Below are 144,179 nucleotides of genomic sequence, written 5' to 3'. Positions count from 1 at the left end.
TCTGTGTACAGCTACATGAAGATGAGGGAGTGCTGGCATGCCGTGCCCACACAACGACCCACCTTCAAACAGCTGGTGGAGGAGCTGGACAGAGTGCTGCTGTCTATCTCTGACGAGGTGGGTGTCTGGGACCCCTGCTCACACACACACACGAGCGCATACACACACACACACACACACACACACACACACACACACACACACACACACACACACACACACACACACACACACATACACAATCTGCTCGCCAGATGTCATGTTCCAACATACTGTTCCAGCTATAGTTTAGCTTATTACTTTAAGACACCCTGTAGTTTGTACACAGCACACAGTCTCAGATAAAATGTCAACCTCACTATGCATCACACAACACAAACGTCTAGCTTAAAAATACAATGTAATAAATTACACAAATGCAAAGCATTACCAAACTGAACAGTTTCTCTCCTGCTTCTTTTTCTTAGTACCTGGACCTGTCAACACCTTTCGAACAGTACTCCCCATCGTGCGAGGACACTTCCAGCTCTTGCTCCTCGGACAATGACTCTGTCTTTACCCACGATGCCCTGTCCACCGACCCCTGTCTGTTGGGTTACCACGACGTGAATTCTCGGATTGACCTGAAACCGGCACTGCGGTAGACAGCGGCTCCAATGCGAGTCCTCTGTCTCAAAGGGCATTACATGGAGAGGTTTACTTTGGGAAACGATCATGTTGCATGAAAAGTGGTACTTGGACTGTCTGCTCTGGCACTGTGCCCAACAACAGTATCTCAAACCTTGGCACTTGGCACTACAGAACCCTGGTCATCTAAAATGGCTGCCTCTTATCAGGTTTGGGTTTTTACAGTAAAAGGACTCTCTTTTGTTTGGGTCTCTACAGAGAGGATGGACAATGGTCATCTTGTACTCAAACTCATCTGAGCTAGCATCTGAACAGTATCCAAACTGAGCTTTTAAAACAGAAAAAGAAGTTTTAACATAAAATATTTATTTTGATATGGGAAAAAAACAGAGAAGCTGATTGTTAAATATAAATCTCTCTATATATAAGATTATTTTACATTTTGCTATTTAAAATTGTCTTAAATCTCAGGATCTCTTGTGTTAAAAAGTTGCTGTAGAGGCAGCAAAGTGCCTGATTTTTTTTCTTCCTGTGAATATATTAAAATAGAAAAATGTTTTATGTACATATCATAAAAAATACAATTACCTTTTATAAATTATTCTAAATGATACAAAAATGAAGGTGTTCAACTGAGGTGAAGAAAGAAATAATGTATTCAAGCGTTTTAACGGCCAAAATGTCCTCGCAATTCACCTTCCATTTCATCAAAATCCCTTCAGTCCTCTGTTTGTACGCTGCTCTGGCCTTTGTATTGCATCCAGGCCAATCGCCAAAGCCCTCAGAACCCCCAATCCCTTATGCTTTCAATTGTTGCAAACATAAACTAACTATAAGAACAGTATGGTCTGGGGGTTTGGGCCCTGAAAGAGAAGAATACAATTAAACACAGGACACTGTGGGGGGACAGGGGGAGCAGCCCAGCTTCCACTGTCAATGCTGTATGAAAAGAAAAGAAAAGGCCTGGACCTGAAGGTCTGAATGTGAAAAGCCCAGTGTGATTGATTTTGAATCCTCCTCTTTTGTTTCCCCTTTAACCAGGCCCAGTGTGTTTGTAGAGGTACAGGCTGAGGCTGAGGCTGGGCCTGGACAATAGGGTCTTTGGCAGTCCTGATGGGTGTGACTGTGGGGACAGGGATGGTGGGGGGATCCGGTAGCTTCAGCCCGTCAGCACCTCAGCCTGGGCCTGTGTGCAAATGAAGACTCCCTTATTATGATAATGCTTGGCTCCCAGTGATACCAATCTTTATTCTGCTACCATCTTTTAATATACATATGCTAATTCTTATGCTTTGTTACAATTGGGGAGAATACTCTAAATGTCCTCCAGGGAATGCAAATGGTTCACCTCGAATCATATAGATAAGCCTCCAATGTTGTTGTTTCAACAACGCTTCAGAATCGAACTGCCCCGACTGTTTTTCATTCAGAATACTCACAAGCATTTGTATAAAAATGGTGGTGTTGTGGGTTGAAAGCAAAGCATAATGCACATACAATAACAAGCAATTCAGGTACCAGGGCAGTGGGACTGGCTACCTTTTTGTGTACATTTATTTGGTGGGTCATCATTTTTTGGAAAACGAAACATTTAGCAATTTAGCTCAAAAATCGTTTTTTTCTACTCGAAAGCAGCATGACCTCCAACTGAAAACCAAACCATGAGCTACAGAACAGCCTATATGAATTGAACTTAGCCCTTCAACATCGAGAGTTGTATCACAATGATCCTCAGTGTTGTTGTTTTGATTCCCGTACTACAGAACGTCAGGGTCAACTGCATGACATTCCATTTATGTACGCCCAATACAATTGTAACAATCACAATGTTCTTTAATAAAAATTCATCAAGATCATTATTTTAGAAATATGTAATTTATTTGTTTATTGTTTTGTTTTTGTATGAAATAAAGTATAATTTAAAAGATCCACTTTGTCCTTTGCCAATTGTCATTCTTTTAGAAAGCTAGAGAAATGAAGAGACAGGAGGCACAGAAAGAGAAAGAAAGACAGCAGCTGAAGACAGAGAAAGGGAAAGAGAGAAAATGAGAGAGGGAGACAAGAGAAAAAGATGAGGGTTAGGGGTTAAGGGGTAGGGGGTAGAGTGCACTAGTGATCACAGAGACCCAGTTCCTTTTAAGTAGCATTCTCAGCCCCAGCACACGGCTGGCTGGCTTATCTCTCATGTGAGTCAATCCACCTCAAACAGCACAAGAAAAAGGATTTCAACACCCACAATCTCAGATTGTTCTGAAATTGTTTGTGTAGTTAGACCAGATAACATTAGCATAACTGAAACATTATTTTGTTGAAATTTAATTTGATCTGAAATTAAGCTAATTAATTGCACCGAAATTGGCCATTTTAGTTGATAGGATCACCTGAGGGCTCTGTTACCTCGGCTCCCGTGCTGGCCCATCCGGAACCCTCTTTGGAGGTGGATGCATCCGAGGCTGGGATAGGAGCCGTGCTCTCCCAGCGCTCGGTTACGCCACCGAAGCTCTGCCCCTGTGCCTTCTTCTCGAAGAAGCTCAGCCCGGCGGAGTGAAAATACGATGTCGGGACCGGGAGCTGTTGGCTGTTGTCAAGGCTCTGAAGTCGTGGAGACATTGGCTTGAGGGGTCTAAACACCCTTTTCTCATCTGGACTGACCACCGCAATCTGGAGTACATCCGGGCAGCGAGGACTGAACCCTCGCCAGGCAAGGTGGGCCATGTTTTTCACCCGTTTAGTTTTTTCCCTTTCCTACAGACCAGGTTCCCAAAACGTGAAAGCAGACTCACTGTCACGACTGTATGATGCAGAGGAGCGGCCCATGGATCCCACTCCCATACTCCCGGCATCCTGCCTGGTGGTGCCGGTAGTGTGGGAGCTGGATGCGGATATTGAGAGCAAGTGTTACGTGCAGAGCCCGCTCCCCTCCAGTGTCCCACTGGGCATCTGTACATTCCGTCTGCTGTCCGTGACCGCTTGATCTATTGGGCCCACACGTCACCCTCCTCTGGTCATCCTGGGATCGGTCGGGTGGTGCACTGTTTGGTTGGGAAGTACTGGTGGCATACCTTGGCCAAGGACGTGAGGGTTTATGTTTCCTCCTGCTCGGTGTGCGCCCAGTGTAAGACTCCTAGATACCTGCCCAGAGGGAAGCTACACCCCTTACCCATTCCACAGCGGCCTTGGTCGGGTGGCGCTCGGCGTCGCCAGTCTTCTAGCCATCATCGATCCTCTTTTCATTTTCCATGTGTTTTGTCTTGTTTCTCACACCTCGTTTCAATTCCCTCAATCGTTTGTTGTGTTTTTAACCCTCTGTTCCCCCCATGTGTTTGTGTGGGATTGTTTATTTGTAAGTGCTTGTGCACGTATTGTTTGGTGCGCTACTGTCACGAACGTTGTTGTAAGAATCGGACCAAAATGCAGCGTGGTTTGGGTTCATCATCTTTTATTATGAGAACTGGCACAAAAACGATAAAGAGCAAAGCAACGAACGTGCAGCTTTGTGCTGCTCAAAGGCAACAATACAAAAACAAGATCCCATAAAAACCCAGTGGGAAAAGGCTGCCTAAATATGATCCCCAATCAGAGACAACGATAGACAGTTGCCTCTGATTGGGAACCATAACAGGCCAACATAGAAATACAAAAACTAGAGTACCCACCCTAGTCACACCCCGACCTAACCAAATTAGAGAATAAAAGGCTCTCTAAGGTCAAGGCGTGACAGTACCCCTCCCAAAGGTGCGGACTCCGGCCGCAAAACCTGACTACATAGGGGAGGGCCCTGGTGGGCATCTAGCCTCTGTGGCGGCTCCGGTACGGGACGTAGACCCCGCTCCGCTCGCGGATCCGTAAGCTTCGGTGGCGGCTCTGGTGCGGGGATCGTCGCCAGAAGCTCTGGACCGTGGATCGTCGCCGGAGGAACCGGAACGTGGATTGTTGCCGGAGGAACTGGACCGTAGTTCGTTGCCGGAGGGACCGGACCGTAGATCGTCGCCCGAAGCTCCGGACCGTGGATCGTCGCTGGGGACCCTGGAACGTGGATTGTCGCCGGAGGAACCGGACCGTGGATCGTCGCAGGAGGAACCGGGCTGTGGACCATCACTGGGGACTCCGGACCGTGGACCATCATTGGAGGCTCTGGACTGGGAACCTTCGCAGAAGGCTCTGGACTAGGAACCCTCGCTGGAGGCTTGTACTGGGAACCCTCGCAGGAGGCTCTGGACTGGGAACCCTCGCAGGACGCTCTGGACTAGTAACCCTAGCAGGAGGCTCTGGACTGGGGACCATCGCCGGAAGCTCTGGACTGGGGAGGTGCACTGGAGGCCTGATGCGTGGGGCCGGCACAGGTTGCGCCGGACTGGTGACACGCCCTTCAGGGCGAGTGCGGGGAGCTGGCACAGGCGCACTGGAGACCTGGTGCGTAGCACCGGCACAAATTCTACCGGAACGGTGGCACACACTTCAGGGCGAGTGCGTGGAGGAGACATAGGACGCACCGGACTAGGGAGGCACCCTGGAGGCCAGATGCGTGAAACTGGTGCAGATGACACCGGACTGTTGTCACGCTCCTCAGCACGCCCGCTCTGCAGCACTCTCACCACCACCTCTCTTCGGAATCTTTCGTCGAGTTCCTCCTTCGACTCCCTGGCGGTCTCTGGCTCATTCCTCTGCTCCGCCGACCACCCCGTGTGCCCCCCCCCCCCCAAAAAAAATATTTTCGGGCTGCTTTTTGGGCTTTCTACCTGGCCGCGAACCCCGGCGTCGTCGCTGTCCTCCCCTATCTTCTTGCGTCTCCCGCCAAGGAAGGCAAGGCAATACTGTCCTGCCATGAAGTCCAGGATCCCTTCCCATCCAAAATCTCTTCCCAAGTCCATGATACTTTCTCCACTTGGGCACACTGCTTGGTCCTGTTGTGGTGGGATCTTCTGTCACGATCATTTGTAGAATAAACAGACCAAGGTGCAGCGTGCGTAGAGTTCCATGTGTTTAATTAATGAAACTCACCAAAACAATGCAGAACAAACGAAACGTGAAGTCATGGAGTGCTCACAGGCAACTACAAACAAACAAGATCCCACAAAATCCCAGTGGGAAAAGGCTGCCTAAATATGATCCCCAATCAGAGACAACGATAGACAGCTGCCTCTGATTGGGAACCAGGCCAATCTAGAAGAAAAAGAAACGCACACCTGTTAGGCGAGGTCCATGTCTCGTTTTGTTTTGAATCTTCTCAATGGCAATATTAATCTGATCATTTTTGTACCTCCTCTCCTTGAATTTACTTTGTGTCTCAGTCATATTTCTTTCGAAATCTGAATGTTTTTTTCAAATTATTTTGATTCGACAGAATTGGCTGTAGGGCAATCTATTTTTCAAGGGAAGTGGGTGACAACTGTCAGTCCTCAACAAACTGTTACGATCAGTAGGTTTCCTGTAAAGATCAGTGTATAGAACATTATTTTCATACAAGATCAGAAGATCAAGGAAGCTGATTTGACGTGTATCAGATTGCATAGTAAATCTCAGATGCTCAGAACAGGAGTTAAGAAAAGCATGGAACGCCTGGAGCTGTTTTGCATCACCCCTCCATAGAACAAAAATATCATCAATATACCATTTCCAAATAATGATATTAGGCAAGAAAACATTTTTAAGAGTATTGAAAATAGACCATACCATGCCAACATAGAAATACAAAACCTAGAGTACCCACCCTAGTCACACCCAGACCTAACCAAATTAGAGAATAAAATGCTCTCTAAGGTCAGGGCGTGAGAGCTACGGGTTTTTTTACGTCGTGGGTTTTGCTATTAAACTGCTCCGGCTATTACCAAGTTCTGCTCTCCTGTGTCTGACTTCCCTGCCACCGATTATGCACCCCTTTCACATGAACATTATACAGTATCAGTTCTCTATGTCTGACAAGTAGTATGGAGATGCTGCTTGGAGTATTGCTTCATCATCTTTTGCAATGTTCTCCCTGTGAATCTGGTGATGTTTTTTTCCCCTGTACAGAGACATTAGCTATTGAAGTCGCTTGAATTATTTTCAATACATTTGTGTGAAAGTTCCAGCTGTCATTAAGGTAAAGGGTGGCTACTTTGAAGAATCTCAAATACAAAATATATTTTGATTAGTTTAACACTTTTTTGGTTACTACATGATTACATATGTTTATTTTATAGTTTTGATGTCTTCACAATTATTCTACAATGTAGAAAATAGTAAAACATTAAGAAGAACCCTGCAATGAGTAGGTGTGTCCAAAAGTTTGACTGGTACTGTATGTAAATCCTATAAATTAAAAGGACCAATCCGGGTTCAATCAATTAGCTTAATTTTGCAAGGATCAAATTACATTTCAACAAATTAATGTTTCAGGAATGCTAATCTCATCTGTTTCAAACTACAGAAATGATTTCAGTACAATCTGAGATGGTGGGTGTCATGGCTTGCTGAAATGACATGGAACGATCCATGTGTAACAAATCATAGCCAGCCAGTCAGTCAGTCAGTCAGTCAGTCAGTCAGTCAGAAGAGGACCAGGCAGGGAGCCACCCAGCCCTGTCCTAACCAGGCCTGGGCTCTCTCTGCCGGTCCTGATAACGGCTTGTGTCTGGGGTGGGGGTGGGGTTATGGTGGTTAGAGGCCATCTGCTCCAGCTGGGGACTAGGAGATAAGGCCAGCAAGCCAGAAATCAGTCTGGAGTTGATCTATCACACCTCCTCACACCTCTTCATGCTCAGGATTCCTGGGGTGAGGGGCAGTGTGTGTCAAATCAAATCCAATGTTATTTGTCACATGCTTCATAAACAATAGGTGCAGACTAAGAGTGAAATGCTTACTTACTCATGGATCATTTTCCAAAATTGCAGAGTTATTGAAAATGGGATTTAAGTCAAAACTGTAACTCAGCCACACAGGAACATTCACTGTTTTCCTGGTAAGGCTACTCCAGTGTAGATTTGGCCTTGTATTTTATGTTATCGTCCTGCTAAAAGGTGAATTCATCTCCCAGTGTCTGGTGGAAAGCAGACTGAACCAGTTTTTCCTCTAGGATTTTGCCTGTGCTTAGCTCCATTCCATTTATTTTTTATCCTGTCCTTAACAATTACAAGCATACCCATAACCTGACGCAGTCACTACTATGTTTGAAAATATGGAGAGTGGTACTCAGTAATGTGTTGTACTGGATTTGCCCCAAACATAACACTTTGTATTCAAGACAAAAAATTGATTGCTTTGCCACATGTTTTTGCAGTATTTACTTTAGTGCCTTGTTGCAAAAAGGATGCATGTTTTGGAATATTGTTATTCTATACAGGCTTCCTTCTTTTCACTCTGTAAATTAGGTTAGTATTGTGGAGTAACTGCAATGTTGTTGATTCCATCCTTAGTTTTCTCCTATCAGAGCCATTAAACTCCGTAAGTGTTTTAAAGTCACCATTGGCCTCATAGTGAAATCCCTGAGCTGTTTCTTTCCTCTCCGGCAACTGAGTTAGGAAGGACGCCTGTATCTTTGTCGTGACTCAGTCTATTACAGTTTTTTACAATCACTTTGGCATTAATTTCGGAACCCCGATGTCATTTTTCTAAATTCTAGCCCCAAAACTCATAACCAATGATCAAAATGCAAATTTTTAAAAACTGTAACACTTTTTCCAATTGCTTGGATACAATACACATATAGTTAAGATCATTTGTTCATTGAACTAAAATCACCTGTTCAAAATAACACACCTTAACATCAAAGTATTACCATTTCAAAATGCAATTCACACATTACATCTGAATCTATTTCATTACAATGATCTAACTATGAATTGATACAACTGCTCAAAATGAGAAGTAACTGTTGCATTACTCTTAATGCATAGTTTTATGGAAACTGACAAACAAAATTCCATGTTTAGGTCATGAAAGTTTCAGGATAATGAGATCCATTGACACCAATTATCGTGGAACATGAACCAATTGGACTACATTATCTATGGATGCAATATTTCATCATCATTCTTTATCAGACACTGTTTCTATGGTACCATGTACCACTTTTCCAGACCATGTTTTCAGATTTTACATTACTGTACACTCACCGGCCACTTAATTAGGTACACCTATCTAGTACTGGGTAGGACCCCCTCTTGCCTCAACAACAGCCTGAATTATTCATGGTGTTGTACGTTAAGAGATGCCATTCTGCACACCACTGTTTTAAACAGCTGTTATTTGAGCATTTGTGGCCTTTCTGTTAGCTTGAATGAGTCTGGACTTTCTCCTCTGACTTCTCTCATTAACAAGGTGTTTTTGCCCACAGAACTGCCGCTCACTGCATGTGTTTTGTTTATGGCACCATTCTCTGTAAACTCTAGAGACTGTAGTGCATAAAAATCCCAGGAGGGCAGCTGTTTCTGAGATGCTGGAATCACCATGTGTGGCATCAACAATCATACCACAGTCAAAGTTGCTGAGATTACTCATCTTGCCTGTTCTAATGTTTGGTCGAACAACATCTAAAGCTCTCTACTCTATATACTCTATATATTGAGTTGCAGGCAGCCACATGATTCGCTGTTCGAATGTAACCTTCCTTGATGAGCTAAGTCAGGTCTGTAGAGGTGATGGCATGACCTATGTCATTTTGTGGGATAATGTCAGGTTCCACCATGCTCAAATGGTGCAAGCATGGTTTCAGGCCCAACCACAATTTACCACCCTGTACTTACCCCCATACTCTCCTTTCCTTAACCCGATTGAGGAATTTTTCTCCACATGGAGGTGGAAGGTATATGATAGGCGCCCTCACAAACAAGCCACCCTTCTCCAGGCCATGGATGACGCATGCAATGAAATCACGGCAGACCAGTGTCAGGCCTGGATTCGCCATGCCCAAAGATTCTTCCCAAGATGTTTGGCTAACGAAAACATCCATTGTGATGTGGATGAGAACCTGTGGCCAAATCCACAAGACAGAGTTGATGGAAATATAGAAGTACAGTAATCAATCTTTTATTTTTATTTTTACAGTAAGCCTGGTGAGGAACACTGCAGTAATGTTTTACAGTAAGCCTGGTGAGGAACACTGCAGTAATGTTTTACAGTAAGCCTGGTGAGGAACACTGCAGTTGACCTCTAACTGTTTTTTCTTTTTTTGTAGCTAATTATTTTTGCTTTGATTCAAAGAAACATATGTTGTGATTTTATTGTATTTCATCAATAAATTTCATATTTTATTCAATGATTCCACTGTGTCTGTAGTATTCTCTCTACTAGTCCTTTTACAGTGATGTATTTACGTGTAGTAGCATAATGAAACATGTATCAATATTTAATGATTGGACGAACAACTACACAGTGAAACTATCGGTATCTTGTGTGTGGGTGATCTAAATGAATGTTCCTATGGTATTTCATGATAAATTAGTTATTTGAACCGATGATTCTGCAAGGTTTCTTCAAAGATATGAATGCACAATGCAATGTTTTGAACATTGGACAGTGTTACAAGTGATGACCGTTTTGAGTTTTGTGTCTAGAGTTTTGAAAAAGGACCACAAGGTTCTGAAATTAGTGCCAACGTGATTGTTAAAAACTTCGCCCAAAGTGTAACTATAAACTTCAACATGTTCAAAGGGATATTCAATGTCTTCTTTTCAAGATGCACCCATCTACCCATCATGTGACTTGTTCAGCACATTTTTACTTCTGGACTTATTTAGGCTTAACAAAGGGGTTGAATACTTATTGACTCAAGATGTTTCAAAAAACATAATTTCACTTTGACACTATGTGGTGTTGTCTGTAGGCCCGTGACAAAAATCTAAATTTAATCAATTTTAAATTCAGTCTGCAACACAACAAAATGTGGAAAAAGTCCAGGGGTGTGAATACTTTATGATGGCACTGTTGGTAGGGGTAAAGTGACGAAGCAACAGGATAGATAATAGACAATAGGAGCAGCGTGTGTGAAAGTGTGTGTTTGAGTGTGTGTGTGTGTTTGAGTGTGTGTGGGGGGCGTCAGAATGCATGTCTGCGCATGTTGTGTGTGTGTGTGTGTGTGTGTGTGTGTGTGTGTGTGTGTGTGTGTGTGTGTGTGTGTGTGTGCATGCATGCATGCGTGCATGCGTGCGTACATGCGTGTGTGTGTGTGTGTGTGTGTGTGTTTGTATGCGGGTGCGTGTGTGTGTGTGTATGTGTGTGTTGGGGTGTCAGTGTAATTATGTGTGAGTGTGTGGGTAGAGTCCAGAGTGTGTGCACAGTGTCAGTGCAAGAGAGTTAGTGCAAAAAAACGGTCAATGCAGGTAGTCCGGGTAGCCATTTGGTTAGTCTTGTTTAGCAGTCTAATGGCTTGGGGGTAGAAGCTGTTCAGGGTCCTGTTGTTTCCAGCCTTGGTGCACCGGTACCACTTTGACGTGCGGTAGCAGAGAGAACAGCCTATGACTTGGGTGGCTGGAGTCTAAGAACATACGTTGGGCCTTCCTCGAACTCCACCTGGTATAGAGGTCCTGGATGGCAGGAAGCTCGGCCCCAGTGATCTACTGCGCCATACTCACCACCCTCTGTAGCACCTTGTGGTCAGGTGCCTTGCAGTTGCCGTACAAAGCGGTGATGCAGCTAGTCAAGATGCTCTCAATGGTGCAGCTGTATAACTTTTAGAGGATCTGAAGGCCCATGCCATATCTTTTCAGCCTCCTGAGGTGGAAGAGGCGCTGTGGCGCCCTCTTCACAACTGTGTGGGTGTGTGTGGACCATGTTAATTGCTTAGTGATGTGGACACTGAGGAACTTGAAGCTCTCGACCCTCTCCATTACCACAGTGCCAGGTCTCTGACCTCCTCCCTATAGGCTGGCTAATCATCATCGGTGATCAGTCCTACAATCGTCGTGTCATCAGCAAACTTGATGATGGGGTTGGAGTCATGTGCAGACACACAGTCATGGGTGAACATGGAGTACAGGAGGGGACTAAGCATACAGGAGGGGACTAGGCCCCCCGTGTTGATGGTCAGCGTGGCGGATGTGTTGTTGCCTACCCCCACTGCCTGGGGGCGGCCTATCAGGAAGTCCAGGGTCCAGTTGCAGACGGAGGTGTTCAGTCCCAGGGTCCTGAGCTTTGTGATGTGCTTGGAGGGGACTATGGTGTTGAATGTTGAGCTGTAGTCAATGAAAAGCATTCTTACCTGAATACAGCTCAGCATTAGAGATTACATCATCTGTGGATCTGTTGGGGCGGTATGTGAATTGGAGTGGGTCCAGGGTGTCTGGGATGATGGCGTTAATTTGAGCCATGACCAGCCTTTCAATGCATTTCATGGCTATATACAGTATGTGAGTACTCGGGGCGATAGTCATTTAGGCAGTTTACCATAGCGTTCTTGGGCATGGGGACTATGGTGATCTGCTTGAAATAAGTTGGTATCACAGACCGGGTCAGGGATAGGTTGAAAAGGTCATTGAAGACACTAGTCAGCTGGTCAGCGCATGCTCTGAGTACGCGTCCTGGTATTCCATCTGGCCCTGCGACCTTGCGAATGTTAACCAGTTTAAAGGTCTTAATCACATTGGCTATGGAGAGTGAGATCACACAGTCGTCATGAACAGAGAATTCTAAAGGAGAATGTCAGGCCATCCGTCTGTGAGATGAAGCTGAAGAGCAGCTGGGATATGCAGCAAAACAATGATCCAAAACACACAATCAAGTCTATACGAAAATGGCTCAAAAGCAACAAATTTGTAGGTTTGTAATGGCCTAGTCAAAGTCCAGACCTAATCCCAATTGAGATGTTGTGACAGGACTTGAAACGAGCAGTTCATGCATGAAAACCCACAAATATCGCTGAGTTACAGCAATTCTGCATGGAAGAGTGTGCCAAAATTCCTCCACAGCGACGTGAGAGACTGATCAACAATTACAGGAAGCGTTTGGGCGGAGTCATTACATCTAAAGTTGAAACAACCAATTATTGAGTGTAAGAGTGTAAGGCAATTAATTTTCACTCAGGGGCATTGGGTGTTGTATAACTTTGTTTTATGAAATAAATTAAATAAGTATGTCATTATTGTGTTATTGTCACTCAGGTGCCCTTTATCTAATTAATAATAGGTTTTGGTTGAAGATCCGATAACATTCAGCATCAAAAATATGCAAAAGTGGAGAAAATTAGAATGGGGGCAAATAATATTTCACAGCACTGTAGCAGAACTGATCAGGAGCCTGTAAGATGGCTGCTATCCACTGCAATGCCATCTACTACGTGCGTGTGTGTGTGTATTTCTTGGAGGTTTAGGGTTAAGGTTAGAATTAGTGTTAGGGTTAGGAGAGAGAGTTAGTTTTAGCGTTAGGGTTAGGAACTAGGGTTAGGTGTAGGTTAGGTTTTGTGGTTAAAGTTAGGGTTAGGGTAAGGGTTAGGTTTAGGGTTAGGGGTTAGGGAAAATAGGATTTTGAATTTAACTGAATTGTGTGTCCCCATAAGGTTAGTTTTTTATACAAGACAGTGTGTGTGTGTGTGTGTGTGTATGTGTGTGAGAGAGAGAGAGAGAGAGAGAGAGAGAGGGAGAGAGAGGGAGAGTGAGAGAGAGAGAGAGAGAGAGAGAGAGAGAGAGAGAGAAGGAGAGTGATTGAGAGAGAGAGAGAGAGAGATATGGAAACCTAAACAGAGAAAACACCATTTGCTTAACTCAAGACGTGGTACCTGACATTCTTAAGACACCGTACCTATCCCTTTGAAATATTTAAGTATATTATGGCTTTGTGGGTTTAAGAAGATCAGTTTGAGTGTCTCGCAGAGAGTATTCTTGAACTGCACTTATGAAGCAGGACTGAGTCAAAAGCCTGGCTAACATGCCCCAGTGAATTCCCATGAATTCACATACACATCTTATCTGGAGATGTTGAGCAACCACAGCACACGGAATGGACTGTACTGTTCAGATAAGAGGGTCTGTGTGAGTGTGTGTGTTTGTGCACCTGTGTGTGTGTGTGTGTGTGTGTGTGTGTGTGTGTGTGTGTGTGTGTGTGTGTGTGTGTGTGTGTGTGTGTGTGTGTGTGTGTGTGTGTGTGTGTGTGTGTGTGTGTGTGTGTGTGTGTGTGTGTGTGTGTGTGTGTGTGTGTGTGTGGGCATGTGTATATGAGTTTGAGTCAGTCTGGTGAGCGCTAAATTGTCACGCGTATGTGTGTGTTTTCCCCTGTCCGATAGTGGTTTTGAGGTCATTCATATTTTCCTATTGCATGTGATCAGAGACTATACTGGACAGAGCAAGGGGTAGGGGGAGGAGAGGCCAGACAAGGACAAGCTGAGGGGAGTGTGAGGAGTGTGAGGGACCGGATGGACAGTGCAGGGGCTGCGGGAGGGGGTAGGGGGGTGTTGACTCAGTGGTTGATATCTGCTGACTGTGTTCCTGGTTCCCGGGTGGCTGCTGAGGCCATGGTTACTCAGGCTGCTGCATGCAGCCATCACTGTGGGGTTAGATCTCACACATAATCTCCCTACCTGAATCATCACACAGAGGCAGATGAGAGGGCAATGTTTTTGTTCCCATTGTATCTGTATAGCTATAGCTTACACAGAGCCATGGTATGGACATGGAAGAAGACAGAGCACAGAGAGCATTTCAGGTGAGTGGGCAGCGTTGTTGTTCACGTTATTGTTTAGTGTTAAGTAATGTGACTTCTGATGAGCAAATGTTTTATTTATTTAACCTTTATTTAACTAGGCAAGTCAGTTAATAAGAACAAATTCTTATTTACAATGACGGCCTACCGGGGAACAGTGGGTTAACTGCCTTGTTCAGGGGCAGAACCTTGTCAGCTCGGGGATTCGATCCAGCAACCTTTCGGTTACTGCCCAACGCTCTAACCACTAGGATACCTGTCGCCCCAAAACCATGCTAAAACCATGAAACGTGATTATTCTAAACATAGCACTTCAGAAAGATTGTCTAATATTTTCTATTGTTATAATATTATTACATATTGTAGCAACCTTGTGTTTGTAAGTGCGGATATCGACTCCGGCAATTGAGCATGCTTTCTTGGCGCACTCAATCTCAGAAAATAACAATATCATAAAACGTATATAATTCAAAAATTAATATCAAAGACAGTGCAACATGTCCAACGTTATTGGTGATGCTAGACCCTAAAAATATCAAATAAACCATCACATTCTCCCCCTAGATTAGAATTTAGCAATGCTAACAACGATAATGGGACCTCCTGTCTAAATTGTCGTAGCTTCATCCACTAGAAATGGTAATGTACTGTATCATCCAATATCAAGTCAATTCAGCTCTAAATCTCTTGGGTAGCTAGGCTAGAGTCATCTGACTCTAAGCAGGAACAGGGGTGTGTGTGATTTGTGTATGTGTGGGTGTGTGTCAGTGTGGGTCTTAGCCCTATTGTTTATGGTCTTAGTGGCCTGAGACGCAGCTTGAGGTGGATAGGATGGGCTTAATCAGCACTCTTTTAGTGTTTGTGTCTTAAATTTAGCAAAGACTCCAGCCACCCTAGTCATAGACTGTTCTCTCTGCTACCGCATGGCAAGCGGTACGGGAGCACCGAGTCTACATCCAAAAGAGTTCTTAACATATTCTACCCCAAGCCATAAGGATCTTGAACAGCTAATCAAATGGCTAACCATTCTATTTGGGTAGCCCCTCTCTCCCCTCTTTTACACTGCTGCTACTCTATGCACAGTCACTTTAACTCTACTTACATGTACATAGTACCTCAATTACCTCGACTAATCGGTGCCCCCTGTATATAGCCTCACTATTGTTATTTTACTGCTGCTCTTTAATTATTTGTTACTATAATTTTTTATTTATCTATTTTTTTACTTTACTTCTTAAAAATGCTGGCTGGCTGTTCGGCTACTCAACACTGTGGTTGGCTGGTCGACTGCTCTGTGGCTGGCTGCCTGCTCCGTGGATGGCTGACTGCTGCTCCTTGGCTGGGTGGGTGGCTGATGCTCTGTGGCTGGCTGGCTGGTTGGCTGCTCTGTGGCTGGCTGTTAGGCTGTTCTGTGGCTGGCTAGCTGCTCCTTGGCTGGCTGGCTGTTATGCTGCTCTGTGGCAGGCTAGATGCTCTGTGGCTGGCTGGCTGGTGGGCTGGCTGGTGGGCTGGCTCCCTGGCTGGATGGCTGGTGCCTTGGGGAAGCAGTAGCTCTGGCTGTGTCGACAGCCCCCAGTGTCACGTTACTCCAAACTATAAATCTCCAGAGGAATTCCGTAGGAGGCGGAAAACAAACATCCCATAATGAAACACATGGGGAGGATGAGGATCTGCTTCAAGTGCAACAAATCTGGGCCCTAAAGATGTCTTTAAAATGTATGTCTAACTAAAGTGATAGTAAAAGTTATTGGCAATATAAGGCACTTTGAATATTTGATGACATCAGTAACACACAGACCTACAAGTAACTGCCAAAGTAATTGAAACACTTGCGAAAATGAGGGATACAAAGTATACTGAAAGCAGGTGCTTCCACACAGATGTGGTTCCTGAGTTAATTAAGCAATTAACATCCCACCATGCTTAGGGTCATGTAGAAAAATGCTGAACAGGCCATTATTTTGGCTACAATGGCTATGCCTCCATAGGATGACTATGCCCCCATCCACAGGGCACGAGTGGTCAAATCCAATCAAATCAAATTGTATTTGTCACATACGCCGAATTCAAAATGTGTAGACCTTATCCGGGAAATGCTTACTTATACAGTAAGCCCTTAACCAACAATGCAGTTTTAAGAAAATAGAGTAAAGAAAATATTTATTAAATAAACGAGTAAAAAAAAGTAAAATAAAAAGTAAAACAATAAAATAACAATAATGAATACAAGGGGGTACCGGTACCAAGCCAATGTGCAGGGGTACAGCTTAGTCGAGGTAATTTGTAGGGGTAAAGTGACTATGCATAGATAAAAAACAGAGAGTAGCAGCAGTGTAAAAACAAATTGGGGGGGCGGGGGGTGCAATGCAAACAGTCCGGGTGGCCATTTGATTGTTCAGCAGTTATGGCTTGGGGGTAGCTGTTAAGGAGCCTTTTGGTCCTAGACTTGGCACTCCGGTACCGCTTGCTGTGCGGTTGCAGAGATAACAGTCTATGACTTGAGTAACTGTCTTTGACAATTTTTTGGGCCTTCCTCTGAAACCGCCTAGTATATACAGTGCCTTGCGAAAGTATTCGGCCCCCTTGAACTTTGCGACCTTTTGCCACATTTCAGGCTTCAAACATAAAGATATAAAACTGTATTTTTTTGTGAAGAATCAACAACAAGTGGGACACAATCATGAAGTGGAACGACATTTATTGGATATTTCAAACTTTTTTAACAAAGCAAAAACTGAAAAATTGGGCGTGCAAAATTATTCAGCCCCTTTACTTTCAGTGCAGCAAACTCTCTCCAGAAGTTCAGTGAGGATCTCTGAATGATCCAATGTTGACCTAAATGACTAATGATGATAAATACAATCCACCTGTGTGTAATCAAGTCTCCGTATAAATGCACCTGCACTGTGATAGTCTCAGAGGTCCGTTAAAAGCGCAGAGAGCATCATGAAGAACAAGGAACACACCAGGCAGGTCCGAGATACTGTTGTGAAGAAGTTTAAAGCCGGATTTGGATACATGATAGATGATAGATTTCCCAAGCTTTACACATCCCAAGGAGCACTGTGCAAGCGATAATATTGAAATGGAAGTAGTATCAGACCTCTGCAAATCTACCAAGACCTGGCCGTCCCTCTAAACTTTCAGCTCATACAAGGAGAAGACTGATCAGAGATGCAGCCAAGAGGCCCATGATCACTCTGGATGAACTGCAGAGATCTACAGCTGAGGTGGGAGACTCTGTCCATAGGACAACAATCAGTCGTATATTGCACAAATCTGGCCTTTATGGAAGAGTGGCAAGAAGAAAGCCATTTCTTAAAGATATCCATAAAAAGTGTCGTTTAAAGTTTGCCACAAGCCACCTGGGAGACACACCAAACATGTGGAAGAAGGTGCTCTGGTCAGATGAAACCAAAATTGAACTTTTTGGCAACAATGCAGAACGTTATGTTTGGCGTAAAAGCAACACAGCTGAACACACCATCCCCACTGTCAAACATGGTGGTGGCAGCATCATGGTTTGGGCCTGCTTTTCTTCAGCAGGGACAGGGAAGATGGTTAAAATTGATGGGAAGATGGATGGAGCCAAATACAGGACCATTCTGGAAGAAAACCTGATGGAGTCTGCAAAAGACCTGAGACTGGGACGGAGATTTGTCTTCCAACAAGACAATGATCCAAAACATAAAGCAAAATCTACAATGGAATGGTTCAAAAATAAACATATCCAGGTGTTAGAATGGCCAAGTCAAAGTCCAGACCTGAATCCAATCGAGAATCTGTGGAAAGAACTGAAAACTGCTGTTCACAAATGCTCTCCATCCAACCTCACTGAGCTCGAGCTGTTTTGCAAGGAGGAATGGGAAAAAATGTCAGTCTCTCGATGTGCAAAACTGATGGAGACATACCCCAAGCAATTTACAGCTGTAATCGCAGCAAAAGGTGGCGCTACAAAGTATTAACTTAAGGGGGCTGAATAATTTTGCATGCCCAATTTTTCAGTTTTTGATTTGTTAAAAAAGTTTGAAATATCCAATAAATGTCGTTCCACTTCATGATTGTGTCCCACTTGTTGTTGATTCTTCACAAAAAAATACAGTTTTATATCTTTATGTTTGAAGCCTGAAATGTGGCAAAAGGTCGCAAAGTTCAAGGGGGCCGAATACTTTCGCAAGGCACTGTATTTCCTGGATGGCAGGAACATTGGCCCCAGTGATGTACTGGGCTGTACGCACTACCCTCTGGGGTATAGTGGGATTTCTTATAAGCGTCTGGATTAGGGTCCCGCTCCTTGAAACGGCAGCTCTAGCCTTTAGCTCAGTACGGATGTTGCCAGTTATCTATGGCTTCTGGTTGGGATATGTACGTTCGGTCACTGTAGGGACGACGTTGTCAATGCACTTATTGATGAAGCCGGTGACTGAGGTGGTGTACTCCTCAATGCTATTGGATGAATCCCGGAACATATTCCAGTCTGTGCTATCAAAACAGTCCTGTAGCGTAGCATCCGCATCATCTGACCACTTCCGTATTGAACGATTCACTGATACTTCCTGCTTTAGTTTTAGCTTGTAAGCAGGAATCAGGAGGATATAATTACATTTGTAATGTCTTTATTCTTTTGAAACCTCTGTTTGTGTAATGTTTACTGTTCATTTTTATTGTTTATTTAACTTTTTAATATTATCTACTTCACTTGCTTTGGTAATGTTAACATATGTTTCCCATACCAATAAAGCCCCTTGAATCGAATTGAATTGATTTATGGTGAAATTTTCAAAATGGAGGGCGAAATGGAGGGCGAAGGAGAGCTTTTTACACATCTCTGTGTGTGGAGTAAAGGTGGTCTAGAGTTTTTTTCCCTCTGGTTGCACATGTGACATGCTGGTAGAAATGAGCTTGAACCGATTTAAGTTTGCCTGCATTAAAGGCCCTGGCCACTAGGAGCGCCACTTCTGGATGAGCATTTTCTTGCTCACTTATGGCCTTATACAGCTTGTTGAGTGCGGTCTTAGTGCCAGTATTGATTTGGGGTGAAAAATAGAAGGCTACGAAAAGCATGTACCGTATATAGTGTGGTCTAAAGCTTATCATGAGATACTCTACCTCAGGCAAGCAATACCTAGAGACAACCTTAATATTAGACATTGCGCACCAGCTGTTATTGATAAATAGACAAACACCCCCACCACTCGTCTTACCGGACGTAGCTGTTCTATCCTGCCGATGCACGGAAAACTCAACCGTATATTATCCATGTCGTCGTTCAGCCACAACTCCATGTCGTCGTTCAGCCACAAACTGTGAAACAGTTTTAATGTCCCGTTGGTAGGATAGTCTCAAACAGAGCTCATCCAGTTTATTCTCCAGTGATTGCATGTTGGCCAATAGAACTGATGGTAGAGGCGGGTTACCCACTCACCGCCCAATTCTCACAAGGCACCCTGATCTCCGGCCCTTGTATTTTCTTAATTGGGCCTTGTCCGGGAGCAGCATTATATCTTTCACATCCGACTCATTAAAGAACAAATCTTCGTCCAGTTCGAGGTGAGTAAACTGTTCTGATAACCAGAAGCTCTTTTTGATCATAAGAGTAGCATCAACAATATGTACAAATAAGTTACAAACAATTTTGAAAAAACACACAAAATAGCACAATATTGTTTGGGAGCTCGTAAAACATCAGCCATCCCCTCTGGAGCCAAATGCTAACAACAATGGTTTGATGACCATGAAAATAACTTCAACCAAATGCCATATCCGTCTCAGTCACCAGATCTTAACCCAATTGAACACTTATGGGAGATTCTGGAGTGGCGCCTGAGACAACATTTTCCACCACCATCAACAAAACACCAAATTATGGAATTTCTCATGGAAGAATGATGCCGCATCCTTCCAATAGAGTTCCAGACACTTGTAATATCTATGTCAAGGTGCATTGAAGCTGTTCTGGCTCGTGGCCCAACGCCCTATTAAGACACTTTATGTTGGCATTTCCTTTATTTTGACAGTTACCTATATGTGTTGTCATATGTACTATTGGGTTTTGTGCAAAGGTGATGATCCACAGTTTCAGTGAAAAGAATAACTGTGTTGTTAATCAATCATATGCACCTCTGCATCCTGCCAGACACTGGCTGCCGACAATCTAAGACCATTAAGCTGCAGAACAGGAACTAGTCCAGAATGTGATAGTGGATATCAACATCCATATTATCTAACCCACTCTTTGGAAGGTTTTATGGAGTATGGAGCCTCATCCAGTTTAGTCCTACCTTGGCCAACCACTCCACTCCTCTCTTTATCACTGTTTAAAGTTTAACCATCAGCATTCGGACCCTGAACCAGCCATAAACACACACAATGGCTTATCTCTGTGTCTTGAGATCATAGTAAAAGAACATACAAAGTAGCAGAACTGGTCAGGAGCCTGTAAGACGGCTACTATCCACTGCAGCGCCATCTACTACTGTATGTGTGTGTGTGTGTGTGTGTGTGTGTGCGTGCGTGCGTGCGTGTCTGTGTGTGTGTGTGTGTGTGTGTGTGTCTGTGTCCCACTATCTCCTGATCCCCAGATGTATTTGTATACTTGTCTACACACAGAGCCCAGACTGATAAGGTCTGAGTGTGTGGACACAGGAAGTTGGGTCAACACTCAAATAAATCAGCACTCGTTATCAATCACAAAGCGGGCAGGTGTTACGTAGTGTACAGCCACGCGTATTCAAATCAACCTTACATACATACCTTCATCCAGCTCTCTGGAGGTCACACACACACGCACACACACACACACACACACACACACACACACACACACACACACACACACACACACACACACACACACACACACACACACACACACACACACACACACACACACACACACACACACACACACACACACACACACACACACACACACACACACACACACACACACACACTCTCATTGGAAGCATCAGGTAATTGAAGATGACATCATATTGCTCTCCAAGTAGACAGCTTGGTTCATAAGACATTATGGCCTGGGAGAATGGAGAAAATATGATAGTGTATGTTAGTGTGGTAAATTCCATGGGTTAGCAATGGCACAGTTGGATAAGTGGTTATACAGAAGTGAGGGAAAAAGTTGACCAAAAGTCATAATCATTTATGCTGAGTTTCAACACATTAGAGAATGCCAAAACCACCAATTAAGACAAATGCAAACCCAAATTCCATTCTTCAAGTCTGGGAGCTACATAATTGATATGAATTATGAAAGCCATTTGAGGGGAAGAGAAGGACAGAGAGACGGACACATGCACGACACACGCACAGGCTAATAAGTCTTCCAATGGCCAGAGAAGATACTATTCATTCTACCACCACTGTTCTTCCAGACAGTAGGGTAGAACAGCCCAGACAACAAAAGCACGGAGTGGGTGACATGAGTGATATCAGTGTGGGTAGATGGATAAAAACCTGGCTCCCTGGGTGTACCATGGGAAAGGAGGGGAGCCTGGGCCCTGCTACACACTGGATCACATAACCTGGAGCAGGGCCCAAGGTCATGGACAACACAGACCACAGAAACAAGAGCCCCCACGACAGGGGGATCAGGGAACCTACAGCTACGGTTACCATGAGAGGGAGGGAGGCAGGGAGGGAGGGAGGGAGTAAATTAGAGATGAAAGGAGGGGAGAGAGATTGGAGAGGTGACCATATAGACAGAAGGCCCCATAACTCCGTCCCAGTTTCTCCAGCACCAGGCTTATTTATTGCTCTGTTATTTCGGTAGGTGCCAGGGGAGAGAGCATGGTCCTGGGGGGAGATATGGAGAGGGAAGTGAAATGTGTGTGTGTGCACGGGTACATATGTTGTATGACTGTGTGTGTGTACTGTATGTGTGCATGCATATGTGTTTGTGTACCAGAGGAGGCTGGTGAGCGGAGCTATAGGAGGACGGGCTCATTGTATTGTCTGGAGTGGAATAAGTGGGACGGAGTTAAACATGTGGTTTCCATATGTTCGTTGTGTTTGATACCATTCCATTTAGTCCATTCCAGTCTTTACAATGAGTCCACCATCATAGCTCTTCCCACCAGACTCCTCTGTGTGTGTGTGTGTGTGTGTGTGTGTGTGTGTGTGTGTGGGGTGGTTCGGGAGGGCCTGCTGCAAACTGTGCGGAGGTCTGGCCTTGCTGCTGCCTATTCACACACAGCCTGCAGTAATCCTGGCTCTGCTCTGTAGCTTTGCTCTATCAGGCAGCGTGAGCAGAGCACGGAGCTGTGACGGCGCCAGGCAGCTAAACTGAAACACTCCGACTACCTGTCTGAAACGCTGAGGAGGTTTCTAATGAGAGCGACTCCCGACCCTCGCTGTCAGGGTACAGTGGAGAGGTCACGTAACCATGATACAATCGGCCCCACCAGTTCAGAACATGTTGTGTTCTGCGTGTGAATCAGGGGCCAAAAGAAAAAAAATGCCAATAATGCAATTCAACCTAAACCTCAAGGAAACGGCTCTGGAACAGACCCCAGAAAAAGAAAGGGAGAGAGAGAACGAGAGACTTTCCACAATCAAACCAGACCTCTTTAGAGTGGAAAAGGTTTTAATAACAGCTAAAAATTCCTATAAGAAGTCAGGCATTTTCTGAATGAAAGGTTTTGGTTAAAAAAGGCTTACATTTAAATAAATGTCTTACTTTTACTGACCAGGTTTCAGATTACAGTAGAGGGCAATATACTTGGCCACCAGTACAAATCAGTGTCTGATAGCTGAGCACTCCAGTGTTAAAATATCAACATAAGCACCCCTATAAGAGGTATAAATATGCCAATGTTGGGCCAGGCCATTTTATGGCACATCTGTTACTAACTGTTGGACTAGGTTAACTAAACCCAGTACTTTAACAAGCAGGAGGGACAAGCAGGGCAAGAAACGTGGTCACTCAAATAGCTCCAATGGAATTATTTAAGTGTGATTCATAATTTTAGGACTATATTTCAGTGAAACCTAATGTTTTATTTTGTGCAACTCTAACTTCAGGCCATATTAAAGAAAAATGGAGGGAAAATGTGTTATGCAGCCAGGCAGTGGTCAGGTCAGCCAACTCTGAGGTTCCTGGCTAGCTGAAGTCCTCTTATGAAAAGTGCGAATAACAAACATAAACAGCAAATGTCACTGAGACAGGAGGTTCCTCTGCCCCTCCCTGCTCCTCCCAGGCCATCACACGACTTATCTTCTACATGCAGAACATTTGCATGCAATCAACTATCTCTGACCTTGCTATCGGGATGGGGATTTTAACAAGTTTAGGCCAGATATCTTAGTTATGGTTGTGGTACTTTAATGACAGCCAAAGCCAAATAATTTAATAGCAGTCTCGTTGGGCTAGAGTTATTTAAGGGATCAATTAATTAAATCAAAACGGGTCTGCGGTTTAACACAGTAGTTAATTTTTCCATGGTCAATGAAATTACATAGGTTGCATTATGTTGTTGGGTACTCCAAAAAACGGCCCCTGCTAATGCTGCTGCAGCTGCTACTGCTACTGCTACTTCTACTGCTGCTACTGCTGCTGCTGCTGCTGCTGCTACTGCTGGTGCTGTTGCTGCTGCTACTACTACTGCTGCTACTGCTGGTGCTGCTACTGCTACTGCCGCTGATACTGCTGGTGCTGCTACTGCTGCTGCTGTTGCTACTGCTACTGCTGCTGTTGCTACTGCTGTTGCTACTGCTACTGCTGCTGCTACTGCTGGTGCTGCTACTTCTGCGACTGCTGCTGCAGCTACTGCTTCTGCTACTGCTGCTACTGCTGGTGCTGCTACTGCTGGTGCTATTACTACTATTATTGCTGCTGCTGCTACAGCTACTGCTGCTGATGCTACTACTACTGCTTCTGCTACTGCTGCTACTGCTGCTACTGCTACAGCTACTGCTGCTGATGCTTCTGCTACTGCTGCTACTGCTGGTGCTGCTATTGCTGGTGCTGCTACTGCTACTGCTGCTGCTGCCTCTGCTACTGACTGCTACTGCTGCTACTGCTGGTGCTGCTACTGCTGGTGCTGCTATTGCTGGTGCTGCTACTGCTACTGCTGCTGCTGCCTCTGCTACTGACTGCTGCTGCTGCTGCTGCCACTGCTGGCGCTGCTACTGCTGCTGCTATTACTTCTGCTACCGCTACCGCTACTGCTGCTGCTGCTACTGCTGCTGCTACTGCTGCTGGTGCTGCTACTGCTGCTGGTACTACTTCTGCTGCTACTGCTATTGCTGCTGCTACTGCCACTGCCACTGCTATTACAACTACTACAACTACATAGACTCCCCTCACTGCGAAGAGACTTTGCAATGACTGATTCATTCGATTGACTTCCAGCCTGAGTGCCTGAAGGATGCCTCAGTGGTATTAAAATCTGCCATGGTGTCTACTAGTGCTTCATGTGACCACATTAGAAAACCATGTGCACATGGGACAGTATTTTTGTGGGGCTGCTGGCGCCTGTTGCCATATGTGTGCAGTATAATTGATAGTGGGCTGTAATTGCAGAGGCTTTGTGGGCTGGGACTCAGGGGCTGGGTACAGGATGGAGAAAGACACAGAGACTCTCTGGGCCTCTTCTAGTCTCTGGTATCTCCTGGATGTTGACAGCTCTATATTAGACAGCAAATTACTGTCAAGAACACAGAGCAACCAGCACCACCAGCATCACAACCAGGGTTCAGGTCAATTCTGATTTGAGTTGTGAATTGCTTTTTAATTACAATTCAATTCTTGAATTTAATTTAAATTGGTCACACCCCACAGGAAGCAGAATTAGAATTTCATTTGATTTAAAGGAAGTATAATTTTATTCAATGAAATTGAAATGGCTTATTTATTCTACCATATACATCTTTATTTTGATGTATGGTTATCAATACCTTGAAGCATAAGGTTGAAATATTTCATTTTTAAAACTAATTTTCCTTAAACAATGTTTAATAATTACACTGTTCTGGAAATATTCTAAGACCATGCTGTGGGTTGTCTATAACATTTTATATTTCCCTTAATGTTTTAAATATCAGAATGAATTTACCAGAATGCATTGGATCAAACACTGCCGTATGGAAGGGAACAATCTAACATCTCAAGACAATGAAAAGTAGTGTTTAGTATCTTTGAGTTACAGTATAATCAAAATATAATCTCTCTCTCTCTCTCTCTCTCTCTCTCTCTCTCTCTCTCTCTCTCTGTGCACCCCCCTTTCCTCCTCTTCGCCCATAGCCCCCCCACCCCCCCCCCCCGCCCTCCACCCTTAACGGCCAGCCCATCTAAACCACACTCCCCCCCCCCCCCCTTCCCCCCTTATCCTTCTATCCCCCTCCCTCCCTGCCCCCTCCTGTCTCTCTTTCAGGTAATTGACTGTAAGGTATTATCTGCCTAATTATCAAATAAATCCGTCTCTTCCTCTGCAGCACAGCACTTTCACCAAACAGGAAGGCTGGATTAGAGGGCTGCACTGTGCTCAGATCCGGAGCCTGACTGGCGACTCGCTGCAGCGGAATGCACTCCGTGTGTACACAAACACACACATACACACACACACACACACACACACACACACACACACACACACACACACACACAGAGAGAGAGACAAACTCATGCACGCAAGCACGCACACGACATGAACACACACCATTCAGGACATCCTGTTTTAGTTACAAGCACCCAAGCACACAGACACACACGCATAAACACCTCCAAAGCCCCATTTCACACATATAGTAGTACAAATCACAGTTATGTGGTTCAGATCTCTGTAAATGGTGTTGCTGGAGGGAGAAAATGTTCACTGATGTATTTCAGGGGCCAGGAGAAAGGAAAACAATGCTGTTAGCGCCCACTCTAGCCAAGAATGCCACAATGATGTTTACGACCTGAGCGGGTTTAGAGCTAGTAATTATGAAAAAGAGTTGGTCATTATGCCCTTTTATGGACACAGGAAACAGGATCTTATGTGAGTACAATTTTCTTAGACATACTTAAATAGCTAGAAGTCAGCAGCTAGCTCAACATAAGGGCAGAAAGATAAATGCTACAGGTAGCTATCCGTGCTACCTGTGCTGTGACCTTGGGAGTCAATAACTGTGCGGAAAGGGGATGTTAAACATCCGATGGTTGTTGGGCACACACACACACACATACATAAAAAGAGAGAGCGGCAGCAGTAAAAGCCCTGGCCCCTCTCTGTGGCATTATCTCATGCTCAGAGCACTCCCGCTCCATCCTTCCTCTGCTGGCTTGGCTCCATGCACAGAAGCATTACGCGCATCTGCCACACATTAATCGCCAAATTATGGAAAAATTGCACGTCAAAAGCCATTACCGGGGACTGGGTCCCCAGGCGCCTTCTCTGGTCTCACACTTTCTTCTCTTCTCTCCCTTTTGCTCTCTCTCTACTATTCCACACTCCCAACTGTCTCTTCCTCTTTAACTGCACCACCTCCTTTATCGAAACCCGTTCTGCACATCTCCTTTCCAGAAAACACTTTCCAGAAAGACCTATTGTAGCCCTTTACACTCTTTACATACGGGTTGATACTAGCAGATTTGGGTGCTGATAAGTGGCTAAATTGGATCGCAGGGGCTGTACATGCTAGAAATTACGTCAGAGCTCAGGCTGTGCGCCTCACAGCACCGTATGGGTTTTGACTGACAGATGTCCTGAACTTAAGCACCGCACACGACAAGAAGTTGCCCCATCCCTTCCCCTAATTGGGGAACTTTGCGTATTTATTGTTGTCTGACGGAGGGAAATGCTGTAAATTAAGGGGACTCGATGTATTTTGAAAGATGAGACGTTGAGGATTATAATAAATACCACTTTAATGTCACACAAGCAAGCCAGACAACAGCGATTCCAAATGTGCACTTCACATCTCGATGTCATAAAACTCCTATCATATACAGTATCAAGGTTTATGATCACTATGTTTGATGTACAGTTACAAGATGACATGGCATCATACCCTGGGTTGTTTTGAACAGAATGAGCCTGTTTGTCTATTGTGAAGAAATGTCACCATGGAACACGCAGCTGAATGCAATCATGAGTCCTTTCTATGAGCACCAAAATTACGATCTGTTTCTCTGAATTGCCTTGGGAATGCCTAACACTGTAAGATCCTATTGTTAGGAGCTAGTAACATAAGTGTTTCGCTGCACCAACATAACACCTGCTAAATTGTGTACTTGACCATTAAACTTAGACTAGATTTTTAAGATTTAGCTAGTCAGGTTGGCAATAGAACAAGCCTTCAAATGATGACCACCTGACCCAGATTGAGATTTATAACGGGCAGTTTTTGGATTACGTAAACAACAACAGTAATTGTGTGATGCAGGGTTGTGTTCCAAGCAAAACAACTACAACAACTACTTCTAGTTTCTTAATGACACAGCTAGGAGAGCTTTAAAAAAACACCTTGTTGAAGACTCTTCTTTGAATCATGAAAGTGCCATTGAAATGACTAAGGAATTGTACATACTTTGAAGGCGACACAATATTCTTATAATGTTACTGAATGTATCCAGAGTATTTAAGATTTCGTTATCAACAATTGCGGCAAAAAGTACAGTTAATGTATATTGCACATGTAACGGTTTTCTAGGTGTGAAAGAGAGTCGGACCAAAATGCAGCGTGTCGATTGCGATTCATGTTTAATGAAAAAACACACTAAACACAAACACTACAAAAACAATAAACGTAACGAAAACCGAAACAGCCTATACTAGTGTAAACTAACACAGAACAAGGACAACAGGACACTAAGGACAATCACCCACAAAACCCAACACCAAACAGGCTACCTAAATATGTTCCCAATCAGAGACAATGACGAACACCTGCCTCTGATTGAGAACCATATCAGGCCAAACATAGAACTAGACAAACTAGACATGAAACATAGAATGCCCACTCAGCTCACACCCTGACCAACCAAAACATATAAATATACAAAGTAAACTATGGTCAGGGTGTGACAGCACATAAAATCAGCAGTGTAATGTTTGGATTAAGTCTTGTGTCAGGTGAACTGTTGTTTCCATAACTTTGGTCTAATAATTTCCCCATAATCTCCAAACTGTTCCCTTTCAATTGTTACCATATGCTTTTCATATTTCTTCTGTAAGAAACATTTCAATTTAGCCCTATTTGTCACGTGTGCTCCCTCTCCGGCCTCTAGGTCACCAGGCTGCTCGTTATGGCGCACACCTCTCACCATCGTTATGTGCACCTGCGCGTCATCAGACTCGCCTGGACTCCATCACTTCCCTGATTACCTTCCTTTCATATGTCACTTTGGTTCCTTCCCCAGGCGTTATTATTTCTGTTCCAGTCTTATGTCTATGCGTTGTTCGTGTTTCTTGTTTTGTATTAGGTTGTGTTTATTTATTAAATGTATTCACTCCCTGAACTTGCTTCCCGACTCTCAGCGCACAACGTTACACTATCCATATAGACCAATTCCCACGAGAATAAAGGGTTAAAATCATCTTTCACGAATAAGATTTGTTTTAATTTGTATTCTTGTTGAATCGTCCTCCATTGTCCATCCCTCCACACTCCACTAACCACTGCCGCCCCACCCAATTGCTCCCTCCTCCCTCCCTCTGCTCCTGACAGGTTGTGACTGTCTCCATCCAGACCACAGAATGTTCTCTGGGCTTCTCTGTCCTCTCACACCCCTGGCCCAGATATTTTTGTCATGAGTAAATCAGTGTTTTCTCACCTCTGGTCTTGGTTTGTTTTTGTCAGCACCTCAGGTCGCTCTTCCTGACTGGCACACTCATGTCACACCCACCGTGGCCCCCGGGGCCATACATTTAGACATGGGCCCTGGCTCTGAGAGTGCCGCCTCGGCTCCCTCTCCCCAACACAACAACGTTTTCTTGTTTCCTGAAGATGCAAACACAACTTAATTTGGCTCGTTAAAGGGCACATTTTTTTATATTTAGCAATGTGTTTGGATGTTTGCCATGTTGCCAGAACCACATTGAAGCGAAAGCTGTTCTTGGCTGAGTTGAGATGACAGATGAACGAGCGAGAGCCTACAGCTCTTTTCGTTTGAATCATTTACAACCCTCACTCCCTATTGGGAGGAAAATACTTGATTACATTGCAATTTTATATTACTTCCTTTGCCTATTCCTCAAACCATTAACAAATATTATTGCTGCCCCAACCCCCTTTAAACGTAAATAATATGCAATTTTTAACAAGGTTATCGTCTATCCCAATGCTGCCCTGCTGTAGTCTCAGGCTAGCGTCTGCAGGGAGACAATTGTTACACTCCGGTACGATGAGCACGTTTCAATCCACCCACTTACTCCAGATGTATTTCTTTAAATAAATTAAAAGATATGCAATGATATCTGGTTCCATGCCCTCCCTATCCCATCCTCCAACCCCCACTCCAAAAACTCCCACTCATTGCAAAATAATTTGGATGTGAAATTTGGTTCCCACCCAAAACCACTCAGGCCCTTGCAACAGGAATCGTTTATGGATGTGAAAGACAACATCAGAGGTTTAGCAAGGAGCGAAGGAGATTACACACTAGAATAATATATTTTTTAAATGTTTCAATTGAATCATATTTTAACCATTCTTTAACCAGGCAAGTCAGTTAAGAACAAATTCTTATTTGCAATGACGGCCTACCCAAATCACATCCTAAAATGTAAGCAGGCACGCGGGAAGGCACTCACGCGAAAAATCTGTGCAGGATCTAGCCTTCAACCACAGGCCTGCTTAGTGCTAATTTGATCAAGCCAGTAATCAATAACTCCTAGAGGAATATCAACAGTGAACAGACATCTAAGTACACACAGAGTCCAGACTAGCAAAAATGTCCTGTACCCGAACCTGCCAAGTTTTTAATTGTGCTTTGACTGCTTTATTGCCTCGCTAGCGCAGGTACTTTGCCCCATAATTCTCTCAAGTGGCATGTTGACAGTGAAAACAACCCTGAGGAACAAACACAGGAGGAACTCAGGGATCCAATGTCAGGCTCACCCTGGCAGAGATTGTAAGGGAGATTTGTGGGGGCAAAAAGTGTGGTGGTGAGACAAATGGTCTGGATTCAGGTAGCTACAGGGCTAAGGGGTGACCTCACGTCACACTACTGTGTCATGTGTTCCTGAGAAGCAGGGGGGAGGAAGGGAGGAGGGAGGAAGGGGATGAGGGGTGAGCAGAGAGGACTAAAGCCTGGCCTTTCATGGCTCTCAGGGAACAAAGGACCACTTATACTACCAGCAGTGACAGCTGAAAACATCTTTAAGCTGAAGCTGGATGTGTGTGAGTGTGTGGTGTGTGTGAGAGAGAGAGAGTGGGCAAGAGAGAGGGGAAGAAAATGAGAGAGTGAGAAATACAGAGCCTTCAGTAAGAATTCCTACCCCTTGACTTATGCCACATTTTGTTGTATTACAGACTGAATTCAAAATGGATTAAATATATTTTTTTATCACCCATCTACACACAATACCCCATAATGACAAAGAGAAAACATGTTTTTAGATATTTTTGCAAATGTATTGAAAATATACATTTCATTTACATACAGTGGGGAGAACAAGTATTTGATACACTGCCGATTTAGCAGGTTTTCCTACTTACAAAGCATGTAGAGGTCTGTCATTTTTATCATAGGTAAACTTCAACTGTGAGAGACTGAATCTAAAACAAAAATCCAAACAATCACATTGTATGATTTTTAAGTACTTTATTTGCATTTTATTGCATGACATAAGTATTTGATACATCAGAAAAGCAGAACTTAATATTTGGTACAGAAACCTTTGTTTGCAATTACAGAGATCATACGTTTCCTGTAGTTCTTGACCAGGTTTGCACATACTGCAGCAGGGATTTTGGCCCACTCCTCCATACAGACCTTCTTCAGATCCTCCAGGTTTCGGGGCTGTCGCTGGGCAATACGGACTTTCAGCTCCCTCCAAAGATTTTCTATTGGGTTCAGGTCTGGAGACTGGCTAGGCCACTCCAGGACCTTGAGATGCTTCTTACGGAGCCACTCCTTAGTTGCTCTGGCTGTGTGTTTCGGGTCGTTGTCATGCTGGAAGACCCAGCCATGACCCATCTTCAATGCTCTTACTGAGGGAAGGAGGTTGTTGGCCAAGAACTTGCGATACATGGCCCCATCCATCCTCCCCTCAATACGGTGCAGTCGTCCTGTCCCCTTTGCAGAAAAGCATCCCCAAAGAATGATGTTTCCACCTCCATGCTTCACGGTTGGGATGGTGTTCTTGGGGTTGTACTCATCCTTCTTCTTCCTCCAAACACGGCAAGTGGAGTTTAGACCAAAAAGCTCTATTTTTGTCTCATCAGACCACATGACCTTCTTCCATTCCTGGCCTGGATATGCGCTGGCTTGAGCAGGGGGACCTTGCGTGCGCTGCAGGATTTTAATCCATGACGGCGTAGTGTGTTACTAATGGTTTTCTTTGAGACTGTGGTCCCAGCTCTCTTCAGGTCATTGACCAGGTCCTGCCGTGTAGTTCTGGGCTGATCCCTCACCTTCCTCATGATCATTGATGCCCCACGAGGTGAGATCTTGCATGGAGCCCCAGACCGAGGGTGATTGACCATCATCTTGACCTTCTTCCATTTTCAAATAATTGCGCCAACAGTTGTTGCCTTCTCACCAAGCTGCTTGCCTATTGTCCTGTAGCCCATCCCAGCCTTGTGCAGGTCTACAATTTTATCCCTGATGTCCTTACACAGCTCTCTGGTCTTGACCATTGTGGAGAGGTTGGAGTCTGTTTGATTGAGTGTTTGGACAGGTGTCTTTTACACAGGTAACGAGTTCAAAGAGGTGCAGTTAATACAGGTAATGAGTGGAGAACAGGAGGGCATCTTAAAGAAAAACTAACAGGTCCGTGAGAGCCGGAATTCTTACTGGTTGATAGGTGATCAAATACTTATGTCATGCAATAAAATGCAAATGAATTACTTAAAAATCATACAGTGTGATTTTCTCTCACAGTTGAAGTGTACCTATGATAAAAATGACAGACCTCTACATGCTTTGTAAGTAGGAAAACCTGCAAAATCGGCAGTGTATCAAATACTTGTTCTCCCCACTGTAAGTATTCACATCCCTGAGTCAATACGTTAGAATCACCTTTGGCAGTGATTGCAGCTGTGAGTCTACAGCTGGATTGTACAATATTTGCACATTATTCTTTTAAAAATTCTTAAAGCTCTGTCACGTTGGTTGTTGATCATTGCTAGACAGCCATTTTCAAGTCTTGTCATATATTTCCAAGCTGATTTAAATCTAAACTGTAACTAGGCCACTCAGGAACATTCAATGTCGTCTTCGTAAGCAACTCCAGTGTATATTTGGCCTTGAGTTTTAGGTTATTGTCCTGCTGAAAGGTGAATTTGTCTCCCAGTGTCTGGTGGAAACCAGACTGAAGCAGATTTTCCTCTAGGATTTTGCCTGTGCATAGTTCTATTCTGTTTCTTTTTAACCTAAAAAACGTATTAGTCCTTGCCGATGACATACTCATAATATGATGCAGCAAAAACCATGCTTGAAAATATGAAGAGTGTTACTCATTGATGTGATGTGTTGGATTTGCCCCACTATAACGCTTTGTATACAGGACATACAGTTAATTTCTTTGCCACATTTTTTGCAGTTTCACTTTAGTGCCTTACTGCAACAAGATGCATGTTGGTAATATTTTTATTCTGTACAGGCTTCCTTCTTTTCAGTCTATCATTTAGGTTAGTATTGTATAGTAACTACAATGTTGTGGATCCATCCTCAGTTTTCTATCACAGCCATTAAAGTCCGTCACTGTTTTTAAGTCACCATTGGCCTCATGGTGAAATCCCTGAGTGGTTTCCTTCCTCTCTGGCAACTGAGCTGGGAAGGATGCCTGTGTCTTTGTAGTGACTGGGTGTATAGATACACTATCCAAAGTGTAAATAATAACTTAAAATCAAACTTTATTTCTCACATGCGCCGAATACAACAAGTGGGGCTTACCGGGAAATGCTTACTTCCAAGCTCTTAACCAACAGTGCAGTTAAAAAAGAGTTAAGAAAATATTTACCAAATAAACTAAACTAAACTAAAAAATAAAAATAAAATAAAAAGTAGCACAATAACGACTCTATATACAGGGGTTACCGGTACCGAGCCAGTGTGGGGGTGAGGGTTAGTTGAGGTAATTTATACATGTAGGTAGGGGTGAATTGACTATACATAGATAATAAACAACGAGTAGCAGCAGTGTACAAAACAAATGGGGGGGGGGGGGGTCAATGTAAATAGTCCGGTGTCCATTTGATTAATTGTTCAGCAGTCTTATGGCTTTTGCGTAGAAGGTGTTAAGGAGCCTTTTGGTCCTAGACTTGGCGCTCCAGTACCGCTTGCCATACGGTAGCAGAGAAAACAGTCTATGACTTGGGTGACTGGAGTCTCTGACAATTTTATGGGCTTTCCTCTGACACCTCCTATTATATAAGTCCTGGATGGCAGGAAGCTTGGCCCCAGTGATGTACTGGGCTGTACGCAATTCACCATGCTCAAAGGGATATTGAATGTGTACTTTTTCTTTTTACCCATCTACCAATAGGTGCCCTTCTTTGTGAGGCATTGGTAAACCTCCCTGGTCTTTGTGGTTGAATCTGTGTTTGAAATTACCTGCTCGACTGAGGGACCTTACAGATAGTTGTAGTGTGGGGTACAAAGATGAGATAGTCATTCAAAAATCATGTTAAACACTATTATTGCACACAGAGTGAGTCCATGCAACTCATTATGTAACTTGTTAATAAAAATGTTACCCCTGAACTTATTTAGGCATGCCATAACACAGGGGTTGAATAATTATTGACTCAAGACATTTCAGCTTTTCATTTTTAATTCTAAGCAAATTCTACTTTGACATTATGTGTAGGCCAGTGACACAAAATCTCAATTGAATCATACATACAAGACCCATACATACATGAACCCATACAAGACCCATATATACAGGACCCATACATACAGGACCCATAAAAGACCCATACATACAGGACCCATACAAGACCCATAGATACAGGACCCATACATACAGGACCCATACATACAAGACCCATAGATACAGGACCCATACATACAGGACCCATACATACATGACCCATACAATACCCATAGATACAGGATCCATAGATACAGGACCCATAAAAGACCCATAGATACAAGACCCATACATACAAGACCCATATATACAGGACCCATTCATACAGGATGCATAAAATACCCATACATACAAGACCCATAGATATAGGATCCACACAAGATCCATACATACAGGACCCATACTTACACGACCTATACAAGACCCATAGATACCCATACATACAAGACCCATAGATACAGGATTCACACAAGACCCATAAGTATAGCCTGATTCACTCCGTACTGGCCTGGTTACCTTAATTGTTGGAACTGCTGAAACTGTGCAAGAATAACTATGTGAAAATAAAATCAGAGCCGGCACAGTATGATTCGGGTCAGCCCTATAGTGTGAATCAAGCAAGAACCATATAGGACCAATATAGAGGAACATACAGGACCCATATTGGAAAATACAGGACCCATACAGGACCAGCACAACCTGAGTGTGGTCGTTTGTCCTTCATCGCAGGGATGGAAGATAAGGTGTGTCAGGCAAGTGGTGACCCATTATCACCCATGACACTTGAACACCAATAGCCACAAAGGCTACTTGTCCCCAGAAGCCATTTCAGGAGGTCATGTCAGTGGAACTGGAGAACCTTGACCTCACTTTGCGATGGTAGGAAATTGTTAAATAGGAGTTAAAAAGCTGTATTATTCTCTATAATGCACAATATGACAAATGCTTTTGCATTTAAGCACATCCTCAAAGTAAAGTGAATGACCTTCGCTTCTCAAAAAGGAGAGGCAAAGGTACGCACTTTAAAGGTGCACTTCCTAGGTGGCCAAATCAGACCACATGGGCCGATGAGAGGCCTGTAGTTACAATGCCCCCACACTGTGACTGGAGGCGTAGCGGTGAGCAGGAAGTACCCCACTGACTCAGATGAGCCCACCAGGAGCCCTCACAATGGAGCAGAGGACAGAGGCTCCCTGAGGGAACTGGTGCATATGACGAGGTCACTTCCCCGTAGCATCTCACAATCAACACTGACTGACTTGGAAAAAACTGATGACAAAAGACTGACAAAGATTTACCATGCTCACATTTGGTGTTTAAATTTGTTTCTTAGTCTACATATCATAACTACTACAGAAGTAAATGTATTGTAGAACTGTAACCTTATTAGTGTCTAAGGCCTTCTACAAACGGACATTCTTCCATAGCGCTGATGAATTCTATGGTCATAAATAATTATGTGTTGTGGTCAAGTCAAGGCCAGGTTCGAAAAATGAAACATTACATTTATGACAGAAATAAAATAGTCCAAAAACTCTCTGTGAAAAAACAAGCCTGATATTCTGATATGATAAATGTGTTAATTAAATCTGGCTCCAGAGTCTGTATTATTCAAATCTATCCGGTATTTCGAAATCCGCAAGAGAGTAAATTACAAACCAAGTATGTTCTTGGACCAGCTCAATCTGTTTCCTCTCAACTCTTGGCATCTGTAGCATCTAAACAGGACCTCGGTGCTGCCTTGGTTCCAGACACACTTCTGGAGTAAGAGTTTAGATAGTCAGAAAATGCTGTAACAAGATAGATTGCGTTTTGATTACCATTCCTAATGTTTTCTTTGTACTTGTTTTCGTCTTAAAATGTGGTTGAGAATGCGTGCCTATGAGTGGCACCCCACTGTGTTGGGCAACGTATTAGTAAATTCATTCCAGCCAAAGACGGAAGCATTCCAGGCCCCTTTCACCCATTATTATTACACAACTGTGATTAGTTACTATTACACAACTGTGATTAGTTACTATTACACAACTGTGATTAGTTACTATTACACAACTGTGATTAGTTACTATTACACAACTGCGATTAGTTACTATTACACAACTGTGATTAGTTACTATTACACAAAAGATCAAATGTTCCTGTAATTTACTAATTCTTTCTCTCTATCTCCCCTTGTGATTCGTTTCGGAGTTGTGTGAGGTACTGATAATGCAGAAAATCCCTTCCTGAGGAAATGTCTCGGATGCTGACAGGCTGCGTGCAGCAACGTTTATGCTAAACTGGTCTTGTTAAACGCTGCAGAATGTTCTGTGGTGGACTGGGGAAATGCACCAGGAAGTCAAAAGCTCCCGGCAGGAAGAATAGGGATAGTGAAGGAAGAGGCAGGACGCAAACATGGCATGTTTTTTTTATTTCCGTCCAACAACCCCACGCATTCTAGCCTGCACTGACCCAGCAGAGGGGGGAAACATCTTGTTTTCAGAGGGGGTTTCGTTTCTGCCCAATTTTACAGCTGGATGGAGAACATCAATGGGGCCAGTGAGGCTAGGGGCAGACAATAGACAGGGAGCCAAGCCGGCACGCCAACCCAGGATTTCCTGGCTTACAGCACAAAAAAAGTTATACCCTGTCGCACAATAAATAATGAAACTCTTGTTTTATCAGAAATCGGGGTTGGGTAATCTATGAAACCCATTGCAAAGCAACAACAGACACTGGTGATGTCGTTTTGATGTGTGTGTTGGTGGAGATGGATGAGCTATCAGGTGTACTCATAAACTGTGTTGGAAAGTTACTGGAACTGTCCGCTGCAGCGGCAGCAGCACTGCCACCAAACACAACAGGACTTAAAAAAGCAAATAGAGATGTGGTGGTGGGCACTTCAAAAGCGTCCGCTCCGAGATAAAATGCAGCCCAACGGCAACCCTGGAAAAGCCCATCCACAGAGTTCTTTTCATCGGTACTTAACTTGTATGGAAGCTGTCAGGACCAGTTAATGGGCTGATGCTGACTTCCAGCCAGTCTGCCATTGCAACCCTCCCCTTCCCCCCTAGCCGCCCCCAGAACTTTCTGAAGTCTGTTTTTTTGGGGGGGGAGCTTTTTTCCAGGGGCGTCTGCTGCCAGGCGTTCCCCCAGATTAACCTCAAGTTTCAAAGACATCCCCAGCTGTACCCCTTTGTGTGGTGGAATACCCTTGTATTCATGTGTGGACTCATTCATCCAGTCAGTCACTGTGCTGTGCTCTGCTTTGCTCCATTCGTTGGCCAAAGCCTCCTTTAATAGACCCATCCTGGTGCCCCTTCATACTGCAGACACAAGGGGAGGATCATGGGCCGTTTGGGCGATGCCTTGAATCCCAAAAAAACATTATGAGGCTTCTTTATATAAACCATCAAAAGCTTGAAAGCAAAATGCCGGAGGCTAGTTGTAGATGACACCTGGTAGATGGTGGTAGAGTGTTTCTTTGAACTTTGAATCTGCACTCCTTGCCAATAATTAGTGTGTTATGTTTTTTCACATAAGTTTTGCAGAGCTTCGGATAAACTTCATTTCAGCCTTTCGGCTCTAAACACTTGACTACCGTCACTAGAGGAACTCTAAAAGGACAATTTTCTCTCTCACCCCATTATCTGACGTTAGACTTTCTTCTGAAAGTCCCTCTGAAAGATCCTGTGATCCTCCTGAGTAACGGTCGATTGAGGATGCCCTCATCCTTCCTGCCCATCACGTCCCCTTCCTGCCCCTCTTCTACCCATTCATCCCCTGCTTCCTATTTTCCTTCTCCCCCTTGCCGTGGACATAAGCCTCTTATGGGGTAGCCTTGCCGGAATTGAGGGACTGGGGACGGAGGGTGGCTGTGTTTGTGCTCCAGCCCGGCCGATTGGTGGCTGAGCAGACTGCAGGGAGGGCCAGGGAGGGTTGTTGGGCTGTGTGGCCAACAGTGCTGCCTTTGTGCAGGGGAAACAGGATAAGCCACAAGCAGCAAAGAGGAAAATATCCCTTCCTTCTTAAACCCAAGGACAGTGGATAAAAAGTCTAACATGGTCTATTATTCCACCTTATTTTAAACACAAAAGCTTATTTTTGGTGGGGGGATTAACTAATGTGTGGTAGGTAGTGAGTTCTCTACATTCTAAAACAGATTTAAGATTATTATTGGGAAAATGTGTCAAATAAAGATGTGTGTTTTAAGGTCTTGATTGTGTTTGAGTTAACTCTACATGATTTGGTTATTTTATTTCATTGTGTACCACCTCCCCTCTCATTGCACAGACCTCTTGCAATGTAGCCTTCAAATTGTAGCCACAATGAGGTGGGTTACAATGTAAGTTACAATATAAAGCCCTTTAAGCACTTGCAAAAGTGCCAAATAAATCCAATTCATTATGTTTACCCAAGACATTTTCCCCTTGTAACCTTTCTAAACCATTTCTTCCTCTGAGAATAGACCTCCTATTCTAACTCAACACCCTCAGCAATCTGTCCGAAAGGCAGGGAGGAAACAGAAAGCGGAAACATTTGGATGAGCCAGTTTTCTCTCTCCAGTCTTAAGCCAGATAGTGTGGCCATGCCATGTGTATCATGTGACAGGGGGTCCTAACAAGTGGCTGGCCGAGCTGCCTGTTCACATGTTGTACCACTTATTCGCATGGTGTTCTGTCACATTCAAGTACTGCTGTGCACCACAAAATGTAGGATACTTAAATCAAGGTAGAAATCCTTCACTGGCCCTCAGAGAGAGAGAGACCCACGAAGAAACCTGCTCTTCCATGTAGAGGAAGAAGCCCCTCAGACCCAGGCATGGATATAGGGACTATCCCATAGATCAGACGTACACTGACTGACCTGCTCTGGTTCAGGGCATAAGGCAGTGACCCGTGCCTCCTAAACGCCCTCGGGACTGCCAAACAGAGGTGTTGGATTCAGAAAGCGTCTCATTTCACTGCTGCTCTGTACAAGCCTCTATACTAAGCCCGATCAACAGGCCCTGAAAGAGGTCATTGTGTTTTGGTCCTGAGCCCCACTCTCTCCTCTCTCCTCACGGCTATGCTGGTTACATTAGATTCCGTTTAGCCCTCCGCGGCTGCGATCTGCTTTGCATTCAGCCGATCAAAGTCAAGGGGGAGAGGCCCTGTAATGCAATAATGTGTGTCTACAGGGGGAGCAGTGCTCTGGGAAAGTGCAATAGGTTAGAATATCAATGAGATGTGCTTGTGACCATAACCGCTCACCTGTTGTCTGGTCAGGGTCCTGGGCTCAGGACAGAACTATATCTCTGGTTCCCTGGACACGCAAAACACTCACAGTTAAACAACGACAGCCATCTGGAAGCGCAGACTTTGGGTGGAAAACTTTAGATTTGGGGAAAACCTTTTGAAAATCATGTTGTAGCTTGAATACAGATCTGTGTTTTAAGGTCTTGATTGTGTTTGAGTTAACTCTACAGGATTGGATTGTTTTATTTCATTGTGTACCACCTCCCCTCTCATTGCAGAGACCTCTTGCAATGTAGCCTACGTAGTGCAGCCAAAATGAGGTGGGTTACAATGTAAGTTACAATATAAAGCCCTTTAAGCACTTGCAAAAGTGCCAAATAAATCCAATTCATTATGTTTACCCAAGACATTTTCCCCTTGTAACCTTTCTAAACCATTTCTTCCTCTGAGAATAGACCTCCTATTCTAACTCAACACCCTCAGCAATCTGTCCGAAAGGCAGGGAGGAAACAGAAAGCGGAAACATTTGGATGAGCCAGTTTTCTCTCTCCAGTCTTAAGCCAGATAGGGTGGCCATGCCATGTACATCATGTGACAGGGGGTCCTAACAGGTGGCTGTCCAAGCTGCCTGTTCACAGGTTGTACCACTTATTCACAGCCTGCCCAAGGTAGATTAAGTGTGCCCATCTGTCAGAAGAATTAGGGGTAATCCGCAGGAATTTGCAGATTGTGAAGGGATGGCAAGGGTGGAAGAGGGGAGGGAGGAACGGGAAAGGGGGTTGTCAGAGGGATAGGAGAGCTGGAGAGGAACTTTCACTGGGGTGTGTAACCTGAGCTCCCTAGACAGTTACACTGGTCTGAGAGCCCAGGAAATGGAGTCCATTGGTCCATTCCCTCAGCAACGCTCTGAGCTAGGAGGAGTGACATGCAGAATATCTGCAGCCAGCCCCCATTATGCGACGAGTGTGAAGGGAAAGTTTGACAGGGATTAGTGTGAAATCAAATGAAGCGTCTAATCACAAGCGACTTGCTCAACCCTCTGCTCACTTCTTCACCTGTGGATCAATCAATCCCTTGGCTTATAACACAACAGTGGGCCTAACTAGCCTCATAGCATAATATAAGGTTGACCAAACACTCTGGGGCAAATCAAATCCAAATATACTACATACATGTGTACATGGGAAATATTCACAACAGAAAATAAATGTAACGCATCCAAATTTCACACAGCCTAGACCACACAATACTGAGAAAATACACAGGTGTTGGACTGGCAGGCTGACCAGTATTGCCCCTAGCTGAGTGACTGACTGACTGGACACGAGATAGGAGACAGGGGTGGCAGAGGAAAGAGGTGATGACAACTTGTCCCACCCTCCCTCTGTGATCCCTCTGATTGGCTGAAAGCTCAGAGGACCGGTAACAAGGGAATGTGCCAACGCAGCAGTGGAATGCCAAGCTGTACAGGTGTTAACATTAGTCTCAGTCAGGATGTAAACACGATCCCAACAACTCTATCACTCCACAACAGCCTCTCCACCATCCCTACATCCGCCGGCCCATGCTACCTTGTCCAAACAACAGTGGTGTTGAAAATCATTCACAAGTGTGCTCTTGTTATTTTCTCCTCCCTTCTCATCAGTCATTCAGCTTTCTCAGGCCACAGACATTTCACGGTAAGGTAAGGTAAGCATTTCCCGGTAAAGTCTACACCGGTTGTATTCGGTGCATGTGACAAATAAAATGTTATTTGATTACCCTTCAGCATTCCCAGTCCCATTCTCAATCACAGGAAAGAGAGAGAAGGTAAACGGTCATTCAAGCTACAGTGAGCAGAGGATTCATAAATTAAGTTGTACTAAATTGAAATGTAATTTGATTAACCAAAGCCCAAACAATACCTTCAGCTTCTAGGGCAAAACCTTCAGTGTTCTTATCAGTGCACCCAAAGGAATATTACCCCAGATTGCATATTAGTGACACACACTAAAGCCCATAGTAATGTTCAATTTTTTGTTTAGACAACACTGTCGAAAGAAAAACAACAGTGTTTTCAAAGAATATGCTGATGAGGAAATCCAAAATGTTTCTCATATTTTGTTTTCATTGGAAGACAAGACATAAAACAGACCGAAATTGCAAAATCCCCCAAGCTCTGGTTGCAAGACCCAAATCCGACTCACGTGGGGTGAAAAACATACGGGCAACAAAATAACTCACTTTCCCTTATCCTCCTAAGCATGGTTTCATTACCTAGTCTAAACTCTCCCTCAGTCATGTCCTTCTGTGAGCTCCAAGTTCAGCCCTCAATGCCAAACAAGGGGAGCTCATCCGTGAAATACAACCAAATTGTGTTTCACCCCCCAAGCCCAGAGCTAATTTCCATAGAGATTGCCTCCCTGACACCTGTATCTCCCACTCCAACAGCCAACTCCTGGGAGAAGAAAGACCCTTGGTTTTGTTCCTTGCTCAAACACTGCAAATAAAATAAAATAAAATAATGTAGAAGCTGTTAAGGAGCATTTTGTTGCCAGACTTGGCGCTCTGGTACTGTTTGCCATGCGGTAGTAGAGAAAATAGTCTATGATTTGGGTGGCTGGATTCTTTGACCATTTTTAGGGCCTTCCTCTGACTACACCTGGTATAGAGGTCCTGGATGGCAGGAAGCTTGGCCCCAGTAATGTACTGGACTGTACACACTGCCCTCTGTAGTGCCTTGCGGTTGGATGCCGAGCAGTTGCCACACCAAGCGGTGACGCAACCATTCAGGATGCTCTCGATGGTGCAGCTGTAGAACTTTTCGAGGATCTGAGGACCCATGCCAAATCATTTCAGCCTCCTGAGGGGGAATCTGTGTTGTCGTGCCCTCTTCACAACACAATGCACAGGGCCTCCGGATGTCTCCATTTTCAGAAAACGACCCCCCACAGACAAAACAGTGTGAATGAGGTCCTCACCAACACCCTCCCTCAGCCAGCCTCAACAAACACATACATGCACGCATGAGAGCATGCACACACACACGCAAACTTTCTCACTCAGGTCATGTGCATTCAAGGGAGGTTTAAGGTTAAATAAGATTTAAAAGCTCCCCCAACCCATATCCTGGACATGGACACTGCACGCACACCCACTTCTGACAGCAGTACTGGAGTGGTTCTGAGTGTTTTGACCTCCTCTTTCCTGTTTTTATTTATTGTCCTGTATGCTATATACTGAATTCCAATAGACCAGGGTGTGCCAGTTTTTGATGGAAATGTATCCAGTTCATTTTAAGTCCCTAAGTAGAGCCTAACTGAAAATAATTTACCCATTATTGACTAATGAGTGTCATTTGAACCACAAGTCTATAAGGGTAAAATCGGATTTAATGTTATAATAGTTGAGCAACATGTGGTTTTAGTTCTACAATGAAATGACAAGAGCGTTCTTGATAGTATTCATGTTAAAATAGTAAGGTGAGCAAATTGAAAGTAAATCTGTCACAATTCCCTTCATTGGGTATCAAATATACAGACATTCACAAATAAACTCTTGTTTAGGCTAAGTAGGCCAAGGAATTTTGTCACACCCTGATCTGCTTCACCTGTCTTTGTGCGTGTCTTCACCCCCTCCAGGTGTCGTTCATCTTCCCCATTATCCCCTGTGTATTTATACTTGTGTTCTCTGTTTGTCTGTTGTCAGTTCGTCTTGTCTTGTCAGGTCTTACCAGCGTTCTTTCCCTCCTTCCTGTTTCACTAGTTCTGTTTCCTAGTTTTTCCCGGTTCTGACCATTCTGTCTACCCTGACCCTGTACCTGCCTGACTGACCTGATTACGAACCTCTGCCTGCCCTGTGTTTATAATAAATCATCTGAGAACTGTACTATCCTCCTCCCGTGTCTGCATCTGGGTCATATCCTGAGTCGTGATAGTACGAACTGGCCATGACTGACCCAGCAGACTCGGACCAGTTACGCAACGTCGTCTCCTCCCAGGGAGCCACCATTGGAAGACACAAGGAGTTACTTCAAGGTCTTATGGAAGGATTCAAAACCTTGGCTAAACGCCAGGACCATGCCTTCAACACATTGCTGTAGCAATTCCGCAGACGCCCGGCAGGTTCCGGGACCTCCAGCGTAGCACCCCGGAGAAGGTAAGTGGGGTTCTTGGGAAGCTGGCGTGGATTGGGGAGAAATGCTGCTGGTAGCGGGGTAATTGACAGTCTGGGAGGGTTACTGTAGTGGAGGGCTGCCTCCCAGACTGTCAATTACCCCGCTACCAGAAGCATTTCTCCCCAATCCACCCCAGCTTCCCAAGAACCTGGGCCAAAATTCACCCAACTTATTCTGGGAAGTTTGTGGAAGGCTACCCAAAACGTTTGACCCAAATAAACAATTTAAAGGCAATGCTACCAAATACTAATTGAGTGTATGTAAACTTCTGAACCACTGGGAATGTGATGAAATAAATGAAAGCTGAAATAAATAATTCTCTCTACTATTATTCTGACATTTCACATTCTTAAAATAAAGTGGTGATCCTCACTGACCTAAGACAGGGAATTTTTACTAGGATTAAATGTCAGGAATTGTGAAGAACTGAGTTTAAATGTATTTGGCTCTCTGAAATCATAGCAAAGTCAAAAGCTAATGAGAGAAAATGCTAATGGTGGTTATGTTTAGGGTAGTAGCTACCTATTCTGTAACTCGTCACACCCCACCACCATCAGCCCCAGGCCATGACATCCCAGACCGCCTGGCTCCCAGTCCACAGTCCAAGAGACCCAGCCCAGGTAATGGCCTGGTTTCACAAAGTCACCTGCCTGGAAGTTGTCTGAGGTTTTAGTAGCCTAATTGCACAATTTCATCAGAGCTTCTGTATATCTGATCTGTAATTATATGGTCTCCATGCAATGAGGGTAATACAGGACAGGCTGAGAGTATGTAGGCATATGCGTCCTCTCCTTCCCCACACCCCAATCCCGACCCCCAAACAGGTGTACCGGGCCGAGTAAGGCAATCCTCTCCTTACTCAATAAACCTGGACATTTTGGGTCTCTTTTTCATTTACAAACCTTATTATCTCACTAATCTTATTATGGAGAACATTTTAAAGATCTCAAGTTGCTTCTATAGGATTTTGAGGTTCATCCTGTTCTTTTGAGTGTTATTGCTGCATGAGTGATTGCAAGCCATGTTAAGCAGAAACTCTCCCAATGGCCGAAAGGACTAGATTTCAAATCAGAGTCCAGATATCCTTTCTTGCACAACAAAAGCTTGTTGATCAGAAACCAGCAAATCTCTAAATGTTCTCTCTTGAATTATTAAAATGTGATAAGACTAACTCATCCTAGTGTTATGTTCACTATATAGCCTACCCTGTGAGTTTGTGTGTTCCTTTTGACTCAACGTATATCCTGAAGGGACACTGTACTTTCTCTAAACAGAGTTGTTATGCTAGCTCACGAGCATGAGGACGTAAGAGTTGTACAGTGCCTTGCGAAAGTATTCGGCCCCCTTGAACTTTGCGACCTTTTGCCACATTTCAGGCTTCAAACATAAAGATATAAAACTGTATTTTTTTTGTGAAGAATCAACAACAAGTGGGACACAATCATGAAGTGGAACGACATTTATTGGATATTTCAAACTTTTTTAACAAATCAAAAACTGAAAAATTGGGCGTGCAAAATTATTCAGCCCCTTTACTTTCAGTGCAGCAAACTCTCTCCAGAAGTTCAGTGAGGATCTCTGAATGATCCAATGTTGACCTAAAAGACTAATGATGATAAATGCAATCCACCTGTGTGTAATCAAGTCTCCGTATAAATGCACCTGCACTGTGATAGTCTCAGAGGTCCGTTAAAAGCACAGAGAGCATCATGAAGAACAAGGATATGAGTAATGTAAGATATGTAAACATTATCAAAGTGCCATTGTTTAAAGTGACTAGTGATCAATTTATTAAAGTGGCCAGTGACTGGGTCTCAATGTAGGCAGCAGCCTCTCCGAGTTAATAATTGCTGTTTGCAGTCTGATGGCCTTGAGATAGAAGCTGTTTTTCAGTCTTTCGGCCCAAGCTTTGATGCACCTGTACTGACCTCACCTTCTGGATGGTAGCAGTGTGAACAGGCAGTGGCTCGGGTGGTTGTTGTCCTTGATGATCTTTTTGGCCTTCCTGTGACATCGGGTGCTGTAGGTGTCATGGAGGACAGGTAGTTTGCCCCCCGGTGATGTGTTGTGCAGAACGCACCACCCTCTGGAAAGCCTTGCGGTTCAGGGCGGTGCAGTTGCCGTACCAGGCTGTGATACAGCCCGACAGAATGCTCTCGATTGTGCATCTGTAAAAGTTTGTCAGGGTTTTGGGTGACAAGCCAAATTTCTTCAGCCTCCTGAGGTTGAAGAGGCGCTGTTGTGCCTTCTTCACCACACTGTCTGTGTGGGTGGACCGTTTCAGTTGTCTGTGATGTGTACGCCGAGGAACTTAAAACTTTCCACCTTCTCCACTGCTGTCCCTTCCATGTGGATAGGGGGGTGCTCCCTCTGCTGTTTCCTGAAGTCCACGATCATCTCCTTTGGTTTGTTGATTTTGAGTAAGAGGTTGCTTTCCTGACACCACAATCCAAGTGCCCTCCCCTCCTCCCTGTAGGCTGTCTCGTCGTTGTTGGTAATCAAGCACAGTACTGTTGTGTCGTCTGCAAACTTGATGATTGAGTTGGAGGCGTGCATGGCCACGCAGTCGTGGGTGAACAGGGAGTACAGGAGGGGGCTGAGCAAGCACCCTTGTGGGTCCCCATTGTTGAGGGTCAGCGAAGTGGAGATGTTGTTTCCTACCTTCACCACCTGGGGGTGGCCCATCAGAAAGTCTATTACGTCGTCTGTGGACCTGTTGGGGCAGTATGCAAACTGAAATGGGTCTAGGGTGGTCGGTAAGGTGGAGCTGATATGATCCTTGATTAGTCTTTTAAAGCACTTCATGATGACAGAAGTGAGTGCTACAGGGCTGGAGTCATTTAGTTCAGTTATCTTTGCCACCTTGGGTACAGGAACAATGATGGCCATCTTGAAGCTTTGGGGACAGCAGACTGAGATAGGGAGAGATAGAATATATCCTTAAACACACCAGCCAGCTGGTCTGCGCATGCTCTGAGGATGAGGCTAGGGATGCCATCTGTGCCAGCAGCCTTGCGAGGGTTAACATGTTTAAATGTTTTAATCATGTCGGCCAAGGAGAATAAGAGGGAGGGGGCGCAGTCCTTGTTAGCGGGCAGCAACGGTGGCACTGTATTATCCTCAAAGTGGGCAAAGAAGGTGTTTAATTTGTCTGGAAGCGTGACGTTGGCATCCGTGACGGGGATGGTTTTCTTTTTGGCGTCCGTGATTTCCTGTAGACCCTGCTATATACGTCTCGTGTCTGAGCCGTTGAATTGCGACTCCACTTTTTCCCTGTATCATCATTTCACTTGTTGATTGCCTTGCGGAGGGAATAACTACAATGTCTATATTCAGCCATATTCCCAGACCTCTTTCCATGGTTAAATGCGGTGGTTTGCGCTTTCAGCTTTGCGCGAATGCCGCCATCTATCCACAGTTTCTGGTTAGGGTAGGTTATAATAGTCACAGATGGTACAATATCTCCAATGCACTTCTTTATAAACTCACTCACAGAGTCAGCGAATAGATTAATGTTGTTCTTTGAGGCTGACCGGAACCTGTCCCAGTCCGCGTGATCAAAACCATCTTGACCCAGCGTTGAATGGTTCTAGTCACTGGTACATCCTGTTTTAGTTTCTGCCTATAAGACGGTAGGAGCAAGATAGTTGGATTTGCCGAAGGGAGGGCTTTGCATGCATCGAGGAAGTTAAAGTAGCAGTGATCAAGTGTATTACCCCCACTCGTAGTGCAATCAATATGCTGATAGAATTTAGGTAGTGTCACGTTCGTTGAAATGAGCGGACCAAGGCACAGCATGCATAGAGTTCCACATGTTTATTAAAATGAAACTCACCAACAAAAACAATAAACAGCAAACGAGACATAATGACTGGAGTGCTCACAGGCACTACACAAAAACAAGATCCCACAAACTAAAGGTGGAAAAAGGCTACCTAAGTATGATCCCCAATCAGAGACAACGATAGACAGCTGCCTCTGGAACCATACCCGGCCAACAAAGAAATAGAAAAATTAGAATGCCCACCCAAATCACACTCTGACTTAACCAAATAGAGGAATAAAAAGGCTCTCTAAGGTCAGGGCGTGACAGGTAGCCTTGTTCTCAAATTTGCTTTGTTAAAATTATAGCCTTAGGATATATGGTTTCCAGTTTACATAGAGTAAAGTTCCTTGAGGGTCATCTTGGTGTCTGCTTGAGGGGAAATGTACACAGCTGTGACGATAACTGACGAGAATTCTCTTGGGAGGTAATGTGGACGGAATTTGATTGTAATGAATTCTTGGTCGGGTGAGCAGAAGGACTTGAGTTCCTGTATGTTGTTATGATTACACCATAAGTCATTAATCATGAAGCATACACCCCCGCCCTTCCTTTTCCCAGAGAGGTGTTTATCTTTGTCGGCACGATGCATGGAGAAGCCCGGTGGCTGAACTGACTCCGACAACATATCCCGAGAGTCACGTTTCCGTGAAACAGAGAATGTTACAGTCTCTGATGTCTCTCTGGAAGGCAACCCTTGCACGAATTTCCTCTACCTTGTTGTCAAGAGACTGGACATTGGCGAGTAGTATACTTGGGAGTAGTGGGTGATGTGCACGTCTACGGAGCCTGACCAGGAAGCAGCTCCGTCTGTCCCTTCTGCGGCGCGTTGTTTTGGGTCGGCTTCTGGGATTATATCCATTGTCCTGGGTGGTCATCCAAACAGAGGATCCGCTTCGGGAAAGTTGTATTCCTGTTCTTTTTCAGGACACTATCTTTCATGCATAGACTTTGGGAGGATGGGGGTAAATGTTATGTCCGCTGTATAGCGTACCCTGTGAGTTTGTTGTGTGCTCCTTTTGACTCACTGTATTGTTATCCTGAAGGGCCACCGTACTTTGGCTAAACCTTGTTATGCTAGCTCACGAATGTGAAGATGTTAGAGTTGTGGCTAATAAACCCAAACAGTTTATAAAGAACAAAGTATGTTTCTTTCAACACAACACCTAGATCAGCAGTCCTACTCTTATGAATATTGGCCCAGAACGATATAAGGATAGCGGCACAGTTGCTCAGACTACAATATATAGTATGTGACACTGAAAAATACATTTTGGCAACCTCCAAACTTCACAATTCAGTATCTCTAAAGTATATGACAAGGTACCATGGTTTATTTGGATTATTGTTCATTTCAACGGTATATTTTGGGATGCTATCGTGTTAGTGCTGGCTTGAATATCTCGTTCCAAACAAAGAGCAGCCCATTCATCCTAACCAAGATGAATCCTCCTGTCTGGTTGTGTTATGGCCGTTTCCCCTCCTGACAACATCAGGCAGCCTGCACAGTTACACACAATGACAGCACGAGGGTAAACACACTAGGCAGCCTGTGAATGTTTATGGAAAAAGTTTCACGATACAGCATTGCTATCCTATCTTCTGCTCCACAACAGGGTGCTGTGTGCTTGGCCTGCTCCAGACGTGAGCTGGCCTACGTGTGGCTGCAGTGTTTATAAACCTTGGCGCCTCCAACGGATGCCTAGTAGGGCCTGGCTCTATGAATGGAGGACCCAGACACCTCCCCATTCGAGTAAATAGATGCTATCAATGAAAAGACTGAACCCTCTACCTCCTACGCTCACACACACACACTTTATGAATGGAACTTGTACCTTTGCCAAATCAAGCTCATTGACCTCTATGGTGCAGTGGTGCAGGAGCAATGTCCTGAATAGACACAGGGAGAGAAACGTGTCAAAAGCAGCCTTTGTGTGTCAGCTAATAACTTTCCTCCCCGTTTGATCAATGTGTACTTCACTCAAATAAAATGACCCATTTTAGAATAAGCTCTACACACACACCTCAACAGTCAATCATAAGAAAACACAGATGTTCTCAAATTAAATGTGAACTAAAAAACGAAAACATCATCCAAATACAGACGTTTGTGGTTCAATCTTAGTTGAGAACCACATAAAATGAACAAACAGATGTGTATAATTATAGTGATTACAAATAAAATAGTGATAACAATACAGAACATGTTGAAAAGCTTAACTGTTCTTGAGAAATAATTTGAGTCTGTGTTCGATGGATGTTTGCTTGTCTGTATGGTGCACAACCCTGGCAAGAGGCTTCCTAGGCCGAGCAAGCCTCGGCCCACCATTGTACCTGTATCCAAGTAAGCGAAGGTAACAGAACTAAATGACTATCGCCCTGTAGCACTCACTTCATGAAGTACAACAGCGATGAGACAGCCTACAGGGAGGTGAGCCCTGGCGAAGTGGTGACAGGAAAATAACCTCACCATCAACGTCAACTAAAAACGAAGGAGCTGATCGTGGACTATAGGAGAGAGCACGCCCCCATCCACATCGACAGGGCTGAAGTGGAGTGGGTCTAAAGCTTCAAGTTCCTCTGCGTACATATCACTGACAACCTGAAAGGGTCCCTTCACACAGACAGCGTGGTGAAAGCGCAACAGCACCTTGTCAACCTCAGGAGGCTGAAGAAATGTGTCTTGGCCCTCAAGACCCTTACAAACTTATACAGATGCCCCATTGTGAGCATCCTTTCGGGCTGCATCATTGTCTGGTATGGCAATTGCACTGTCTACAACCACACGGCTCTCCAGAGGGTGGTGCGGTCAGCCCAACGCATCACCGGGGGCACACTGCCTGCTCCCCAGGACATCTACAGCACCCAATGTCACAGGAAGGCCAAGATCATCAACGGACCTCAGCCACCCGATCCACAGTCTGTTCACCCCACTACCATCTAGAAGGTGGAGACCGTACAGGTGCATCAAAGCTGGGACCGAGAGACAGCTTCTATCTCCAGGCCATCAGACTGTTAGTCACCACCAGGCGACCTATGCCCAGAACCCTGCCCTGAACATTAATCACTGTTCTAGCTGGCTACCACCCTGTACTCTACCCTGGACCTTAGAGACTGTTGGCCTATGTACAGTCATTAAACTGGTCACTTTAATGTTTACATACTGTTTCACTCACTTTGTGTGTATATACTGTATTCTAGTCATGACTAGAAGGGGGGATGTATTTACTATTCCTAGGTATTACTGTGCTTTTTGAGCTAGAAACAAGCATTTCGCTGCACCTGGGAAAACTTCTGAAAATGTGTGTATGCTACCAATAAACGTTGATTTTGAGCCAGAGTATCTATTGTTCAGGCTAGAAAAGAGTAAGTGCGCCATCCAGTGACAATGTACAGTAATGGGCTTGAAGAGCGGACAAAATGTTTGGGTGTGAGGAATACATTTAGTAAAATGAATAAAAATACAGGAAATCTGACTTTAGTTAAAACATTGTTTTACTACATACACATTTCCCTAGCACTTCTTTAGGCATACATAGTTTGTATTGAAAATAAATCTGATAACTTACAACACAATAAGAATGAGGTCTGAAATAAAAGGCCATATTTTTGCTTGTTTTACAATGTATTTAGAAGCCCTCTTCTAATGAATTACATCCAAAATGAATGTAACGTTTCTTCAGCCAAAAGGTAGGGCGACACATTCAGTAATAGATATTCAACTTGTCATGTCTGATGAAAAAAAACAATCTTAGGAAATGACAAACTTTCACATAGCCAAACAACTCGTCACAAAATGAAATAATGGGAATGGGATCTTAAGACCAATCAAAATCTATTTATGCTTTTAAAGATCAACATAGTATTTCACTTGAAACAATAAAAAGTACAAATCTAGGATCCTTTACTGTCGGTCAGTAACGCACCCGGAACTGCTACGACGATTCTGCACATCCAATCCCTCACTAATACAACCGATATCCAAGTAGATATTTTTTGTCCATTCAATAAATGCAGCAAAAACATAAAAAGTTTTAGCACTTACTACACCAAACATTGAGCTTTTAAAATAGCTTATTTTAGTCTCACCATCACCACTGAAACACTCTCAGATTATCTTTACATTCACAGTCAAATCCCATTCCAAAAACCACTCCCTCAGACAGAATGTTGACCAATATTCAGACAATCTTTCATGACCCTACCAGCACAGCTGGACAACTATGGAGTAAAACATGATGATTTCTACAACTACGACATACCACAGCAGATGTCTAGTAAAGGCATATTTCACATTGTAAGTTGCTTCATATCATTTTTCATGTGACTAAAAACAGAAATAAACTGGAATAAAAACAAAATGACATTGCATTTTAAGCCCGGGTACTGACAGCGCATTCCTAATACAGAGTAAGGTTAGAGTATGACATTGCTTATCTGCTGCAACGTATGGTTAGTTTGTGACAGCCCCGTTTTAAATTGATACGAACGCATGTACATATAATAAAACGATTATAGGACGTACTTATCATCTGGCAGTCTTTTACTTACAATAGACATCAAACTAGAAGGTTCTCACAAACACTGAAGTTGGAGGGTGCAGAAAATTACATGTATATAATATTTTTTTTAGAAAGTCCAAGTTACTCTCCATGTTGCTATCCGCAAGCTGAAAAACCTAGAACGAGTAAAAGTTCAAGAAAAGTAACTTTCCTTACAGGATATGTAATTGAGAGTTTTTCCTCTCAGACAGTTACAGAAAAACATTATGTAAAGAGATGGATCAAAAGATTTACAGTGGGGCAAAAAAGTATTTAGTCAGCCACCAATTGTGCAAGTTCTCCCACTTAAAAAGATGAGGCCTGTAATTTTTATCATAGGTACACTTCAACTAGGAGAGACAAAATTTGAAGAAAAAAAATCCTGAAAATCACATTGTAGGATTTTCAATTAATTTATTTGCAAATGATGGTGGAAAATAAGTATTTGGTCACCTACAAACAAGCAATATTTCTGGCTCTCACAGACCTGTTACAACTTCTTTAAGAGGCTCCTCTGTCCTCTACTCGTTACCTGTATTAATGGCACCTGTTTGAACTTGTTATCAGTATAAAAGACACCTGTCCACAACCTCAAACAGTCACTCCAAACTCCACTATGGCCAAGACCAAAGAGCTGTCAAAGGACACCAGAAACAAAATTGTAGACCTGCACCAGGCTGGGAAGACTGAATCTGCAATAGGTAAGCAGCTTGGTTTGAAGAAATCAACTGTGGGAGCAATTATTAGGAAATGGAAGACATACAAGACCACTGATAATCTCCCTCGATCTGGGGCTCCACGTAAGATCTCACCCCACACGGGGGGACCTAGTGAATGACATGCAGAGATCTGGGACCAAAGTAACAAAGCCTACCATCAGTAACACACTATGCCACCAGGGACTCAAATTATGCAGTGCCAGACGTGTCCCCCTGCTTAAGCCAGTACATGTCCAGGCCCGTCTGAAGTTTGCTAGAGACCATTTGGATGATCCAGAAGAAGATTGGGAGAATGTCATATGGTCAGATGAAACCAAAATAGAAATTTTTGGTAAAAACTCAACTCGTCGTGTTTGGAGGACAAAGAATGCCGAGTTGCATCCAAAGAACACCATACCTACTGTGAAGCATGGGGGTGGAAACATCATGCTTTGGGGCTGTTTTTCTGCAAAGGGACCAGGACGACTGATCCGTGTAAAGGAAAGAATGAATGGGGCCATGTATCGTGAGATTTTGAGTGAAAACCTCCTTCCATCAGCAAGGGCATTGAAGATGAAACGTGGCTGGGTCTTTCAGCATGACAATGATCCCAAACACACCGCCCGAGCAACGAAGGAGTGGCTTCATAAGAAGAATTTCAAGGTGCTGGAGTGGCCTAGCCAGTCTCCAGATCTCCACCCCATAGAAAATCTTTGGAGGAAGTTGAAAGTCTGTGTTGCCCAGCAACAGCCCCAAAACATCACTGCTCTAGAGGAGATCTGCATGGAGGAATGGGCCAAAATAACAGCAACAGTGTGTGAAAACCTTGTGAAGACTTACAGAAAACGTTTGACCTCTGTCATTGCCAACAAAGGGTATATAACAAAGTATTGAGAAACTTTTGTTTTTGACCAAATACTTATTTTCCACCATAATTTGCAAATAAATTCATAAAAAAATCCTACAATGTGATTTTCTGGATTTTTTTCTCATTTTGTCTGTCATAGTTGAAGTGTACCTATGATAAAAAGATGAGAGGCCTGTAATTTAAGTGGGAGAACTTGCACAATTGGTGGCTGACTAAATACTTTTTTGCCCCACTGCAGGTGTTGGACAAAACTCTAGAAGGGAGGGGGGGGGTTCTATAAAAATAGAACCAGAACACTACTGCAAGTCCATCACACCAACGTCATATCATTGTACTGTATTATGTCGGAATTTGAAATTTTGAACAGGAATAATAGACAACATGTCCAAGTGTCTTTATACCTCTCTGGTCTGACCGACTGAGAACACAACCAACACATGTACTGGGAGACTGACCGTCTCTGAGTACAGATAGAATGAAGTAGAACTGGAGTAGATAGATAGGATTCACCTATGAGGCAGATACGACACCACAGAGAGAAGAAGGGAGGACACACTCTCTTTCCAGGGATTTTACATGACCATGTGACATGAACAGGGAAAACTCTGGGGCCTAGTTGTAGCCTATAACAAAGAATTTTTCCTGGTCAGGTGGTGTGGTCAGGAAATCCTCCTGGCCCTAACTGAGGGACACCAGTAGCTGGTGAACTGTGGTAGTTGGAGAGAGGTGGGGGTACTGGGAGTCTCTCACTCGTAGTCCTGGTTGAAAGCGCCCCAGTCCTCCTGGACAGGTTCGGCTTCAGGCGTATAATGGTACTCAGACTGCTGGTTTTCAGAGGGGCTGACAAATGTTGGGTTGCTCCCTTTCTTCCCTCTGACACTGGAAATATATAAAACGTGTTACAACAAAGCCATGTTATAGACTAAAATATGAAGGGAAAAAAACAGGTATTTTCTGAATACGATAACTTCTGTTTGGACTCCAAACAGAAGTTATCTGGGCGTGCGGTGTGGTATACTCCAGTTGGTGTGGGTGCATGCAGTGGTTGTTGTTTCTACTGGCTCACGGGGCATGGGAGAGTGGGAATGAGCAAGAAGGAAACATACTGGTTCTTATGTTTGGAGCCGCTGATATGAGCTTGATACTGTTCCACAGAGTTGAGTTCAATGTTGCACACAGTGCATGGATAGCCCTTTACTGTAGAAGCTGGAGACACATATAGGAGGGACTAGTTAGCAAGGAATGCCATTTTAGACATGACACTAACATGCAATGACCCAATACGGCATTGGTACACAAGGTCCTGTACTGTCTTGCTGCTACTGTATATGACCCTCCAGAGACAATTATTAACACTTGATAGAAACTCAAAAAAAAATGTACATAATCATATGCCCATATTCACAAAATTCTAAATCAAGTGCTTTTCTTTCCACATGGGTGTCAGTGGCTGTTGGGTGTCAGTGGCTGTCTGGTCTTAGTTTTGCGGGGCCTCATTCCAAATCTCGTCTTGTCTATTAGAGGTCTGGAGAACTTCAGTATTGGATTTATTTTGCTTTTCAATGAGAGTGCTGGCTGTTAATGCTCACATTTGATTGGCTCTTATAAATTAGGTTTCCCTTAGGGTAGCATTTCCCAAACTCGGTCCTCGGGACCCCAACGGGTGCATGTTTTGGTTTTTGCCCAAACATTACACAGCGGATTCAAATGATCAAAGCATGTTGATTATTTGGATCAACTGTGTGGTGCTAGGGCAAAAACCAAACGTGTACAGAGTTTGGGAAACCCTGCCCAAGGGAGTGTGTTTCCTTGTTTTATGCGTGCCTATTATCTTACTGTGTCGGACAAAGTTTTAGTAGCTTGTTGCAACTTAGAAATATTTTCTCAAATACCACCTCTATTTGGAGCTCTATACCCATGTGAAATATATACAAATATTTCCATCTAGACTCCAACCCTTTTGATCGTCTTCCTGAGGAGAACTTCCCCAGGCTTTTGAACAGAACGTGAGAAGCTTTAGAGGCCAGGTCCTACCTGGTGCTGTGGACGGCCCATAGGTCTCCATCAGCTTCTGCTGGGTCAGCTGTTTTTTATGCTTCTTGCCTTCGTAGTGCTGCTTGGCCATGAGGGGGTTGTTGAATGAGGCGTGGCAGATGGAACAGAAGTGGTCCTGGTCGTCCTCGGCCGGGCCTGATGATGCCACGTTGCTCGCCTCTTCTAACTGAGTCTTCTTCTTCTTCACTACTGGGGCCAAGGCCTGAGGTAGTGCTACTGGAGAGGTAGAAGGCAGATATAGAAGGCAGGATATGACACATTAATCAGACAGGAAGGAGTTTACGTAATATTTTTGCACATTTGGAAAATACAGGCATGTGAGATGAAGGAATAACACAGTAGGAGAAAAAGAATGTGTGCAGATGGGGTGGAAAATTTAAAACAGGCTTATTCCATATGTCCATACAATCCATGTGGGCAACCTCTTACCTGGGGGCTGGTGGCCAAAAGTCTTCAGTCTCAGGTTCTTGGTGTGCACCTTGCCCTGGTAGTGGGACTCAGCCACCACCGGAGAGGAAAATGTCATATTACATATAAGACAGGCTTTGGAGCGGTCCGTCTCTTCATTACTGTTGGCCTGAATATGGGGGGGGGGGGGGGGCAGCAACCGTGAAGAAGACAAAAGGTTAAGGGAGCTCTATCCATGAACACTGTCTCTACTGGGAAGAGAAGTGCTGGATAAAACATTTTCTAGCTGAGAAATAACTTACGCTGTCTCCCGAAGGCAACTTGAACCTTTTGATGGTGGGCTCCTCTTCTTTGTGGATGCTCATGTAGCGCCTGACTTTGTTGGCATGCTTTTTGCTCTGAAAAGAATGCGAAAACAGAACGAAATAATGAAAACATCAGCTGCTGCTCTGTATACTGGTTGAGAAAACAACCATACAAGAGTCAAAATCAAGTGGGATCACTGACCTGATAATGTGCAAGTTTCTGTGAGTCAGAATTCAGGACAGCACTGCAGACTTTGCACAGGGCATCAGAAAACAGGTCACCATTCTCCTTTATCATCCTGTTTACTGAAAAATAATGGATGTTAGTGTTAATTAAACAGAAAACACAGAATCACCAACTCATATAGATCTATCCATCGGTGGTATATCATTATCTATGATGCTCTATGGCCTGTGATGAGCTCACAGCTAAGGTATAGTATTGCTTTATGCATAGTTGTAGCTAGCTAGTACACTTAGCTTTTAACACTTATGGCCGAGATTCTTTTAACTTGTAAATTCGGATGGCTTGCATCAACCTGATGTTGGTGCGAGCAAACAGACTAGGAAGTGGAAGGTATCAACAGCCAATCCAATAGGGTCTGGAAACTAATAGTGAGCTTCGATTGGTCAATAACGCGATGTCGCGGAGTATTTGCATTAAGTTCAGCTTTCCCCAACTTTGGTCCGCCCTGTTCACGTCCCTTGCCCATGCTCACATCGCCCAAAGGCCCTCCCGCCCACTTCACTGAAAATGAATGGACTTCAGATGTTTCATCGCTCCCAACGTGCTATGTGGATCTCGTGTCTGCTAGCTGCACGAGAACAACTCGGCTACTAGCTAGCTACTGATTTAGCAAATGTACTTAAAAAGACACAGAAGACGAAAGGTACACACATATAAAAGGCAGTCTTCAGAAGGCCAAGGTGGCTTTGAAAATAGCAAGCCATCTACTAACAAACATTACTCCTTCACTAATGCCTTGCATCGACCTTGGAGCTTGAATCTCAAATGGCTAAATAGCTACCGTTAGCAAGCATAGTGGTAATGTATTACTTGAAAGCTAGCGTTGATTGTTTATGCTCTGCTCACAGCAATAATAAATAAACCATACTAGACCAAAGTGGATGTCAATGATATTGAGCATAGGATAACGCGAGTTTACCCTCCACCGCCCCTGAAGGTAAATATGGAAAATCTCCATTAGGTTCCTCGAGCGCCATGTTTTCTTTCGGCAGCAGCGAGTACATGCGTAATTGTTCTTCTTCTTTGGTGAAGTTTAACGGCAGTTGGCATCCAATATGTTGCATTACCGCCCCCAACTGAACTATAGTATAAATCCATTTCGCTTTCTGATACAAAAAGGGAAACGTAAAAAATACAAACAGTGGCGATTTTTGCATTTTAAATATTGGTGGGGCAAAGAAACAAAAATATTTGGAATGCATGCCAGCAAAGCCACTACACAACACTAAACAATACATTAATTGCACTATAACAGTGACAAACGGTGCCCACAATCTGTTAGGGCCTACATAAAGCTGTCCCAATACCAGTCCCAACACCTTACCACTGCTACATCTGTCCCAGTACCAGTTCCAACACCTTACCACTGCTACATCTTTCTATCAGCGGAGTCTTGTCTGGCAGCGAAACAGTTAATTCCACCTCATTTACTGCCTTAAAAAAACATAGCTGATATGGCTGACTTGCTTAAACAAATGTAGTTTGTACTGACAATTGATATGTACAAACTATGGCATAAGGGGACGACAAGCGGATAAAAGGCAATCCATAATTTTAAGACATTAATGAGCGAGCTAGGACAAACGTAGTCAATATAACAATTTGTTCAGCACTTCTGAAATGTACAGCGACAGAATTCAGAACATGGGCTGTTCTTACAGTGCTCTCCCTGTACACCAAGTCAGAACCGTATGATAAATAAAGGTGGCAAATAAGCAGACAATGAAAGCTCTTACAATATTCAATGATTAAATTTCTCTAAAACAGGTTATAGGCTACATGTGCACCACCAAATCAGAACAGTAGGCAAAATTAAGAAGGGAAAATAGACCAACTTATTAGGGTGGAGCACATGGGCTACGAACAGCTTACTACACAACATACACCTAGTACACTTTATTAACTACAGTACGCATATCCCCCTGACATATTACATAATTTATGCAGCAGCATACAATACATTTTTGGACTCACCTTCTTGTGCTGTGCTCACTTGAACAGGAAGGTGGCGTGACGGTCCTTCGTAGGCAAATTTTGTCATCAAACTTTGTCATCAAAGTCTGGCATTCTCTGGATTTATTGTGCTTTCAAGACAACTGGGAACTCTGAAAAAAAACAAGGTCGAATCATGATGACGTCAGTGATCTTCAGGTTGTAGCTCTAGAAAGAGGCCGGAGTTCCTGACCTACAATTTTGAGTTGGATCACCGTTCAAAATGTATTTTCCCAGTCGGAGCTCGTTTTTTTCCCCGAGTTCCTAGTTCAAATCAAACAACATTTTATTGGTCACATATTGGAACGATGACTGGAACTAATTGCAAAAAATCACTGAAGCTGGAGACTCATATCTCCCTCACTAACTTTAAGCATCAGCTATCAGAGCAGCTTACTGATCATTGCACCTGTACATAGCCCATCTGTAAATAGCCCATCCAACTACCTCCTCCCCATATTGTTTATTTTATTTCAATTGTTTTGCTCCTTTGCACCCCAGTATCTTTACTTGCACATTCATCTTCTGCACATCTATCACTCCAGTGTTTATTTGCTGAATTGTACTTATTTTGCCACTATGGCCTATTTATTGCCTTACCTCCCTAATCTTACTTCATTTGCACACACTGTATATATACTTTTCTATTGTGTTATTGACTGTGCGTTTGTTTATTCCATGTGTAACTCTGTGTTGTTATTTGTGTCGCACTGCTTTGCTTTATCTTGGCCAGGTCGCAGTTGTAAATGAGAACTTTTTCTCAACTGGCTTACCTGGTTAAATAAAGGTGAAATACATTTGAAAGAATACACGTGATTAGCAGATGTTATGTGAAATGCTTGTCTTGAACTAACTGAAATCAGATTTCCCAGTTCCAAGTTAACAGTTGTTTTGAGCGTGGAAGAAATCATGCTGGATTGACAGCATGGCCAATGTTGAATGTTTATCCTTTTAAGCTTGGAAAAGAGGCCCTTACAACCAGACTTTGGACCACACAGCCACTCCACTGAATTGCAGGCCAGTGATTGCTTTGCAATGCTTGCAGTTGGCCACTGATTCCTTCCAAACCACTCATTGTTGAATTTGCCATTTCCAACTTGTTGTGTAATGTTTATGTCCAATGGCCAATGAGCACCGATACGTTTTATCTATAATTTCTCTTCATTATTTCTCTTCATATGACAAGGATTTAAAAGGATTTGCCAGTATATTGTTGACTTTATTCATGATGATGACTGCTTGCTAAGATTTTGAAAATATGATCAGTCCAATCAAAGCTACTGTTGATATAACGTGATTTGACGTAATTTTATCTGTGGCCAATGACCTTGAGTCTTATTGGATGGGCACTTCTAATGTCAATCTATAGCAGCACCCAAGTGGCTTGAATTTTCGAGCTCTACCCTTAGACTTGCTGGTGACATAGTGTCACCATGAGTGACAGAACACTGAGCCAATCACTGTGCAACTAGAGAACATTCCCAACCCCATACACTCCGTATTTTCCACTGGCTGCCCCACCACCACCACTACAGAAAAAGAGACCATGTTTGTATGTGACTTTATTAACTCAATTATATATTTTAGTTATTACATTGTTTGCAAACTGATATGTGACACGTATTAATGCCAAAATAACATGCAAAACAGGCATGTTATTTTTTCTTTGGTAAAAATGTGAGGCTCAAAACAGGTGGCTCTGCCCCACCTGCCCTGAATGACGGATCGCCACTGAAAACAAATATATATTTAATTACCCTACCAACTAACCTTACAATGATTAAAAACCCACTACCCCATTCCACTACTTTGACCCTATCTGCTCCTGCACCATGCCAACAGCCTGGGAGGAAAGGACACCGCCACTCATTACACCCTGTAACTCTTCTGAAGTCAAATCTCGTACACACAAATACTTCCCTGCAACTACCACTACATCTATTTTCTGTGATTTAATTTCCATTTCTGCGGTACAGTTGATAACCATTGCTTAGAAGCCAGCTAACCTTACTGAAGCATATATCACTCATTGGCCTATCCCTCTGTGCTGGCACAGATCTACTACTCACAGGGATCCTCTCACCCTTGACCTTTCCTCCTTTACTTTCTTCACTGCTTTAGCATACGACAGCTTCTGCAATACTCTGAGTCTACCCACCTCAAGCTTTCTCTCTAGCACTGGACACTTCCGAGCCCCAGCAACATGGGCACCCCTACAGTTAACACACACATCTTTATCCATTGAAACTACACAATCCTCTATCCCATGCCTTCTTGCACATTTCCCACATCTTGTAATCTCCCTCCTACAAACTTATGTGACTTGACCATAAACTTGGCACATGAAACAGCGCAGTGGATTTGGCACAAAAGCTCTAAAAGGATAACTGATATATCCTAGCATGGCTCGGGTTCCAAGCTCTTCACCACACCTTCCACCTCATTCCTCTTCTCCTGACTTTGCTTGAGGCCCGGTGGCATCCCGACATAACTCCATCTCATAATCCTCCTGCTGACCTCAGAAACACGTCTTCTCCGGGCACCAACATCTTAACAGCATGAGCAGTGGCCACACACAGAAAAACCGTGTGCATATTCTACCTCAGCTTTCAGACCAGTGCCATGTGTAATTGTGACGACAAAGATACTTTTTAATTATGAGATTGTCTTCAGAGAATTTCAATTGCATACTCCTTGAATCCCCTCTCCTAGCCTCCTTCTCAAAACCAATTGGATGAGAAAGCCAGAGGTCCTTCTCCTCTGATGGGTTTTTGAGGAGGTGAGACGACACGAGGAGGATGCAAGATTCTCCCCTTGTCTCCGCCCTAACAATGGCAGTCAATTGCCGCGTTCAAGTGCTAGTCGGAACTAGGAAACACAGAAATGTCCCGACTTGCAATCTCAACCACACTGCACACCGCCCTAACCCATCTGGACAAGAGGAATACCTATGTGAGAATGCTGTTCATTGACTACAGCTCGGCATTCAACACCATAGTACCCTCCAAGCTCGTCATCAAGCTCGAGACCCTGGGTCTCGACCCCGCCCTGTGCAACTGGGTACTGGACTTCCTGACGGGCCGCCCCCAGGTGGTGAGGGTAGGCAACAACATCTCCTCCCCGCTGATCCTCAACACTGGGGCCCCACAAGGGTGCGTTCTGAGCCCTCTCCTGTACTCCCTGTTCACCCACGACTGCGTGGCCACGCACGCCTCCAACTCAATCATCAAGTTTGCGGACGACACAACAGTGGTAGGCTTGATTACCAACAACGACGAGACGGCCTACAGGGAGGAGGTGAGGGCCCTCGGAGTGTGGTGTCAGGAAAATAACCTCACACTCAACGTCAACAAAACTAAGGAGATGATTGTGGACTTCAGGAAACAGCAGAGGGAACACCCCCCTATCCACATCGATGGAACAGTAGTGGAGAGGGTAGCAAGTTTTAAGTTCCTCGGCATACACATCACAGACAAACTGAATTGGTCCACTCACACAGACAGCATTGTGAAGAAGGCGCAGCAGCGCCTCTTCAACCTCAGGAGGCTGAAGAAATTTGGCTTGTCACCAAAAGCACTCACAAACTTCTACAGATGCACAATCGAGAGCATCCTGGCGGGCTGTATCACCGCCTGGTACGGCAACTGCTCCGCCCTCAACCGTAAGGCTCTCCAGAGGGTGGTGAGGTCTGCACAACGCATCACCGGGGGCAAACTACCTGCCCTCCAGGACACCTACACCACCCGATGTCACAGGAAGGCCATAAAGATCATCAAGGACATCAACCACCCGAGCCACTGCCTGTTCACCCTGCTATCATCCAGAAGGCGAGGTCAGTACAGGTGCATCAAAGCTGGGACCGAGAGACTGAAAAACAGCTTCTATCTCAAGGCCATCAGACTGTTAAACAGCCACCACTAACATTGAGTGGCTGCTGCCAACACACTGACACTGACTCAACTCCAGCCACTTTAATAATGGGAATTGATGGGAAATTATGTAAATATATCACTAGCCACTTTAAACAATGCTACCTTATATAATGTTACTTACCCTACATTATTCATCTCATATGCATACGTATATACTGTACTCTATATCATCGACTGTATCCTTATGTAATACATGTATCACTAGCCACTTTAAACTATGCCACTTTGTTTACATACTCATCTCATTTGTACATACTGTACTCGATACCATCTACTGTATCTTGCCTATGCTGCTCTGTACCATCACTCATTCATATATCCTTATGTACATATTCTTTATCCCCTTACACTGTGTACAAGACAGTAGTTTTGGAATTGTTAGTCAGATTACTTGTTGGTTATTACTGCATTGTCGGAACTAGAAGCACAAGCATTTCGCTACACTCGCATTAACATCTGCTAACCATGTGTATGTGACAAATAAAATTTGATTTGATTTGATTTGACTTGCTAACTGATTGAACGCGGCACGTGTATAACTACAAGCTGTTAGCAAGTCGGACAAGTTTACAGTCCCGACTAGCATGTGAACGCATCAAATGGAAGAATCTCAATGGGATCATCTCAATTGCATACTCCTAGAGTCCTCTCTTCCTCAAAACCCATGAAGGAGGTCAGAGGGGAGGAACCTCTGACCTGTCATCCAATGGGTTTTGAGAAGGACGAAATATCAGGTGGGACAATTCTAGCCAATGAGAGGGCAGATACGCATGTGAACAAGCACAACAGTTTACACTAATTACCACAGCCTATACTCCCCCCTAAAACATAAATGTGCTTTTTGGTCTTAATTAAGGTTAGGAATAGGGTTAGTAGTGTGGTTATTAAGATTACAGTTAGGTTTAAAATCTAATTTTAAAAAGAGAAATTGCTGAAATAGGCAGGGTTGCTTCCCAACCGAAACATTTGGTACGTATATTATGCGGCAGACCAGGGGGGTTGGTCAAAACGTTTACACAGAGAGCAGGACAAGCTCAGTTTCAAGGGTGTTTATTTGAATAACAAACCAAAAGAAAATAATAGGTCTCCCCATGAGACCCTCTCCGGGGATACCTTCTTCTGGGCTCCGGGTCTTGCTGTATCCTGTGGGGAACAAAAACGGAACTCCCTCCCTTTACCTCCAGAACCATCCCCAGCTATACGTGTGTTGCCCTTCTGGCAGCTTTATGGGACCCGTCCAGCTGGTGAGCAATCAGCCCTTGATTACTCACCAACCACAATCAGCCCCAATTAGTCCTGGCCGGAGAGCCCGTCGAGACCTGGCAAGTCCAGTAGAGGGAGCCATCGCCTCGTGATGTATACTCGGTCTGTCACCAGGGCTCGACCAGTCTCCCCCTGATGGCTGACCTGCTATAGGCCACAATTATGACGACATTTTGTGAAATTTGTGTTCGGCGAGGGTTTTGACTGCTGTTCGTGCACACTACATTTTGTTCTGGAGGCCAGCCGAAGTTCGGGAGCCGAAGTATATGCCCCTTCGTCCTTGATTGGTCAACTGTAAGGGTGACGTAAGTTTATTCTTCTTCAGCCCGAAACTCATAGGTGGCGGCAACACACCCGGTGTAGTCTACCATACAACTTTAAAGAAGAAGAAGCCCTAAACTCAGTGTGTATTCAACATGGCGAACAACAACTTCAAGCATAAAAAACAACAACAACTTCAAGCATCGATTGACCGAGAAGGTACAGAAGTACCTTAACCAGTACAATTATAGCCTTGCATTATATAAAGAACAGCATGTAAATGTAAATTAATGGAGGGTGATTGCGGAAACGCTGGGGTCCGATCCAACCACTTGTTTGGAAAAAGTGGGGTATGGTTCGCAACAAGTTTGTCAAGGCAAAGAAAAGAAACAAGGGCCACAGTGGAAATGCTTGTGGAAAAGCTACTACAGAAATGTTGCTGCTGGCTTGTTCAGCACGGGAAGACTGAAAGCAACATCATGTCTTCACCAAAGGATGAGAGGTATGTTGTATTTTCTATTGTAGTCACTGAAAAGAGTAGCCATGTTTTGCTAACAATAGCTAGCGCTGGCTAATGGCTAGCTAGCCTAGGAGCATACTCGTGCAGAGAAAGCAAGCCAACTAAACTAAAGACCTTTACAACATTTGATCAAACATAATTTTGTCAAAGAACATCATACGCTTCCCAAATTAGTAAAACCAAAGTCAAAGTTTGGTAGCTAAGTCCAGCTACTCAAAATGTTGAAAACGTTTTAGCAGAATTGAGTAGCTGTCCAGTCTTGCTCAACTGCTCAAACCTTTGCAAAATGATAAGTCTATTGTAGTGTCGGTTAATGATATTTGATGTTCATCGAACGTTTTGGATGGTTTGGATATGTGTACTAAATAGCCCCCTTTTTTTCTTTAAGGCACAAACACCAGTGAATGGAGACATCACCTGGTTTTGTTCTCTGCGCCCCAGCACTGCCTGTTCACCGGCCCCAAACACTACCTCTCCAGACACTCTTAATTCCCTCTCCGCAGGGCCCTGGCACCTACAGCTGACTTCATGGATGAACTCTTGCCAAAACTCTGGGAGAAACTTGATCACCAGCTGTAAGACAAGAGGAGGATGTAGTCTGAACTACTGGGACTACAGTGAAATTAAGTTTGGTTGTTGTTCAGACATCTCAGAAGTCAGACACATTTGTTTCCATAGACACTTGTTTACATGTCTGTTCTCAGCAGACACTTTTGTACTGTGGCTTACTTTCAGAGCCCAGAAGCAAGAATAAAGGTTGATTTATGTGTGCTGAAAAAGCTCTCTTGGCATTTCTTAATCTCAATACAAGGTGTTTCAGTGCATTCTTTGAACATCAAGTGCTGACAATGTACAGAAGAGCTGTGTGCCTCAGACTTTAAAGGCTTTCTTCTGTTTGTGGTGTACTTCCAAAATGACTAAATTACAGTGACATCAGAATCAGGTTATATTTTATTAACAAGATTAAAACTACATTTTAGTACAAAGTACTTTGGTTCATAGTGCACACAAAGAAACGAGTCTGCGTCCATCTAGGGAGGTGTGAGCAGTCGAAACAAATGACTATTTGGCATGATTGGCTGGCCTTGAGTTGTTGTCCTCTCCTAACCACGTATTTCTGCAATGGCAGAATTCCAGGGGCTGCAAGGATGAGGAGCCATGTGTGGTGTCTGGTTTCCTCCAGACCAAGACTCTTCCTAAAGCTGGCCGCCAGGCCAAACTGAGCAATCAGGACAATGGCCTAGGTCAGGGAGGTGACCAAGAACCTGATGGTCACTGACAGAGCTCTTCTGTGGAGATGGGACAACCTTCCAGAAAGACAACCATCTCTGCAGCGCTCCACCAATCAGTCATTTATGGTAGAGTGGCCAGACGAAAGCTACACTTCAGTAAAAGTTACATAACAGCCCGCTTGGAGTTTGCCAAAAGGCACCTAAAGGACTCTCAGACCATGAGAAACAAGATTCTCTGGTCTGATGAAACCAAGAGCTCTGTCAGGGTGACCATTGGGTTCTTGGTCACCTCCCTGACCAAGTCCCTTCTCCCCTGACTGCTCAGTTTGGCTGGGCGGCCAGCTCTAGAAAGACTCTTGTGGTTCCAAACTTCTTCCATTTAAGAATGGAGGCCACGGTGTTCTTGGAGACCTTCAATGCTGCAGAAATGTTTTGGTACATTTCCCTGGATCTATGCAGCGACACAATCCTGTCTCAGGGCTCAACGGACAATTCCTTCGACCTCATGACTTGGTTTTTGCTTTGACATACACTGTCAACTGTGGGACTTTATATAGACAGGTGTGCCTTTCCAAATCATGTCCAATCGATTGAATTTACCACAGATGGACTCCAATCAAGTTTGAGAAACATCAAGGATTATCAATAGAAACAGGATGCACCTGAGCTCAATTTTTTTGTCTCATAGCAAAGAGTCTGAATAATTATGTGCGTAAGGTATCAGTTTTTTATTTTTAATACCTTTGCAAAAATCTCTAAACTGTTTTCACTTTGTCATTATGGGGAACTGTGTAGATGTATTTAATCCATTTTAGAATAAGCCTGTAACGTAACAACGTGGAAAAAGTGAAGGGGTCTGAATACTTTCTGAATGCACTGTACGTGTGAACAACACAACTCCGATTTAAAATATTTTTCACAAAGTTGCTGACATGCAAGAACAAGATGTCAGGACAAGTGCAGTATTTTCAGGAGACAAACTTGGATTAGGGAGGAGAGGCAGGAGGTTGAGGAAGAGGGTGTGCTTGAATTGTTTAAGTACTCAGGAAAATGGGAGATGGTTTGTTGAAAAATGGTAGAAAATGTAAACAGAGTGAGCTGAACAATGGATCGAAGACAGGAGGAGAAATGGAAGTACTTAGGAAAATGGGAGATGGTTTGTTGAAAAATGGTAGAAAATGTAAACAGCGTGAGCTGAACAACGGATCGAAGACAGGAGGAGAAATGGAAGTATCGGAGGTCAAATCAAATGTTATTTGTCACGTGCCGAATACAACAGGTATTACAGTGAAACGCTTACTTACAAGCCCTTAACCAACAATGCAGTTTAGAAAAATACCTAAAAAATAACATAATTAAAGAGCAGCAGTAAAATAACCATAGCGAAGCTATATACAGAGGGTACCAGTGGAGTCAATATATGGGGGCACCGGTTAGTCAAGGTTATACAGTGCCTTGCGAAAGTATTCGGCCCCCTTGAACTTTGCGACGTTTTGCCACATTTCAGGCTTCAAACATAAAGATATAAAACTGTATTTTTTTGTGAAGAATCAAAAACAAGTGGGACACAATCATGAAGTGGAACGACATTTATTGGATATTTCAAACTTTTTTAACAAATCAAAAACTGAAAAATTGGGCGTGCAAAATTATTCAGCCCCCTTAAGTTAATACTTTGTAGCGCCACCTTTTGCTGCGATTACAGCTGTAAGTCGCTTGGGGTATGTCTCTATCAGTTTTGCACATCGAGAGACTGAAATTTTTCCCATTCCTCCTTGCAAAACAGCTTGAGCTCAGTGAGGTTGGATGGAGAGCATTTGTGAACAGCAGTTTTCAGTTCTTTCCACTGATTCTCGATTGGATTCAGGTCTGGACTTTGACTTGGCCATTCTAACACCTGGATATGTTTATTTTTGAACCATTCCATTGTAGATTTTGCTTTATGTTTTGGATCATTGTCTTGTTGGAAGACAAATCTCCGTCCCGGTCTCAGGTCTTTTGCAGACTCCATCAGGTTTTCTTCCAGAATGGTCCTGTATTTGGCTCCATCCATCTTCCCATCAATTTTAACCATCTTCCCTGTCCCTGCTGAAAAAAAGCAGGCCCAAACCATGATGCTGCCACCACCATGTTTGACAGTGGGGATGGTGTATTCAGCTGTGTTGCTTTTACGCCAAACATAACGTTTTGCATTGTTGCCAAAAAGTTCAATTTTGGTTTCATCTGACCAGAGCACCTTCTTCCACATGTTTGGTGTGTCTCCCAGGTGGCTTGTGGCAAACTTTAAACGACACTTTTTATGGATATCTTTAAGAAATGGCTTTCTTCTTGCCACTCTTCCATAAAGGCCAGATTTGTGCAATATACGACTGATTGTTGCCCTATGGACAGAGTCTCCCACCTTAACTGTAGATCTCTGCAGTTCATCCAGAGTGATCATGGGCCTCTTGGCTGCATCTCTGATCAGTCTTCTCCTTGTATGAAATCAAATCAAATCAAATTTTATTTGTCACATACACATGGTTAGCAGATGTTAGTGCGAGTGTAGCGAAATGCTTGTGCTTCTAGTTCCGACAATGCAGTAATAACAAGTAATCTAACTAACAATTCCAAAACTACTGTCTTGTACACAGTGTAAGGGGATAAAGAATATGTACATAAGGATATATGAATGAGTGATGGTACAGAGCAGCATAGGCAAGATACAGTAGATCGTATCGAGTACAGTATGTACAAATGAGATGAGTATGTAAACAAAGTGGCATAGTATAGTATAAAGTGGCTAGTGATACATGTATTACATAAGGATACCGTCGATGATATAGAGTACAGTATATACGTATGCATATGAGATGAATAATGTAGGGTAAGTAACATTTATATAAGGTAGCATTGTTTAAAGTGGCTAGTGATATATTTACGTCATTTCCCATCAATTCCCATTATTAAAGTGGCTGGAGTTGAGTCAGTGTCAGTGTTAGTGGTGGCTGTTTAACAGTCTGATGGCCTTGAGATAGAAGCTGTTTTTCAGTCTCTCGGTCCCAGCTTTGATGCACCTGTACTGACCTCACCTTCTGGATGATAGCGGGGTGAACAGGCAGTGGCTCGGGTGGTTGATGTCCTTGATGATCTTTATGGCCTTCCTGTGACATCGGGTGGTGTAGGTGTCCTGGAGGGCAGGTAGTTTGCCCCCGGTGATGCGTTGTGCAGACCTCACTACCCTCTGGAGAGCCTTACGGTTGAGGGCGTTGCAGTTGCCATACCAGGCGGTGATACAGCCCGCCAGGATGCTCTCGATTGTGCATCTGTAGAAGTTTGTGAGTGCTTTTGGTGACAAGCCAAATTTCTTCAGCCTCCTGAGGTTGAAGAGGCGCTGCTGCGCCTTCTTCACAATGCTGTGTGTGGGTGGACCAATTCAGTTTGTCTGTGATGTGTATGCCGAGGAACTTAAAACTTGCTACCCTCTCCACTACTGTTCCATCGATGTGGATAGGGGGGTGTTCCCTCTGCTGTTTCCTGAAGTCCACAATCATCTCCTTAGTTTTGTTGACGTTGAGTGTGAGGTTATTTTCCTGACACCACACTCCGAGGGCCCTCACCTCCTCCCTGTAGGCCGTCTCATCGTTGTTGGTAATCAAGCCTACCACTGTTGTGTCGTCCGCAAACTTGATGATTGAGTTGGAGGCGTGCGTGGCCACGCAGTCGTGGGTGAACAGGGAGTACAGGAGAGGGCTCAGAACGCACCCTTGTGGGGCCCCAGTGTTGAGGATCAGCGGGGAGGAGATGTTGTTGCCTACCCTCACCACCTGGGGGCGGCCCGTCAGGAAGTCCAGTACCCAGTTGCACAGGGCGGGGTCGAGACCCAGGGTCTCGAGCTTGATGACGAGCTTGGAGGGTACTATGGTGTTGAATGCCGAGCTGTAGTCGATGAACAGCATTCTCACATAGGTATTCCTCTTGTCCAGATGGGTTAGGGCAGTGTGCAGTGTGGTTGAGATTGCATCGTCTGTGGACCTATTTGGGCGGTAAGCAAATTGGAGTGGGTCTAGGGTGTCAGGTAGGGTGGAGGTGATATGGTCCTTGACTAGTCTCTCAAAGCACTTCATGATGACGGATGTGAGTGCTACGGGGCGGTAGTCGTTTAGCTCAGTTACCTTAGCTTTCTTGGGAACAGGAACAATGGTGGCCCTCTTGAAGCATGTGGGAACAGCAGACTGGTATAGGGATTGATTGAATATGTCCGTAAACACACCGGCCAGCTGGTCTGCGCATGCTCTGAGGGCGCGGCTGGGGATGCCGTCTGGGCCTGCAGCCTTGCGAGGGTTAACACGTTTAAATGTCTTACTCACCTCGGCTGCAGTGAAGGAGAGACCGCATGTTTTCGTTGCAGGCCGTGTCAGTGGCACTGTATTGTCCTCAAAGCGGGCAAAAAAGTTATTTAGTCTGCCTGGGAGCAAGACATCCTGGGCCGTGACTGGGCTGGATTTCTTCCTGTAGTCCGTGATTGACTGTAGACCCTGCCACATGCCTCTTGTGTCTGAGCCGTTGAATTGAGATTCTACTTTGTCTCTGTACTGGCGCTTAGCTTGTTTGATAGCCTTGCGGAGGGAATAGCTGCACTGTTTGTATTCGGTCATGTTACCAGACACCTTGCCCTGATTAAAAGCAGTGGTTCGCGCTTTCAGTTTCACACGAATGCTGCCATCAATCCACGGTTTCTGGTTAGGGAATGTTTTAATCGTTGCTATGGGAACGACATCTTCAACGCAAGTTCTAATGAACTCGCACACCGAATCAGCGTATTCGTCAATGTTGTTATCTGACGCAATACGAAACATCTCCCAGTCCACGTGATGGAAGCAGTCTTGGAGTGTGGAGTCAGCTTGGTCGGACCAGCGTTGGACAGACCTCAGCGTGGGAGCCTCTTGTTTTAGTTTCTGTCTGTAGGCAGGGATCAACAAAATGGAGTCGTGGTCAGCTTTTCCGAAAGGGGGGCGGGGCAGGGCCTTATGTGCGTCGCGGAAGTTAGAGTAACAATGATCCAAGGTCTTTCCTCCCCTGGTTGCGCAATCGATATGCTGATAAAATTTGGGGAGTCTTGTTTTCAGATTAGCCTTGTTAAAATCCCCAGCTACAATGAATGCAGCCTCCGGATAAATTGTTTCCAGTTTGCAAAGAGTTAAATAAAGTTCGTTCAGAGCCATCGATGTGTCTGCTTGGGGGGGGATATATACGGCTGTGATTATAATCGAAGAGAATTCTCTTGGTAGATAATGCGGTCTACATTTGATTGTTAGGAATTCTAAATCAGGTGAACAGAAGGATTTGAGTTCCTGTATGTTTCTTTCATCACACCATGTCACGTTGGCCATGAGGCATACGCCCCCGCCCCTCTTCTTCCCAGAAAGATGTTTGTTTCTGTCAGCGCGATGTGTGGAGAAACCCGTTGGCTGCACCGCTTCGGATAGCGTCTCTCCAGTGAGCCATGTTTCAGTGAAGCAAAGGACGTTACAGTCTCTGATGTCCCTCTGGAATGCTACCCTTGCTCGGATTTCATCAACCTTGTTGTCAAGAGACTGGACATTGGCAAGAAGAATGCTAGGGAGTGGTGCGCGCTGTGCCCGTCTCCGGAGTCTGACCAGAAGACCGCCTCGTTTCCCTCTCTTTCGGAGTCGTTTTTTGGGGTCGCTGCATAGGATCCACTCCGTTGTCCTGTTTGTAAGGCAGAACACAGGATCCGCGTCGCGAAAAACATATTCTTGGTCGTACTGATGGTGAGTTGATGCTGATCTTATATTCAGTAGTTCTTTTCGACTGTATGTAATGAAACCTAAGATGACCTGGGGTACTAATGTAAGAAATAACACGTAAAAAAACAAAAAACTGCATAGTGTGAGCTGAAAGTTTAGAGGGACGGCCAGGTCTTGGTAGATTTGCAGTGGTCTGATACTCCTTCCATTTCAATATTATCGCTTGCACAGTGCTCATTGGGATGTTTAAAGCTTGGGAAATCTTTTTGTATCCAAATCCGGCTTTAAACTTCTTCACAACAGTATCTCGGACCTGCCTGGTGTGTTCCTTGTTCTTCATGATGCTCTCTGCACTTTTAACGGACCTCTGAGACCATCACAGTGCAGGTGCATTTATACGGAGACTTGATTACACACAGGTGGATTGTATTTATCATCATTAGTCATTTAGGTCAACATTGGATCATTCAGAGATCCTCACTGAACTTCTGGAGAGAGTTTGCTGCACTGAAAGTAAGGGGGCTGAATAATTTTGCACGCCCAATTTTTCAGTTTTTGATTTGTTAAAAAAGTTTGAAATATCCAATAAATGTCGTTCCACTTCATGATTGTGTCCCACTTGTTGTTGATTCTTCACAAAAAAATACAGTTTTATATCTTTATGTTTGAAGCCTGAAATGTGGCAAAAGGTCGCAAAGTTCAAGGGGGCCGGATACTTACGCAAGGCACTGTATGTAGGGTTATGAAAGTGGTAGGTGTGGTGAAGTTCTCGGAGCCCGAGCCTTGCACCGAGGATCAGGATAAAGATGAATCTGACAGTAATGATGAGTTTGCCATTTTGGGAAAAAGTGGACCCTTAATTTTGGCTGATCCATGGTTTCAGGGTAGTGGAAATGGAGTTAGGTGTTGTGGAATCGGTGACGGTAACCTGGAGTGGTCTTGTGAAAATTGTTTGTTTCTGTTGGTCCTCAGGATGTGTGGTTTCCAGTGTAGTTACTTGAAAAGCTGTCGTGGCTTTGGCTTGAAGGGGAATATACACAGCTTTATACGAGATTTGACGTCAGAAGAGTTACAGGGGGTGTCCTGTCATTTCAGGCTGTTGGCTTGAGGTACTACTAGACAGATTTAATGGAGTAGGGTTGTGGGTTTTTAATAAGTGTAGGGTTAGATGGTAGTTTTTTTTTAAAGTCCCAAGCAAAATATAGGGGAGTTATAATCCAGTCTAGTTGGTGGCAGTAATGCAACATTTATTGGATACCAACCTCCCTTAAACCTCATCGAAGAAGACAGATTGACAGGAGCCTCTTACTTCAGGTGCTCACTTCACCTCTTGCGCTCAGACTACACCAAAGACAGTTGCAGCAAAGATGGTGTGGTCGTGGTAACGTTAGCAGGGCCCATCCTCTCTGGCAGTAGGGTTTAATCCTGACTTTGTACATTTTTCTACAGATTTCTACAGTTTGTTTGAAATAACGAATATTATGTGTGTGAGCTAGAAATGTTATCTGGGTCAATGAGTATAAGAGTGTTTTGATAATATTTGGATTGGTCGAGAAAGCCACAAAGGGGGGTGTTTTGAGAGTGCCATAAAGTACTTTGCTGGCCTCTGCTCACACGTTTGGACATTATTTTCACAGGGACGTTTAATACACCTTGCTGTAGTTTCATTTGTGAACAGTTTTTAACTGGTCCCGTTAAAAAAACTTGCTCTTCCTGTTTGAAATGTGCAATTGTAGTGCTGTATTGCACCGTACATTTCAGCCAAAGACAGAACAATGAAACGTTTTAGTTACAAAAATATTAGTTTCAATCCCCTTCAAAGTTTGACCTCCTTTTATTGAGTCACGTGATCGAAGAAAACATGGCTTCTTGAATCGAGATTTGTCAATGTTTTGGTAAAAGTAGGAATCCTACCAACGAACACTGGATGTGATTAACAGTCTTTAACTGAATGATTTGTAACTTAAATTCCATGTGTCGTTATATACATAGCTAGCTAAGTAACTGTTCTACTTTCGGTTTTTCGTAATTCTCAGGAAGATGAGTGTGCAGACATCCGCGACACAAGTCGTAAGGATAGCTAACGGTAGCTAGCTAAGCTAACTTCCCGTCTATATTTGTTATCAATCACCAAATTCAACCAAGCAACATGCCTCCTCGAAAAAAGCGAGAGAACAGATACGCTGATGATGGTCCCAGGAAACGACGACGAGCAGTTGATCATGAAGAGGACAGAGTCGTCATCTCAGACAGCGACGAGGTAACGTTACCCAGCTGAACTGACTAACTCGTTAGCTAGCTAGCTGGTTACACACTGGCTAGCTAGCTACACGGATACAGAACTACCTAACTACTGGTTATCTATATGTGTAAAGTGACCTATCATTAAATGTTAACTACAAAATAATAACTCTATACTATACTTGATAATTGTCGGCCAAGTAGTATTTCTGCTTCAGATCACTTTTATGTCTCTTAAAGGCACCTGACCCAAGATATAAAATAATCTGTAATTGACAACTCATCTTTCTTCTAACCCAGGATGAAGACTTCAGACCAACATCATTAAAGGAGCATAAACGGGAGAAGGAGAGTAAAATACGATCTAACGGTATACTGTCCAACATAAGTCTCCTTATTTGTAACGTAGCGAATTAGACGTATCATTCTCATGTAGCACATTAGCCCTATAATGGACGAAAGGAGCCTAGCGTTAATTGTTTATGGTCCAAGGACCTTCCTCTTTTTTTTTGGCTCTGGAAGCCAAAACGGCCAAATACTCAAACCTGAGTCAATTCTCAATTGCAGTATGGTTATAGAAACATACATCTCTACTTTCATATCACATCAAAATAATTTCACAAATGCAAAATACACACTTATTCTACACTGTTTTAACTGGTGTTAACACAGTTGCAGTCAACAGTATTTTGTGACAACACGTTTGTCTTCCGTTTACACGCAGGTGTTAGATGCAGGTAGCTAATTAGCACAGGTCTACTGTCTGTTTTCCAATAAACATAGGCTGTAACATGGATATATGGCCGCGTGAGAACACTAACCCTATAAAGGTGTGTATCAATTGAACCTTCTTTTTTTATATATATATATAATTATTTCTAGCTGATATGAAAGATAAGGTTGTTATGCGTTTACATTTTAGGGCACATCAACAGATTTTTCACCTAATCGGCTCAGGGATTTAAACCAGCAACCTTTCGGTTACAGGCCCAACGCTCTTAACCGCTAGGCTACCTGCTGCCCAAAACCGTTAGACAAGTGATGCGTGTTAATGTTCTGACTGAGTGCCGGGGCTCCTTACACAACTCCACTGTACATATTGTAATGGAACTGAGTCATGATCAATCACCAAAATGTAACCACTGAAGCACTGCTAGTTGGAACTTTGTCATCTACTGTACTGAAGCTGTCCCCTCTCTTCTCAGAGATGACTGAGGAAGAGATGCTGGATCTGGCCATGAGGCTGAGTGAACAGGAGGCCAGCAACACTGCTCTCAGGCAACGACAGGAGGAGGAGACCATGAGGAAGGCCATCGCTGAAAGCCTCTACGTAAGTGTCGAGAATACTGACAGATATAAAAGGTTGCCTGGACATTTCCTCTAGGACAGTCACAGTCCTCGCCATTATTTCAGATAAAACCACAAATGTTTCTCCCATTGTATCTATTCCTGTGATACATGAGTGTTTATCTATCCCTCCAGGCGGACAGACACACTCATCCCAACTCAGAATCTCTGCTGGTGGACGGGAGCCCTAACGAGAAATGTCAACGTTCCCCTCCAGAGGCAGAAAGCAGCATACAGCCCCCCAGGCGGAAGCTCTCTTACCCCAACCATGGTGTGGCTGACAGGGAGGGAGCCCACGGTGTAGGTGTTAGTGTAGGGGTTGCTAACCCAGAAACCAGCAGGAGGGGGAAAAAAGTGGCTAGTCCATTACTAGATATGCCTGACCTGTCTCAGACCCAGAAGGTCTACTCCCAGTCTTCTCCCCTCAGCCAAGCTTCCACCTCCATGCCTCTCTCTTCACAGGTCAGTGGTGCCTCATTATTTGTCTGTCATGGTAATCATGTAGTTCTGTCTTTCTTCAGGGGCTACTATGGGCCTAAATCTAACTATCTATGAGTCTGATTGATACTTTAACCTGAAAACTTAGTGTTAATAAGCATTAATGTAGGTCTAGAAGAACCAATTACTTACTTATATCTAAATGCCACATCTTTCAATCATCACCAGTCTAGATTGCATTCCAAATCAATTTAGTTCTAGTGATGTTACCGGGACAGCAGGTAGCCTAGTGGTTAGAGTGTTGGACTAGTAACTGAAAGGTTGCAAGATCGAATCCCCGAGCTGACAAGGTAAAAATCTGTTGTTCTGGCCCTGAACAAGGCAGTTAACCCACTGTTCTTAGGCTGTCATTGAAAATAAGATTTTTTTTTTTAACTGACTTGCCTAGTTAAATAATGGTAAAATAAAAAAAAGTTATTTTAATCACATTTTCTATGCCATTTTAAGGAGGGGTCTTCTCTAAAGAACCCTTTCGGAAACCTCTCAGCCCACGTCGAATCTCAGGAATGCAAGTCCACAGAGAATGAGTCCCAACTCAGGAAGAAGTCCTCTGTATTCCCTCTCGCCACTACAGTCCCCTCAGCCAGTAAACTCATCCTGTGCCTGCATAAGCTCAGCCAGGACCTCCTAGTAGACTGTCAGGCCTCTGGGTTCCTACTATGTTCTCAAGAGAGTCCTCCAAGCGTAACTCTTTCCACAAAGTCCCAGATGTCTCAGTCTTTTCAGCCAAAGAGCCCTACATTCTCCAAAAGCCCTGTGTTCTCCAGGACAGAGAGAACTGCAGGTGGGGAACCAGGCCAAGGGAGTCCCCCTATGTTCTCTGAGACTGATTCAGGAAAAGAAGAAAAAGAGGCAAGTCCAACTTTTCCTAAAAGTGCCATGTTCTCCAGTAGTGATACAGGAGAAGAAGAGAAAGCGGCAAGTCCCACCTTTCCCGGAAGCCCAGTCTTCCCCAGAACTGATCAGATAAGGGACCAGGGTCCACAGAACTGCATTGAAAGTGTCTCTACATCAGAAGACCATGAGGATAGAGACAGAGAGGATGTGAAGAGCAGCGAATCCTCAAAGTGCCTTCCACCACGCCTCAGAACAAACCTGTCCCCGAACAAGAGACTCATGCCTATAAGGAAGACAGCTGGAGTTGCAGACAAAGTTGTTGACCAAGAGGAACGTCAGGGTGAATCCTCGCAGAGCGCTGTAAACAGGATTAGCACGCCTGCAAAGTTTGGTATGTTTTCTATTGTTTTAACAACTATCATACATACAGAATAATGTTACACCAACACTGAGTTTTAATGAGAGCAAGTAATAGCGGTAGGGCAGGTTCATATGGCCTCTTCCTGCCCTTTGGCTTTCTATGTTCTGATCCTATGTATGTATTGGCATGATTGTTCTCTTTAGCTGCAGAAGAAGACCTTAATTCAGAGGAACTTACATTGGCTTTTGAGACTCAGCCAATGCAGGAGTTAACCAGTAATATGGCGCTACGCTGGTCAGATGATGACGAAGAGGAAGACGGTCCTGCAAAGGTAATGCCAAGGAACTACAAGAGATTGTATATTAGCAGTACTGTTATTTAGCCTTTGACTTCACCTGAAACCTAATTTACAGTGTATTGCGGGAACTTCTCTCTCTTGCAGTCGGCTCAATTGCCCAGCCCAGTCTTCCCACAAGAGAATGACCTCCCACAACCAAGCAACCAATGTCTCTCCACAAACACCAACCACCACTGTTCCCCTCCACACATACACAGCCCCTGCCTCGTCCCCAAGAAACGCACACACATCTCCGAAGACTCCGCGTGCGAGGATGGAGAGAGCCAGTCCAAGCGCATCCGGAAGAAGTTCACCTTCAAGGGCATGTATGGATCTCCCTCCCCCTTTCTCCCCAGACAGGCTGCAGGTAGAGGGTGCCATGATGAGGCACAAGCCAGATACCCCTCTTCCCACCAGCCCCAGGCCTCTTCCAGCCACCTCTCTCCCCCCACAGGCAGCCAGGGGGATGGGGGAGTGGTGTGCTACTATTGGGGGGTGCCTTTCTGTCCGCGAGGGCAGGACCCAGATGCCTACACGCAGGTTATCCTTTATCTTTCTTCTGATGTAGTCTTCATTTATTATTCTCTCTCATAGACATTCTCTGGATTAGGAGTCAATGTGGGTATCTGACATCTGGGAACACAAAAAGGGGCATATAGTGCATTTGAAAACGAGTCAGACCCCTTGACTTTTTCCACGTTTTGTTATCTTACAGCCTTATTCTAAAATTGTCAGTGACCATCAGGTTCTTGGTCGCCTCCCTGACCAAGGCCATTGTCCCCCAATTGCTCAGTTTGGCTGGGCGGCCAGCTTTAGGAAGAGTCTTGGTGGTTCCAAACTTCTTCCATTTAAGAAAGATGGAGGCCACTGTGTTCTTGGGGACTTTCAATGCTGAAGAAATGTTGTGGTACCCTTCCCCAGATCTGTTCCTCGAACACAATCCTGTCTCGGAGATCTACAGACAATTCCTTCAACTTCATTAAAAACGTTTTTTTAAAGTACCTTTTGTTTAACCAGGCATGTCAGTTAAGAACAAATTCTTATTTTCAATGACGGCCTAGGAACAGCTTGCTTCATGGCTTGCTTTTTGCTCTTACATGCACTGTCAACTGTGGGACCTTTAGATAAACAGGTATGCACCTTTCCAAATCATGTCCAATCAATTGAATTTACCACAGGTGGATGTAGAAACATCTCAAGGATGATCAATGGGAACTAGGATGAACCTGAGCTCATTTTTGAGTCTCATAGCAAAGGGTCTGAGTACTAATGTGCATAAGGTATTTTTTTTTTTTTAATAAATTTAACATTTTGTAAAAAAATGTTTTTTTGCTTTGTCATTATGGGGTATTGCATGTCTATTGTGGAAAACATTTTATTTTATTAATTTTAGAATCAGGCTGTAATGTAACAGTGTAGAAAAAGTCAAGGGGTCTGAATACTTCCCGAATGCATTGTATAAATTCTGTGTGCTACTGTATTGTAGACACTCCATCCATCATTTTGTAATATTTCATTGACCTGATGTCAGATGTCATGACTTTTAACTGAGTATGTAACTGATAGCAATTAACAGATTTTTCCTTACAGGTGATCATGTCCCAGCTGGAGGTGTATGAGAAGAGCCTGAAGGAAGCCCAGAGGGGTCTGCTGAGGAAGGCAGGCTGGGGGGAGCCTGTCCTTCCTGGGCCCCCAGAGAGACCTTTTTCCAGGAGGGGACGCCCCAAGAGACACAGGGCCCCAGAACCTCTGGAGGAAGAGGAGGAAGAAGTCCAGGGAGTGAGAAACCAGCAGGAAGAGGTTGTGGAGGTGGTAGAGGATGATGAAGAGGAGGGTGAGGAAAGGGAGTGGCGGCGGTCACAGGGAGGGACGGAAGAGGGAGGGAGGAGAGGAAGACTGGAGTGGAAGGACTATCAGTCACTGTTTGTGTCCACTCCTGAAGAAGACGAAGTGAGTATTGCTTAACTTTTGTCAATACTTATAGGGAGCAATACATTTATGTATTTCTAAAGGCTCTCCCCCAGAAAAGTATCTCTTTGTTTTGTCTTCCCATAGAAATCGCCCTCACCTGTATTTCATGTAGAATCCAATCAACAACAAATTCTACCTCGAAGGTAAGAAATGGAGGCATAAACTGCTACATTATACAGTATGGACCTAGCTTGTCTATAATCTCAATGATACAAGTCCTTTAAATGTGCACAGGAATGACAACATGTTGATTTCTAATTTCCAGGAGTCTTGGCCTTAGAAATGAAGAGAGAAGACCATCGCCACTGCCTGTCCCGCTGGAGAAGGAAAAGGAAGAAGATGAAAAAGAGGGAGAGAAGAGGGAGGAGGAAGAAATAATGGGGGATGACGTGGTGGATGTCGGTGGCTTAGAAGTTCCAGGTATAAGAAATGGTAAGACTTTACTTGACACCCAGCGTCATAACATATTGTGACACTGTCATAACCATGTAATAACAGCAGACAAATTGTCATAACCTGTCTGTCATAATATGTTCATAACACTGTCATGACACATTTTTAGACCCGTTGTGACATATATTGTGTTCTTTTATGGCTGGTTATGATACCTACAGTGCTTGCTCCACTAAAAGTTGTGTGCTTATTCTTCAGGACTTAGAGATAGTTTGTGGTTTAGCACGTCACCACTTCATTGCTCCAGACCAGCGCACGGGGGCGTTAGAGCACTGATTATGATTTTGGGTCCTACTGTGTCTCTAACTGACATTGAATGGGTGACATAAACCTAAATAGAAACTGATAATTGTGCACAACTTAAGTATTACTTACTAAAACTGTTGTTACACTAAGGTTTTATTTTATTTTATTAGGATTATTTTGCTTGTACTGTAGGCCACTCCTGACCTGTCACGTTGTGCAACGCCTGAGTGGTGCAACGGTCTAAAACACTGCATAGCTGTGCAAGCTGTGTTGCTTCAGATGCTGGTTCAATACCTGTGCCGGCCTCGACTGGGATACCCATGAGATTACTATTTTATTTGGTTTCTCACCCTCTAAAACTAGAAATAAATAATTCTAAATAACAAACTGGCTTTATTTACAAATTAGTAACAATGTCTCACCCCATGTCCAAGAATGGCCTTTTTCTCGCTCTATTTACGTTATTTGAAAACAAAATCATCTCCAAAATATATATTTTTAAACAAAGCGATTTATTATTAATCATTTAGAATTATATAAAAGTCCGTTGGATATTCTCATAGATATAATTAACCCTGTTATTAGCAGGACAATATACAGTAGGGAGAACAAGTATTTGATACACTGCTGATTGTGCAGGTTTTCCTACTTACAAAGCATGTAGAGGTCTGTAATTTTTTTATCATAGGTACACTTCAACTATGAGAGACGCAATCTAAAACAAAATCCAGAAAATCACATTGTATGATTTTTAAGTAATTAATTTGCATTTTATTGCATGACATAAGTTCTGCTTTTCTGATGTATCAAATACTTAATATTTGGTGCAGAAACCTTTGTTACAGAGATTATACGTTTCCTGTAGTTCTTGACCAGGTTTTCACACACTGCAGCAGGGATTTTGGCCCACTCCTCCATACAGACCTTCTCCAGATCCTTCAGCTTTCGGGGCTGTCGCTGGGCAAAACGAACTTTCGGTTCCCTCCAAAGATTTTCTATTGGGTTCAGGTCTGGAGACTGGCTAGGCCACTCCGGGACCTTGAGATGCTTCTTACAGAGCCATTCCTTACTTGCCCTGGCTGTGTGTTTTGGGTCGTTGTCATGCTGGAAGACCCAGCCACGACCCATCTTCCATGCTCTTGCTGAGGGAAGGAGGTTGTTGGCCAAGATCTCACGATACATGGCCCCATCCATCCTCCCCTCAATACTGTGCAGTCGTCCTGTCCCCTTTGCAGAAAAGCATCCCCAAATAATGATGTTTCCACCTCCATGCTTCACAGTTGGAATGGTGTTCTTGGGGTTGTACTCATCCTTCTTCCTCCAAACACGGCGAGTGGAGTTTAGACCAAAAAGCTCTATTTTTGTCTCATCAGACCACATGACCTTCTCCCATTCCTCCTCTGGATCATCCAGATGGTCATTGGCAAACTTCGGATGGGTCTGGACATGCGCTGGCTTGAGCAGGGGGACCATGCGTGCGTTGCAGGATTTTAATCCATGACGGCATAGTGTGTTACTAATGGTTTTCTTTGAGACTGTGGTCCCAGCTCTCTTCAGGTAATTGACCAGGTCCTGCCGTGTAGTTCTGGGCTGTTCCCTCACCTTCCTCATGATCATTGATGCCTCACAAGGTGAGATCTTGCATGGAGCCCCAGACCGAGGGTGATTGACCATCATCTTGAATTTCTTCCATTTTCTAATAATTACACCAACAGTTGTTGCCTTCTCACTAAGCTGCTTTCCTATTGTCCTGTAGCCCATCCCAGCCTTGTGCAGGTCTACAATTCTATCCCTGATGTCCTTACACAGCTGTCTGGTCTTGGCCATTGTGGAGAGGTTAGAGTCTGTTTGATTGAGTGTGTGGACAGGTGTCTTTTATACAGGTAACGAGTTCAAACAGGTGCAGTTAATACAGGAAATGAGTGGAGAACAGGAGGGTTTCTTAAAGAAAAACTAACAGGTCTGTGAGAGCCTGAATTCTTACTGGTTGGTAGGTGATCAAATACTTATGTCATGCAATAAAATGCAAATTAATTACTTAAAAATCATACAATGTGATTTTCTAGATTCCGTCTCTCACAGTTTAAGTGTACCTATGATAAAAATTACAGATCCGTACATGCTTTGTAAGTAGGAAAACCTGCAAAATCGGCAGTGTATCAAATACTTGTTCTCCCCACTGTATATTGGTGTCATGAGAATTTTCAATCCCAATGATAATAACTAACAATTCAATAGCTTTGACCAATCCCCGAGGTTTGTAAGTCCATGCATATAATAATAATTAGGCAAAGACTCAGACGCAAAAGTTTAGTACAGTTTATTCACGAGAACGTTCTAAAGTCAAGAATGCAAACACAGTCTTTATAACACACTCAAACAAGTTCAAATCTTAAGCTATGCCTTGCTCAGATAGCCAGTGTTTTTCCACCTCACATATACATTGTTTCTTTAATCTGTAACATGTTTCATAATCTTCTGCAAGCCTAACAGTTTCTCCCCTCCACGGGTGGAGGAATGTCCTGTAAGGAACACAGTAGTACAACCACGTCTATCGATAGCTCCTCTTATAATTTGTTTCCCACTTGCACCCTGCTTACATACTGTCGTGGAAATTTCCTTAATTACCAAATGATGAGAGAGCAAATCACACACGAGTCAGAGTTATGCTTAATCTTCACGTTTAATAATAATTAAGCTTTTGCAATAGCATTTTGACTTTCAACAGTTTAGTATCTCTAATGAAAAGTTGAGAGTGCCCAACATAATGGCAAATGGGTTCCTTTATAGCAAAGATCCAACCCCCTCTCAAGACGACATGACAAAACACAGGTCTTAGGAACTTACACAAAGAAAAGACTTTACTTCAGAGGAGTATCCCCAAAGAAGACAGAGTTGGCTATAAATTATCGTTCAGTTTGGTCTCCTAAACAAAGCTCTTATCTCGTCCTTGGTACAAAATGGTACCAAGACATTACTCCCACCCTATGATATATATCAAATTGTCATTTAGATAGAATTGGTTCTAAATACAACCAATCCTGGACAAACTCACGGAGAGGATAGAATGATTCCAGACACTGCCATCCTCCTTTCCCCGATGGGAAAAGTAGGGAGTGACTGGCACAGACACAGTGGAGCAAAAGATCAAAAGATATGTTTACACATGATGACCCCTTGACCTCTCCCCTCTCTGCGGCCCATGCAACTTAGTCTTGACATAGAACAGATAACTGCCAATGACCACCACTATAGTACAACAAAATACATTCTTATGAGAAATAACTCATAAGCATATCATGAAAATAAAACATCTTATCAATGTTACCCAACTAATTCTGATCATTCCCTAACAATACTAAAGGAATTCTGACTAAAACTACACACATCATCAGATTATAGTTTTATGATTCTACTAAATTTCATACAATTGTGGTTTCAGAGTGGAATTATTTAATCAGTATCTTTAAACATAAATGATTTTATCAGTTGGCCATGGCCCCGAGTGGCGCACAATGGGATTCCCTTGCAGTTCTCCAACTACTGTATATCCATTGAAAGTGCGCAAGGTTCAAGGCACAGGGGCACTGGATGGGCCGCAGTGCTGTGCACAGAATACCGATCTAGCCCATGGGGAAGGAAGGAAGGGAAGGTGGACCGCCACACTGGTAACACTTTAAGGGGCATTGCCCTAATAATGGAGCTGACTAGGGAAACATTCTCGCTGTTCTGTTCTTAGTGCCAGTCTGCACATTCAAACTAAAACAATGTAACTAATAATGGCATCTTTATGCTTTTGTTAATAAAATAATTATCAAAATATTCTTACAAAATGCTGATGCTTATTTAGTTATGGATCCATAGCGAATTACTATGGGAATAAATATCACTGAATTACAGAAATATTGGCACAAAGTTGTCTAATGAAGGTAAACAAATAGTTGCTTACTGGAAAATACTCTTTCAAACACACACGGTCACATTGTACAGCGCCATTATGGCTATTAGCAGGGCTATATTTTGGCTTTCATGGGTGGCGCACAATTTGCCCAGCGTTTGTCTCCCTCTAAAAACAGAAATAAATGTTTTGGCCTTTACAAATATTATTTTGGCCTCTATTCAGATTACAATCGTTCTCTTTCGTTTTTTTGAAAACAAAATAACCTAAAATATTGTTATATATTATCAAGTTGATTGCAGTCATATAGCATGGCACCTACATAAAGCACTCATTTATGGCTTTGCATCAAAATAAGTAAGTACCAACATTCTTTCTGATAGTCTTAAATAAAGAAATGGACACCATGTACTGTATTATAATAGCCCATTATGGGCTATTAGCAGGACAATATACCTTTCTGTATGTTGATACTTTGTGGATGGGGGCTCACGCAGTGCAAAATGCGTTGCTACAGATGCAGGGTCGATACCCGTGCCGGCCTCCACCGGGAGACTTATGAGGTGGCTTTTGGTTTTAATTTAGAATCCTCCAATCCTCTATGCAATTATTGGCGGAGAGTCACATCTTATTTTTCGATATACTGTAGGCCTACCGTAGGCGACATGAGTGTTGAGTAATGTGCTGTTAAAAGTGGTGTAGGCCCTATTTATTTCTAGAGCATATTGACGTTAGCAATAGGATTTGAAGCAATAGCCTACAACTATTTTAGCACCGTTTCGTGCTGCTCTGAGACAAGCATGGGGACTGGTCTTGATAAATCAATGAGATTTTTATTTTCACTGAATCTCCGTTTGGGTATTGGTTAGACTAGAATTGTATAAATGTTATGCTCTTAGTGTAACCTTTATTTAACTAGGCAAGTCAGTTAAGAACAAATTCTTATTTACAAGGACAGCCTACTCCTTCCTCCCCGTCAGGGAATTGAACCCTGGTCTCCCGCGTGCCCGCACGACACCGGGATTCTTCAGCTAAATAGCCGTCACTTTATACAGCGCATATTTTCTGTTCCATCCTAACGGAAACCCAGAGGGTTTTTCGTTTTTTTTGGAATAGAAACACCATAATATTAATCAAATTAATTAAGGAAAATGTCTTAATCAGTCCCATATACTATGTTCAAACAAAAAAAGGTTTTAAATTCTCTAGTACAGCCACTATTGAAGGCTATCAAATGCTTCTCAAAGATGCCCCCTGGTGGTCTAACTAGCATTAATGGTACCAGTGATTCACACTTAAATAACGTGACATAGAATTCTGCGGCACCATGCAAGCTGCGCCGCAGTACGCTGCAACTTTTAAAGGACAAACCATTGTAGATAAGTGTCAAAACCTACCAGAAAAGGCAAGATATTCCATTACACCATAGCATATTTGTTAGCAGTATGTTTGTTATCTTTTAGTTTTTATTGACCATATTCAATTATCATTGTAATTGTGCACACATTGATGTCAGACATGCACCAAACCCAATGCTCTGTTGCTGATGACAGCAATGAATGCAGAAGCAGATTTCAGGAGCATGACAAGACACCCTATTTTTGACTGATATAAGGGCATTGTCGTGATTGCCCTATCTTGTTTATATGATTTTGATGGTCATAATGCTTCATGACAGTGTCATAAAGTGCTTTGTCTTAGTCCAAGTAAAGTGACTCAGGATGGTCATAATGTTTCATGACAGTGTCATAGTGTATTTTCTACAAGTTATTTTTTTTTTTCAATTTAAAGTTTTATTAAGTTTTCTTGTTTTTCAATCAACCAACAAAACACATTCCACATTCACAGATGTGACAGGCTTTAAAAAAATTAAAAAATTAAATAATAATAATAATACTTTTGAAAAAATAAAAATACAATTAAAATGAATGATAAAGTCAAATAAAAGCATTTATTTTTCTTAATCTATATATTTTCCTTGGTACATATATATATATATATACATACATACGTACGTACATACCTACGCACATATACATACACACACACACCTACGCACACGCACTCAAAAATGAAATTAAAATAAAAACACACACAAAAAAAAAAAAACATAACACTTGCAGCAGCACTATCAAGGTTCTTATCAGCTATTTCAAGCATTCGCTGAGACGACGGGACAATAATTAGTTTTTAGGTTTTACAGTACCTCCTTACACGACATGTATCTGCGCATTTCCCTAGTCACCCCGTTCACTCTGTCCAGTTTGAAATATAGTTGAATAGTGGAGACCAGAGTCTATCAAACTTGGGCTGTCTCTTGTGGAGGTCATAAGTGAGCTTTTCAAGAGGAAGAAAGTCAACAATCTGGTCAATCCACATTTTAAATGTAGGAGGGGTATTAGAGGCCCACAATAGAAGAATACATTTCTTAGCAAAGTATGTAATAGTCATAAGCAAATTTTCTCTGTCAGGATCAAGAACAAAGTCCTGCTGGGCATTAAGAAGATAGATACACGGGGTCATATCAAACTGTACCTCTAGTATTTTCTGTGCAGCAGTATGTACAGATTGCCAGAATCTGGCAATCTCCCTACAGCTCCAAAATACATGCATATAGGTTCCACTTTCAGAGGTACATCTTTTACAGTTAGGAGACATATCTGTTTTCATTCTATGGAGTCTCAAAGGAGTATAATAACATTTGTACAAAAATTTGTAATTAGATTCTTTCATTTTTACACTGGTAGAGGAGCAGTATACCCTGTCGCAAACCTCCGCCCATAACTCATCACTGATAGTCAGACCAAGGTCCTTTTCCCAGATTATTTTCAAAGGAGTAAAGGAGGAGCTTCCTTTCTCAGAAAGGAGTCTATAGATGTAAGATATTTTGCCTTTAATGGATTGTGCTGTGACAAGAAGGGTTTCAACTTCATTTAACTGAGTCTCTAAACCTTCTAAACCTCCTCTTGGAGGTAAATGAGGAAATTACATGTCTAATTTGAAGATATTTAAAGAAATGGGATCTTGGCACATCGAATTCACTGCAGAGCTCTTGAAAGGATTTCAGTGTAGTGGTTTTCTGATGAAATAGGTCTGAAAAGGTCCTGATTCCTAGAGTATGCCAAAGATTAAAGTTGGCATCCCTCAGGGCTTTTGGCAAGTCTGGGTTGCCTACTATAGGCGAGTGAGAACATATTTGGGAGGAAATGCCCAGGTATTTCTTACAGTCCCTCCACGCTAGTAGGGTGCTGTAAATCGCAAAGGTTTTGGCTATGTTGCCCACTTCACTAAAGTTATTAATGAATATAATTGAGCTTAAGGGCAATGAACCACAGGATTGGGCTTCTATCTGAATCCACGTTGACTCGTCTGTTTGTGATCCATGTTAGCATGTTGCGGATTTTGGCAGACCAGTAGTACAGTTGAAGGGAGGGAAGGGCAAGACCACCTTTAGATTCAGGTTTTGATAAAGTGGAAAACTTGATCCTAGGTTTTTTATTGCCCCATATAAATTTGGTGATGCTTTGGTTAGTTGTTTTGAAGAAGGAAACTCATGGTATTTCTATTTAGTAAAGAAAACTGTTTTTTTTTATCTCCCGAGTGTAGTCCAAATTCAGTTTGGCTTTGGCTGCTTTAAGATGACTCCAGGAGGTGCTGTCTAGGGATTGTTTATGTATTTTTTCACAGCATTCCAGCTCCCTCTCAAGATCTAGCCTGTGTGCTTCCCTTGCTTTTTTCTTAGAGGAAGCATATGCAATTAGATGACCTCTTAGTGTGGCTTTAGCAGCGTCCCACATTGTGGCCAGAGAAACAGGAGTCTTTATTGTCTTGTGTGTAGTTGTCTATCCATGTAGTTACCAATGTATGGAACTCGTCATTTGATAGCATGGAGGTGTTGAATTTCCAGCTCTTTGACCTCGGGATGTTTTTGCAGAGGTCAAAGCAGAGGTGGACAAAGGCGTGATCTGAAAGTGCTATGGGTCCGATTGTACATGTGGCTGAATTTATGAAACTCTTTGGGATAAAGATGTAATCTATACGGGAGTAGGTGTTATGGACATTAGAGTAGTATGTATAGTCCATAGATGAGCTATTATTCTCTCTCCAGATATCTATCAGTCCCATCTCTTTAGTAAGAGAGTTCAACATCTTTGCAGATCTAGGATTTGTGGTGGGGACTTGAGATGATTTGTCTAGGGTTGGGTTAAGGGTACAATTAAAATCTCTGGCCACCACGCCAAAGGAGACACAATGCTCATTGAACAGGGTTATAATTTTTGACATGAAGGCAGGAGTATCTGTGTTAGGGGCGTATATGTTTAATATAGTAATTGGTTGACCATATAGTGACCCAGTTATCAAAATAAATCTCCCCTCCGGATCAGATATGTTTTTGTCAATTATGAATGGAACATTTTTATGGATAAGTATGGCTGTGCCTCTACTGTTTGATTTGAAAGATGAGAAATACACCTGTCCCACCCAAGCTCTGCGGAGTTTGGCATGTTCAGCATCACAGAGGTGTGTCTCTTGTAATAGCGCAATGTCTGCTTTTTCCTTTTTTAGAGCACATAGTATCTTTTTTCGTTTTATTGCATGCCCTAGACCATGGCAGTTCCATGTCAATAGATTTAAGGTACTAGTCATCGTCATCGAGCAGTAATCGAACTTTAGTGCAAATCATCCCTGGGTAAAAGTGGATAGTAATTACAGCTGCGGTCACATAAAAGGAAAATAAATGGTGTACATAAAATAATAATCTCTGAACACCCCAGCCGAGTTCCCAAACAACTCGACACATCCCGTTGGATCTATTACCCCCCCGCTCAGTCTCAATTCTGTGTTCCGAATAAAACAAAAACCGGGAACAGTTAGTAACGCACAACGTCTCCTTCTCCCCACCAAAGAAATGCCTCATCCTCTCCACCCCGCATTGAGTAAATAACACAGTTGCCCTCGTCCAGACCCCAGTAAAAGAGGGGAGAAAAATAAATTCAATAGCCCAGCCTACATATGCCTCCCCCAAGGGACATAGGGAACCCCAGGTAATAATAGCAACAACAAAAAAACAGGGAAATAAAAGTAGGCTGAAACATTAGTAGGCCTAGGTTAGGCTATACAGCCCATCCCTCTCAGTTAAAGGACACTAAGTATAAATTGGACGGCTATAATGACATTTAGGGGGTGGATCTCTGGATATCGGCTATATGTCGTCTTACCTCCTTTAGTAATGGCATTAATCGCATTTAGTCATTGGTCTGTTTCTCATTGGCCAGGATTGTCTTTCAAAAAACGTTTTGCCTCTTGGGGAGTTTTGAAGTGTCGCAAGGCTCCTTGGTGAAGAATCCTGAGCTCGTTTGGGTATTTGAATCCCCTGAAGATGCCTCGGTCAATGGAGTATTTCTTCACTTCGTCAAATTCTCGGCGCTTTCGGCGTATTCCAGCTGACAGGTCCTGGTGTAAAGCGAGTTTGGCGTTTCCCACTGTGATGGTGTTGTTTTTCGCCGCCTGTAGGACTCGTTCCTTGTCGGTGAATCTCAGGAAACGTATGGTGATTGGGCGCGCTGGTTGTCTGGCTGCTGGTGGGGGCCTCAGTGCTCGGTGAGCTCTCTCAAGTTCTATGGGCCTGTCGGTGGGCAGGTGGAGCCACTCGGGAAGTTTGTCTTGCAGGTAGCGGATCAGTGGCATGTTTCCCTCTTCTTTTTCGCCCAGATTGAATAGAACACAATTATTCCTTCGCCCCCTGTTTTCCAGGTCCTCTGTTTTCTCTTCCAGATGCTCGATTTTCTTTTTAGCATATGCTATTGTTTCCATGGCATCTGTCAATAAGTTTTCCATGGATAGGATTCGCCCCTCTGCCTCGTCCAGGCGCCCCGCGTTTATGGTTATCTTGTTGTTGATGTCAGGCAAAGCGTTTTCCAGGATTGTCACCTTGCCCCCTATCGCACTGAGCTGAGAATTAATGGCATCTAATTTAGTGTTTAGTTCTGTACGTTGGGATCTCAACTCAGAAAGGATGTCTTCGACAGAGTGCGAGGTTGGCATTCGTTGTGCCTCGTGGGGGAGCGGCTTCTCTTGCTCCTGGCTAATGGCGCTAGTTTTTTCTGAAGCTAGCTTCTTCTTGGAGGCTTTTTCCGTCGCTAATACTCGAGTCCGGGTAAAAATGTCACCTGTAGTGGCGCCTTTTGTAGCCGCCATGACTTTTTATTGCTAAAGCTAAATGAGTGTGAACTTGGAGTGGAGGTAAGATTAGGAATTGGAAACTACTTGTGCGGAGCTCTTAGTTCATGCGGCCATCTCGTTCAAGGGTCACGTGATCCCCCCCTTCTACAAGTTATTTAAAATATGATGGAAAAAAACATCTAAAGAATTCATAACAACAAAGGATTTAAGAAATAATCTTTCAAACATAAGGAAACTTCTTGTGATATGCAATATGTGTCACAACAAGTGTAAATATATGGGTCATGACAGTTATAAGTGTTATGACGAGTTGTCAGCTGTCATGACATTTTGACATGGTTATGACTGTCATAATGTGTTATAACACTGGGTGTCAAGTAAAGTGTCACCGAAATTACAATTGATTTCACAGATTATAAATGACTGTCATTAAAGGTGCATATGCAGAAATCACTCCACCATTTCCTGGTTGCAAATATTCTAATAGTTCGCCTAATTTCAGTTTGAGAAAAAGACAGCAATGTATAGTGTAGCACGGACAACTCTCGCCAGTCTGCACAGCGTGACTCAAACCAGAGCAAATCAGACTTATTTTTCTCCATATCTCCAGATTCCTACCGCAAGCACTGAACCTTTTTTTCTCACCTGGATCATCGCAGCTAGCTCGCTGCTATTCGAGTGGCCACTCCTGGCTAACGTCACTGTCCCGGAGCAAGAACCAATTAGCCTGGAGCTAGCCTTGCTAGGCCCATCCGCTAGGCCCATCTCCCGGCTAGCCAAAGAGGTCCATCAGCCACTCCTTGGGCTACAATGCCGATTTTGCCAACTGGCCTGGACCCCCGCCGACCCATCACGACTGGACCACCGCCGTGATTGGCCCGATGGGGTTTTCTCAACTGGCTCCGCCATCGCGGCATCCCCTGAATGCCCATCCTCTAACCTCGGCCCGCTAGCTGTCCAGAGCACATCGGACTGTTAGCGTAAGAGGCCCACCGGACAAATTCTTTGGCCACTATACCTATTTTACCAAATTGCCTGGTTTACCACACGGAGCCCTGCTGATCCGTCTGCTGACGTAATAGCACGAGGGGGCCACAACAGACTTTCTTCCGTCTCGACGTCCCTCCAAGGCCCTTCTGTTAACTTGCTAGCCCCAGCCCCTTAGCTGCCTGAAGCCATTCACTGGACTCCTATGATCACTCGGCTACGCATGCCTCTCGCTAACGTCAATATGCCTTGTCCATTGCTGTTTTGGTTAGTAATTGTTGCCTTATTTCACTGTAGAGCCTCTAGCCCTGCTCAATACGCCTTACTTAACACTTTAGTTCCACCTGGTCACCAGGTGACATCATCTGGTTTAAATTATATTTCTAGAGACAATCTCTTTCATCGTCACTTTATGCACAGGTTTACCCTCACTGTATTCACATCCTACCATACCTGATGTACCGTGCCCATAAATCTGCTCCTTTTACTCTCTGTTCTGAATGTACTAGACAACCAGTTATTTTAGCCTTTAGCCGTACCCTTATCCTACTCCTCCTCTGTTCCTCTGGTGATGTAGAGGTTAATCCAGGCCCTGCAGTGCCTAGCTCCACTCCCATTCCCCAGTCGCTCTCATTTGTTGACTTCTGTAACTGTAAAAGCCTTGGTTTCATGCATGTTATCATTAGAAGCCTCCTCCCTAAGTTTGTTTTATTCACTGCCCTAGCACACTCTGCCAACCCGGATGTCCTAGCCGTGTCTCAATCCTGGCTCAGGAAGACCACCAAAAACGCTGATTTACGATTATTTAAAAAAAAATATATATATATATATATATATATATATATATATATATATATATATATACAGTGCCTTGCGAAAGTATTCGGCCCCCTTGAACTTTGTGACCGTTTGCCACATTTCAGGCTTCAAACATAAAGATATAAAACTGTATTTTTTTGTGAAGAATCAACAACAAGTGGGACACAATCATGAAGTGGAACGACATTTATTGGATATTTCAAACTTTTTTAACAAATCAAACTCTCTTCAGATGTTCAGTGAGGATCTCTGAATGATCCAATGTTGACCTAAATGACTAATGATGATAAATTACAATCCACCTGTGTGTAATCAAGTCTCCGTATAAATGCACCTGCACTGTGATAGTCTCAGAGGTCCGTTAAAAGCGCAGAGAGCATCATGAAGAACAAGGAACACACCAGGCAGGTCCGAGATACTGTTGTGAAGAAGTTTAAAGCCGGATTTGGATACTAAAAGATTTCCCAAGCTTTAAACATCCCAAGGAGCACTGTGCAAGCGATAATATTGAAATGGAAGGAGTATCAGACCACTGCAAATCTACCAAGACCTGGCCGTCCCTATAAACTTTCAGCTCATACAAGGAGAAGACTGATCAGAGATGCAGCCAAGAGGCCCATGATCACTCTGGATGAACTGCAGAGATCTACAGCTGAGGTGGGAGACTCTGTCCATAGGACAACGATCAGTCGTATATTGCACAAATCTGGCCTTTATGGAAGTGGCAAGAAGAAAGCCATTTCTTAAAGATATCCATAAAAAGTGTTGTTTAAAGTTTGCCACAAGCCACCTGGGAGACACACCAAACATGTGGAAGAAGGTGCTCTGGTCAGATGAAACCAAAATTTAACTTTTTGGCAACAATGCAAAACGTTATGTTTGGCGTAAAAGCAACGCAGCTCATCACCCTGAACACACCATCCCCACTGTCAAACATGGTGGTGGCAGCATCATGGTTTGGGCCTGCTTTTCTTCAGCAGGGACAGGGAAGATGGTTAAAATTGATGGGAAGGTGGATGGAGACAAATACAGGACCATTCTGGAAGAAAACCTGATGGAGTCTGCAAAAGACCTGAGACTGGGACGGAGATTTGTCTTCCAACAAGACAATGATCCAAAACATAAAGCAAAATCTACAATGGAATGGTTCAAAAATAAACATATCCAGGTGTTAGAATGGCCAAGTCAAAGTCCAGACCTGAATCCAATCGAGAATCTGTGGAAAGAACTGAAAACTGCTGTTCACAAATGCGCTCCATCCAACCGCACTGAGCTCGAGCTGTTTTGCAAGGAAGAATGGGAAAAAATGTCAGTTTCTCGATGTGCAAAACTGATAGAGACATACCCCAAGCGACTTACAGCTGTAATCGCAGCAAAAGGTGGCGCTACAAAGTATTAACTTAAGGGGGCTGAATAATTTTGCATGCCCAATTTTTCAGTTTTTGATTTGTTGAAAAAGTTTGAAATATCCAATAAATGTCGTTCCACTTCGTGATTGTGTCCCACTTGTTGTTGATTCTTCACAAAAAAATACAGTTTTATATCTTTATGTTTGAAGCCTGAAATGTGGCAAAAGGTCGCAAAGTTCAAGGGGGCCGAATACTTTCGCAAGGCACTGTGTGTGTATATATATATATATTTTTTTTTAACCAGGTGAAATTGTGTAATTTCTCTTGCATTCATTGCACGCAGTCAGGGTATATGCAACAGTTTGGGCTGCCTGGCTCATTGCGAACTAATTTGCCAGAATTTTACGTAATTATGACATACATTGAAGGTTGTGCAATGTAATAAGAATATTTAGACTTAGGGATGCCACCCGTTAGATAAAATACCGAACGGTTCCGTATTTCACTGAAATAATAAACGTTTTGTTTTCGAAATGATAGTTTCCGGATTCGATCTTATTAATGACCAAAGGCTCATATTTCTGTGTGTTATAATTAAGTCTGATTTGATAGAGCAGTCTGAGCAGCAGCAGGCCCGTAATCATTCATTCAAACAGCACTTTCGTGCGTTTTGCCAGCAGCTCTTCGCAAGCACAGCGCTGTTTATGACTTCAAGCCTATCAGCCTAATGGCTGGTGTAACCAATGTGAAATGGCTAGCTAGTTAGCTGGGTGTGCGCTAATACTCTTTCAAACGTCACTCTCTTTTAGATTTGGAGTAGATATTCCCCTTGCGCTGCAAGGGCCGCGGCTTTTGTGGAGCGATGGGTAACGGTGATTTGAGTGTGGCTGTTGTCGATGTGTTCCTGGTTCGAGCCCAGGTAGGGGAGAGGAGGGGGATGGAAGCTATACTGTTACACTAGCAATACTATAGTGCCTATAAGAACATCCAATAGTCAAAGATATATGAAATACAAATGGTATAGAGAGAAATAGTCCTATAAATGCTATATTAACTACAACCTAAAACCTCTTACCTTGGAATATTGAAGTCTCATGTTAAAAGGAACCACCAACTTTCATATGTTCTCATGTTCTGAGCAAGGAACTTAAACGTTAGCTTTTTTACATGGCACATATTTTTACATGGCACATATTACTTTCTTCTCCAACACTTTGTTTTTGCATTATTTATACCAAATTTAACATGTTTCATTATTTATTTGAGGCCAAATTGATTTTATTTATGTTTTAAATTAAGTTAAAATAAGTGTTTTAATTCAGTATTGTTGTAATTGTCATTATTATAAATAAAAAAATGAAAAAATCTGCCGATTTTAATCGGTATTGGCTTTTTTGGTACACCAAGTATTGGCATCGGCGTTGAAAAATCATAATCGGTCGACCTCTACTCCATACATACAGTGCCTTGCGAAAGTATTCGGCGACCTTTTGCCACATTTCAGGCTTCAAACATAAAGATATAAAACTGTATTTTTTTGTGAAGAATCAACAACAAGTGGGACACAATCATGAAGTGGAACGACATTTATTGGATATTTCAAACTTTTTTAACAAATCAAAAACTGAAAAATTGGGTGTGCAAAATTATTCAGCCCCCTTAAGTTAATACTTTGTAGCGCCACCTTTTGCTGCAATTACAGCTGTAAGTCGCTTGGGGTATGTCTCTATCAGTTTTGCACATTGAGAGACTGAAATTTTTTCCCATTCCTCCTTGCAAAACAGCTCGAGCTCAGTGAGGTTGGATGGAGAGCATTTGTGAACAGCAGTTTTCAGTTCTTTCCACAGATTCTCGATTGGATTCAGGTCTGGACTTTGACTTGGCCATTCTAACACCTGGATATGTTTATTTTTGAACCATTCCATTGTAGATTTTGCTTTATGTTTTGGATCATTGTCTTGTTGGAAGACAAATCTCCGTCCCAGTCTCAGGTCTTTTGCAGACTCCATCAGGTTTTCTTCCAGAATGGTCCTGTATTTGGCTCCATCCATCTTCCCATCAATTTTAACCATCTTCCCTGTCCCTGCTGAAGAAAAGCAGGCCCAAACCATGATGCTGCCACCACCATGTTTGACAGTGGGGATGGTGTGTTCAGCTGTGTTGCTTTTACGCCAAACATAACGTCTTGCATTGTTGCCAAAAAGTTCAATTTTGGTTTCATCTGACCAGAGCACCTTCTGGAGAGTCTCCCACCTCAGCTGTAGATCTCTGCAGTTCATCCAGAGTAATCATGGGCCTCTTGGCTGCATCTCTGATCAGTCTTCTCCTTGTATGAGCTGAAAGTTTAAAGGGACGGCAAGGTTTTGGTAGATTTGCAGTGGTCTGATACTCCTTCCATTTCAATATTATCGCTTGCACAGTGCTCCTTGGGATGTTTAAAGCTTGGGAAATCTTTTAGTATCCAAATCCGGCTTTAAACTTCTTCACAACAGTATCTCGGACCTGCCTGGTGTGTTCCTTGTTCTTCATGATGCTCTCTGCGCTTTTAACGGACCTCTGAGACTATCACAGTGCAGGTGCATTTATACGGAGACTTGATTACACACAGGTGGATTGTAATTTATCATCATTAGTCATTTAGGTCAACATTGGATCATTCAGAGATCCTCACTGAACTTCTGGAGAGAGTTTGCTGCACTGAAAGTAAAGGGGCTGAATAATTTTGCACGCCCAATTTTTCAATTTTTGATTTGTTAAAAAAGTTTGAAATATCCAATAAATGTCGTTCCACTTCATGATTGTGTCCCACTTGTTGTTGATTTTTCACAAAAAAATACAGTTTTATATCTATGTTTGAAGCCTGAAATGTGGCAAAAGGTCGCAAAGTTCAAGGGGGCCGAATACTTTCGCAAGGCACTGTACCTCTGCTGTTTTCAAGCAAGATCTCAGCAATCACTGCCTCATTGCCTGCATCTGTAACCACCCCTCATCACTGTCAAACGCTCCCTAAAACACTTCAGTGAGAAGGTCTTTCTAATCGACCTGGCCCGGGTATCCTGGAAGGATATTGACCTCATCCCGTCAGTAGAGGATGGTCATTCTTTAAAAGTGCCTTCCTCACCATCTTAAATAAGCATGCCCGTTTAAAAAATGTAGAACCAGGAACAGATATAGCCATTGGTTCTCTCCAGATCTGACTGTCCTTGACCAGCACAAAAACATTCTGTGGCGTTCTGCATTAGCATCGAATAGCCCCCGTGATATGCAACTTTTCAGGGAAGTTAGGAACCAATATACACAGGCAGTTAGGAAAGCTAAGGCTAGCTTTTTCAAATAGAAATTTGCATCCTGTTGCACAAACTCAAAAAAGTAAAGTCCATGGAGAATAAGAGCACCTCCTCCCAGCTACCCACTGCACTGAGGCTAGGAAACACGGTCACCACCTATAAATCCACTATAATTGAGAATTTCAGTAAGCATTTTTCTATGTCTGGCCATGCTTTCCACCTGGCTACCCTTCCCCGGTCAACAGCCCTGCACTCCCCACAGCAACTCACCCAAGCTCCCCCCAATCCTCCTTCACCCAAATCAAGATAGCTGATGTTCTTAAAGAGCTGCAAAATCTGGACCCCTACAAATCAGCTGGGCTAGACAATCTGGGCCCTCTCTTTTTGAAATGATCTGCCGAAATTGTTGCAACCCCTATTACTAGCCTGTTTAACATATTGTATTGTATTGTCTAAGATTCCCAAAGATTGGAAAGCTGCCACAGTCATCCCCCTCTTCAAAAGTGCAGACCTATATCTATCCTACCATGCCTTTCGGAGGTCTTTGAAAGCCAAGTTAACAGATTTCTGACCATTTCGAATCCCACCGTACCTTCTCCGCTTTGCAATCTGGTTTCAGAGCTGGTCATGGGTACACCTCAGCCACGCTCAAGGTCCTAAACGATATCATAACCGCCATCGATAAGAGACATTACTGTGCAGCCGTATTCATCGACCAGGCCAAGGCTTTTGACTCTGTCAATCACCACATTCTTATTGGCAGACTCAACAGCCTTGGTTTCTCAAATGATTGCCTCGCCTGGTTCACCAACTACTTCCCAGACAGAGTTCAGTGTGTCAAATCGGAGGGCCTGTTGTCCAGACCTCTGGCAGTCTCTATGGGGTGCCACAGGGTTCAATTCTCGGGCCGACTCTCTTCTCTGTATACATCAATGATGTCTCTCTTGCTGCTGGTGATTCTCTGATCCACCTCTATGCAGACGACACCATTCTGTATACTTCTGGCCCCTCGTTGAATACTGTTAACTAACCTCCAGACGAGCTTCAATGCCATGCAACTCTCCTTCCGTGGCCTCCAACTGCTCTTAAATGCAAGTAAAACTAAATGCAAGCTCTTCAACCAATCACTGCCCACACCTGCCCGCCCTTCCAGCATCACTACTCGGTTCTGACTTAGAATATGTGGACAACTACAAATACCTAGGTGTCTGGCTAGACTGTAAACTCTCCTTCCAGACTTACAGTGGAGCAAAAAAGTATTTAGTCAGCCACCAATTGTGCAAGTTCTCCCACTTAAAAATATGAGAGACGCCTGTAATTTTCATCATAGGTACACTTCAACTATGACAGACAAAATGAGAGAAATAAATCCAGAAAATACATTGTAGGATTTTTTAATGAATTTATTTGCAAATTATGGTGGAAAATAAGTATTTGGTCAATAACAAAAGTTTATCTCAATACTTTGTTATATACCCTTTGTTGGCAATGACAGAGGTCAAACGTTTTCTGTAAGTCTTCATAAGGTTTTCACACACTGTTGCTGGTATTTTGGCCCATTCCTCCATGCAGATCTCCTCTAGAGCAGTGATGTTTTGGGGCTGTTGCTGGGCAACACAGACTTTCAACTCCCTCCAAAGATTTTCTATGGGGTTGAGATCTGGAGACTGGCTAGGCCACTCCAGCACCTTGAAATGCTTCTTACGAAGCCACTCCTTCGTTGCCCGGGCGGTGTGTTTGGTATCATTGTCATGCTGAAAGACCCAGCCACGTTTCATCTTCAATGCCCTTGCTGATGGTAGGCTTTGTTACGTTGGTCCCAGCTCTCTGCAGGTCATTCACTAAGTCCCCCTGTGTGGTTCTGGGATTTTTGCTCACCGTTCTTGTGATCATTTTGACCCCACGGGGTGAGATCTTGCATGGAGCCCCAGACCGAGGGAGATTATCAGTGGTTTTGTATGTTTTGTATGTCTTCCATTTCCTAATAATTGCTCCCACAGTTAATAATAATTGCTCCCACAGGTCTAGAATTTTGTTTCTGGTGTCCTTTGACAGCTCTTTGGTCTTGGCCATAATAGTGGAGTTTGGAATGTGACTGTTTGAGGTTGTGGACAGGTGTCTTTTATACTGATAACAAGTTCAAACAGGTGCCATTAATACAGGTAACGACTGGAGGACAGAGGAGCCACTTAAAGAAGAAGTTACAGGTCTGTGAGAGCCAGAAATCTTGCTTGTTTGTAGGTGACCAAATACATATTTTCCACCATAATTTGCAAATAAATTCATTAAAAATCCTACAATGTGATTTTCTGGATTTTGTCATAGTTGAAGTGTACCTTTGATGAAAATTACAGGCCTCTCTCATCTTTTTAAGTGGGAGAACTTGCATAATTGGTGGCTGACTAAATACTTTTTTGCCCCACTGTACATTAATCTCCCATCCAAAATTAAATCTAGAATCGGCTTCCTATTTCGCAACAAAGCATCCTTCACTCATGCTGCCAAACAAACATTCGTAAAACTGACCATCCTACCGATCCTCAACTTTGGCGATGCCATTTATAAACTAGCCTCCAACACTCTACTCAACAAATTGGATGCAGTCTATCTGTTTTGCCACCAAAGCCCCATATATTACCCACCACTGCGACCTGTACGCTCTCGTTGGCTGGCCATCGCTTCATACTCGTTGCCAAACCCACTGGCTCCAGGTCATCTACAAGTCTAGGTAAAGCCCCACCTTTTCTCAGCTCACTGGTCACCATAGCAGCACCCACCCGTAACACGCTCTCCAGCAGGTATATCTCACTGGTCACCCCCCAAAGCCAATTCCTGCTTTGGCAGCCTTTCCTTCGAGTTCTCTGCTGCCAATGACTGGAACGAACTGCAAAAATCCCTGAAGCTGGAGACTCAAATCTCCCTCACAGAGCAGCTCACAGATCACTGCACCTGTACATAGCCCATCTGTAAATAGCCCATCTGTAAATAGCCCATCCAACTACCTCATACCCATACTGTATTTATTTATCTTGCTCCGTTGCACCCCAGTATCACCCCAGTACTTGCACATTCATCTTCTGAACATCTACCATTTCAGTGTTTAATTGCTATATTGTAATTACTTCGCCACCATGGCCTATTTATTGCCTTACCTCCCTTATCTTACGTCATTTGCACTCACTATATATAGACTTTTACATTTTTTTTCTACTGTATTATTGACTATGTTTGTTTATTCCATGTGTAACTCTGTGTTGTTGTATGTGTCGAACTGCTGTGCTTTATCTTGGCCAGCTCGCAGTTGTAAATGAGAACTTGTTTTCAACTAGCCTACCTGGTTAAATAATGGTGAAAAAATATTAGGAAGGTGTGCCTAATGTATATTGTTTGCTTTACTTTGTGTATATGGTTACATTTAGAAGTAAATACTAAATGTTGTGACCTTCACTTCATAATATGTAGCTTTTAACTGGCATGCCTCTATTTTTTCTTGTTGATTCTGATGGCAGAGACCCAACTCAGTGACGATGGCACCCAAGATCTGATGGTCACCAATCCTGCACGGGTCAGTAACTTCTGCACTACAAATGACACACCTAAACAGAGCATTCTGATTACAGTTCTGACTGATTCTCCTTCTTTCATCCAACACCTAGAAATTTTGGCTGTGATCATCGAATTGTGAGGTTGTGTTGTAGATGTCTATCATAGTTGTGTTTTTTTTATGTCTGTGATTTGATTTTGTTACCCCTAGCCCCAACCAGAGAGGCAGTCCCTGCCTCAGATCCAGACTTTTCTCTCATTACCCCATCCTCTGGAGCAGCATGTAGAGGGGATGGAGGTGAAAGAGGAGAGGAGGAGTGGCCCTGTTAGGAGTCCTGCTAGAGGAGAGGATGTGAGGGTGGAAATGGAGGAGACTGGGGAGGTACAGGGTGGGGTCTCAGAACCTGCACCCCCTCAGAGCCCCAGCATGGACTGTCCCATGTGCATGCGCCCCTTCCCCCTGACGGAGATTGAGCTGCACGCTGCCTACTGTGACGGTAGTACCGCTAACATGGAGGAAGAGGAGATGATGGCTCCGAGCCAATCGCAAGGTGAGAACACGCAGCAAGACACGCATACAACAGACACTCGTTTCTTCAGCTCAATCTAAAGTAATCTCTGTTGTTTATGCAAGGATGTTGACAAAGGAACAATGCAAGTCAAGGATGTGTAGTGAAATATTATGTTTGACCCCAGAGCGTAAAACAGTCCCTTGCTTAATATGTAGTTACAGTGAAGTCTCATAGGAAGAGGACCAGAAGGGGAGAAAGAATTGGAGAGGAGCAGCCCTGTTCTTCTGGCTCTGGCAAGTAAGTAGGTATGAGTGGATTGACCTTGGTCTAACAGCTAGTCTCCTATACCTAGTTTACATTCACAGGGAACGTCACTTTAGGCTAAATTATTTTGACATACCTACTATAGAGTAACCTGATCATACATTTTAACCTGTCTGTGTTGTGTTGTCTTCTGAGCAGGGCAGTGCAGGGAGAGAAGTGCTTCCTGTGTCAGCAGCTATTTCATCTCCGGGACTATGAGAAGCACGTAGAGGACTGCATCAAAAACCAAGAAGGGTCCAAGGCTGCATCCAGGGCTGCATCCAGGGCCGGAAAGGTACTCCTAGTTAGCACTATTGCACAGAATTATACACTGTATATGTAGTTGTTATCAAAACCAAGCCAGCTGTTGTAGACCATTGGTATTTAATTGCAGACAGTGTGGTTTCCCTAGCTGTCGTGAAGCACTCACCATTGGTCTTCTGCTCTTTCTTCCCTCTGTGTGATGGATGATCTTCCAGAGTGGAGACTTGCTGAGTGCTTTGGACCAGACAGAGCAAAGAGATTTAGGTACACTCACTCTCTCAAACTGTGATGATGTTGTTTTACATGTTCAAAATGCCTCGTTCCACCTTGTTTGAATGGGTGAAAAAGAGAGCCAATGTTTTCACTCTGCTCTGTCTCCTTTTAGGGACTGCTGAGGCCGGACCATGTGATGCTGCCTTCAGGAGCCAACACAGGTAAGCAAAACAGGAAATGCACTAATGGATTGTTTTTGGAAACTCCATTTGACTAATGCTACTGTTGTGCCCACCTCTGGTGACACAGGCTGTTCCATGTGTGTGATAGGTAGGGAAGTTTGATAAGCAGACCCTGGTTGGGTATGTCTGTCAAGGATACACCCTGATGAATAACTCTCTAAAGCATCATAGCAACTCCATTAAATGCTTATGCCTTCATATTTGTCCATTGTTGACTAAGACTATTGTGTACCCCTATGTAAAGTAGTTATTCATTTGAAGTGGTGTATTTTCTTCTGGTTTAATAGTTTATGAATGCATATTAACATATTTTGTGAATATGAGATGGTAAGCAGACCGTGAAGTTTAGTGCTTGCCTGATTGTTTGGTGACTATCGACAGTGTCACTGTAACAATATCAGTGTACTACCTCTAGCTCACACCTGGATCATGTTCAGTAGGCACAACATGGACTGAAAGAGGGAGGAACTACCTGGAAATGTCCAATAAACACTTTTCCTTTTTCATTGCATAAAGTTTTACTACGGTGTTCTCTAATGAACATGACCCTGCCATTTATAACCATGTGATTGCTGCTTTCAGTGGCCTTATTGAGGATCTGGGAGAGTCTGGGGGAAGTGGAGACATCGCCGTCTCAGGTTTCAGAGTGAGCACCTCGCCCATCCGATCCTTCACCTCTATCTCAGAAGCCACAGACTGCCTTATTGACTTCAAGCGCCAGTACTCTTCCTGTACTTCCTCCTCTTCCTCCTCTAGGTCCAGACAAAGAGGGAGGAAATTCAAATTGACTAAAAAATAGAAAATACTGTCAACTGCTTTTTTTTAATACCACCCCATATCTTTTCTTTGTATTGTTTGTTACACTGAATCAAGTGATACAAATGTGTGTTAATGTGTGATTAAATAATACATCTAAATGTTTATTTTGTGTACTTTCTTACAAATCTGTTAGATTCGATTCACCTTTACACACTAGAAAAATGCACACAGTGACCCAAACTATGGGCTCACATTATATTCTTATTTAAATAAGTGACTCCAAAATGACATGATACATTGCAGATGTTGGATGTTAATTTGAGCCAGTTTGCTACAGCAGGATAATAATAATGCGAGTTATCATTTTTGTATGAGTTAATAGACTTTTTTGTAAGGTAAAATCAAGTTTGACATTTCCAAGTGGAAATTGCAAACTTCAGAAGCATTTTTAAACCTCAAATACACAAGTAATACATTTCCTGTAGTACCTACTGGGCACAACATAATCTGAAACGCAACCAAAACAAACAGCAAATGCATCCAAAAGTTTGCCACCAGCTTGATGTAGTCATTGCGTGCTAGGAATATGGGACTCGATAGTACATTTTTGACTAAATACACAAGTGAATTTTTCAAATACTTATGACCCCTTCAAATGGGGCGACTAAATCCATAAAGTGCTTTCATTTCTAAACAGTAAAACCGATATTCATGAAAATACCCTTAAATCAAAGGTTTTATTCTCTACTGTGAAAATATTTATCAAATCCCAAATTTTAGCTTCACTGTCCAAGTATATACATAGTGTATGTACAAAAGGTAGCCTAAAATAAAAGGTGACATTCTGGACTGTGGACTGTTCTAGTGTTGGAAGCCAATGTGAACGGCAGAGACTCAATGTTGTAAAAGCGGAAATAAACTCAGTTGAGATTAATCTTGTTAAACTATTATGGTCGGTTTCTGCCTGACCTGGCCTCTTTTCTGGACCCCACGCCATCTTCTGAAATCTGAAGTGAAATGGGTGTGTGGCTCCCCCAAAGAACAGCTTTCAGAAAGTCTACTGACGACACAACAGTGGTAGGCCTGATCACCGAAAACGATGAGACAGCCTATAGGGAGGTCAGAGACAACAACTTCTCCCTCAATTTGAGCAAGACAAAGGAGATGATCGTGGACTACAGGAAAATAAGTGCTGAACAGGCCCCCATTGAAGAGACTAGTGGAGTGGAACGAGAGTTTCAAGTTCCTTGGTGTCCACATCACCATCAAATTATCATGGTCCAAACACACCAAGACAGTTGTGAAGTGGACGCGACAACACCTACCACCCACCAACACGCGACAGTACCTACACCACCCGATGTTACAGGAAGGCCATAAAGATCATCAAGGACATCAACCACCCGAGCCACTGCCTGTTCACCCCGCTATCATCCAGAAGGCGAGGTCAGTACAGGTGCATCAAAGCTGGGACCGAGAGACTGAAAAACAGCTTCTATCTCAAGGCCAGCAGACTGTTAAACAACCACCACTAACATTGAGTGGCTGCTGCCAACACACTGACACTGACACTGACTCAACTCCAGCCACTTTAATAATGGGAATTGATGGGAAATTATGTAAATATATCACTAGCCACTTTAAACAATGCTACCTTATATAATGTTACTTACCCTACATTATTCATCTCATATGCATACGTATATACTGTACTCTATATCATCGACTGCATCCTTATGTAATACATGTATCACTAGCCACTTTAACTATGCCACTTTGTTTACATACTCACCTCATGTATATACTGTACTCGATACCATCTACTGTATCCTGCCTATGCTGCTCTGTACCATCACTCATTCATATATCATTATGTACATATTCTTTATCCCCTTACACTGTATAAGACAGTAGTTTTGGAATCGTTAGTTAGATTACTTGTTGGTTATTACTGCATTGTCGGAACTAGAAGCACAAGCATTTCGCTACACTCGCATTAACATCTGCTAACCATGTGTATGTGACAAATAAAATTTGATTTGATTTGAAGATATGGCAATGGTCCCCAGATCCTCAAAAAGTTCTTCAGCTGCACCATCGAGAGCATCCTGGTTGCATCGCCGCCTGGTATGGCAACTGCTCGGCATCCGACCATAAGGTGCTACAGAGGGTAGTGCGTACGGCCCAATACATCACTGGGGGGAAGCTTCCTGCCTTCCAGGACCTATATACTAGGCGGTGTCAGAGGAAGACCCAAAAAATTGTCAAAGACTCCAGTCACCCAAGTCATAGACTGTTACCTCAACTAACCTGTACCCCCGCTCATTGACTCAGTACCGGTACCCCTTGTATAGAGCCTCGTTATTGTTATGTAATTTTATTGTGTTACTTTTTTATTTATTTTTTACTTAAGAAAATATTTACGAAATTAACTTAACTCTATTTCTTGAACTGCATTGTTGGTTAGGGGATTGTAAGAATTTCACAGGAAGGTCTACACCTGTTTTATTCGGCGCATTTGACAAATAACATTTGATTCGATATGTATATGTACATGTAGATAGAAGTGACTATGCATAGATAATAAACAGAGAGCAGCAGCAGCGTAAAAATGGGGGGGGGGGTCAATGCAAATAGTCCGGGTAGCCATTTGATGCCATATTAGAAAGGAAATATGCATAGCAATTTTACTAATCTCAACAATATTACAAGCATTAATTTAGGTCTGCTTCAATGGCTTTTATAGGTTGGCAAGCATTGTTAAATGAGGACTGACGTCAAATTTGAACAAATTATGGTACAAATTATGGTATGTCCTAACACAAGTATTTAATTACATTGAAATTAATGCATTTTAAGGTGATGTATAATGTAATGTCCTTCAAAATGGTTTTCTGGACAAACTGCGTTTTTTATTACTATTATATGCATTCTTTTATAGGCAACCTGTAGTCTGAATATTGATGAATTGTGGTTTACCAATGTACAGTTGAAGTGGGAAGTTTGCATACACTTAGGTTGGAGTCATTAAAACTCGTTTTTCAACCACTCCGCAAATGTCTTTCTATCAAACTATAGTTTTGGCAAGTCAGTTAGGACATCTACTTTGTGCAAGACACAAATATTTTTCCAACAATTGTTTACAGACAGATTGTTTCACTTATAACTCATTGTATCACAAATCCAGTGGGTCAGAAGTTAACATACACTAAGTTGACTGTGCCTTTAAACATCTTGGAAAATTCCAGAAAATTATGTCATGGCTTTAGAAGCTTCTGATAGGCTAATTTACATAATCTGAGTCAATTGGAGGTGTACCTATGGATGTATGTCAAGGCCTACCTTCAAACACAGTGCCTCTTTGCTTGACATCATGTGAAAATCAAAAGACCTCGAAAAAAAATTGTAGACCTCCACAATTCTGGTTCATCCTTGGGAGCAATTTCCAAACACCTAAAGGTACCATGTTCATCTGTACAAACAATAGTACGCAAGTATAAACACCATGGGACCACGCAGTCATCACATCTGTCTCCTAGAGATGAACGTACTTTGGTGCGAAAAGTGCAAATCAATCCCAGAACAACAGCAAAGGACCTTGTGAAGATGCTGGAGGAAACAGGTACAAAAGTATCTATATCCACAGTAAAATGAGTCCTATATCGACATAACCTGAAAGGCCGCTCAGCAAGGAAGAAGCCACTGCTCTAAAACCGCCATAAAAAAGCCAGACTAGGGTTTGCAACAGCACATGGGAACAAAGATCGTACTTGTCCACTGGCCTGATGAAACAAAAATAAAACTGTTTGGTCATAATGACCATCGATATGTTTGGAGGAAAAAGGGGGATGCTTGCAAGACGAAGAACACCATCCCAACCGTGAAGCACAGGGGTGGCAGCATTATGTTGTGGGGGTGCTTTGCTGCAGGAGGGACTGGTGCACTTCACAAAATAGATGGCATCATGAGGCAGGAAAATTATGTGGATATATTGAAGCAACATCTCAAGACATCAGTCAAAGTTAAAGCTTGGTCGCAAATGGGTCTTCCAAATGGACAATGACCCCTGTGCTAACAAACAGTATCTGGATATTATGTGTGAAATCAAATCAAACTTTATTTATCACATGTGCCGAATACAAAATGTGTAGACCTTACTGTGAAATGCTTACCTACAAGCCCCTAACAAACAATGCAGTTCAAGAAAGAGTTAAGAAAATATTTACCAAATAAAATCGAACAAAAAAATTATAAAAATTAACGCAATGAAATAACAATAACGAGGCTATTTACAGGGTGTACCGGTACCGAGTCAATGTGTGTCTCTGTGTTTGTTTGCACCAGATAGGGCTGGTTAGGTTTTTCACGGTACGTTTATTGTTTTGTATTGCATCGTCATTATCTTTATTAAAGATGTATGAAGATAACCACGCTGCATTTTGGTCCGATCCCTGCTACACCTCCTCTTCAGAGGAAGAGGAAAACCTTAACAATTACATTGCCCCTCCCCCCCCCCCATTTGTTTTATATGCTGCTCCTACTCGTTTATTTTCTATGGACATTCACTTTACCCCTACCTACATGTACAAATTACCTCAACTAACTTGTACCCCTGCACACTGACTCGGTACTGGTACCCCCTGTATATAGCCTCGTTATTGTTTTGTTATGGTGTTATTTTGTATTAATTTTAATTTTTTACTTTAGTTTATTTGGAAATATTTTCTTAACTCTTCTTGAACTGCACTGTTGGTTTAGTGCTTGTAAGTAAGCATTTCACGCTAATGTCTACACTTGTTGTATTCGGCGGATGTGACAAGGTTTGATTTGACTGTAAAATGACTGTAAAAACTGTTGAATTTCTGTGGATTGATGAGGAAATGAAAAATGTTATGGTTGAGAGGGATGAGGCAAAAGGAATTGCAAATAAGTCTGGTTGCATAACCAATTGGCAAACCTACTGCAAATTGAGAAATCATGTGACTAAACAGACAAAGAAGAAGAAACTATAGTATGACACAAAGATAATTGCCAATTTTTTATTGCCAAGATTAGAATAATTTGGCATGACATGCCATCAACAAATGCTGAACCTACACATCCAAGTATAACTGATCAAATTATGAAATACAAACATTGTAATTTTGAATTCCGTAAAGTGAGTGTGGAAGAGGTGAGAAAATGGTTGTCTATCAACAATGACAAGCCACCTGGGACTGCCAACTTGGATGGAAAATTTCTGAGAATGACAGCGGATGATATTGCTACCCCCATTTGCCATGTTTTCAATCTAAACGTACCAAAACGTGTGTGCCCTCAGGCTGTCACGGATCCCTCCGGAACTTTCATTACGCACACCTGGGCCCCTATTCCCACTGATTGTATTTGTATATACAGTGGGGCAAAAAAGTATTTAGTCAGCCACCAATTGTGCAAGTTCTCCCACTTAAAAAGATGAGAGAGGCCTGTAAATCACATTGTAGGATTTTTAATGAATTTATTTGCAAATTATGGTGGAAAATAAGTATTTGGTCAATAACAAAAGTTTATCTCAATACTTTGTTATATACCCTTTGTTGGCAATGACAGAGGTCAAACATTTTCTGTAAGTCTTAACAAGCTGACTAAATACTTTTTTGCCCCACTGTATGTGCCCTTTGGTTTCCATTGGGCGGTCGATTATTGTTACAATCTCCACTGGTACGTGCGAGTACCTGTGCTGTGTGTTTTTGCTTTCGTGCCATTGTGGATTGCAGATGATTACGGGTCTCAACGCGGGTGTTAATCATTGTGCGCGTGTTATTTATTCAAGGTACTCCTCGCTCTTTTGTTTGGGTTTTAACCCTGTGTTTTGTTTAGTGTTTGGTTGGTCTTCATCCCTGTGCCTTTACACGGCACGCAATAATTTGGGTACAATTAAAAAAACTATTACGCATTCCTGCGTCTGTCTCCCGAATCTCTTCATACCAACGTGACAGTGGCCTGGAGGGAAGCTAACCCAAGAAGAGTAAAGCACCCTTTACTGGCTCAACTAACTGACCAATCAGCCTGTTACCAACCCTTAGTAAACTTTTGGAAAAAATTATGTTTGACCAGACACAATGCTATTTCACAGTAAATAAGTTAACAGACTTTCAGCACGCTTCTAGGGAAGGGCATTCAACATGCACGGCACTTACACAAATTCATGATTGGCTGAGAGAAATAGATAATAAAAAGATTGTAGGTGCTGTTTTATTAGACTTTAGTGCGTATTTTGACATATCAATCATAGTATGCTGTTGGAAAAACATACACTGCTCAAAAGAATAAAGGGAACACTTAAACAACACAATGTAACTCCAAGTCAATCACACTTCTGTGAAATCAAACTGTCCACTTAGGAAGCAACACTGATTGACAATAAATTTCACATGCTGTTGTGCAAATGGAATAGACAACAGGTGGAAATTATAGGCAATTAGCAAGACACCCCCAATAAAGGAGTGGTTCTGCAGGTGGCAACCACAGACCACTTCTCAGTTCCTATGCTTCCTGGCTGATGTTTTGGTCACTTTTGAATGCTGGCGGTGCTTTCACTCTAGTGGTAGCATGAGACGGAGTCTACAACCCACACAAGTGGCTCAGGTAGTGCAGCTCATCCAGGATGGCACATCAATGCGAGCTGTGGCAAGAAGGTTTGCTGTGTATGTCAGCGTAGTGTTCAGAGCATGGAGGCGCTACCAGGAGACAGGCCAGTACATCAGGAGACGTGGAGGAGGCCGTAGGAGGGCAACAACCCAGCAGCAGGACCGCTACCTCCGCCTTTGTGCAAGGAGGAGCAGGAGGAGCACTGCCAAAGCCCTGCAAAATGACCTCCACGGCGACCTGGAGACGCCGTGGAGAACGTTCTGCTGCCTGCAACATCCTCCAGCATGACCGGTTTGGCGGTGGGTCAGTCATGGTGTGGGGTGGCATTTCTTTGGGGGGCCGCACAGCCCTCCATGTGCTCGCCAGAGGTAGCTTGACTGCCATTAGGTACCGAGATGAGATCCTCAGACCCCTTGTGAGACCATATGCTGGTGTGGTTGGCCCTGGGTTCCTCCTAATTCAAGACAATGCTAGACCTCATGTGACTGGAGTGTGTCAGCAGTTCCTGCAAGAGGAAGGCATTGATACTATGGACTGGCCCGCACGTTCCCCAGACCTGAATCCAATTGAGCACATCTGGGACATCATGTCTCGCTCCATCCACCAACGCCACGTTGCACCACAGACTGTCCAGGAGTTGGCGGATGCTTTAGTCCAGGTCTGGGAGGAGATCCCTCAGGAGAGCATCCGCCACCTCATCAGGAGCATGCCCAGGCGTTGTAGGGAGGTCATACAGGCACGTGGAGGCCACACACACTACTGAGCCTCATTTTGACTTGTTTTAAGGACATTACATCAAAGTTGGATCAGCCTGTAGTGTGGTTTTCCACTTTAATTTTGAGTGTGACTCCAAATCCAGACCTCCATGGGTTGATACATTTGATTTCCATTGATAATTTTTGTGTGATTTTGTTGTCAGCACATTCAACTATGTAATGAAAAAAGTATTTAATAAGAATATTTCATTCATTCAGATCTAGGATGTGTTATTTTAGTGTTCCCTTTGTTTTTTTGAGCAGTGTATATGTTATGGTTTTACACTCCCTGATACACTGCGGATTGAGAGTTATTTAAAAAGGATGTTCTTTAATGGCATTCTCGAACATAATCCAGGTAGAATCAGGCATTCCCCATGGCAGCTGTCTAGGCCCCTTACTTTTTTCAGTCTTTACCAATGACCTGCCACTGGCTCTGAGTAAAGCCAGTGTGTCTATGTATGTGGATGAGTCAACACTATACACGTCAGCTACTTCACTAAACCCAAAACTAAACTAAATGTAATGAATAATGTGGAAATTGAGCAAGTTGAGGAGACTAAACTTGGAATAACCATGGATTGTAAACTGTTATGTTTAAAACATAATGATGCAACAGTAGCTAAGATTGGGAGGCGTCTGTCCATAATAAAGCGCTACTCTGCCTTATCAACAAGGAAAATTACAACTGACCCAGAAGATGGCAGCACAGACGGCCCTTAAATTTACACATAGAGCTAACATTAATAATATGCATGTTAATCTCTCATGGCTCAAAATAGAGGAGAGATTGACTTCATCACTACTTGTTTTTGTAAGAGGTATTGACATGTTGAATGCATGGAGCTGTCTGTTTAAACTACTAGCACACAGCAGCGGACACCCATGCATACCCCTCTGTCAAGGCTCAGGAGAAGACCCAGATGCAGACAGTTTTGAAGTAACAAAAGTTTATTACAAAAACAGGGGTGCAGGCAGAGGTCAGTAATCCAGGGTGATATAACAAGGTACAAAATGACAGGCAGGCTCAGGGTCAAGGCAGGCAGAATGGTCAAAAACCTGGAAAGATAGAAAACAGGAATTAGAGACAGACAGGAGCACGGGAATTAACGCTGGTAGGCTTGACAAAACAAAACTAACTGACAACAGACAAACAGAGAACACAGGTATAAGTACACTGGGGATAATGGGGAAGATGGGTGACACCTGGAGGGGGGTGGAGACAACCACAAAGACATGTGAAACAGATTAGGGTGTGACGCCCACAAGACATACCACCTGAAGTCTTTTCACAGTCCCTAAGTCCAGAACAGACTATGGGAGGTGCACAGTACTACATAGAGCCATGGATGCATGGAAATCTTTTCCACATCAAGTAACTCACGCAAGCAGTAAAATGAGATAAAAAACTGATAAAAATACACCTTATGGAACAGAGAGGACTGTGAAGAGTCACAAACACAGGTACAAACACATAGAAGCACACATAACATACACACTATACACACACGTACACCTGGATTGTGTGTTGTAGTAGAGTAGTGGCGGGAGGGCACACATTTAATGTATTGTGAACATTTTTGTAAAATGTATTTTAATGTTTAAAAAATGTATTATAATGTATATTACTGCCTTCATTTTTGCAGATATCATCTTACTCATATATTTAACACATACTTACAGATTATAAATTGACTTGTAAGTCTATATCATTAATTAATTAATCAATTTTTTGTTTGACTTTCAGTGTAAGGTGTGAGGAACTAATATGATATCTGGATTGTAGTGTATATTATACCACCAGATGTTGCTCATTATGAAGAGACAATGCTGTTCAATATGTATTTTTTGTCTAAAACGTGTACATTGTGGAGAGCACACAATGAATATTTTTTCATACAAACTGATTATAAATAAAAAAGACTTTCAGCAAATTTACAGCTAGTTATTTGTGTAAGTTTAGGTTTCTCTAAAGCAGGTATTTCCAAACTGGGAATACCAGAGGTACGCACAATGCTGTCGGGGGTGAACCAAATAAAAACGTGATTCACATATAAAATACTTTTAAAAATATTTATATATATATTTTTTTAAGCAAAAACAGTCCATTTATATTTTCCAACAGGGCTATACATTTGGGGTTCACTTATATTGGGAGTAGTGCCTTTCTGTCACACTGTGATCTGGTTCACCTGTCCTTGTGATTGTCTCCACCCCCTCCAGGTGTCGCTTATTATCCACGGCGTATATATCCCTGTGTTTCCTGTCTCTCTGTGCCAGTTCTTCTTGTTTGCCAAGTCAACCAGCGTTTTTCCTTGCTCCTATTTTTCCCAGTCTCTGCTTGTTTCTAGTCCTCCTGGTTTCGACCCTTGCTTGTCCTGACTCCAAACCCGCCTGCCTGACCACTCAGCCTGTTCTGACTACCAGTCTGCCTATCCCCTTGTTCTGATTTTGGACTCAGATCTGGTTTCTGACCGCTGCCTGGCTTGACCTCGAGACTGCCTATCGTCTGGTACTGTTTGGACTCTGACCTGGTTTATGAACTCTCACCTGTCCCCGACCTGCCTTTGCCTACTCCCTTTGTTATAATAAATATTGGAGCTCTAACATCTGCCTCCTGTGTCTGCATTTGGGTCTCGCCTTGTGCCCTCATACCTTTCCTCAGCCACATTGTGTTATATGTGCAAAAGTACTATCTCACAACTCGATGAAACCGTCACTCTTGCGCAGACATTTAGAAACAAAACATGCCAATTTGAAAAATAAGCCACAGGAGTTTTTTTGAGCGAGAATTAAGATGACTTTCGAGTAGTAAGACATGTATAAAAGCAAAATATACCATTAATAAGAGTGACGTTGTCTTAAATGGTGAGCTGCCCGAGTGGCTAGGACAGGCAAGCCCCATACTATTGTGGAGGACTTAATTCATCCTGCTGCCGCGGATATGGCTGGGACAATGCTGGGGGAAAAGACCAAAAAAACTATACAGACAATGTCTCCATCAAACAACACTGTTTCACGATGCATCAGTGGCATGGCAGGAGATGTTTTGAAACAATTACTGCTTCGCATAAAAGCCAGTGAATTCTATGCATTACAGCTGGATGAGTCAACTGACGTGGCGGGCCTGGCACAGCTCCTGGTATACTGTATGTCCGTTACGTTTATGGGGGGCCAATTAAGGAAGACATCCTCTTCTGCAAACCAGGACGACATGAGAGGATATTTTTAAAAGTACTGGACCGCTTTGTGACATCAAATGGACTGGTCAAGATGTGTTGGTATCTGTACTGATGGCACAAAAGCCATGACAGGGAGACATAGTGGAGGGGTAACGCGCGTGCAAGCAGTTGCTCCAGACACCACTTGGGTACACATCCACCGAGAGGCTCTTGTTTCCAAGGGAATGCCTGACAGCTTGAAAGACGTTTTGGACACTACAGTGAAAATGGTTAACTTTGTTAAAGCAAGGCCCCTGAACTCTCATGTATGTTCTGCACTATGCAATGATATGGGTAGCGACCATATAACCCTTTTACAACATACAGGAGTGCGCTGGTTATCAAGGGGCAAAGTATTGACACATTTTTTTTTTAATTGAGAGACGTGCTTAAATTTTCTTTACTGACCATAATTTTCACTTGTCTGACCGCTTGCATGATGAGTTTCTCACATGACTGGCCCATCTGGATGATGTTTTTTCTCACCTGAATGATCTGAATCTAGGATTACATGGACTATCTGCAACTATATTCAATCTGCGGGACAAAATTGAGGCTATGATTAAGAAGAAGCTCTTCTCTCTCTGCATTAACAAGGACAACACACAGGTCTTTCCATCATTGTATGATTTTTTGGTGTGCAAATGAACTCAAGCTTACAGACAATGTCAAATGTGATATAGTGAAGCACCTGAGTGAGATGGGTGCGCAATTACGCAGGTACTTTCCCAAAACGGATGACACGAACAACTGGATTCGTTATCCCTTTCATGCCCTGCCTCCAGTCCACTAATCAATATCTGAACAAGAGAGCCTCATCGAAATTTGAATTTAATCAGAAGCCACTGTCAGATTTCTGGATTGGGCTGCGTTCCGAGTATTCTGCCTAGGCAAATCGCGCTGTTAAGACACTGATGCCCTTTGCAACCACGTACCTATGTGAGAGTGGATTCTCGGCCCTCACTAGCATGAAAACTAAATACGGGCAGACTGTGTGGAAAATGATTTAAGACTGAGACTCTCTCCAATACAACCCAACATTGCAGAGTCATGTGCACATTTTCAAGCACACCCTTCTCATTAACCTGTGAGTTATTCACAATTATTTTTGATGAACAAATGAGGTTTTATATGTAAGATGGTTAAATAAAGAGCCAAATTATTGATTATTATCTTATTATTTGTACCCTGGTCCTATAAGAGCTCTTTGTCACTTCCCACAAGCCGAGTTGTGTCAAAAACACACACTCAGTCTTATGTTTAATAAATGTTTCATATAGTGTGTGTGTGTGGCAGGCTTACAATGATGGCAAAAAAACTTTTGAGAGTGTGCTGACCCTGGTGCTAGAGGGGGTTCGCAGCTGGAGGTTAACTGTTTGAAGGGGTACGAGACTATAAAAAGTTTGGGAACCACTGCTCTAAAGGAAACAGATCTGAGATAGGCTTACATAGGATTCTGGTGGTCAATTGGTTGTGTAGTAAAACAGTGTAGCAATCTCTCCAACAGCCGCTGAGGTGACCACAAGATTGGTACCCTTTTGAGGTTTCCTCTTCCTGTGATTTGAAGCAACTGGATGCAATGCTTTTTAAATGTTTGTGCATGTTGTTATTTTGTAAGTTTCTGCCCAAGACTGGGTCTGTTGAGTGAGGCATTGCTAGTGGATGTTAGATAAATATCTGGTCATGATCTCATATTCACAATGCATATTAGAAGGACAAGATGAATGTGGTACAATAACAGTCGTCTTTTAGAGTGTTATTATGCTTTATGTATATTTATATACAGTATATTATACAGTGCCTTCAGAAAGTATTTGACCACTTTACTTTTTACACATTTTGTCGTGTTACAGTCTGAATTTAACATTGATTCAATTGAGATTTTTGTCACTGGCCTACACACAATACCCAATAATGCCCAAGTGGAATTCTGTTTTTATACATTTTTACAAATGTATTAAAAATGAAAGCTGTAATGTCTTGAGTAAATAAGTACTCAACCCCTTTGTTATGGCAAGCCTAAATAAGTTCAGGAGTAAACATTAGAAATAACAAGTCACATAATAAGTTGCATGGACTCACTCTGTGTGCACTAATAGAGTTGAACATGATTTTTGAATGACTACCTCATCTCTGTACCCCACATACAATTATCTGTAAGGTCCCTCAGTTGAGCAGGGAATTTCAAACACAGATTCAACCACAAAGACCGAGGAGGTTTACCAATGCCTCACAAAGAAGGGCACCTATTGGAAGATGGGTAAAAAAAAAAAAGATATTGAATATCCCTTTAAGCATAGTGTATTTATTCATTACACTTTGCATGGTGTGTTAATAAACCTAGTAACTGCAAAGATACAGACGTCCTTTCTAACAGTTGCCGGAGAGGAAGGAAACCGCTCAGATATTTCACAAAACAAAAAGTCACAATGGTGACTTTAAAACAGATACAGAGTTTAATGGCTGTGATAGGAGAAAACTAAGGATTGATCAACATTGTAGTTACTCCACAATACTAACCTAATTGACAGAGTGAAAAGAAGGAAGCCTGTACAGAATAAAAACATGCATCCTGTTTGCAACAAGGCACTAAAGTAATACTGCAAGAAATGTGGCAGAGCAATTCAATTATTGTCTTGAATACAAAGTGTAATGTTTGCGGTAAATCCAATACAACACATTACTGAGAACCACTCTCCATATTTTCAAGCATAGTGGTGGCTGCATCATGTTATGGGTATGCTTGTAATCATTAAGGGCTGGGGAGTTTTTCAGGATAAAAAAGAAACTGAATGAAGCTAAGTACAGTTGAAATCCTAGAGAAAAATCTGGATCAGTCTGCTTTCCACCAGACACTGACAGATGAATTCACCTTTCAGCAAAATGTGGAATAAATTAAGTATGAACAGGCTTCTTTCTGAAGGCAGTATAAACAGTGCATTCGGAAAGTATTCAGACCCGTTGACTTTTTCCACATTTTATTACGTTACAGCCTTATTCTAAAATGTATTAAATTAATGTTTTTTTATCATCAATCTACACACAATACTTCGTAATGGCAAAGTGAAAACAGGTTTTGCGAAATCTGAGCAAATGTATAAAAAAAGGAAAAACAAAAATACCTTATTTACATAAATATTCAGACCCTTTGCTATAAGACTCTAAATTTATCTCAGGTGCATCCTGTTTCATCCTTGAGAAACATCTACAACTTGATTGGAGTCCACCTATGGTAAATTCAATTGATTGGACATGATTTGGATAGGTACATAGAGTTGAAGTCGGAAGTTTACATACACTTAGGTTGGAGTCATTAAAATTTGTTTTTCAACCACTCAACAAATGTCTTGTTAACTAACTATAGTTTTGGCAAGTCGGTTAGGACATCTACTTTGTGCATGACACAAATATTTTTCAAACAATTGTTTACAGACAGATTATTTCACTTATAATTCACTGTATCACAATTCCAGTGGGTCAGAAGTTTACATACACTAAGTTGACTGTGCCTTTAAACAGCTTGGAAAATTCCAGAAAATTATGTCAAGGCTTTAGATGATTCTGATAGGCTAATTGACATAATTTGAGTCAATTGGGGGTGTATCTGTGGATTTATTTCAAGGCCTACCATCAAAATCAGTGCATCTTTGCTTGACATCATGAGAAAATCAAAAGAAATCAGCCAAGACCTCAGAAAAAAACTGTAGACCTCCACAAGTCTGGTTCATCCTTGGGAGCAATTTCCAAATGCCTGAAGGTACCACGTTCATCTGTACAAACAATAATACGCAAGTATAAACACTATGGGACCACGCAGCCGTCATACCACTCAGGAAGGAGATGCATTCTGTCTCCTAGAGATGAACGTACTTTGGTGCGAAAAGTGCAAATCAATCCCAGAACAACAGCAAAGGACCTTGTGAAGATGCTGGAGGAAACAGGTACAAAAGTATCTATATCCACAGTAAATCGAGTCCTATATCGACATAACCTGAAAGACCGCTCAGCAAGGAAGAAGCCACTGCTTCAAAATTGCCATAAAAAAGCCAGACTAGGGTTTACAACTGCACATGGGGACAAAGATCATACTTTTTGGAGAAGTTTTCTCTGGTCTGATGAAACAAAAATGGAACTGTTTGGACATGATGACCATCATTATGTTTGGAGGAAAAGGGGGAGGTTTGCAATCCGAAGAAAACCATCCTAACCATGAAGCACGGGGTTGGCAGCATCATGCTCTGTCAATGTTTTTCAGTGGCAGGGACCTGACAGAGCTTGAGAGGATCTGCAGAGAATGGGAGAAACTCCCCAAATACAGGTGTGCCAAGACTCAAGGCTGTAATCGCTGCCAAACGTGCTTCAACAGAATACTGAGTAAAGGGTCTGAATAAATAAAACAAGGCTGTAATGTAACAAAATATGGAAAACGTCACAGGGTCTGAATACATTTCGAATGCACTGTATATGGAGCAAATATATATGCTTTATGTACAGTTGAAGTCGGAAGTTTACATACACCTTAGCCAAATACATTTAAACTCAGTTTTTCACAATTCCTGACATTTAATCCTAGTATAAATTCTCCGTCTTCGGTCAGTTAGGATCACCACTTTATTTTAAGAATGTGAAATGTCAGAATAATAGTAGAGAATGATTTATTTCAGCTTTTATTTCTTTCATCACATTCCCAGTGGATGAGAGGTTTACATACACTCAATTTGTATTTGGTAGCATTGCCTTTAAATTGTTTAACTGGGGTCAAATGTTTTGGGTAGCCTTCCACAAGCTACCCACAATAAGGTGGGTGAATTTTGGCCCATTCCTCTGACAGAGCTGGTGTAACTCAGTCAGGTTTGTAAGCCTCCTTGCTCACACACACTTTTTCCTTTCTGTCCACAAATGTTCTATAGGCTTGAGGTCAGGGCTTTGTGATGGCCACTCCAATACCTTGACTTTGTTGTCCTTAAGCCATTTTGCCACAACTTTGGAAGTATGCTTGGGGTCAATGTCCATTTGGAATATTATATATTCACATAATTGTCTTGCCTCATGATGCCATCTATTTTGTGAAGTGCACCAGTCCCTCCTGCAGAAAAGAACCCCCACAACATGATGCTGGCTTATCTAGAGAGACATGCCAGTTGCATCATTTTATGGATTGTATTCATTATGCTCTCTAGCCTTTATGTCATTTTTTGTGTTTATACTGTATGTGTAATACATGCACTAAGATTAATTTATGAATAAGTTTGGCTACATGAGGAAGTTAATGGAAATCATTACCAAACTATCCTTTTGAATGAAATACAATGTGTGTAATGAATGCGCAAATCACAAAGTGCAACTATCCCCACCTCAATGAATTGACTAATTGTAGCCTACAAGATTATATATAGTAATCACGTGAAGGCATTTTGTGTAATCTACATACCCGTTCTAGAGGTGGGTGTATCATCACCATTCCAAGGCGAACTCATGTGCAACTGTTTTGCAGGAAGTTGATGCAAGTCTGAACATTGCTGTCAAGACACGAATTTGTCCATTTAATCCACCAAAGGTTAGTCTAATTCTTTAAAATAATTGTCGTTATTATTGGTCTTTTGTACAATTTTCTGTCACATTTCCTAAAATAGTTGAAAAGGCTACAGAAGTTAGAAGGCTACAGAAGTGAAGACTACTGATTTGACACACAGAGCACATTATTGGGTCTTGAGATAGAAATTGAATAGTCAATATGGTACTGTACTGTAATTGCAAAAGTGACACATTGAAAATAGTTTTCTCTGCTAAGAATTACTAACATGTCCCCTATGTGTGTGTCCAGATGAGTTCCACAGATACCAATGCCGAGAGCGACGACCCTGTCCCCAAGGGGGCCAGACTGAGCCGGGCCGTCGCAAACCTGGACACCATCCCCCCAGACACCCTCAGTGAGGTACACCTGCTGCCTCCACGGGACGTCCCATAGAGACACACATAACCTCTGACCTTTCTCCTCTTATACTAGACCTGGGTTCAGATATATGTATTTGATTATTTGTTATTTAAATACTCATTTTCTGTGTATTTGAGTATTTTCTAATAATGTGGCCCGAATCAACTACTTCTATTGGAATAGATTAGTTTCTTATAAATGAAGGTATTTTCAAATACCTGGGAGTGTTATTTGAGTCAGTGTATTTGAGTATTTTCAAATACTTTCCATTTGTATTTCCAGATACTTTCCAATATTAAACTATGTGTTTTTTTTCAAATACAAATATCTAAAATGCTTACTTTCAAATGTTTTTCTAAGTAATTGAAATACCCTAAACAGTATTTGAACCCAGGTCTTATACACAGTAGAGGGGACTTATTTGAGTGTACTCTGTCTAATGTCTCAAGGCACTTGTATTGATATCTCATAGTTTGAACATAATCACATTCCTCTTTGTCTCTCTGGTTCTAATAGCTAGTCCCCTCATGGCGTAACCCATAATAATGCCTCATCGCTTTTGTCCACATTTTGAAAAGGTGTGTGGGAACACTGGTTAAGTACAAGAGGATCATTTATGTGACGTGTGACGTGTGTGTCTGTTCTGGTTTGGCGTCTCTCTCCTGGCTTTGTTTATGTGTTTTATCCAGTCAATGGCATCTTTCTTGATGTTATGATTCCACTGTACAGTAGGTGTTTGTGAAAAATGCAATCATATTTCTTAAAGCGGTTGCAATTATAGTGCTATCAAGTCTAAACACATCAAATAATCAAAATGAACCACATTGTCATAGTCATGGAGGTACTGAGGCTGCTGTTATCGTGCAGAGACGGGAGACACTGATCTACCTGCATGATCTCTACCTCTGCCTTGCTGTCCCCTGCCAGGGCATATTTCACAACAGCCTTAAACTGAGCCTGAGTGAGAGAGAGGGGCGGGGGGGAGAGAAAGAGAGGAAGGCCCCAAACATTTAAGGAAGAGGAAAAGAGAAGCATGTAGAGGTGCAATTGTGTGTAATATCTTCAGAGGTCTGTAATGTGTTGATGACAGACTACGTTCGACCAAACAATACCAGCTTTCTTCCTGTGGAATGGAACGTTTCCTATTTTGCCCGTTTTCTGGTTCAGGTTATACCCCCGTTGACTGATGAAGTCAGACATTAGTCAGTGCTGAAAGTTGCCAATGACATTACAATTATAATTTTTATTTTACCAGGTTAGTCTCATTGAGATGAAATCTCTTTTGCTAGGAACATGGGTAAATAAAATGGCCCACCTGGATGAATTAAGATGTACATGTATTGTAAATATAGTGCACTTTTTTCCAGTAATTATGTTTTATTGTCACATACACTGGATAGGTAAAGTGAAATGTGTTGTTTTACATGGTCAGCCATAGTAGCACGGCATTCCTGGAGAAAATTGGGTTTAAGTGCCTTGCTCACGGGCACATTGACAGATTTTTTGTTCACCTTGTCAGCTCCCAATGCTCTAACCGCTAGGCTACCTGCCGTACCCTGGTTTCTCCAGACAATATATCTGTGTCATCATAATCGGCTTTACAACATTTATTTAAGATTACAGTACAACATTTCATGAAGGGAACTATAAAAGGAGGATTAAATCATCTTGCGAATCATCCAGTAACATTAGCATGATACATTTCTTCAACTGGAGATGTAATATTACAGACAGAGAATTGCTATGTTGTGGACAGCTGTTAGACACTGCCACCTTGTGGGGAAACCTGCCTTTCTTCGTGCTGGCTATATTGGTCATCTTGATTTACACGTCATAATGTCGCTGGTTATGGGGAGTATCTTTCCCATAGATGACATTGACAATGCTATCCTTCCCCTGAAATTGAAATATCAATTTGGGTTGGGGTAAATTCCATTTCAATTTAGTCAATTCAGAAAGTAAAATGAAATTTGAATTCCTATTTCCGTTATTGAAAAGCAATTTTAGTTGAAACTTTCTGAATTGAAATGGAATTGACTCCTGATATCAATCCCTCTCATAGGTAGAAGAGTGTCTGCAGCCTTTCCGTCTCTCTTTGGAGAAGCTGCAGGACGTGTCATCTCGCCTGAGGAAGGACCTGATCAGAGGGCTGGGCAAACACACACACTGCCGGGCACCCGTCAAGATGCTGCCCACCTTTGTGAGGGCAACACCTGATGGGAGAGGTACAGTACTGTAATCTGTATTCCTTAAAGACTCTCCATAGTATGCACCGGTGAGAGTATGGCCCTTTGTTGAGACCTGTACTTTAGTAACCTAATTAATTCAACTGGAGGCATACCATTCACCAGACAGCCTCTCACCCAGACTGAGGTGCCCAGTCTGAAATGAATCTATAGACCCCAACACACTTCTTCATGTCCTCTTGCACTGTAGATATGATGGATTATTGATCATTGATTTTGGGCTGAGCAAATTGGCCAACAGTAACATTTTCCTTGAATTGATTGGTCCCCACAGAGAAGGGGGACTTCTTGGCTCTAGACCTGGGCGGGACTAACTTCCGGGTGCTGCATGTCCGTGTGGTGGAGGAGATGCAGAAGCTCCTGAAGATGGACAGTAAGATCTGTGCCATCCCCCAGGAGATCATGCTGGGGACGGGAGAACAGGTGTGTGTGTTTGGGATTTACATGTTTGTACAGCTGATCTCATCCCACCCCTCCCATGGGGCGGTCATTCTCTAACCCCAGGTGGGAACAGTGAATGTAAATCCCTCTGATGTTACAATTTCTTACTTTGTAAACATAGACTTTCAATGGTTCATTAAATCTAACTTCAACTACAAATATTGAACATTAGCTGGGAAACCGGCTGTCTGTCAGCCACAAAATCCCACTTAAACTGAGAATTTAACATGAACATACTCATGTGAGAATAAACCACATTATATTTTACTGTACTTTATGATGATTTAAAGAGTAACCTTGTTTGATAAAATGCAATAACAGAAACCAGAATTATTCTGGATTAGTGATGAACTGGAACGCTATTTAGTTAATAAGGGTTCCTGGTTGCAGGTTTTATTTACAAATCTTGGAAGATGTGTTAAGAGAAGTTGTATAATTGAGAGATTTTTTGTTTTGTGTTTCAATTGTTTTTTTTATATCACTAGGAATGCAAATGTACTGTTTATGTACGTATGTATAGTACCAGTCAAGAGTTTGGACACCTACTCATTCTAGGGTTTTTCTTTATTTTGACTATTTTCTACATTGTAGAATAATAGTGGAGACATCTAAACTATGAAATAACACATAAGGAATCATGTAGTAAACGAAAAAGTGTTAAACAAATTCAAATATATATTATATTTGAGATTCTTCAAAGTAGCCACCCTTTGCCTTGATGACAGCTTTGCACACTCTTGGAATTCTCTCAACATCACCTGGATTTCTTTTCCAACAGTCTTGAAGGAGTTCCCACATATACTGAGCACTTGTTGGCTGCTTGTCCTTCATTCTGCAGTCCAACTCATCCCAAACCATCTCAATTGGGTTGAGGTCGGGTGATTGTGGAGGCCAGGTCATCTGATGTAGCACCCCATCACTCTCCTTCTTGGTCAAATAGCCCATACACAGCCTGGAGGTGTGTTGGGTCATTGCACTGTTGAAAAACAAATGATTGTCCCATTAAGCGCAAACCAGATGGGATGGCATATCGCTGCAGAATGCGGTGGTAGCCATGCTGGTTAAGTGTGCCTTGAATTCTAAATAAATCACAGACAGTGTCACCAGCAAGGCACCATCACACCTCCTCCATGCTTCACGGTGGGAACCACATATTCAGAGATCATCCTTTAGCTACTCTGCGTCTCACAAAGACATGGCGGTTGCAACCAAAAATCTCACATTTGTACTCATCAGACCAAAGGACAGATTTCCATCAGTCTAATGTCCATTGCTTGTGTTTCTTGGCCGAAGCAAGTCTCTTCTTATTATTGGTGTCCTTTAGTAGTGGATTCTTTGCAGCAATTTGACCATGAAATCCTGATTCACGCAGCCTCCTCTGAACAGTTGATGTTGAGATGTGTCTGCATTTATTTGGGCTGCAATTTCTGTGGCCGGTAACTCTAATGAGCTTATCCTCTGCAGCAGAGGTAACTCTGGGTCTTCCTTTCCTGTGGCGGTCCTCATGAGAGCCAGTTTCATCATAGTGCTTGATGGTTTTTGCGACTACACTTGAAGGCACTTTCAAAGTTCTTGAAATGTTCTGCATTGACTGACCTTCATGTCATAAAGTATGATGGACTGTCGTTTCTCTTTGCTTATTTGAGCTGATCTTACCATAATATGGACCTGGTCTTTAACCAAATAGGGCTATCTTCTGTATACCGCCCCTACCTTGTCACAACACAACTGATTGACTGAAATGCATTAAGAAGGAAAGAAATGGGCCTCCCGGGTGGTGCAGTGGTTAAGGGTGCTGTACTGCAGCGTCAGCTGTGCCACCAGAGACTCCAGGCTCTGTCGTAACCGGCCGCGACCGGGAGGTCCGTGGGGCGATGCACAATTGGCATATCGTCGTCCTGGTTAGGGATGGTTTGGCCATTAGGGATATCCTTCTCTTATCGCGCACCAGCGACTCCTGTGGCGGGCCGGGTGCAGTGCACGCTAACCAAGGTTGCCAGGTGCAAGGTGTTTCCTCCGACACATTGGTGCGGCTGGCTTCCGGGTTGGATGTGCGCTGTGTTAAGAAGCAGTGCGCCTTGGTTGGGTTGTGTATCGGAGGACGCATGACTTTCAACCTTCGTCTCTCCCGAGCCCGAACGGGAGTTGTAGCGATGAGACAAGATAGTAGCTAACAATTGGATACCACGAAAAAGGGGGTAAAGTTTTTATTTAAAGAAATTAAAAATTAAAAAAGAAGGAAAGAAATTCCACAAATTAACTTTTAACAAGGCACACCTGATAATTGAAATGCATTCCAGGTGACTACCTCATGAAGCTGGTTGAGAGAATTACAAAAGTGTGCAAAGCTGTCATCAAGGTTTCCATATGTGTTATTTAATAGTTTTGATGTCTTCACTATTATTCTACAATGTAGAAAATAGCAAAAAAAATTAAGAAAAACCTTAAATGAGTAGGTGTGTCCAAACTTTTGACTGGTATGTATTTACGTGTGTACAAACTGTATATATATATATATAAACATTATCATTTATTTGGCTACAGCAAATACAGTGTCTTATAAACCAATCTGGGCTGGGTATCCTGAAGATACATGACACTATAATAAAATAAATCATATTCAAGGGAATACATATGGGTGACTCATAAGGGTTGTGACTTTGCCAGGTCTCCTCAGATTTGACGGATGAAAGCTATGCTCAGTTTCTAGAGAAAACCTTACGTCTGACAAGACGCCAACCTTGCTTCATTAATTAAAAGCGAACATCACTTTTTGACAGGATGAATCGGTATCCTTTACCAAGCACCCAAGATATTTGCCATCAATATTACGCTATTAAATAACACTAATGCCACTGTGAGATTTTGACTAATTTGGGATTTCTCTCTTTCTATCTCCAGTTGTTTGACCACATCGCTGCATGCCTGGCTGAGTTCCTGGAGTCTCTGGAGCTGAAGGATCAGACTCTGCCTTTAGGCTTTACCTTCTCCTTCCCCTGCGAGCAGAAAGATATCGACAAGGTCAGTCACACTGCCCCAGAGACACACATACAACAATTATCCATACAAAAAGGAGACATCTGCACGCTTCAATAAAGCAATTAAAACATAAACTAGGGGGAGGCATCTCATTCAGTCAGGACTGATATGAGTAGGACATTTTTCGTCCGGTCCCCAGTGGAAAGACAGTTGAGTAGCATCAAGAATGTCATTCAAGGATAGTTATGTTGTGGTGGTCAATTCCCATTTTAATCGTGTAACACACTGTGCGAGAATACTGTAGCTAATGGGACCTGAACTTCCAGAGCCTCCTGATCCACTGGACCAAAGGCTTTAACTGTTCCGGAGTGGTAGGAGAGGACGTTGTGAGGTTACTGAGAGAAGCCATCCACAGGAGAGGGGTGAGTCTATAGGCCCCTTTGAACCATACAACTATCATCATTATTGCAAGATACAACTATCGCCACTTCTCCCCTAAAAATGTTTTACTAAATTAAAAACGTTTAATGTTATTACTACGGTATTATATAGTTAATATTGGCACACAATTGTGTATTTTACAGATAGGTACTTGTAACTTTTGCTTGAAGTGGTACCCTCAAACTTCTCTTCCCCTCTCTCTCTCTCTCCCTCTCTCTCTCTCTCGCTCTCTCTCTTACTCCCTTAGGATTATGACATTGGTTCCGTTGCCATGGTGAATGACACGGTGGGGACCATGATGAGCTGTGGATACAGGGACCAGAGCTGTGAAATTGGCATGATCATTGGTAGGTAGCGCCTAACTTTACTGCAGCCACACTACTGCAACCATTGAATTAGAGAAAATAACACAAATAAAAGCATACTATGAGATGTGTCCCATTTAGCCTAGCAAGTGAAGGGGAGGGTGACTGTAGTAACCATATAGAACAGTAATAGTATCATGTTCTTAAAAGAACACATGCATGTAGGTTAGGGATGTCAAGAATAACCATGGAGAGTCATATTTGGGCTCCCAAGTGGCACAGCAGTCTAAGGCACTGCATATCAGTGCTAGAGGCGTCATTACAGACCCTGTTTCAATTCCAGGCTGAATCATAACCGGCCGTGATTAGGAGACCCATTGGGCGGCGCACAATTGGCCCAGCGTCATCCGGGTTAGGGTTTCCCCGGGGTAGGCCATCATTGTAAATAAGAATTTGTTCTTAACTGACCTGCCTAGTTAAATAAAGGTTCAATAAAAAAATATATATATATATCTTGAAACACATCATGTAGTTTCTAGCACTTTCATACTGCAATGGCTCCCTCTGCTGGAGATGATGGCAACATGGTTTTGTGTGCGTGCATGTGCCTATGTGTTTGCATGTGTTTCTGTCTAACATTGTCTTTGCCTCCCCAGGGACGGGGACGAATGCATGTTACATGGAGGAGATCAAAAATGTGAAGAGAGTAGAGGGGGAAGACGGCCGCATGTGCATCAACACAGAGTGGGGGGGATTTGGAGACGACGGATCCCTAAAGGACATCCAGACTGAGTTTGACCTGGTGGTGGATCGAGACTCACTCAACCCAGGCGTGCATGTGTATGTGTTTTTAATTCATGAGCAGTTGAAAGTACATAGCTAAAGTACATAAAATACAGCTATGACTGTAACTTCTATGCTTGGCTCTCTTGACTACATCCTGGCCCATTTATCGACTCTCTGTTGTATGCTTGTGTGTCTGTCTCTGTATCCAGCTTTGAGAAGATGATCAGTGGGATGTACCTGGGAGAGATAGCCAGGCTGGTGTTGGTGAAGCTGGCTCGGAACAAGCTACTGTTTGGAGGAGATCTATCAGTGGCCTTGCTCACACAGGACAGCTTTGAGACCAGATTCATCTCCGAGATAGAGGAGTGAGTGACAGACACGCCATGCTCTTATGTGTCATATATCTACTTACACAGATCCTAAATATAGCAGTTATTTTTAAATATGAATGTGCTACATAATACCGAAGCTTCCATTGTGTAGCAATGAGAAAAATGAGGTGTCTTTACAACTATATTATACCATTTACCATCAATAGGCCTTCTCAGTCAGTTTAATCCTTAACAACCTATCTATTTGAAATCCATGTATGTCACTTATATCAGCTTGCATTCATACCAAAGTATATTGATGGATGACTCAACTGACGAGTGTTGCTTGTCTCAGGGAGAACACAGGACTGCAGAAGGCCCAGGAGATTCTGTCAAAGCTAGACCTGCCTGCCGGGCCTGTGGACTGTCAGATTGTGCGTCTGGTGTGTGACTCTCTCTCCACACGCTCGGCCCAGTTGTGTGCCACTGCCTTGGCAACCATTGCCAACCGTATCCGTGTCAACCGTGGACTGGACCATCTAAGCACCACAGTGGGGGTGGACGGCACAGTATACAAGAAACACCCCAAGTATGTTCACCTCAAATAGAAATTATATGACGTTTTTCCACAGGGTTATTTCAGTGAAAAGATACAACTAAATCCTGCTTTTATTTGTCACTTGATTGAATGGAGGATATCCTCTTGTGCTGCCATAACTGTGGATTTCCTGCCTTATTTTTCTTAGTGTATTCACAAGTGGCTGAATCTCAATATCTCAGTCTTACCACTATCCTCCCTTCCTAAAGTGAATTATATTCCTCTCTCAACCTTAACCCTACCTTTCCACTCACTCTGTCTAAATGCAGGAATTTCACATGATAGAAGTATTTAATGGAATAAGCTATTTCGTGTCAAGTGAGATTGTATTTAGTGTCAGGTGAGATTGAACTCTCAGGACCTATGTCAGTGTCAGGTGTCCAGGTAACCATACATTGATTTAACTATCCCCCCTGTCTCTCTCAACACGGTCCCTGCCCCACCACCCCAAACGCTTTTCCCCTCCAGCTTCAGTGAGAAGCTCCAGGAGACTGTACGCATCCTGGCCCCCAAGTGTGATATCACTTTCCTCGTCTCCGACGACGGCAGCGGGAAGGGAGCTGCCATGGTAACGGCAGTGGCACAGAGGCTGGCCATGCAGTCCCGGATACTAGAGGACATCGATGGAGAGGAGGAAGAGGAGGATGAAGAAAATTAAGCCATGTATTCGACCAGACAACTTGAAATGCAGTACCATGAAAATGTCCCCCTCAAATGCTTTTGTCATAGACAAAGATTGTAAGGTAGGGGAGACCAGGGAACAAAGTAGGAAATAGTCTACTTTTAGTCTTTAGCTTATTTGTGAAAATATTATTTGAGTTAGATTTATAATATTTTTATGCAAACATAGTGCATTTGGAAAGTATTCAAACGCCTTAACTTTTTCCAGATTTTGTTGTGTTACAGCCTCATTCTAAAATTTATGAAATACCCCATAAGGACAAAGTCAAAACAGGTTTTAAAAATGTTTGCAAATTTATTCAAACAAAAAAAACAGAAATATCACTTTTACATAAGTACTCAGACCCTTAACTCAGTACTTTGTTGAAGCAACCTTGGCAGCGATTACAGCCAGGAGTCTTCTTGGGTATGAAGCTACAAGCTTAGCACAGCTCTATTTGGAGAGTTTCTCCTATTATTCGCTGTAGATCATCTCAAGCTCTGTCAGGTTGGATGGGGAGCGTCGCTGCATAGCTATTTTCAGGTCTCTTTAGAGATGTTCGATCGGGCTCAAGTCCCGGCTCTGGCTGGGCCACTCAAGGACATTCAGAGACGTGCGTTGTCTTGGCTGTGTGCTTAGGGTTGCTGTCCTGTTGGAAGGTGAACCTTCGCCCCAGTCTGAGTTCTTGAGCGCTCTGGATCAGGTTTTCATCAAGGATCACTCTGTACTTTGCTCCATTTATGTTTCTCTCAATCCTGACTAGTCTCCCAATCCCTGCCACAGCATGATGCTGCCACCCTCATGCTTCACCGTAAGGATGGTAATGGCCAGGTGATGAGCGGTGCCTTGTTTCCTCCAGACGTGATGCTTAGATTTCAGGCCGAAGAGTTCAATCTTGGTTTCATCAGACCAGGGAATCTTGTTTCTCATGGTCTAAGAATCCTTTTGGCAATCTCCAAGCAGACTGTCATGTGCCTTTTACTGTGGAGTCGCTTCCTTCTGGCCACTCAACCATAAAGGCCTGATTGGTGGAGTGCTAAAGAGATGGTTGTCCTTCTGGAAGGTTCTCCCTTCTCCATAGAGGAACTCTGTAGCTCTGTCAGAGTGACCATCGGGTTTTCGGTCACGTCTCTGACCAAGGCCATTCTCCCCTGATTGCTCAGTTTGGCCGGGCGGCCAGCTCAAGCAAGAGTCTCGATGGTTCCAAGTTTTATTCATTTAAGAATGACGGAGGCCACTGTGTTCTTGGGGACCTTCAATGTTGCAGAAATTGTTTGGTACCCTTCCCCAGATTGGTGCCTCAACACAATCCTGTCTCAGAGCTCTTTGGACAATTCCTTTGACCTCATGGCTTGGTTTTTGCTCTGACATGTACTGTCATCTGTGGGACCTTATCTAGACAGGTGTGTGACTTTCCAAATCATATCCAATCAATTGAATTTACCACAGGTGGAATCCAATAAAGTTGATGATCAATGGAAACAGGATGCACCTGAGCTCAATGTCGAGTCTAATAGCAAAGGGTTGAATATTTACACTACCTTTCGAAAGTTTGGGGTGACTTAGAAATGTTTTTGTTTTAGAACGAAAAGCACATTTTTTGTCCATTAAAATAACATCAAATTGATCAGAAATACAGTGTAGACATTGTTAATATTGTAAATGACTATTGTAACTGGAAACGGCTGATTTGTTATGGAATATCTACATAGGCGTACAGAGGCCCATTATAAGCAACCATCACTCCTGTGTTCCAATGGCACGTTGTGTTAGCTAATCCAAGTTTATAATTTTAAAAGGCTAATTGATCATTAGAAAACCCTTTTGCAATTATGTTAACACAGCTGAAAAATGTTGTTCTGATTAAAGAAGCAATCAAACTGGCCTTCTTTACATTAGTTGAGTATCTGGAGCATCAGCATTTGTGGGTTCAATAACAGGCTCAAAATGGCCAGAAACAAAGGACTTTCTTATGAAACTCGTCAGTCTATTCTTGTTCTGAGAAATGAAGGCTATTCCATGCGAGGAATTGCCTACAAACTGAAGATCTGGTACAACGCTGTGTACTACTCCCTTCACAGAACAGCGCTAACTGGCTCTAACCAGAATAGAAAGAGGAGTGGGAGGCCCCAGTGCACAACTGAGCAAGAGGACAAGTATATTAGAGTGTCTAGTTTGAGAAACAGATGTCTCACAAGTCCTCAACTGGCAGCTTCATTAAATAGTACCTGCAAAACACCAGTATCAACATCAATAGTGAACAGGCAACTCCAGGATGCTGGCCTTCTATGCAGAGTTCCTCTGTTCAGTGTCTGTGTTATTTTGCCCATCTTAATCTTATATTTTTATTGGACAGCCTGAGATACAGCTTTTTCTTTGCAACTCTGCCTAGAAGGCCAGCATCCCGGAGTTGCCTTGTCACTGTTGACGTTGAGACTGGTGTTTTGCTGTCATCAAGGCAGAGGGTGGCTACTTGGAAGAATCTAAAATATAAAATATTTTGACACTTTTTTGGTTACTACATGATTCCATATGTGTTATTTCATGTTTTTTATGTCTTCACTATGATTCTACAATGTAGAAAATAGTCAAAAATAATGAAAAACCCTTGAATAAGTAGGTGTCCAAACTTTTCACTGGTACTTATGTTGATATACATGGGGAATGTTCCATAGGTCAATATTCAATAAAGAGAATATTTCAAATTCTGCCTGAAAAAAAAATGTTGGTCAATAAAACAAAAAATGATTAATGGATTTAAGCAAAACTTCCTATGCAAGTAGATATACTAACCAAACATTAGCATATTGAATAATAGTGGTTTCTAATTTGAGTTATTTAGTTGTTACTTTGTGTCCTCATGCCAGAGTGTTAGTTCAGCCTTTTGTGAACTAACACTCGCAATTAATTTTTTACCCCTTACTAGCTCTGACTTTGCTGATAGCTACTTTATTGAGTAAAAATGTACTTACTATGACTGTGATATGTGGTTGTCCCACTTAGCTATCTTTAGATGAATGCACTAACTGTAAGTCACTCTGAATAAGAGCCTCTGCTAAATGACTAAAATGTTCAATGCACATGCCCTGTGTTACTTTGTGCCCCAGTCTCCTCTACATGCTAAACACCTCACTCACTTTCTTGCAACCTACTGTATGGAAACTGAAATAATGAAATCATGAATTAATTCAACCTACTGTATGCATGCATGACTGTAAGTCGCTTTGGATAAAAGCATCTGCTAAATGGCATATATTATTATATTATTCTTACAATGTTCAACTTCTCTCTTTTTTACAGTATCGTTTTTAAATACAGTTATATTGACAACTGCAATGCAATATTTCCTGTATTACATGGTCAACTTTCAAGGGGGAAACTATCTTATTTCTGAACCTGCTGTATGTGAAATTAAAATAATGTTTAAAAAAATGTATTAGTATATATCATTTTATACTAGAATGAAAACTTTGAATTGGGATTATCTCACTGTATTTAGTATATTTTTAGACCAGATACTATAACACTGCAGCCATATTGAAATGGCAGCTTGTTCATACAATTACTATCTTGGAGTACACATTTATGAATTTCATGGTCAAGCCAAATATAAGTTCCACAGAATGGAAAGGTACACGTGCTCACTCCCCCTGTCGGAGAAACTAGAGGAACATCAGGTTATTCAATTAAAGTTTTCAGCAAAATTAGAAAACTATAGAATATTCAGACACTCCAATTGACAGACCACGTGTTCAGAAAGTGTTGAAAATTAAAGATGGCTAGCATGATACAGATACAACGCTGCAATGTCAGTTTCCCTGCCACCCCCAGTAGGCTAGTAGTTACAATGTTGCACTGCCGAATGTAACAACTATCACGTGTTCGACTTTGCTCTTCAAATTTCCCACACTATACGGTGAATTTATCATGTACAATACCAGCCACGATTACTTAAAATTATCACCAAGTATTTGTCTCCACGCATGCTCCGTGGTTATAGCCGACCAATGTATCAGCTTAACAACTTTGATATTACAATGTAACTAAACTTCATTGATGCAATACCATCGTGAAAAATAAAAGAAGGACATTTTTAAACTCGAACCACAATGACTTCAGGATGATAAAAATGTCCTTACATGAAAAATATCCACTTTCATATGAACAATATGTTATAGCCTACTCTCGCAAACAGCTTTGGCCACACCTAGATCCTGTCCTATTTTCACAAAAAAAGAGAAACCTTTTCTTCTTGAGCATTTGTTTGTGTGCCGGTGAGTTCCCGGCTGTGTAACTTGATAGGGGGCTCTGAGAGGGAATAAGGGAATGTGTTACTGCAATGGAGCAGAATGCAATACAGGTAAAGCCGACACTCACTTTATATTATTTTGAAATAAATCGTGATTTTCCTATGCGCACGCATGCCACTTTTACCTGTTGATATCGAAAATAAACCGACTGTGTATCGGTCTCATTTTGATATCAGTTTGCCCTTTTTCAAATCTGTAATTTTGTTTAGAATGTCGAATTGATTGTTATCCTATCAAGCTAAAAAGACTTTCGCAATTACAACTTTGCTGGATGAGTCACAACTTTCCAAGGGAGAAAATAGCTCGCTATTATATTTTGAAAGCCCCAAATTCCGCTGACATGATTATAGGATTTTATTGGTCAGGGTTTGCAATTTAATTCAACTTCAATATGTCTATATTTTCTTCTTGTTAATGATTGATTTCTTTGTGTGTCGTGTCGACTACTTACGTTCTCCCTCTCTACCCCCACCCCCACATTTCCACATTAAAGACAATTTTATCTGACGATTCCGCAATATTAAGAAATTTTTATGCTTGTTTTTCAACCAAATCGATGGTATTGTAACTTAAAATCAAGTTTGGAGTAAGTCGAAAATTAATATTTTACATTTGCAGTGACGTGATATTAAAGATTAAAATATAATCTAAGGAACAAGGTGGAGCAGTTTATTTAGCGAACAAATGGCCAACATATGGGTATAAAAAAATCCTTGACATTATGTATCGTGTTTATTTGGTATAGCTCAAAATGGAATGTTAATATTGTGAGGAAATCGCTGTACTTTGTACTTGAAATTGCGAGGATTAGCTTGATTGTATAATACCAGGCCCACCAAAAACTTCTGTCGAATTGTAGGACTTCAGTAACAGTAGGCCTATATTGGTTTTATATTAAATATCAGAAAGATTGAACATAATATAGGCTATACTGCACTCATAATGATATTTAAGTTGTAGCGTATACAGTAATCATATGTTTCTCAAAGTTATGGTGGATATTATATGTTCCAATTATCTAATGTCTAATGATATAGGCCTACTTTTCCACTTCGTATAATGTTGTAATATTGTGTAGACAATGTTTTGTATAATAGGATATCCAAGGTCACATTGTTATTTTGCAGAAATAACACATTTTCCATTCGTTTCTCTATTTCTGGAACAGCAGTGCAGGCTATATCAAATGCCATCATGAGCATTAACGTATCCTTTCAGTAGGTTCGTTTTTTCCCCTTCAAAATCCTTCTAAAAATTGAAAATCCAGTTTTATGTGGTTTAAGGATTTACTGTAAAATCAGCCTTGCCTCGTTTTCACCACTAGTTGGCCAAGTGATCAACGTGTGCACGCACAGCTCTGTTCCTGCTGCATTGGAAGGGGGGTAGGGGACGGGGTTGCCGACAATGGGCGGGTACGAGGGGTGCGAATTTGAGCATTTTCCTCATTTAGGCAGCTAGGATATACCCTATAATAGAACTACAGGGGTATTAATATATATATATATATATATATATATATATATATATATATATATATAAATATATTATATTTTTAGATTAGGCCATCAGAGTTTAAGGTTTATATGAATTAAAATAGCCTGTTTACAACTCATTTCTTCATAGTTTTGATTCATCACAAAACAAGTGTTTTATGTTGGATATCCAATTGTATCCTTTTATTTTTTATAACCCTTTCAAATATGCATACAGTCACATCATACTATCTGTGAATACGGATTGCCTACTAAATAGATTAGATATGGGTATTAGATATTTTGGAATGGATATTGGTGCATGGTGACACTAGGGTGGAAAGCAGAGCGGGCTCTGTATTTGGCCTAATTCAGATATTGAAAGCCATTGTAATTTAGTGAAAATGGCTGTCCTTTGTGGCCAGTAGCAGCGAGGTTGCTCTCATATAGAGAGCCATATATTGAGCAGAACAACATGTATGAACTAATGCTGATAAATGGGGAGGAATGCAGGCCTTTGCCAGGAACATTTGGTGGAATCTGAAAGTTTATGCTCATGGCCCAAATGGATAATTGGTATCATGTGAATGAGTTTTTCTGTATACGAGTTGTTTGACATTCAAATTGTACACATAGAAGGGATGACATCTGTATTTGTTTGAGTTTTGCAATTTAAATTAAATTTCCTGTGTCTAGATTACGGACATTTGTGATGGGCTCAAAAGTTAGTTGTACTATTAGCTTTTTTAAATTATTATTTTTAACATTTATTTAACTAGGCAAGTCAGTTAAGAACAAATTCTTATTTACAATGATGGCCAAGTTGTAACAAAAGAAGACTATGATTTCTGGGATTTTTCACGAAATGTAATCCATATAAGGGTCCTTTTGGAGGAAGGATTATTGACATATATTTGACATTTGTATCTTCAAACATTATTGAAAAATTATTATTTAAAGTTGGAATATTTGTGACATTTTGGCCTTACCAAGGCCTCTAAGAGTGTATTAAACATAATACACACTACGGGCATTTCAAAGTTCCAAAGTGGGATTTCAGATACTTTTAGAGTTAGGATCCAACCAAACAGTAAATGTGAAACTATATTCAAAATGGTCGCCCTCTGCTGGTGATTTGCAGGATCTACAATGATACAAGTATGATGGCTGTAATTGGTTACATCGCCTGTTCGAAAATATAATTTAAAACAAATAGCCAAATCATACTTTTTATTGTTTCAGTATTGATGTTTATATTCCTGAATTAATGTAGTTTTTTTAAATCCAATACTACTCATTATTGAGCAAGCGGTACAGCTAAAGAGGAAACATTAAATGCTTAAAGACAAAATTTCCCAAATGTTTAAACTTCAATTAATTATTCCTCAAATATGCTTTAAAAATGACCCTTCTATTGATTACTTTTTGTGAACATACTAAAAATCATGGTCTTGTTTTGTGAGGAATCACCCTATTATTCAAATTGTGTATTATTTTCTGTTTAAAGGAAGTTGATTTAAATAGCAAATCTTTAACAGAGTTGTATTCATACCATATTACAATTTAGCTTAAATGGACTCCATGAAAATCAAATGGGGAACAAGACTACATTTACATTATGGATCGAGGTTGATTCAGATCACATGCCCTGTCATTGAACAGACGGGAATGGTTGAAATACTCTGGCCTCTCTCTCTCGCTCACACAGTGGTTAGGTGCTCCCTCCTACCTGCGCGGCTCATTTGCCTTCTATAAGTCAGTGAGCTGTGGGTCCGGGTCCGCTGCTCAGGTCTGGAAACTGGGGGAGTTCTACTATGTACGCTGTGGCCCTGAAGAACCTGTGGGCATTGCTGAGGTATGAATTCTAATAGCTGTGTTAGATTGCACATTATACTTGCCATACAAGGGGTGTATTCAGGGTGGTGACTGTGTAGAACGTTGCAGATGGATACTCAATATCTGTTCTTCCCTAAGGATTTCTACCTGATTATGAACGTTCTGTAACATTGCACCCTCATGAACGGACCCCAGAGTTTTGGGATTAATTCCTTCTTGTGCCACTGTACCGATTACGTATTTATTGTAAGTCGCTCTGGATAAAAGCATCTTCTATGTATTTCTTATTTCAGGTGATGTTACTGTGGGAGGACCAGGCCCAGTGCCATCTGCTGGCCAGCTCCAGACTCTACTTCCTCCCTGAGGATACTCCCAAAGGCAGAACCAGAGAGCATGGCGAGGTGGGTAGGGGGCAGGGCACCACCAAGCTTGATCGTTTTACATAATGTAGAAGTGTTCAAAACTAAACTATAAAAATGTTAAAACTATGTACATTTTAAAATCTACATTACTGTACACACTGAGTGTGGTTGTCATACTTTGTTTCACCAAGAATCACACAAACTTACCGGCCATATGTCATTGCTAGACTAGCATGTCATAGACAGCATATCTCATGAAAGGACATACTGTACTGTGCATTTCTTCCATAGTCAAATTTTGGCTTGGGTTGATGCAATAATGGATTGTGTGTGCCTGGCTTTTAGCCTACTTGTTTAACCACAAGTGTTTCACAATCTCAATTTACAAATGGTTGCCACATAACTAACTATTAACAAGAATCATTAGATTGATGTGTCACTTTTCCCCTTCTTATTTGTGAAATGTTTTTAACTTGCACAATTCATGTATAATGAAATGCATTCTTACTAAAGTATGTTCTTCATACCTAAAGTTTTAAACGTGCATAAGAATGGCAAAGAGTAGTTCTATGAGATGTTATACTTGTATTTTTATTTATTTATTCCATTCCAAAAAAACATTTTTTTTTGCTGGGATCATGAATCCCAGGTTTTCCAAAGTCTCCTATTTCACTATAGTGCTATGTTAATCATAGTGAAAAATAACTTCTTTAGAGGGGAGTCATGGTAAAATGTTTTACCTGTTACAGTTTGTTGTTCATGTAGTCCCCTATAGTTGGAGGTGAATGTGAAAAATGTGTGAGATAGGCCAGCTTGCTTCTATCAGTGGTATAGGTGTGTAGTGCCTGAGGCAGAAGTGCTGTGGATCATTGTCACTGGTGTCAAACGGGTCTGGGAGGCGTAGGAGAGCTCTGATGGCTCCTCATGTGCCACAGGCCATTGGTACTCTGACTGGGAGAACTTAATCTTGTCCTATGTGGTGAAGAACTGTAAACCAACCACATTCTGTGTCCACTAAAGAAACGGGTTAGGGTTAGTAGGGTTACTAACTTAGTGAAGTCTAAGGGAATTTCTTCACAGCAATTTGTTTTTGCATGGGATGTATTTCCTTGATTCTTAAAAAATAAAAATAATATTGGTGGCCCTTTCTTTGAGGAGGGTATGCACAAATAAAGTAGTATGGCTTTAATGGAGATCTAAGTGTGTGTGTGTGTGTGTGTGTTTTGTCCCTCAGGATGAGGTGTTGGCTGTCTCTAAGAAGATAGTGGTGCGGGTGGAGGATCTGGTGAGGTGGACCTGTCCGGAACCTCAAGGTTGGAAAGGAGGCAGCCAGAAGTCCAGCAGGACCAACGGTCATCACAAACCCACCCCTATCATTACCAACGGAGCCCCAACGCCATTCAAAGAGAAGGCTGAGAGTGAGCGTCTAGGGGTCAAGGTGCTCAGCTACCCCCAGTACTGCCGCTTCCGCGCCCTGCAGAGGCGCATCCAGGACGAGGTAGGGTTGGGACTCCAGAACCCCCATCTGCTGGCCCTGGGAGGGATCAGGGTGGCCCAACACAACACACAAGTCCTCTATTGCCGGGATACTTTCAACCACCCCACCCTGGACAGCAACACCAGTGTCTGGACACAGCTGGGTGAGCAGCAGGCTGGGGGAACTTGATCTCTCTATTAATGTAAATGTGGCCAATGGCTGAAGTGATTATATATTTTTTTAACCCTAATTAGACAATGGAATCTAAAATGTGTGGACAATAAATTCAAATGAATTAATGCAACCGTAAACAATTATATTAACTCATTTACTGTATGTTGTGGTCATCTTGTAATTTTGTACTTAGTTCAATGTTTTTTGAAAGGCAAATTATTATCTTGTTATTTTGAATTAGGATTAAATGTATATCTCTCATTCCAAGGATGCACCTCTCTTAGCTTGAAGGGGCGACCCCGCAAGAGGAGAGGCAGGCCAGAAGGCCAGAAAGCTATGGAGCCACCAGCCCTCAACCAATCAGAGTCCTGGATAGAGAGAATGAAGGTACACTTTGTTTTGTTCTAATAACTGTTGATATGGCTACATAACTTTCAGATGTCTTATTATTCACCTCATATTCACGTAGAAATGACTTAATATCATAGTAATTACCTTTTAGGTTTCTTTGTCATGAAATGCATCAGAATACACTCTTTATGCCAAGTAGTTACTATTCTTAGACGTGAGAATTCCACATTTCCTAATAGACACCAACTGGAATGGGGCTGTACAGCATTACTAGATGTAGTATTGTTATAACCTTATGTATCCTGTAGGAGAATGTGATGGGCAGTGTGGAGATGCACTGTGAGGAGGGCTGTCTCCCCCACTCTGATGAGCAGCTGTTCCTGGATCAACTCTACTGCTACATGGAGCGCTGCGGCTCACCCATCAGCAAGGTTCCCAACCTCGGCTTCAAGAAGAGTGAGTCGCTCACTGATGACTTCATCAACCACCATTAATACTCCTACCAAAGGTTTTGAATACAAAGGGTCCTTTGCTGTACTTTCAGTTTGATTTGATGAGTTTTCCCTACGGAACGAAATAAAATGTTCCCACCGTGCGGTTCTGTCTTTGAACAAGCTGTATATCTGTCAGCGTTGTAAACCAGACCGTCAAGGCCACAGCTCCTAGGACCTATGATATGCTTTAACACTCTTGTCTGTCTCCGTGTCTACAGTTGACCTGTTTGTCATGTACTCTGTAGTCAAACGGCTGGGCGGCCATGAGAGGGTGAGTAGTGAAGGCCATCGTTCTGTATCATCCACATATCTAGTACAATAGTGGTACGATTGCAATAGCTAAGCAAATGAGTTCATGTTTATGGAAATAATTAACGGTCTAAAAACGACTTTTAAACCATTTACAATCTCTCTCCTGTAGGTGACGTCCCAGCGTCTGTGGAAGAAAGTGTATAATGAACTAGGAGGATGCCCGGGCAGCACCAGCGCAGCCACCTGCACACGGAGGCACTATGAGAGGTGAGGCAGGAACACTGCTTGTGCCCAGACCAGTTTACATTGTGCCCCACCTAAAGCATGCCTATTCTTCTTGTGACAAAAGAAAACCATGTTTATAACCACAGTGCAAAATATAACCCAGGCTTCAGCTGTGAGAAACGCTGATTCAGGGGTCTGATACGATTTAATAAACCAATTCAATATATACTATTTCTCTAGAATTATAGGCTAATGCAGGGGTCTCCAACCTTTTCTAGCATGAGAGATACTTAAAAAAAATTAATCGTCACAAGCTATTTAAAAAAAAAAAATTCTAGCTTTCAAATGGGCACGTTCGTCTCTTCTCCCCTGCAACTCTTCCCGGGGTCCTTAGTGTACAAGAGGAAGTAGTACATAGTTTCCTGTCAATATACCTGGTAAAATAATGGTTAATTAACAACTCAAAAGAAAACTAACACATTGAGTTTTTAGTGTAATTATCCTTTAATTTCTGATCTGGCCCTTTAATTGCACATCTAGTGAATGAAGAATGTGGGGTCTAATCTGCCTGTCCAGTGATGGTTTTGTACTGCTGCTGATTCATGCCAAAGTTTGCAAATAAGATACAAATGATATACTTACTCATAATATACAGTGCATTCGGATATTAATCAGACCCCTTGACTTTTTCCACATTTTGTTGTGTTACAGCCTTATTCTAAAATGCATCATTTAAAAATCTCATTTTATAAACTATCACATTTACGTAAGTATTCAGACTCCTTTACTCAGTACTTTGTTGAAGCACCTTTGGCAGCAATTACAGCCTCAACTTCTTGGGTATGACACTGCAAGCTTGGCACACCTGTATTTGGGGAGTTTCTCCCGTTCTTCTCTGCAGATCCTCTCAGGTTGGATGGGGAGTGTTGCTGCACAGCTATTTTCAGGTCTCTCCAGAGATGTTCAAGTCCGGGCTCTGGGTGGGCCAGTCAAGGACATTCACAGACTTGTCCTGGAGCCACTCCTGCATTGTCTTGGCTGTGTGCTTAGGGTCGTTGTCCTGTTGGGGGGGGTGAACCTTCGCCCCAGTCTGAGAACCTGCTCCAGAGCGCTCAGGACTTCATCAAGGATCTCTCTGTACCTTGCTCCGTTCATCTTTCCCTCCCATTTAATTTAAGGTTTTAGGGAAAATATTTCTGTCAACCCACAAGATGGTTATCACATCAACTGGCTACACACGGAGTGATAGACAAACGCGCTCACCACATAGATTGAGGCAATATTGTTGGAAATTAATTGGCAGATATTGTGTTTTAGTTTTGGCTTTTAAGCCAATAGTGGCTAACCAGGGGTGGGATAATGTAAATGTTGCGTTGATAGCAGCTGGGAGCTTGCAGGAGGGTGTCACCAGTCCCACACTTGCGAGATTTGTTTATGATCGTTTGCGGTGGAACACGTGAAAATTGCTTTTACTTTCAGAGTTGTTTGGCTAGTTGCTCATTGGTGGGCTGACCTATTAGAGACCCCTAGGCTAATGGGATGTACAATACCTGGTTGAAATCCACTGCATTTTAGGCTTTTTGGCATTGGTGTTTCCTTACAAAACGTGTTTTTCATTTTGGAACTTTTGGTTTTGTGTGTTTCCCTCAGGCTGATGCTTCCCTATGAGGAGCACATACATGGAAGAGGAGCAGAACTCAAACTCCCAGCATCCACTGGGCCTATCCGGGGCAGGGGGAGGAGACCGCTGGTGAAGAAGACTGCAACCCCCACCCCTCCTCCAGTAAGTGTCTGCTCATCTCTCACTCCACATACAGTTTATTGTTGACTTGCTCAGTTCATGTCAGTCATTTGATATTTAATATGCTGTCATCGCTAGTTGTCTTGGCTTGACCTGAATCTGATATTCAGTAAATTAATGTATTCTATTACATTATAGAGACTAACATGAGAATCATTCAGAAAGTGTAACTGAATCCATCCTCATGTATGGCATCTCTCTCTCACTAGACTATTTCTCCAGACGGTGTGGTGGTAGTGAAGAGGGGCAGGGGCAGACCTCCAGGCAAAAAGAACCAGGCCAAACTTCTAGCCTCCAAGGCCAGTCCAGTGGTCCTGTCTCCCCCAGCCAAACCCAGCCTGGACCTAGGGTCCAAACCCCTGCAGGACCCCTCTCTCCAGTCCATGTCTGTGTTCCAGGGGCTAAACCTGGCCAACATGCCACTAACCCCAGAACTGTCCCCCATGTCTGCCCCCTTCCTCCCCCTCCTGCCCAAGAGGGAGGTAAAGGTGGCGAACGGGGATACTCAAGCACCATCACCCACTCTGTCTCCTGCAAATCTCCTGTCTGATCTCCCCAGGCTCCACGCAGCGGGCTCCCTAGGAGGGTTCAGGCCCTCTAAAAGCCCCTGTCCCCTGGATCTCTTTAGGAGCCGACTGGGCCTCAATAGCTTAGACAGCCCTGGTCTAAACACCCAGGACCCTGCCTCCCACCAGCCCTCAAGCTTCCACCTCCAGGCCAAGGCAGGGAGCTCAGAAACCCCCGTTCCCAATGGGGACCAGCCCCATCTGCAGTCTCACCACCAGTGTTTGGGGTGTGGGCTTGATGAGGCAGCCCAGGGGGGGGGGAACAGCAGTACTAGCACCAGGGAGGGCCGTAGCAGCAGGCCTCCCCTGCCCCCTCTCCGGGTCCTACCCCTGGATCTGGACTGCAGCCTGCAGGTGCGCCAGCTGATGCATACACGGCTGGGCTTGGCCCAGCTTCACTCCTTCACCAAGCGGCTGTCGGAGGTCTTAGCCCAGGACCTGAGTGGCAAGCCCTGTCTACCCATCACCCCTCCCCCAGAGCAGGCCCTACCGCTCAACCTCAGCAAGCGCTCCACCACCAGAAGATCTGCCTCTGATACTGGCTCCTGGATGGCTGCAGGGGATCAGGAAAATGGTGACACCACACTCCCCTTAGCTAAAAGGCATAGAATGGAGTCGTGCGAGGAGGCTGAGGACCTGAGCTCACCCAGCAGGGCAAGGGCTTTCCTCCTGGAGCTGCCTTGTCACACCACCAGCCCAGACACCAATTCTCCATCTCCCCAGCTCTGCCTCACCAAGTCTGGGGAAGGTTCTGGAGACACCCCTCTGGAGAACCAGGGCAGGACGTCTGACTCTGAGCCAGTAATCCAGGTGAAGGTGGAAGAGGACTGGAGGGAGAGCAGCTTTGTGGAGGTGGAGCCTGTGGAAGACTGCTCTGTAAGAACAGAACAGGAGAGGGTGGAGAAAGAGGGAGGAAATATAAAGATGTGGGAGAATGGGAAAGAAGAGAAGATGGCAGTTGAAACTGTTCAAATGGAGGATGGTATACAACAGCAATCGGAGGAGGGAGAAAAGGCAGTAGTGGAGGGGAGTAAACTGGAGAGGGTAGAAGAAGAGGGTAAAACCATAAATATGGAGGATGCTATATCAGAGAGGGGACTGAGGACTCCTTAGCCCACTCTACAAGTGGCTCTGGGGGCCAACAGGAGGATGAGGAGATGTGATGTTGAGGCTTCTGTCAAAGGGCTGCCCAGTTCTGTCCTGCCTCCAACCCAGGCCCAGCCAAGGTACCTGAACAACTGCACACAACCCCAACAGCCTCACGACTAACACCGACAATCACTCCTCCACTCTCCCTTATGGGAGGTAACTCTCAAACATACAATCAAAGACTAAAATCCTGTGAACTCAGTAACGACACACACACCTTTGAAAACACTGCCATTTGCCTTGACACTATTCAATGATCTAATTCTGTACATTGTATGATACTATGCATAATACAACTTTCGGGCTTCATCTAACTTGAATTATGTAGTTATATTAAAGCTTAACTTGTATTCTACGTTCGTAGGAAATACTGTAGTTTTTTTTCTTTTCTTTTTACTGTTAAATGAAGTATATTACAAAACAATCAGTAGGTCAGAGGTTTTTATAACAATCCACTCCCTTCCTGGACCAAGTTTTCCAAAAGCATCTTAAGGAGAAGTTCATCGTTAGAACCATAGGATCAAGGATACAAAAAGATGTGCCTTAAATCTCTTGTGCTCTGATTTGTAGTCATTCACGGAGTCACACAAATGGCAACAACCAGGAAAACATCTGATTGTTTTCCAGTAGTGCCCTTCAGTCTTGCATTTATTACTTCCTGTTTGTTTCCAACGACGGCAGGATTTGCACTCCTACTGTACTGGTTCCCTTTCCTTCCTTTTATGCGGAAGTCACTTACAATATTTATTATTTAACTTTCTGATGCCAATTGTAATGTATTTTTAATGTCTGTCTAGTTTCAAAAACAATATTCTGACACCACTGGCCTGGTTAACGTGAGATTTAGTCGTTGTTGCCTTATTCCGAGTCAATTGACACCAGTAATTCTGTCAGACAGATATCTGAAATGCCATGTTTTGTTTACGGTAAACTGGGGTGTTCCCAGACCAGATGTACAGTAGCAGGGGGATTTTATTGACTATCAACACCAAATGTGTTACTGTATGATTACCATAAAGAGAGTAAAGGTTCTCGGCTGTAGAATTTTACAAAAAATTTAACTTTTCTAAAACCTACAAAAAAAAGTTTTCCTGTTGATATCCTTATTAAATATTTGGTTAAACAATTACAGCTGGTTGTGGCTCAAACTGTTTTATATTGAGTGTTTATCGTCATTGCAGCCTGGTCTATTTCTTTGTTTAAAAGTGTCCGCATACCATTGAGGTGAATGGTCCACATGCCGGCCATTGGGTGAGATGGCAAAATGTAGTAGTTGAGCTACACATCATTTTGGTGTGGCAAGTTCCTCATTGAGTTGAATAGGTATTTAATGCTTTTACTTAAATCGTTTGTAGCTTTTTGATGTTATTAGTTTAATTATAGAGTTTAAGATCAAATGTTTACATTTCAATTATGCATGTAGAACAAAATCAACTTAATGTTTTTGCGTCTTTAAGTACTTTGAATACTGTCTGACTGGTACTTTATTAGATGGTTCACAGTATACCAACTTCTGGAATGGTTCAAATGGGGAAAAAGTATCTTCAACTTTAACATATGGATGGTCATAATTCATAGAAAAGAAAATTGCAGCGTATGGAATTGATTTGCAGTTGTCGCCGATCAACTGGCTTTTCTTTTCCCCCTTTGTTTTATTTCTTGAACACCTGCTAGAGTTAATGTCATGTAGTTGTCTTTATTTAAATCTGTATCTGTTGATCTTGTTCATGGAAGAAATCTGTCTCAAGTATTAATTTCTGTGTATTAGAGTACGGCCAGCGCCGTGTCACATCTTGACTCCTGTACTCGATGACAATTTGATTTATATGGTTGTTTCAACCATTTGTTTTAACACTGTATATTAAATGTGCAAAAATCTGAAAAACATAAGTTTATAGACTGAGTATACAAAATATTAAGAACACCACTTTCCATGACATAATGACCAGGTGAATCCAGGTGACCGCTATGATCCGTTATTGTTAAATCCACTTCAATCCGTGTAGATGAAGGGGACCCTTGAGAGTAGCAGGTGCCAGGCGCACCGGTTTGTGTCGAACTGCAATGCTGCTGGGTTTTTCACATCCAACAGTTTCCCGTGTGTATCAAGAATGGTCCACCACTCAAAGGACATCTAGCCAACTGGATCTGGGAAGCATTGGCGTCAACATGGGCCAGCATCCCTGTGGAACGCTTTCGACACCTTGTAGAGTCCATCCATGTTTTGCCAGACACGGTGACTAATCCTGGACTATAAAATCTAT

The 144,179-nt window shown here is 42.8% G+C and overlaps 5 protein-coding genes and 1 long non-coding RNA gene across 11 annotated transcripts in view; 5 read left to right on the top strand and 1 right to left on the bottom strand.

Moving 5' to 3' along the window:
* fgfr4 (fibroblast growth factor receptor 4) overlaps nucleotides 1-2,555 on the top strand; it is a 19,668-nt gene extending 17,113 nt beyond the window's left edge. Inside the window, exons 15-16 of the mRNA XM_021623634.2 lie at nucleotides 12-117; nucleotides 468-2,555. Of these exons, the coding sequence (XP_021479309.1) occupies nucleotides 12-117; nucleotides 468-644 (283 nt within the window). The 3' untranslated portion in view covers nucleotides 645-2,555. The remainder of the gene's footprint in view (nucleotides 1-11; nucleotides 118-467) is intronic.
* Nucleotides 2,556-54,094: 51,539 nt separating this feature from the next.
* znf346 (zinc finger protein 346) lies at nucleotides 54,095-57,575 on the bottom strand. 4 transcript variants are annotated; one of them, XM_036937481.1, is made up of 7 exons: nucleotides 57,457-57,575; nucleotides 56,493-56,596; nucleotides 56,288-56,383; nucleotides 56,007-56,154; nucleotides 55,557-55,790; nucleotides 54,629-54,728; nucleotides 54,095-54,401 (listed from the first exon to the last, which is right to left on the bottom strand). In XM_036937481.1, the coding sequence occupies exons 1-7, from the start codon at nucleotides 57,539-57,541 to the stop codon at nucleotides 54,269-54,271; spliced, it is 900 nt and encodes a 299-aa protein (XP_036793376.1). In that variant the 5' UTR covers nucleotides 57,542-57,575; the 3' UTR covers nucleotides 54,095-54,268. The 4 variants fall into 4 exon arrangements, with proteins under 4 accessions (XP_036793376.1, XP_021479306.2, XP_021479308.2 ...); XM_021623631.2 differs by having other exon boundaries at nucleotides 55,557-55,793; nucleotides 57,457-57,574; XM_021623633.2 differs by lacking the exon at nucleotides 57,457-57,575 and adding an exon at nucleotides 57,189-57,449 and having other exon boundaries at nucleotides 55,557-55,793.
* A 6,258-nt stretch (nucleotides 57,576-63,833) lies between these two features.
* Nucleotides 63,834-65,284, top strand: LOC110537525. Its single transcript, XR_002475644.2, has 2 exons — nucleotides 63,834-64,487; nucleotides 64,894-65,284. It is a non-coding gene; the product is annotated as an uncharacterized LOC110537525 (long non-coding RNA).
* Nucleotides 65,285-72,228: 6,944 nt separating this feature from the next.
* Nucleotides 72,229-102,299, top strand: LOC110537524 (BRCA1-A complex subunit RAP80). Of its 3 annotated transcripts, none has more exons than XM_021623630.2 (17): nucleotides 72,232-73,747; nucleotides 74,029-74,098; nucleotides 74,934-75,058; nucleotides 75,211-75,537; nucleotides 76,021-76,801; nucleotides 76,975-77,102; nucleotides 77,214-77,648; nucleotides 78,699-79,058; nucleotides 79,164-79,222; nucleotides 79,345-79,499; nucleotides 99,811-99,866; nucleotides 100,056-100,395; nucleotides 100,572-100,653; nucleotides 100,819-100,954; nucleotides 101,139-101,187; nucleotides 101,309-101,357; nucleotides 101,961-102,299. In XM_021623630.2, the coding sequence occupies exons 1-17, from the start codon at nucleotides 73,637-73,639 to the stop codon at nucleotides 102,175-102,177; spliced, it is 3,480 nt and encodes a 1,159-aa protein (XP_021479305.2). In that variant the 5' UTR covers nucleotides 72,232-73,636; the 3' UTR covers nucleotides 102,178-102,299. The 3 variants fall into 3 exon arrangements, 2 of the variants coding, with proteins under 2 accessions (XP_021479305.2, XP_021479304.2); XM_021623629.2 differs by having other exon boundaries at nucleotides 72,237-73,747; nucleotides 79,345-79,511; XR_002475643.2 differs by lacking the exon at nucleotides 101,961-102,299 and having other exon boundaries at nucleotides 72,229-73,747; nucleotides 79,345-79,511; nucleotides 100,572-100,661.
* A 15,854-nt stretch (nucleotides 102,300-118,153) lies between these two features.
* Nucleotides 118,154-127,734, top strand: LOC110537523 (hexokinase-2). Its single transcript, XM_021623628.2, has 11 exons — nucleotides 118,154-118,300; nucleotides 118,568-118,678; nucleotides 120,741-120,903; nucleotides 121,199-121,347; nucleotides 124,267-124,386; nucleotides 124,671-124,766; nucleotides 125,033-125,132; nucleotides 125,747-125,930; nucleotides 126,086-126,241; nucleotides 126,543-126,776; nucleotides 127,254-127,734. The coding sequence occupies exons 2-11, from the start codon at nucleotides 118,568-118,570 to the stop codon at nucleotides 127,441-127,443; spliced, it is 1,503 nt and encodes a 500-aa protein (XP_021479303.2). The 5' UTR covers nucleotides 118,154-118,300; the 3' UTR covers nucleotides 127,444-127,734.
* A 3,935-nt stretch (nucleotides 127,735-131,669) lies between these two features.
* On the top strand, nucleotides 131,670-143,044 carry LOC110537522 (AT-rich interactive domain-containing protein 5B). The gene is made up of 10 exons (XM_021623627.2): nucleotides 131,670-131,806; nucleotides 134,937-135,083; nucleotides 135,358-135,465; nucleotides 136,661-137,066; nucleotides 137,346-137,464; nucleotides 137,737-137,884; nucleotides 138,141-138,193; nucleotides 138,344-138,441; nucleotides 140,050-140,182; nucleotides 140,410-143,044. Exons 1-10 carry the CDS (start codon nucleotides 131,786-131,788, stop codon nucleotides 141,877-141,879), a joined length of 2,703 nt encoding a protein of 900 aa, XP_021479302.2. The 5' UTR covers nucleotides 131,670-131,785; the 3' UTR covers nucleotides 141,880-143,044.
* The last annotated feature ends 1,135 nt before the right edge of the window (nucleotides 143,045-144,179 follow it).

The sequence above is a fragment of the Oncorhynchus mykiss genome, chromosome 12 (genome assembly GCF_013265735.2).
Source record: "Oncorhynchus mykiss isolate Arlee chromosome 12, USDA_OmykA_1.1, whole genome shotgun sequence".
Classification (NCBI taxonomy): domain Eukaryota; kingdom Metazoa; phylum Chordata; class Actinopteri; order Salmoniformes; family Salmonidae; genus Oncorhynchus; species Oncorhynchus mykiss.
This window is presented reverse-complemented; position numbering and strand designations above follow the sequence as displayed.

Excerpts from the sequence above, each read along its gene's own strand:
- LOC110537523 (XM_021623628.2), top strand. The coding sequence starts at position 118,568 with ATGAGTTCCACAGATACCAATGCCGAGAGCGACGACCCTGTCCCCAAG. Across the intron at positions 120,904-121,198 it reads GGCAACACCTGATGGGAGAG|AGAAGGGGGACTTCTTGGCT; the intron begins GTACAGTACTGT and ends TGGTCCCCACAG. Across the intron at positions 124,387-124,670 it reads AGCAGAAAGATATCGACAAG|AGCCTCCTGATCCACTGGAC; the intron begins GTCAGTCACACT and ends CTGAACTTCCAG.
- LOC110537524 (XM_021623629.2), top strand. The coding sequence starts at position 73,637 with ATGCCTCCTCGAAAAAAGCGAGAGAACAGATACGCTGATGATGGTCCC. Across the intron at positions 76,802-76,974 it reads TAGCACGCCTGCAAAGTTTG|CTGCAGAAGAAGACCTTAAT; the intron begins GTATGTTTTCTA and ends TGTTCTCTTTAG. Across the intron at positions 100,955-101,138 it reads CTGCATCCAGGGCCGGAAAG|AGTGGAGACTTGCTGAGTGC; the intron begins GTACTCCTAGTT and ends ATGATCTTCCAG.
- znf346 (XM_036937480.1), bottom strand. The coding sequence starts at position 57,541 with ATGTACTCGCTGCTGCCGAAAGAAAACATGGCGCTCGAGGAACCTAAT. Across the intron at positions 56,155-56,287 it reads AGTTGCCTTCGGGAGACAGC|GCCAACAGTAATGAAGAGAC; the intron begins GTAAGTTATTTC and ends CCCCATATTCAG. Across the intron at positions 54,402-55,556 it reads TGGGCCGTCCACAGCACCAG|TGTCAGAGGGAAGAAAGGGA; the intron begins GTAGGACCTGGC and ends ATATATTTCCAG.
- LOC110537522 (XM_021623627.2), top strand. The coding sequence starts at position 131,786 with ATGGAGCAGAATGCAATACAG. Across the intron at positions 137,067-137,345 it reads CAGTGTCTGGACACAGCTGG|GATGCACCTCTCTTAGCTTG; the intron begins GTGAGCAGCAGG and ends TCTCATTCCAAG. Across the intron at positions 140,183-140,409 it reads CAACCCCCACCCCTCCTCCA|ACTATTTCTCCAGACGGTGT; the intron begins GTAAGTGTCTGC and ends CTCTCTCACTAG.